At 38.0% G+C, this 144,179-nt stretch overlaps 1 protein-coding gene and 1 long non-coding RNA gene across 2 annotated transcripts in view; one reads left to right on the forward strand and one right to left on the reverse strand.

Annotated features, from left to right (window-relative positions):
* Nucleotides 1-11,628: 11,628 nt before the first annotated feature.
* On the forward strand, nt 11,629-71,795 carry Hen1 (Hen1 methyltransferase). The gene is made up of 6 exons (XM_083116071.1): nt 11,629-11,867; nt 29,750-29,972; nt 35,065-35,312; nt 39,960-40,142; nt 56,603-56,995; nt 70,161-71,795. Exons 1-6 carry the CDS (start codon nt 11,749-11,751, stop codon nt 70,771-70,773), a joined length of 1,779 nt encoding a protein of 592 aa, XP_082972197.1. The 5' UTR covers nt 11,629-11,748; the 3' UTR covers nt 70,774-71,795.
* A 26,217-nt stretch (nt 71,796-98,012) lies between these two features.
* The window catches only part of LOC145982704 (uncharacterized), a 50,571-nt gene continuing 4,404 nt past the window's right edge, over nt 98,013-144,179 (reverse strand). Inside the window, exon 3 of the long non-coding RNA XR_014441133.1 lies at nt 98,013-98,454. This is a non-coding gene — a long non-coding RNA (uncharacterized LOC145982704). The remainder of the gene's footprint in view (nt 98,455-144,179) is intronic.

Below are 144,179 nucleotides of genomic sequence, written 5' to 3' on the forward strand. Positions count from 1 at the left end.
CATTCAGAAAATCTTCCATGCAAAATTATAAGCTGGATCCAATGTATCTTTACAGTGCGCCACGCCTAGCATGGTCTGCAATGTTTTTAAATACTAAAATGCAATTGGATCTGATCCAAATCAAGATATGTATCTGTTTATGGAGCAATGTATAAGAGGAGGGATGGGTGCAATGTTCTCAGAGATATGCCAGAGCAAATAACAAATATATTCCTGATTATGATCCAGCACTGCCATCAAATTATATACTGTATGTGGATGCCAATAGCCTGTATGGTTATGCTATGATGGATAAACTGCCATATGCAGGGCTTGAGTGGGTTGAAGATTTCAATATTGAAGATCTTAAGGATTTTGATGACAGTGACTATGGCCTCTTCTTAGAGGTTGATCTGACAATTCCAGATAATTTACACAACACATTTTCTGATTTGCCCCCAATTCCTGAGGTTAAGTGCTCACCTGGCTCTAAACAAAAGAAATTGATGATGACTCTAGAGCCAAAACAGGGTTATGTCATATATTACAAAAACCTCCAGTTCCTGATGAATCATGGTGTTCAAGTGACCAAAGTTGGAAAAGTTTTGAGGTTTAGGCACTCAAGATGGTTGAAGCCATATATTGATACAAACACAGAGCTTCGAAATCTGCAATGAGCCAATTTGATAAGGCCTTGTTTAAATTGATGGTCAATTCTGTATATGGCAAAACTATTGAAAATGTCAGAAAACATACTGATGTTAAAATAATTACTGACCCCAGCCTGAGCAAAAAATTGATTGCAAAGCCTAATTTCAACTACAGAAGAATTTATGATGAAAATATGGCACTTTTTAATATGAAAAAAACAAAGATTAAGTTTGATAAGCCTATTTATGTAGGGGCTGTGATATTGGAATTGGCCAAATTACATATGTTAAAATTGTATTATAATGTGTTGAAGCCTTTTTATAAGGATCGTGTAAAACTGATGTACATGGACACAGATAGTTTTGTTCTTGATATTCAGACAGAAGATGTTTATCAAGATATGTCAGAGCCTGAATTGCTTGAATATTTTGATAGCAGTGAACATACAAGAATTCAACCCCACAACAAAAAGGTGCCTGGCAAGTTAAAAGATGAGACACTTGGTGATGTTATTGTGGCATTTGCTGGGTTAAGGGCCAAGATGTACAGCTTTGAAACATGTAGTGGTGTTGTTGCCAAAAAAGCCAAGGGCATTGGCAGAGTGACTGTTGACAAAGAGCTTGAATTTGAAGATTACAAAAATTGCCTCAAATCATGTAGCACAATCAGTACATCAGAAAATAGAATTCAGAGTGTGGATCACTTGTTGACTACAAATATTGTAAGAAAAGTGGCTCTGGACCCACATGATGATAAAAGATGCATTTTATCATGTGGCATACATACTCTACCATGGGGTCATTGTTATTTGAGAAGTGGTAATCAATGCCCAATTACAGAGCATGATTTGAAATAAATAAACATGCCTATGAACTTATTTGGGTTCAAAAAACAGGCTATTATGGAGCTGCCAACATATCACCCTCTTCTGATATAATATCTAAACTGAGTGCTTTGTTAATTATTCATCTGAACAGCATACTTACAGATGTTGATGATGAAACAGGTAAAACATTGTACATATTTAACAATAATTTAAATTATTACCAATTACCTGTAGGTGGTCAATTACAATTTATTACAACCCCTGAGTGTGGTGTCAAAATTTCAGTAGGGAGAAATATTTATAGAATTAAGCACTCAAACATGATTTCTGGCACTGTTTATACTGTTTCTGCTGGTGACTGCTTATATATTGAGGTCCCTGGATCATATGACAAGCTTATACCTTTTTTTATAGAATTAAGAATTAGATATTCAATAATAAATAACCACTAAAACAAAAATGCCTAATGATATATTTGGCCATAGAAGACATGAAGATCACAGTGATGAGATTCTGATGCTTGATGTCAGAGTCAAGAAATTAAGAAGTGATTTACAAGCTTTACAAACCACACTCAATGCCAGTCTTCAATTAGAAATTACAAATTTACAATCACAATGCATGGACCCTCTTCTTAAAATTGATTCTGAACTCAAATTGCTGCTTCAGAAATATACTGACTTGGCCACATTGGATAATTTTCAAAATTTAGAAGAAGCTGTAGCAGCTCTTCAAGCCAAATTTAAGACCCAGGCTAACAACTCTGAGCAATTGAAACAACAATTAGAAGAACAGATTAATAATGTCCAGACACAGCTCCAAACAATTGTCAAAAGCATAAAATCACAAGAAGATTTTGATCTAGTGATTTCCACTCTAAAGGAACAGATTCAGTCACTGGAGATACCTAATCTGGGCCCTCTGAACAATGCCATAGCCGAGGTTTAAGAAAAAATTGAGACACTTGAAAATTTTATGAACAACTTGCCATCTACTGATGCTTTGAGTGCAATAACTCGGAGCGTTGCCAATATTAAGCTTCAACTTGAAACATATGAAGATTTTGGAAAAATTCAAAGTACCATAACCCATCTTGAGGGTACAATAGCAGCAGTGCAAAGTGATTTGACAAATGTACAAGAAACTCTAGAATCCCGATTGCCTGGGATTGTAGATACCCTTGTCAGTGTCCAGCAACAAATCACAAAGCTTGAAAACCTCAACACTGAATCTGAGCTATCTCATTTTCATCACTTGATTGATGATATCCAAACAAAGCTTGAAACTTTACAACAATCAACACCCACTCAGGCAGATATAGCCCTGCTCCAAGATACTATGCAAAGTGTGGCTGATGCTTCTGAATTAAACAATGTGAAATTGGCACTTGAATTTTTGCAAAATACTGTATCAAATCTGCCTACATCACAGGAACTTAAAAATATTAAGAGGGCAGTGAATCGCATATTGAAATCAGAAGATATCAAGAATATCCAGGCAGAGATCAAAAAACTTACTCAGACAGTGGCCACTCTACCAACCAATCAACATATTAATGAACTGCATGCCCTGTTTGAGGATATCAGAAGACAGGTCCATGATCTTACAGCTCAAAATTCTAAATTGGCAGTTGTTGAAAATTTACAGCAAATTGTAGCCAATATCAAGCAACAGCTAGGGACCATGGAATCCAATCAAGCAAATGCTTTGTCTGGTTTTGCCACCCAGCTACAAGAAGTTGTGCAACAATACAAGAAACTTGTTGTGGACATAAAAATCAAGCCAGGCATGATGATGTTGTTAGGACTATCAATGAGCACCTTGAATCTGTAACAAGTAGATTGCTTACAGCAGAAAAAGAAATAACAGGCATAATTCAAAATCCTAAACATACAGTAATTCTTGAATTGTACAGTATCCCCAACAAAGAATATGATTCACCATTTACACCAGGTGGCAAAATATATATGCTTTCCCCTGCACAATTTTATTACCAGTTTTTTGTTGGGGGCACACTTAGACCAATCAAGATCAAATATTGGCTTCAACCACAGGCACACCACTACCCTACCTTATCAATAACAAATGCTGATAACAAAGCAAAAATCACCAGTGTAGAATTAGAGGATTTTACAGATCCCAATACATTAGAAACAGCATATGTTGAAGATGATGGCTCTCTGGAATTTAAAATACAAATAGGGGACAAATTATATTTAGAAAATCCTGTAGTATCAGCTGCTGAACACCCTATAGTTGCAATATTCTTGTTTACATATTATGTCTAGACAAATTATTGTTGATGAATTACACAGACAAGCCAGACATAATTTTAAGAGACTGCCAGTAGTCACAAAAGGCATAGATGATTTATGGCAGAGCGACTTGATTGAGATGGCAAGTGGACACCTGAAAAACTTAGACAAAATCAACAAGGGCTACAAATATCTACTCACTATCATAGATACATTTTCAAAATTTGCCTGGGCTGTGCCACTCAAATCCAAGACTGGAAAATGTGTTACAGAAGCCTTCAGGACAATCATCAAACAGAGTGGAAGATCACCGCGCTATTTGCAAACAGATAATGGCAAAGAATTTTATAATTCTGTGTTCCAACAATTTATTAAAAGCCAGGCAATACAACATTACTCGAGTTACAGTGATCTCAAGGCCTCAATTGTAGAGAGATTCAACAGAACCCTAAAAAATCATATGTATAAACAATTTACACTTCAAGGTAATTATAAATGGATTAATATTCTTCCAGAACTTCTACATAAATATAACAACTCGGTCCATTCCACAATCAACATGAAACCCTCTGAAGTAACTTCATCTGATGAGCAAAAATTGATCAGGACTGTTTATTATCCTAGATACCAGCCAACAACAAGAAAAGCCAAATACAAGATTGGTGATCAAGTTAGAATCAGTAAATATAAGCACTTATTCAAAAGAGGTTTTACAAGAAACTGGAGCACTGAATTATTTACAGTGGTTCAAGTTAAACCTGGGACCCTTAACACATATATAATAAAAGATCACCGAGGAGAAATTCTCAAAGGCAGGTTTTATGAAGAAGAGCTCAGCAAAACTAAACAGCCTGACACATATCTCACAGAAAAAATCATCCGCAGAAAAGGCAACAAGTTACTTGTCAAATGGCTAGGTCATCCGGAAAACAGCTGGATCGATGCAAACAAAATAATAACATGAACACCTGGGATGTTATAAAAAGGCTGCGAGAACCTGAACAGCAGAATAAGAGAAATGGAATGTTGCTGCCTGATAATATTAGATGTCTTATTGTTGGGCCATCAGCTTGTGGTATAACTACACTAATGATTGATAATTTATTATTGGCACCCAACTGGTTAGACTGGAAAACAGGCACTTGTATGTCTTCTCTAAGAGCTTGGAACAATTAAAATATCAGCAGCTGATGAAGCTATATGATGGATTGGATATTGCCACTTTTGAACCAGATGTTAAGCCACTTCATGAATGTCTCGATAATTCTGTTGTTGTGTTTGATGACATTATACTGGATAATCAAAACAAGGTTAGAAATTTCTTTACACAGGGCCGGCACAAAAACATTGATTGCTTCTATCTGGCACAGGCTTTTTCTAAAATTCCGAAGCAACTGATCCGAGACAACAGCAATTTTATATGTATATTTCATCAAGTATATACCAACCTCAAACACATACATGATGAATATGTAGGTGGTGACTTGAGCTACAATAATTTTTCCAAGTTTTGCAGTAGGTGCTGGAACCAGGACAGTTATGGGTTTGTCACAATTGATATGACAAGAACACCTAATACTGGCAAATACAGAAATAAAATCAACAATTTTCTAGACATTGAAACATAAATAAATAACCATGAAAAGGCCAATTATTGATGATCTTAAATTAAGAGATTACCTTGTAAAAAGATTTAAGGGATGGAAATCAGAGAACCGAGGTTTTTATGAACAACACAAGCGCACAGAACAGCCTATTATTGATGCTATTGGTGAATTAGGTGAAAATATCAAAACTGTTACAGAGCAAAATCAAAATTTGATCACAGAGCTTGTACCTGTAGCTGCAAGGAACATATTAGATTATCCATTCACCCCACTTTCTAGTATTCATACACCTAGTCCTATTGCTCCTAGAAGAATTGAAGCAACTCAGGATCCTATTGAATTGGGTCTTCTTGCTCAAAAATATTTAAGCACACCTAAAGACAACAAAGATGAGGTCTTTGGCTTATATGCTGACACAGAGCGTGATGGTAGCATCATACATAGAATTGGCAATTTCAGAGTAACATTTATGGGAGATGATATAATTGTATATTCAGAATCTCATCTTGGAGAAAAAGGTGGTTTTGTTAAGTATCTCGGAACACCTGGATTGTGGGAACTGATGACTAGGAAGAGACCTGGCAGCTATACAGATCAAGATTATGAGCATTACAAAGAAATATTAATAAAATCAGATGCTCTATACCAGAACAATGATCCCACACAAAAAAGAGTCAAGTCTAGCAGTGGAGCAAAATACAACAATTTAATCAAGCCCATATGGTCTCAGATCAAGACAGGTAGTGGAATCAAACAATACAACACCTTGCCTAAAGAATTTGTGTGGGTTGATGATGTCAGGAAACTTGTAGATAGGTTATTGGTGATAGCTGGGGAGGAAAATGCTGGCAACTACAATTTTTACAATGAAAAAGTTGGAATTATGGACATGATAAGCACAAAATTGTCTAATTTTATAGTGAATGACACTAAGGGGATTGGATATCTTATAAAAATTATTAATACTCTACCACCTAAATTTTGGAATATTTCTAAGGGTCGGGGGCTGGTTAATGACATTATAAACAAGCTGCCATTTGAACTACACATTCCAGGCTATCAGTATTGTGGTCCCGGTACAAAATTGGACCATAGATTAAACAGAGGTGATCCTGGTGTTAATCCCCTAGATGCTGCTTGTAGAGACCATGACATAGCATACAACACACATTCTGATCTTGACAAGAGACATGTTGCAGACAAGAAATTAGAAGAGGCTGCATTTGGTAGATTTGTAAGCAAAGATGCTTCTTTAAGTGAAAAAATAGCAGCATTGGGAACCGCCATAGCTATGAATACCAAACAAAAATTGGGGTGGGGGTTGTGAATATGTATATAATAAACCTACAATGAAGGACAAGGGTGTTATGTATCAAATACCTTATGCAGGTCTTAAATCTCTTAAAACTATTGATAGCCTTTTAACCAAAAAGCAGCGCAAGAAAAAAAATTCTTGTCTTGCCAAGGAACATGGTATGAAATTGTTGCTTAGCACCCCCCAATTAAAAAAATTACAGCAATCAAGAAAAAAATCACATGTGGGTGGATTTATATTTACTATCCCGGCCATCTTAGCAGCACTTGGGGCTGTGGGGAGCTTGGCTGGGGGATCAGCTGCCAAAGCAAAAACAGTAATAGATGCGAAGAAGAATAAGGCAGAATTAGATGAGCAGAGGCGCCATAACCTGGCCATGGAGAAACAAGGCAAAGGTGTTAAGAGAGCCATAAATAAGTTTAAAAAAACAAGAGCCGCTTACAAACCAAGATATTGAAGCTTTAATCAAGCCACTGGGCATCAAAAATTTTAGAGGTGTGTACATGTCTGATTCTTTACCAGAACAACCACTCAACAAAGAGTGTGGCATTGTTAATTTGGATAAGTACAAAAATCAGGGCACTCACTGGATCTGTTATCTTAAATATTTAAAAGATGAGGCATTTGTGTTTGATTCATTTGGAGGTGTTCCACCTGAAAATTTAGTAAAATATCTAAAATCAGCTAATCTTTATTACAATAATGCCCGTGTTCAAAACTTCAAAGATGTTAATTTTGGACATTTGTGTTTATCTGTTCTTAGATATATGTCTCAAATAAATAAACCATCAATTGAAAGTTTTCAAAAAGCCTTGTGGTATTTAAAACATCATGGGGGTATTCCATCTCACCAGCCAAAATTCAATATTGAAACTCAAATTACATGATGATATAGTGTATCCCAAAACAATAGCTCTCAGAGCATTTTATGGCATGTACTTGATCCCTAATATTACACACCACAACAACAAAATTGCAGTTGGGGATCAAAAAATTGTCATCACTCCAGGGCAATATAATCTATCTACTCTAAATGCTCAGTTACCCAGAGGTATAGTTTTAACTCAAAATTCTGTCACTCACAGAGTAGAGATTGTATCTGCTACAGAAACAGTGGATCTGGGTACTATAGGAGAGCTGTTAAGCTTTGAGAACAATACAAAACTTGAACCCGCTATTAAACACACTGCTATTAATATACCTAAATTCTTAGCCATAGAGACTCTGAATATTCATTGTAATGTGGCCGAGGGTATGATTACCAAATCAAATGGCATAGGCACTCACAAACAAACTGGCATCATTGCAACATTCAAACCTAACTCTGAATTTATGGAGCCCATCATCTACACTCCATCACCAACATTATATTTTCCTGTGTGCCATAATAGAATAGATTACATTGAGTTGATGGTCACTAATGAAAAAGAAGAATTAGTTGATTTTGCTGGAGCCACAACAACTGCAATCATAGAGATTAATATTTAAATAAAAATACATACATAAAAAATGGAAAATATTGAGAGTTATGAGCTACAATCATTCCCCCCAAACAGGAGGACTTTTGCAAATTTAAATCAACCCAACACAGAGATTGAGGTTGATCTTGATGTAGGGGATGGCTTTATACACCCCCACAGAGCAGATCTATACATCAAATTTGATGTTGTAAAGCTCGATGGTACAGATTATCCGGCAAATTCAAATATAAGATTGGTAGATAATTTTGTGCCACATCTGTTCTCTGAAATTGAGATCAGAAAACATGGTGTTGTTATAAACAGAGTGGATTATCCCGGCATTACCTCCACAGCTTTGGCCACATTAAAATTATCCAAAACCGAGGCTTCTTACTACAAAATAGGTGGATTTGAGGCTGGTGATAAGATATTATCTAAGAACCACACAGTGCTGTTCCCTATGCGCCTGTTGCCAGGATTCTTCTCAGATTACAAAGATATTATGTGGAAGGGTGGTTTAAGAATCACATTTAGAAGAGCTGCCAATGATAATAATGCTTTGATGAGGTACAGCACATTAAACTCTACAGGGGAAGCTCTGCCCTAATACCCTACCTGATGAGGGCAAATGCATTATTCAGACTATGGAGCTAAGAATTCCAGTTGTTGAATATGAAGCCAGTTATGCTCTTAAATACAAAGCTGATATAATAAAAAATCCACAGATTCCTTTACAATTTTATACATATCAATGTGTACAGAAGCCCGCAACTGGTACCTATTATGAGTTTGATGCTACAAATTCATTCTCCAGTATACAATATGACATGCCAGATTTTGTGGTGGTACTGTTTCAGACTGGAAGACACAATAATCAGGAAAACAATTCAAGTAAATTTGATAGCTGCAACATCAAAAACATATATCTTAAAAATGGCAGAAATGAGGTGTTTCCTAGAGAAAATTATAATTTAAACATGTCCAAGGATGATTTTCGTAAATTATATGAAGCATTTACAGAATACAAAAGGGTCACTACTGGCAATACTGACATGTATTACACACCAGATGAATTCAAAGCACAGAGACCCATGTTTGTCATCAACACTTCAAAAAGAAAACAAGTTGTGGTTAATGACAGGACAAACATTAAAATTATCTGTGAATTCCACGATACACTCCCCGATGACACCATATGTAGTGTTATTCTCATAGGTGAAAAATCATATGTTTATGATGTAAGAAATGAGAGAGTCACAGAGCAATTCTAGAGGGCCGACTCAAACACAGAATCCCCTTGATTACAAGACAATAATACCAACACTTTGCCGTCAGGGAGGCCTATACACTCTACCAGGTTTGAAACCTGGGGGCCTTTTGATTATAGAACATATAGGCCATGGAATTATGTCTACAGTACTTCTGCCTATTGCAGGAAAGCTCAAATAACACAGCACTTCTGCCTATTGCAGGGAAGCTCAAACACAGAAATGTGCAATAAATATTCTGTAAGTTACACACACTACCAGGTTTGAAACCTGGGGGCCTTTTGATTATAGAACATATAGGCCATGGAATTATGTCTACAGCACTTCTGCCTATTGCAGGGAAGCTCAAATAACACAGCACTTCTGCCTATTGCAGGGAAGCTCAAATACAATTCAAAGTGGGACTTTGAAATGTGCAATGAATATTCTTGTAAGTCTCTCTCGGGTACATATTATCACAACTGAATCCAATTCAGGCTTGCATGTTTGTCATGCAAGAGGCCAATATTCTCTTTACTAAGAATTTCCCTTGGAGTTAATGACATGATGGATGGCATGCAATTTTCCCTGAAAGGGCACAGTGTAGATTATATCTCTTGCATGCAAGCATATAAAATCTCCCAGGCGTGCATGATTTATTGCTGGCCGGGACATGGGACTGATCAAAGATTAGAAAAAACATGCAAGCAATTAATTATGCATGAGAATATAAGTATTTTTCGCTTAATTTCAAGTATAGCCAATACAATATCAAGATGGGCATATTTTTGACAAGCTTATAGACAACAAACTGAGAGATTCAGCTTTTGTACACATGGTGAAATCAATCTGAGGGGGGGCTCATCTTTTCTACACTAGAATTCAAAATTCCTGGGATTTTGACAGAAAAACACACTATAAACAATAAGATGATATGGGAACTTGGCATAATTTTAAGTGTAGGCAAATCTGTCTAAGGGGGGTTCATCATTTCTACACTAGAATTCAAAATTCTTAAAAATTCAGAGCATATCACACTTGAAGAATTGGGGTATAAGCCCCTCTTGGCATTGTTTTAAGTGTAGGCAAATCGGGTTGTTCAATCAAATAACCTCTTCTTTTCTACACTTATAAGTGGTGCTTGTTATAGCATGAATTACACTACTCTCGGCCTTTGAATTATGACCTGTAATGGCAAACAAATATTCAGCAATTACTGTAATTTAAAATGGTTTCATCTTGGGTAGTTTTTAGTTCAATAACAGGCCGCCTAGCAAAATAATACATTCAGAAATCTTGACTTTTCCTGGACTTTTCTAGATCCTACTTAGGTAAAGTTGGAAATTAGTAATTAAGAAAATAAATATTTATTTAATGAAATTCCCTACCAAAGGGCCAATTAAGATGAAAACTGAAGCTGAATTTAAGAAGAGAATTAGATCTGCTATTTCGTGTTAGTGCATCCTGCACTGTGTTTGGCAGACAAGCGGGCTTTGGCGTCTGGACTCACAGCCAGTATAATCTTACGTGGGGTTTGTGTCGGTTGTCCCCATATGTATATGACTATCCATTTATCCATCTTATCTTACCATCATTCATCCTCATCTTCGCGATTAGCCAATGGGACAGAAAAAGTGAAATAAACTCAACTAAATCAACCAATCAATAGCAAAAATTCTTGACCACAAGAATAATTTATTGCCTTTTTAGTGACTTCTTGACCTACTTGTTGATTTTTCTACTTTTTCTTGACTTCCATGACTTTCTTGACTGGCAGACACCCTGAATAACTTTGTTCTCTATATCCCTGTTTTACAATCAAATTATATATATTGAATAAGAATGGGCAACAAATTGTTCCATCAGTATAAACTCTAAGGCAAGAAATTCTGCTAAGGCATTGAACAGTGACGTTATCAGAAAGTGGTCCCAAGACTTCGTTCATTAATTCCTTCCGTTTTCCCGTTTATTTAATAGCAGAACAAACTTTATTCTTTTTGTACGTATTTTCCTAATTAATATTATGTGACGCTCAAAATGTAGGACATTTATGATATTTTTCAAATTCCTCCCGGACGCCGGACATAAAGCTAAAATGTAGGACATGTCCGGGAAAATCCGGGCGTCTGGTCATAGAATAGTTAGGAGGTAACCATAGGGATATCGGACAACCAAACTGCGGTGTATGTAGATTTTCTGAACGGATAGTGTGCGTTGTTTAAAATCACTGTCACTAGTACTTGTTATAACCAGAGCACAGACTGTAAACCTTGTAAACTTTAGTTTCGAATCAAATTGCGATGTGTTGTAAATTTGGTAGTGTATATCAATGTTCTGTTTTTCTCGAAAATACAACAGATAAACCGGTATCCATTCACCACTATTGCAGTCGTTCAATCCATTGAAAAATGATAGTTTTTTTTCACGAAATATATATTGCAACACGATATCTGTTCGTTGTTTGTTTGTGGAATTCGTTCAGTAAGAACCATAAAGTAATTGAAGACTGTCGACTAAATGCATCCAGGTAAACAAGGGTTTGCATGTATTATATAGAAATTGATATACTTATTCTAAAATATAGAAGCCTTTGAGGTACACTATGTAACATTGTTATTCGTACACATAGAATTTCCGAGGGAAAAATGTCATATCTACTAGTAAATATAATCATTTTCATATGTACCAGGAAATTAATGGGCCCAAGTTCCTTTTGTTTTATTGCGATTTCATCATGCTACGAAAGCATTTTTGGTAAATATGCGATATCGCCCGAACGGATTTCTTCAAATTTACAGGAGAAACTACTTACTGAAATCAGTTTCTGTAGCATTGTCGAAGTTCTTCGAGGTATTTTCTTTCACGGAAACTGAAAACTTCACCATAGAATACTGCAGAATAATAATCACTTTTTTTGTAAGGAACTTGCATTTTCTGACATTATACCATTGTTTCCATTATGTACCTGCAGATGGTGCAAGCGTCGAAAGTCACGCGGTTTCGCCAGTGTTTCCAAACGTGCCTTTTTCTTACGAGATTTTATTTTTTTAACTATGCTTACCTAACCCAACCCAGCCTAACTTAACCTTGCCGGGAATGGTCCTTGGGGCTATCGTGGATTTTTTTGGGGCTATCATGATGTTTTTTTGGGGCTATCCGTCAATGGTTTGTGGGGATATCGTGAATGGTTTTTTGGAGCTATCCGTCAATAGTTTGTGATGACAATGAGCACGAAGGTAGATATTTTTCGGTGAAGAAGGTTGAAACTCTGCATACCCACTCCAAATCGACAAAACACAAGCACAACGCTTGATGATCCATGACGAGTGCACGCCGCGGAACAAGGAATACAAATAATGACTCGTAATATGAAAAGTTGACACTATTTAATGGAAAAAAGCATAACTTCACCTTAAAGAATCTTCCGCAATGCAGAATAGGCAAGTATCAATGCTAAAATTATCGAAATAAACGAGTGAGAGGTGTTCGGGCGATATCGCATATTTACCGCATTTTTTACATGGTTCGATTTCGATGTACGTCTGTTAACACATACTGCAGAGTTTTAGCGAATGCTTTCATGGTTAGGTTTGGTTCCCTTAGCATTAAAATAAAGTCCCTAAATGCATTCCACGGTAACGATTAGATATAGCGGAAACACATTTCTTGAAATTTACAGGAGAAAAGACGAGAAAGTACTTACGGTATTTAGTTCTTGTGGGCTTTCTGAAGCTGGGAAAAGTGTTTTTTCGAATTGTGCAAGTTATTCGGTCTGTAAATAAGATATTTTTCGACATTTATGTATCTCCGTTGCACGATAGCTCGTGCCACCATTACCGTCGACTACGTGAATCAAATTTCCGTGAGTTTGTTTACGTAACCCCCTGTCAGTGTAGCAATCACGCAGTAGTTTTACAAGATGACGTGTGAGCAGGATTTTTTTTCCAATTTAATTTTCTGTTTGCTAACCTAACCTGGTACTATTATCGTATGAGGGAAACACCTACGAATCATATATTTCGGACTTCTTTACATTGCTAACGTGTTATTTTCGAATGTGGGACATTTCCTAAAGTGAAATAATGCATATCAATGTCTATTTCTTAGATTTACGAGTACTTACTGTTACTTGTTGTTTCGAATCTGTAACACATTATGGCCGTGATAGCGTACTGGTTTAGGGGGCGTTCTGAGAGTGTTTTGTCGATTTATGCAGTGTTGCAACCTCGTTCACCGGAAAATTTCTACTTTCGTGCCCAGATTTGAAATTATGCTAATACGTCGCAAACCATTGACGTTAGCCTCACAAACCATTGACGTTAGGCTCACAAACTATTGGCGTTAGCCCCAAAAACCATTGACGTTAGCCCCAAAAACCATTCACGTTAGCCCCAAAAACCATTCATGGTAAATGTTTACTATCCTTCGGACACCTATAACTTCTGAGTTTCGTCAATTTTTGACATTTGTACTTACCTATCTGCTTTGCGGATCATATTTTAGCGTGTATTCACGTTTTTTTGATCATTTTTTTTTATGTGTCAATGGTTCGTGGGGCTATGCGAGAATGGTGTGTGGGGCTACGCATATTTTTTTCGAAACCAATTTTTAATTATTGTGACCCTACCTAACCTAACCTTACCGGAAATGGTTTGTGGGGCTATGCGTCAATGGTTGAATTTCCGCTATGAAACATTCCCGCATCACACAAAACACCTTCCAGATGTTAGACAATACTACAGGAACTTATTACGGTAAGTAGTTTCTTCTGTAGAAATGAAGAAATCTGTCCGAAAGATAGTAAACTAGTACCAAAAAAAATAATTAAATAACTCGACATGTCATGTTCTAGTGAAAACACGGCGAGGCTGAAACACTGGCTACGGGATTGCATCATGTTAGCACACAGAACATTGCACTCTCGTGCAGAAAGCAAATGGCAGGAGCATAAACAGCGTGTCGGACAGAGATTTTTTGCAGAAAACAACATGCATTCACATTAAAATGGATCAAATCTACATTCAGGAACTTCCACAATGCTAAAGAAAATTATTTCCGTAAGTACTTTCTCCTGTAAATTTGAAGGAATCCGTTTCCCTCATACGATAATGTTACCACCACACAGTAGTTTTACAAGATGACGTGTGAGCGGTTGTTTTTTTCCAATTCAATTTTCTGTTTGCCTAACCTAACTGTACGTAACCTAACCTTCCATGAATGGTTTGTGGATCAATTTTTGCTTAAAAACCTTTTGTGAATAGTTTGTGTGGCATATATCAGTTCATAAGTTCGGAAACACTGCATATCAGCTGATGATAGACAATGTGAGTCAAAATTTGGCCGCCAATTAGCAGCAACCAATAAATACTTATAATGTTAAAAACAATGCTTTTTTCATTGAAAAAAAAGTAATCCCTAGTTGAAAAATGATCCACTATGCATATGAGGTAAGTAGAAATGAATTTTATTTAAAAATAAACTAGTTAAATGTGTTTCCGCTATAACTAACTAGTACCTTATGTTTATGTATATGGAATTCATGAGTGTGTAGAATATTTCATACCATAGTGGTATGTGACATGCTCAGCAGAGGTTTCACACCAAAGTGTCAACCCTACCCACCCACACAAGCAGCACAGATGTGGCACATTTTCAGTTCCAATTGGGGAAAATGCATGTACACTATATGTTCAAGAGCCCAAAGTAATATTGAACGTTTGAGATAAACAACTCGTGATATACAAGTGACGTGTGCAATGTGTCGTAACTAGAAAGCAGATTTTTATTTGCTGAAAAACTGAAAATATTTTTTAAGTACCTGCCAGCATGTCTCAGATGGTGAGTTAAATTTCCGTTCATCTGCACTAATGTCCTTCACTGTTTTGCAAAACAGTTATGTGTTTTTCTATTATGTCACACAAAAAGTTTAGATTTGCAGATAGGAACTGCAAATCATTTTGTAAACATCCATTTTGCAATAAATCTTGAAGTATCGCCAAGTATTTCTATTTTATGCAGCAACTCCAAAATATGCATTTACACAAATAATTCAAAAGTTTATTTTTTTCTGGAATGTCTAAAATATGTACGTTTTATGTTCTTTCCCTAGAAATGTGTTTGATGTGCTAAAGTTGAAGATATACATTTTTATGTGAAATAAGACTTCTGAAGCAAGGAAACAAGCAAGCTTTAACTTAAGAATATGCTCCCTAGCCATGACACTCCAGTGTGAAAGGTTACATTTGTTTCTTCAGGTTTGTTTTCAAGTGACATGTTTCATATCTCTTTGGTGTGAAATCTCGCACAAGAACATGTGTTATATGGTTGCAATTTCATGAACATTTAGGCAACACATGAAAAATGGCTGTTTTGTTTTGTCAGCTGCTGCAGCATGCAATATAACATTGGCAGGTCACAAGTAAAAATTACTCAACTTTCTCTATAATGCACTGTCACATGACCCATGTCATTTCATTCCTACACACCCCACCACTCTCCACATCAAATTTTCCCTCAACATCTCCCTAAAATTCTTCCTAAAGAACCGAATAATGGTTATTTTGACAGTAAGTTTACCTTTACACTGCTAGAAATTGCCTTAATCCCCTCCCCTGATTTCATTGTTCCACCAGGTTAGTGTGACCATATGTCCAGTTTTAACCATGACAGTCCCATTTCAGAGGCATGTCCCGGTCATCCCGTTAAACCACTATAAAAGTCTAGTGTCTGGTTTGCTCAAACATTGTTAAAACGTTCTTAACGAGCTGATAATTAACACATCACTAAAATCTTAGCAGCCTGTTAAGCTTTTAATGTTCACTCAATCAATTTTATAGGCCCTTTAACTAATGACATGTTAGAGGCATTTTGCTTTGATTCCTTGCTATTCTCATACTTGATACGAGAAATGCAACATTTTGATTGTTTTTGCCGTTGACAGTACACTGTGCGTAAGCACGTTCTTGGGCTTTTTGGCATGAAATCCCAGGAACAGCAATAAATAAAGTAATGTGTAACACATAAATATATGTTTAAGATATGAATGTTATTTAGGTATTTACGTCCGCACACTGAAAATACTATGTATTAAGATTAAGTACAGGACGTGTATTACCTTTTTCTAGGACAGTTGCTTCATTTTAATTTTATCTCTTACGTTTTCTGACATTTTTCAGTTAAAAACAACAACATAACATTGGAATGGAAGTCATAAATAGACATAAGCATAAACACAACAAACCACGACTTTCTCCACTGGAAAATGGCGTGGACGACGACACCGAAATTTTGGGTGAATAACTTTACATACAAATTGAAATATGTAAGAGGAGGTTACATTATTTTAAAAAGTCATGCGATATTTTGTGTTTATTGTTACAGTGCATTGAAGGTGGAAGCCAAATATGCATTTAAAAAAAGCAAGTTTGTTTAATATAACTATAAGAATATATTTTTGGTTCGACAGGCAAAATTAATAAAATTTGAATAATGTGTGATGATCAGGATGCCATTATTGACAAAACTTTAAGAAGTACATTGATACAATATTTCTCATTTAACTTACATGTGATTTTTGATTTGCATGAAATTTCAGATTAGTATGAATTTATAATATGAAACACGAAAAAATTGGGAAAATTATTTTTTTTTGTAGAAAGAAATCGAACTAGTGTACATTTTGCGATCGTATGCAAATAATGTGTTCAAATTGGTTTTGGATAACCTTTCAACACAACAGCTGGCACACACAATTCCGCCATCTTATTTCCAACACAACACAACGTGCTGCTAAGCATCCTAATGAAGCCAAGGAGTGAGTGCCTTTAGATTTAACAATGACATTAGAGGTGTGTTAGCCTTAACAAAGGTTGGAGAATTTAACGCACATTGGGTGAACCGGGCATAGGAGTTATATATCGAGAACCAAATCTAAATTTCAGGGTCATTTCATACTAAAACAAATGTTGATGGAATGGCAACACCATTTCAAAGCAGCTGAACTGCATTTCAAGCACTTCATAACAATCATAAAATCTCGCACTTCATAAAATTCTAGACTGTTCGATCAGTTTACTGTTTAAGTTAGCGTGCCTCACGAGTTATGTGTGTTCAGTTATTTGCAGAGCAATGAGTAAGCATAGCCAGGAAGTGTAGTTTGAGCACTGACCTGCAACTAGAATTTAAATTCCTGCATCGTGACACAAACTCAGAAGACAAATCTGTGTGTATTTTTAAATTGAAACTTGCTTCAGAAGTCTTATTTCACCTAAATATGTATATCTTCAACTTTAGCACATCAAACACATATCTAGGGAAAGAACATAAAACGTACATATTTTAAACATTCCAGAAAAAAAACAACTTTTGAATTCTCTGTGTGTCAGATTTGCAGGGATTTTTATGAACCGTTGTTGAAGAATAATGCTGTTCTCGAGAAGATTGATTCTACTGATAAATATATACTTCTGGCACACCTCAACTTCAGCATAGGACTAACATCAAAGGTAGATCAGAAGAGACTGGAAACGTTATGTAAGTCATACTGAGATCAGGGACGTAGCTAGGTTGATCAGTTTGGGGGGGCCCAAATGTAAGATTTTTTCTATCAAACTATTATAAATTAACAAACTATTTATACACCATATAGGTCTATACTGTATACATACATTATACATTTATGTGTGTGTGTGTGTATATATATATATATATATAGTCTTGGAAAGAAAAGGAGCAAGAGCCTCCTTGGTGGCGGATGGTAGTAGCATCGTCGCCTTGTAATCAAGGGGTTCCGGGTTCAATACCCGGTGGATGCTTATAGTGGTTCGGATCCCACTTTACACTGTAGAACCAGTCCCGATTAGCCTTACTGTGTATAAAGTGAACTTAAAACACCAACTCAATCAATCAATAAATTGGAAAGGAACATCATTTTCTTCTGTAGCCCCCAACAGTCTACGGATATACTCTCGCGAAATCCACAGCCATTATTCGGGGAAACTAAATGCAGAATGAACTCGTTAGCTTAATGGCTGATACACCAAGAACAATGTTATTAGTCTTTAGATTTGTAAATTGAGAAGTAGATAAAACCCTTTTCCGTGGTTTTAGATATAAAGTGCTGGAACCAGGTTTACAAATATTGGCAACAATGCAAATATGAAATGTGTGCGTAATGAGTTCAAGCTAGGCATCTCATGTATAGAGTTTATACCGGAATCGAATCCGGTATCTCTTAGTTCAAGGCGACCGCGTTAAGCACTATTCTAAAGGGTGGGACCGAGTCTTCTATGGCATCTGATCGTTCACTTGGGAAATGATGACGATAAGAAATTATATGCGCACGTCTAATTTCTTAAAATTAATCTTATTTGTGTGCGGAAAACTGAATATATGATGGTACTGGATAAAACAAAGTTCCCACACGCTGAAATGATTACGCTCTCGTCTTTGGTTCGGCAGGTTCTGCCTGGGTTCGATTCCCGATGGAGGCACATAGTTGTTCGGATCTCACTTTAAACTGTAGGTCCAGTCCCGATTAGCCTTACTGTGCATAAAGTGGACTTAAAACACCAGTACAATTAATCAATCAATCGAAAGGTTCAAGGTTCGATCTCTGGTGGTCAGGCCGGTAGCCAGATTTTCATTTTGGAAGGGGGTTATACCTTATCGGCAGCCGCCATCTAAAGACGAAAAAGTTGGGGGGAAGGAGTAAATGCGCTGAAGATGAATTTCTTGGTATATTGCAACTTACCATATACAAGATGTTTAATCCTGTTAATGAAGTAAATTTAATTACTACTACACATTATTAAAATCAGATATTTCTAGGATTTCGGGAAAGGACTGCAGCCCCCTAGCCCCTTCCCTGGGTATGTGCCTGCTTGTATTAGTTACAAAATTTCTGTGCTGTTCCAACATCGTGAGGACAATTTGGGAAGTACTTGAAAGCGATATGGAAGCAAATTCTGCTCTCGAAACTATATGGTATTCGATGTGATGACCACGCGCAACCGAGTGAAAGAACTCTTCGCAGGCCTTGTCCCTCAATATTAATTTTACTGACTAATTGTATGTTTTTCTCGGCCTCCTCGATGACGCAGTGGTAGCGTCGCCGCATTGTAATCAAATGGTCCCGGGTTCGATACCCGTTGGAGGCACATAGTGGTTCGGATCCCCGATTAGCCTTACTGTGCATACAGTGGACTTAGAACACGAACTCGATAATCGGAAGGTTTTAGAAGAACTAAACATAGCTTTTTATGCATTGCACAACTTTGCTTCTTTTCACCATACTTTTACAGTTTTTCTTCCTAAGAATTCCACTGACGTGAGTATAACACGCTACGAAACCAGAGGTCCAAGGTTCGGACATTGGACAGGTATGGTTATATCATGTCTGTCCCATCGCCATTCCTTCGGCTCATCATTCATCCTCATCGTCGCATTTAACCCAAGAGGTAGAAAATCGACGTAATATAGAAATATACAAATGATTGATTTGGTTTATTTTACTTTGCTTTTCTGACACTTTTTGGTTAATCGTGAAGATGAAGATGAAAATTAGTGATGTGAAATTGATGAGAGGACCATCATATAGAACACACACGCCCAGTCCGGGATTCGAACCCAGGACCCCTGTCATCGTAATGCACATTGTTAACCACAGCACAACAAATAGAAACAGAAAATGGTTGATAAGTTATTTGCTTCTCCATAACTCATGATCATATTATGAGTATTATTCACTGTATGACTATAGTTCAAATCACAAACCCTGACACCTTCTGTAAACAAAACCACCTGCATGCAGAAAGCATTGCAAACTCATAGAAGTAAAATAATCCACACGAAAATCCAGCGTTGTTACAGGATTCATTACGTAAGGTAAAACAATGGCAAATTTGTAGTATGGGATACGCTGCCGCAAATGACGTCTCACTTTAAACCCAATGCTCTTTCTTTTTTTACTTATTGCTTCACCTTTATGGTTAACTCTTTGCACTAGTAATCATTTCCCATAAATTTGGCTTCTTCGAATATATTTTACTTGCATTTTTTAGACAAAATGATATAACATGGTAATGTATATTTCTAAGGTTTGATATAGATAGGAGTGTATTTGAAATTTGTTTGTACATTTTATGTAAGTTGTATCTTATGTAAATAAAATATATAATGGGCATAAACAGCCATATGCATTGCTGTAAGTCCAATAAATATATTGATGATGATCAAAACAAGACAAAAAGTTCGTAAATTTATTGCGGTTGGAAACTTTGACAAGCATCCTAATAACGATTTTTGTTCCGCCAAATATAGTGCACTTGGTAAAATAACTTGGTGACATGGCAAGGCAAGATAAGTGTGAACATTTTGTAGTAATATAACTTTCAATGAGCTTAGAGATTTGTGTACATAATTATATTTTATAACATTGGTTATTTTCTAAAAATAATCATGTGAACAGCAAGGAAGTAGTGCAACTTAGTAATATTGCCTGACTTAGCCTTAGAAAAATAACATGTCGAGTTCTATGCGTGAGGGAAAGTCTCCGTTTACTCCGAGCTTGTTTTCAAAACACCAGCAAGGACAGCCTTTGAAAAGGGGTGAGAAACAGATTCTACTCAATATTTATGTAACGTTCTGTCAGTGGTATCCTGAGAAACCAGTAAATGAAGTGGTTAAGTTGGTATCCCAGTGCAGTGGTGTGTCAGTGTCTGCAGTTTTAAGGGTTATGAAAGAGAGAATGACCGGGAGAGTAACAATGTATGCGGCTGCATATTCGTCTGATGTTTTGAGAACGGGTTCTCACATTCAGAAGCTCTTATATAAAATGAATAGGTGCGGCGAACTATGAGTGTAACAGCAGATGATTCCGGTCATGGATCAGCTGACGCGGAGTGATACATCGAATCGGTGAGACCGTTTGTTTACAGAAGGTCTCAGGGATGGTGATTTAGACCTTAGGGATTAATTATGTCTAGCCAACCTTGCCACCTAAGCAGCAGCAGCTTCCGCATTTGCAGGTGGAGCCTAAAGGAAGAAAAATCACAGAAAGTCTGAAAGATATACAAATTTTGTATCATAATACTTATAGAGCATGCAGACGGCTGTAAAAACAATTGCTACATACCTAGTTTCCTTCCTTAATTGAAACGTTGTTTATTCTTCCTTATACATGAGATCAACCACCTGGGAGTCGAACCCAGGATCTTGTGTGGTAGTCAGACTCTCTTCTAGAATGCCAATATGTTGAATATTTGGTCGATCCTGATCCATTGTCTCCAGAGGAAGACAATCTGGCAGCTTCTCATTCGACATTTTACTCGCGATGTAGGAAAACGAGATCACAAACACTTCGTGATGCTATCTTCTCGCGTTTACAGAAGTTTACACCGTTCGGACCACACAGTAGCGTACGCAGGATTTCATCAAGGGGGGTGTTATTTTGAAAACTTTCTACAAATGCGCATTACCACTGTTTTATTATACTTTACTTAATTAATAATAATCATATTTAATTAATTAATAATACTTATAATTATTTAATTAGTTTAATTAATAATAATAATTACTACTAATGCAGCTGTTGTTACTACTTATATCACTACTATTATTAAGTAGTAGAGATCTACATAAATATATTTATGAAAGCAATATAACAAAATTACATTTTTCTGTTTCTTTGTTATGAAATAATTGTCTAGTCAACGGTTATTTGTATATGCTAGGTGAGACATTTCAAGTGTGAAGAAAATCCATAAAACAAGCAAATATATTAAATTTATTGAAATAATCAAAATATGAAACTAATTCAAGGAGCCGCGGTGATCTAGTCTGACAACCTCGTGGGAGATCCGGGTTCGATTCCCGGAATTAGTTGGAATTTATCCAGCCTTGTCTCCGCACCCAGCCTCATATCAATGGGTACCTGAGAGCAACCCTGGGGGATAAAGGCTGCCGGAGCATGGTGCTGATCACATCACCTGCAAAATGGCCGAGATCGAGAATGTGTGGGGCCCACCACACCACTACGTGTGCCTTAATGGCAGGGTGCTATATGCACGGGGAAATTTACATTACCTTTACCTATGGAACTCACCCAGGATGATGAAGCACGAGAATACATGTTGCTAAATTCCACTGAGTCTATGTTTTCGTTCAAAAGTAAGTTTATAGACATTCCAACACATTTATCACTTCTAGGTGATTCACAAAGCACTTCTTCAACATTATTTAATGATGTGAATGTAGACTCAGCATCACTTGAGAGTTCACAAGGGGATGTGAAATCAGTACCGGGAAGAACGTTTGCAATAAAGTCGGCACACTGCGACGAAGCAAGGAATTTTCACAATTCTCGCGAGAGTCACTGCGCGACTTTTTGCAAAAAAAAATTGCAAAATTTTCGGCCGCTTAGATTGTGTTTGGAATGTTGTGTTTTTCTTCATGCTGTATGGGAATAATAATTGAAATTATTAATATTATTATTATTATTACTGTCGCAGATCTTTGACTGTGATAAATTAGACATTTTTAATTATTTCTACAGCATTTTCAATAAAATTTCAAAAGCTCAAGGGGGGGGTTTAAACCCGGTAACCCCCCCTTGCGTACGCCACTGGGACCACAAATCCTACTTCAAACTATCTGACAGATATCAACTGTCCACCAAATCAACAGATGAACCGACCGCTTCGCTGTTTCTCCGAATTTTCAGAAAGTGGCCTTTCCCTCCTTTGCAGGGCAGGTCATTAGCAGGAGGGTTGAGTGCATGTGAGAGGAACCGGTATGTCATTCATTCCCGCGCCGAAAAAGGTAGATAGATAGATAGATTTATTTCCTGTAAGAACCATACATGTAACACTAATTACAGATTGGTATAGGAAACGTCATGTAACATTACAATGTATTATATACGTATTATACATTACTAATACAAAAATGTAGATAACAATTGATAATTAATCAAATTTGATTTGAAAAAATTCCACAACCGAATAAAAACAATGATATATAAGCATACTTTTAAGTTGATTTTTAAATATGTTGAGTGGACAGTCTTTCAATTTCTTAGGCAAATGGTTGTACAATTTATATCCATTAAAGTAAACACACTTATTAAAATTAGATGTCCTGTGGCTTTCATAATGAATGTCATCTTTCTTCCTCGTTCCATACGAATGTACGCTGCTATTTGTTTTAAAATTGAAATTATTTTTCTTCATAAATATTAATGCTTCATATATATACAAACATGGTAATGGTAAAATCTTTAGGCTTCTAAACACCTGCCTACACGATTCACGATAATTGGCACCGATTATTATTCTAACGACTCTTTTTTGTAAGATAAACAACAATAGAATTCTGTTCTTGGAATTTGAAACGCATGGGGATATCTTTTCTGAATCATAAAATAATTAACCCAGAAAGTTCTAGCCACCCGTAGCTAAACTGTTTGTGTCGTCTTTTCGGCGCCCATGGTGCCAGTGCAGGGCCAGATGAAGAGAAAGTGCGGGTTTTGGGGTTGATCCTGGATCTGGTGTGTAGCAGGGAGGAAAAGTGCATTTTCAATAGGTCTTAGACTTCCCTGAAAGGGGCGGACCACAAAACCATTAACTGCTTCCCATCCCAATACATCTGTGTTCAACAAGCAAGAAACAGGGAAATCTGAAAGAAATGCTTTGCTTGGGTTGGTGCTACTGAAAATTGAAGAAGTGTTTCAAACTGCAAGCAAAATTTACTGAAGGATTATTTTGCAATATTTGTCATCAAAGTAAAATTTCCAGCAACTACAGAACAGTTTGCCGGGGCCACGTGGACGTCTGCCGGGGCCAGTGCCCCCGCGTGCCCCCCCCTAACGACGTCCCTGACTGAGATTATATTAAATACCTTTTGAAGAGAGATATTTAATTTATTGTTTGGTGTTTGCAATGTATTATTTAAATGACCGGATCAAGAAAGTGTGGTGCGTTACCCCCACACCCCCTATACGCCTTCATGGCGTGGTGCTATGCACAGGGGAGCACTTTACTTTACCCTTTACCCATGCTTTAATAAATAATAATAATACATTAATAATGACAACAATTATGCATGGCCAATTTTTCAGGAAAGAGGGGGTGGGGGAGGGATAAACTGACATTGTAATGTCCTGTTTTTGGATCAAAATATTATGGTCACCCTACACCAGATGAAACACAACCACATATGTTATAGTTACTACTGTGTTCAACCTAATGTGTGCAATGTTTTTACTGGCCCCTACACGTCTGCAGTGTGACAAATAATAAAGTATGTAAAGTTTCACGCATTACACTAACTTTTTCTCCAGTCATGACATGAGACTCTATTTTACTCAGGGTTCAGGAAAAAGTACACTCTCCAAAAGTAATGAAAGTTGATTACTGTAACAAGATCCACTTGTTCAGTAGTTATTGTAAATGTTTGACGTTTAGCACATGCCTGTGGAGGATATTACTCTCACTAGCCCCGATACACTGCCGCACAATGGGGGAAATGGCTACTTTTAATTTTAAAACGGCCGTAAATTGGGAACAGGAACGCTGTTGCAGCTGTTCTCTGGAGGTTGTAACCTTGACTACACCTCAGGGAAGTGCAATCACCATCTTCTGTAGCTGCAAACTTTTGCAGAGAACTGTTTTGGGGGAACAGAGGCATCAATTAAGCCTACACTCACGATAACTGTTGTACTTTATCTGACCTGTAATTTTACAGTCAAAGCTATAGAGCAACCACAAGGAAAAAACCTTCTCCGAAAAGTGTCCACGCAGCTTTCCCTTCTTCCATTCAGCTCGGGCCATAAGAAAGCATGCTTTACTCTGCCCCTTCCCTCCACGTGGGAGTACGAGTCGCGGGTCTGCGCAGGTTTTTTTGCTTGTGGTTCCACTATAGACTCAACCTTTGTCGTATCTGTACTTACAATTTCCAGTCCATTTATGCCCGGTGTTAAAGATAACATGGTACACGATGGCAAACCTTATGAGCGGTTGCCTAGTAACCCAATGCCACAACCCCAGGTGGGGAACTGCTAGCTTATAGTGGCGGAAGCTAGCAGAGACCACACCTCTTATGACGCTTGCACCTCTTGCAGAAGTGGAATGCACTTTTCTTCTTGGCCAGTTTATTGAAGAGATCTTATCAGGAGAGAATGTGCTCTGTGGCAAATTTATATAGCTTCGGTCTGTATTAGCACCTCTAGTGCCGTTCATGGGAACTATGTGAAACCTTGCGTGAGCAGGCAATAAAATCTCCATGTCAGTAGAGTGAACTGTGTTGAAGATGTGACCAAGTGAGATTTATTGTAACTACATGCTCCAAGCAGAAAAGATAAATACATATTTTATAATAATAAATGTTAATATCAATAAATAGAAGATAAACATTACACATTCTTTGCAACCTCACAGGACTTTATTACCATTACAACACAGCATAATATGCTAACACACAGCATAATATGCTAACACACAGCACCTGGAACCATTATCATTCGATCATTAACATGGTTTACAATGAATGGTTGACACAAATAACGTAGACAGAAATAGCAATTAATCTTGAATAATAACACTCAGAAACTACCTAGTCTGGCCATAAATACTGTTTCAAACATTCGGCTTGGACTGTACATCCGGTAGTCAGGCTCATGAACCATGCTTATGCTGAAGCTCACTCCTGACCATTGTGTGTTCAGCTGTGAAAGAGCCAGCGTGTATCTTCTTGTGCTTAGCATGGAATGGAGCAAATATGAAAACAGAATAGCCGTAATTGCTCTGCATATTGTTGGGAAGTCACTCACTGAGATTTTCCAGCCACTAAAAATCCTGAACATCAGCAATAGGTTTGTGTATCAGACAATCCAGAGATTCACTGAGCCTGGTAGCTTGAAAGATCGCCCAAGAGTTGGTCGAATTCACACCGTATGAACAGCAGCGGCTGTTAAAGCAGTAGTGGCTCGCATCTGCGGAAATCCGCCCGACCCTGTGCCCGAGTGGTTAGCACATCGTGCTGCGACGTCAAGGGTCCAAGGTTTGAATCCCGGTCGGCTTGGTTGTTTGTGAATGTCCATTCATCAATTTCATCATTTCATCACTCATCCCCATCTTCGCAAATTAGCCAAGAGGCACAAAACGCGAAGTAAAATAAATAAATAAACAACAAGCATCTGCGGAAATCCCATCCGGAAGCAAGTGATAATGGCAAAGGAGTTCACAACAATCAATGTTCAGGGTACTTAATGAAGACCTTGGAATTGGAGCTTACCGGTGGAATACTGGAAATTTCCTTACGCCACAAGTGAAGAAGCAGAGGGAACTGAAATCGAGACGGCTCCTGCAGCGGTACATTGCCAATAGGCATTGCAGGATTCTCTTCACTGATAAGAAATTGTTCACCACTGAATAAAGTTTTAACCACCAAAATGAAAGGGTGTATGCTTCAAACTCTCTAAAAGTTTCTGAGAGAGTTCCCAAAAATCAGAGATGCCACCAGCCCTCCTCAGTCATGGTTTGGTGGGGGTGAGCTATGAGAGTTCCACCAGGCTTAATTTTTGAGAAAAGGGCTTAAAAGCCGTGCAAGAGTGTATGTGGAAAGTGTCCTGCACCCTCTCGTGACACTGTTGAACCAAACAATGTTTCACAATGAATCCTGGATGTTCAAGAAATATTCTGCATCAGCTCATAAGGCAAGGATGAAGCGACGGTGACTGGAGACCTGTGTACTCGATTTCATCTCCTTTTGATTGGCCATTCGATAGCCATGATCTCAGTACCTTAGACTACAAACTGTGCCCAGAGCTAGAGGGGACTGTCTGGAAGAAGAGGCACCCTATAACTGAAAGTTAAAAGCACTCCTTGATAGCAGCAGGGGTGGACTTTCCCATCAAGATCATATCCGTGGTGCAAGAGATGCCAGGCCAGGAAGACTTCGAGCCTGTGTGAGGGCGAAAAGTGGACATTTTGAAAACTGATTGGTGCTATTTGTGTGTATCTGACATGCATACTTGGAATGTATCTCAGCAATTTGAATTGAGCTTGCTAGAACAGACAGTACAAACAGGCTCTTACAGAAGGTTTTAATAAAATATATTAAATCAACGTAAGCAGTTACAGAAGTACAAGGTGGTATCAAAAAGTTTTGAGACTAGTTTTGTAACATGCCAACAGATGGCAGCACAAGACTGCACACACAGTCACAGGGATCACCGACCTTGATAAGTCAGTGTGTCAAGAGACATCGTTTGTGTACATCAAGAGCTCTGCAACTGGTGATATTCTAACAATCTGCGATTTTATCATGGACAGCAAGTTAGAACTGAGCAAACATGAAATTCTGTGTGAACTGGGAAAATCTGCCACAGAGACGCTTGACATGATTCGGCAAGTTTACGGTGATGCTGCAAATAGTCGTTCAAGGTGTTTCTGAGTGGCATGTGTGCTTGAAGAGCAGAGTAACATCACTGGAAGACGATGAGAGATCAGGAGGAGATCACATGTGAGGAGAGCTCGGTGACACTGTGCATGATCATCGAGCAGCGTCCAGTTTTTTGCGCGCCACAAATCCGGCCTGCATTGTTCCATATGGCACACCGACAATGACAGCAATGTTGTGGTGTTCTCATGTTCTCTGACAATCCTCATGCACAAGTTGCCGAATTCACATTTTCAGGGGTTGCGCGTCCACTCTTGAAGCTCACGTGCCAATCAAAACATCTCGAGTGTCTCATTGCAGCATCGCTGTAAACTTGCCGAATCATGTCAATCATCTCTGTGGCAGATTTGCCCAGTTTCACATAGAATTTCATGTATTAAGTTGCTGTCCATGATGAAATCTCAGACGTGATAACACACACTGTCAGAATATCACCAGTTGCACAGCTCTTGATGTACACAGGACGATGTTTCTTGACACACTGACTTAAGAAGGTCGGTGCTCCCTGTGACTGTGCATGCATCCTTGTGCTGCCATTTGTTGGCATGTTACAGAACTAATTTCTAAACCTTTTGATACCACCTTGCTTTAACACTGCAGTGGTTGCGTGAATCACAATAGTGATCCAATCGTATATTTTCACATGCTACTGCATTTTGGCTATTGGTTTCTAGTGTACCTTCCTGGAACAGTCCAGGGACTCTTGTTCGTTCAGCTGTTATTTGAAATTTTTCCGTTACTGAAGTGTTACTAGAGCTTATATTTCAGTGGTGCACATAAGAGATCCATACGACCATCGACAGGAGTGTTTTTGGATACGTAGTATTTATATGTGCGTGTTTCTAAAATCTGTTATAAATATATGAATTGAGTGTGTCCAGACCATTAAAAACGTATTTTTGAAATTTTTGGGAAAGAAAATAACAAAGCAAAATTCTGAGATATGTACTTTTATATGGTTTCATAAAATCCATACGTAATGCACTAGATTTAGAATTTCGTCCCTACTGTAATGTGTGGAGTGAATTAACTTATGATTTTTTGTTAAGCCAAACTGAATTCTTCAAAAAGGAGATTCTCACTATAAAACCAGAGAAATTTTGACAAATAATGGGTAAAAAACAATAATGTGCTATGGATCACAATAGTGATCCACGCAACCAATTACGGGAGTTTTTTTCCCTTTTAGTTAGTTAGGTTTATTCTTGGGAAGCCAGTTCTTCTGTCTCAGATTTTGCAGCAGAATTTATCCATGTTCTGGGATTTTGCATAATCCACATGATAATAGGTTTGTTCATAAATATAATGTGCAATTGATGTTTAAGATTTTATCTGACATTTAGACTTGATTTTGCATCATTCAGTGACAACATATGGTAGAAAAATGTACCTCACTCCTTTCAAAGATGTTAAAAAGATTAACATTGCACTATGCAATTTGATTTTGTGTTTCTATCAAAAATGAAATGTACATGTCCATATATATTAAGGATAGAAATTTATGTTGATACATACTTAAAATTGCAAATGCTCGATGAGGGCTCAGACGACTTTACCTTTGGAGAAAGATTTACTTTGCATAACCAGTAAATGTGAATTAGATATTAGTGAAAAAGTAACAAAATAACAAACTTTTACCCTAAATTATTTATAGATATACCAATATAATATCAATTAATCTATGATATTCTTGTTACACACACACACATATGCAGACAGATATTTGAAAGTGTGTGTTCCTGCCATTCTCATTCCCCATGTGTGTTACATAAATTGCAAACATGTCTCCATGGAATCCGGAGTTATTGGCCTACAGTTCCAAAACCCTCTTAAAATAATATAGTAGATATTTGTTGAATTTTCTGTAACTTCTGAAAAGACCTAGTTATTGTGTTAAAAAGGCTATATTGCAAAGCAAATTGTTATTCTCTTCATTATTGTTATTACTTACAGTAGCACATCACAGGACATTCTTGCCAGTGAAGATGGAACAATAGTATTTGCAGAGCAAAAGGAAGAAAGGAATGGAGATTTTAAAAGCTGCAATGAAGTAGGATTAGAATCTGGTGATGAGAATAAAAGCACAATTACATTTTTCCCTCCAGTGTATATACAGAGATATCTGGCTGTGTTCGAGACTTTGAAAGATGAGAGGTGGAAGGGGAATATTAAAAAGGTAGGATAATACTGTCTAAGCACTGGCAGTCATTTATTTTTGTGTTATAAGAGGTTCCTCCAGTTTTAACCTAATTGTTCATTAATATCGGACTGTATATCCTTCTGCTGAACGAAAGTTCCAAAAACATTAACCTGTTACTCCAAAAGTAGTCTATAAGTGTATCAATTACTGGGAAATAACATTGAAAACCAAATTATGTGGATTGTACGTTTCGATAACTGGGCCGAGGAATATGTAGCAAAGGAATACTAAATGCACGGATATGAAAATAGGTGGCTGGCAGAATTGCGCTGGTGCCACATATGGAAAGCGAGAGCGGGACAAAAGTCAGTGGTTCGTGCGCACCATGTGGCAACATCAACCGAGCTACGTTGCCTAGTTGTTCGAGCATCTCTCTGAGGCATTCAGTTATCATCCCTGACTTTTCGAGCAAATAATTTTAGATAGTATCACATGGACTAGAAAGACTAACTCTGCAACGAGATCTTTCAGAGGCTGATTTTCCAGGTATTTGCACTATCACCAAGCTTTTTTTTCAGCAGGAAATTTTAAATTCTGCATGCTTCTAAATGAAATGATATATTTCTGGAACTAAGAACGTTAGATGTACAAATGATACCTCATTTTGTTCAGTATACTTTGGGCTATAATCCTGATGGAAAAAAAAAATTCCGTATTTTTTTTACACGAAACTTGAAATTTATAGGACCCCCACGCAGGTTACGCCAGGACGTGAATCTTCAAAATGTACCCGCATAATGCCTGGTAAGTTTGCCATTGATGTAGAAAAATTTACACACTTATTGCTAATCCTTTCGGAGAAAAAAAATGTTTATAATGCACTAACGCCGAACATGTTTTCAGCAGGAAATTTTAAATTCTGCATGCTTCTGAATTAAATTTTATATTTCCAGAACTAAGAACGTTAGAGGTACAAATGATACCTCGTTTTGTTCAGTATACATTGGACTATAATCCTGATGGAAAAAAAAAATCCGTAATGAGTTAGAAGAAGAAGAAAAAAGGGAAAGTTACTATTTTTTATACAAAATTTGAAATTCATCGGACCCCCACGCAGGCTACGCCAGGACTTGCACTTTCAAAAGGTTCCCACATAATGTCTGGTATGTTTGCCATTGATGTAGAAAAAAATTACACACTTATTTGCAATACTTTCAGAGAAAATGAATAGTTTTCAATGTAGAGCAAAAAATTCGAAGCTACAAAAAATAATTTGTTACCTTACCTTGACCTCGCCTGGCTGCCATGTACCTCCTACCGGGCATGATACTTTCGGAAGGTGCAGAGGGGAACATTGCATTCTGGGCACTGGAAATTTTTTTCTTCTCTTTGTCCCCCTCTGCACAAAACGTACACCTTTGCAACCCCTTTGCCTCCACAGGCATATGGAGGGCCTGTCTGGGTGGGCCTGTCTGGGTGTTGTTGACGGACCTAGGGTACCTTGAGAGGACCTGATGGAGGTGCCCCATTTCTTCTCCTCCAAGAGGAGGCGTATAAGCTGCAGTCTGAAGTCCCGGTGTGTCACATTCATGTGGTAGAGTCGATACATTAGGTACACATTCAGACTGACTTATCAAGTAAATGCATAAAAAGTTTGGTAGTCCATTTTCGAGTCCATCTGTGCTGGGAGTATGCACATGTCGTTTGATCTGATTTGTCAACATTCCCCATGGCCTTGTTATAGTCGACAGCAATGGCATGCTTGATAGCGTTGCCATTATCATCTTTGAAATTTCCGTCTACTGGTGGTGGGTGCATGTTTGTCAGAATGTAAACTTCTCGCTTGTCCTTCCAACAGGTTGCTGTCAAACCTCCATGCACAAAGCACAAATATCTCCTTTTGAGAGAAGTAAGTGCTTTCGTGTAAAGAGGGGGGACATACCTTGTCGACTTGGATTCACAGTACCACAGCACTGGATTCCAAGAGTCGCTAGTTCCTCGTACAACACAGGTGATGAGAAATAGTTGTCCATAAACAATTTATGGCCAACATATCTCACCTTCTGTGTCAAGTCAATGACATGTGATGTGTCGCTGCCTTGTCTGTGTGGCTAGGCCTTTGTTTTTCCCCAGGTATATTGTCATGTTGTAAGTATATCCCGATTCATCACTGATTTGGAATATCTTTATTCCAAATTGCTTCTTGCTTCTTCGGGATATAGTTTGAAGATCACCCTTCTTTTGAATAGAGCCATGACCTCATCAACAGATATATTTTTGGTAGGAGTGAAGTGTCTGCTGTATTGGTCATTGATTCCATCAAATAAACGTCTGATCTCCCACAACCTATCGTAGTCTCATGCATTTGGGTCTCAGTGCTGGTAATTGCCCTCGAAATGAAGAAACCTGAGGATATGTAAAAAGCGGTCTCTGCAGATAGCCTGTCTGAACCAGGGGATTGAAAACAGTCCATCATGTGCCCAGTCTTTGATTCTGTCTACTCTGTGATGTCCGTTGCCAGAAGAATGGAAAAGAAGGTGAAGAAGTTGTGGATCATAAAAGGAGTTGCATCTTCTTCTGGCTAAGATCAAGAAGGTGCCCACTACAACTGGGTATACAGATTCTTCTGCCGAAGATCAAAAAGGCGCCTCAACAACTGCGTATATATCATCTTCTGGCAAAGATCAAGATGCCGTCCACGACAACTGAGGAGACTAAAAATATGAGGGCGGGCTGAAAAGTAATGCCTGCTATTTTTTTTGTGACGTTGTAAAGACATTTTGGATTTTGAGCAACCATGCATTGTACTCCTCAGACTTTCCCCTTTCTCCATTCCAAGTTTCAAACTTCTATCACCAGGGATTGCTGAACTAGAGCGAGGAAAATGGCAGCATGTAACCATACTATGTCGGTGCACCTGGAACTGCGTGTGGTGACCGAGTTTCTAACTGCAGAAAATGTGTACCTGATTGACATTCATCAGTGAATGAAGGCTTTTTATAGCAATGAATGTGTAATGTCAGTACTGTATGATATTGGGCTGTTCATGTTCACAATGCAAACCCCTGCTGAGGTACTCTCAATGTGTGTGACAAAGAACTTCTTGAGAGTTGAAAGTTCATCGGCAGGGGTTTTCATTGTGAACATGAACATCCCAATATCATACAGTAGTGACATTACACATTCATTGCCATAAAAAGCCTTCATTCACTGATGAATGTCAATCAGGGACACATTTTCTGCAGTTAGAAACTCTTGTCACCACACGCAATTTCAGGTGCACCAACATAGTATGGTTACATGCTGCCATTTTCCTCGCTCTAGTTCAGCAATCCCTGGTGATAGAAGTTTGAAACTTGGAATGGAGAAAGGGGAAAGTCTGAAGAGTACAATGCATGGTTGCTCAAAATCCAAAATGTCTTTACAACGTCACAAAAAAAAAAGCAGGCATTACTTTTCAGCCCGCCCTTGTAGCATGACCGACAAAAACAAGACAAATCATTCAACAATACTTCCTTTGTAATCCTACAGTTTGTGATTCATCAAAGATCAGTCTGCTGTTTTCCAACCCTCTGTTGACGGCTGGAGGCTTTTGACTTTCTTTCCCTGCCGCTTCCCTCTCCTGCCACCCCCACCCGTGCCTTTGGATCAGGAATATTGGAAGGTCATACTTCTATTGCCAGAAGTGTGTTTTGAAACATCAAAATTGAGAAAGAAGCTATGTTTTCGAAACCAATGAAAATTAATCGCAAAATAATATCACAATTTTTCGGACATGCCCCCCCCCCCCTCCCAAATAGTAACAATGAAATTAAACTTTACTAATTGTTAGTTACATACCTCTAGACTAATGCATAACTCAAAACATGTATCTCCGATCATTATCCAAGTTACAGTATGTTAAAAAGGTAACATACTACGAGAAAAAGCTGCTTGTGACCGGTGTGAGAAGCCATCCTTAAGGGAAATACCTGCTGTGACACCCATGTCACGGCCTGTCCTTTAAGGTTTAAACTCCTTTTTGTTTCTGTCAGTGTAATTTTTGTGTTTGTGAATTGTAGTATTTGCATTTCATCAAATAATAGATGACAAATGGAATGTCATCTCTAGATATGTTATTGTAGTTAATCGTAGGACATGACGTGCTGTAGTTCATTTCTTGCTGGTGGTTGCATCTTATTTTTCAAGTTTTTTTTGTGCTTGTTTTCTGTCAACATTTTTATGTTCCCCATCAGTGTCTGTTATCCTTCTAATGTACATTTTCCGAACAATTAAGCAACTTTTATGTAGGTGCTTCTTTTAGTAACTGGCAAGGTTGAAAATACATTGTTTAAAATTGAGTTTAAAATTTTGTAAGGCATGATAAATTGCATTAACCATTTGTTGAAGCTGGTACTGGATTATCAATATTTGTATTTGTTTCTGAAATCGGGATATGGCAGTGTAATACCGATTGTTGTAGTTAATTGTTTGATACTTACTGTCAGATCGATGAAGATATTAAATGTCTTTTCTGGAGGACAAAGTAGATACTGATGCCAATGTATCGGTATCGGCAGATACTAGTGGTATCAGAAAGTATCGGTTGGAATTCATCTACCAATACCAGCCAATACTCTTCCGTCATTTTGGTCTTTCATGGATGCTGTGTCTAATTATTCTGGAAATTATGTGAAATTCAAAGGTTTTTTTTTTTTATTTTGTACGAAAAATGATATTTTTTGATTACATAATATCTATTTTAATGTTCTGATGCAATTCTTGAATATTATAAAGTAAATTTCTTAGTCAATTGATGCATATACTTGGAGAAGCATATTTACACACCAATGTTGATCAATATTTTGAACAAATTTTAATTATTACAATTTTCAAGTATTGGTATCAGTGGAAATCGGTAAGAGTATCAGCATCGGCATTGGTTCAGACTGGTATCGGCTCAGCCCTACTTTTTTCATCTTTGTAGATGTAGAATTTATTCTATTATTGTAATTGGAGATGAACTAAATGTTATCGAAACTATGATATATTTTTTTTAAATGACTAGAATACTTTCAGTACCATTTGAGTAGTTGAGAATATTCATTAATAATATATAATTAATATTCATAACTATTCTTTCTTTAAGGTGGTAGATTTTGGTTGCTCAAACATGGCTTTTTTCCCATATTTGAAACAAATACCTGGCATCAGCGAAGTTTTTGAGGTAGACATAGATGAAACCACTTTAGAAGATTTCAAGCACAGGTGTGCTCCATTGACATCAGACTATTTAGGTATGCGGTCAGAACCACTGCAGGTGTATATTTTGAGTGGGAGCATTGCAGACAGAGAGCCTCATCTGGAAGGAACTGATGCTGTAGTCTGTATTGAATTGTAAGTAATAACATACTTCATTGATGTTTGATGCTATTTCAAGCTGTAACTTGTTCTTGCTGTATTTGCTCATACATAATTCTGTATAAATACAGGGTAAGTCAAAATGATGGACCCGATTTCAGACATTTATTCTGTGAAATATAATAAACAAATGTTAATGTGAGACATGTGCTAAGAAAGGTAAACTGTCAAAGTTTTTTTCAAACAAATCACAAGTGTTCTATGTGAGCACCTCGCGTAACACGGCACACATCAAGCTGATAGTCTATCTCCTGCCAAACCTTGTGTAGCATGTTGCGGTCAATATCAGCAATGGCTGCTGTGGTGCAGGCACATAAGTCATCCAATGTTGTTCGAAGTGGTGGTACGTAAACTAGATCCTTGACAAAACCCCACATGAAGAAATCACATGGAATTAAGTCGGGGGAACGAGGTGGCCAATGAAGGAGAGGTCGATCCTCCGGAGATGCAATGCCTATCCAACGTTGTTCCAATGCCCCATTGAGATGGTCCCGAACGCTGCCATGGTAATGCGCAGGGGCACCATCCAATGGGAGAATGAAATGTGCGCTTTCCTCTGCAAGCATTGGAAGGAGCCATAGTTGCAGCATATCAAGGAAAACAAGTCCTGTCACAGTACGTTCATGGAAGAAAAAGGGCCCATAAATCTTTTCATGGGAAATGGCACAAAAGGCATTCACTTTGGGAGAATAGCGTTCGTGTTCCACAAATTCATGGGGGTTAGCAGTTCCCCAAATCCTTACGTTGTGTCTATTCACTTTGCCTGAAAGGTGAAAAGTTGCTTCATCACTGTAAATTAACCTCTCAGAGAACCCATCCGTTTCCATTAATGCGAGGAAATCAGAACAGAAGGACGCGCGCAAAGCATAATCAGTGTATTTTAAGGCTTGAACTAGTTGCAAGTGGTAGGGTTTCATTTGTAAACGTTTCCGCAGAACCCGCCAGACAGTTTTCTGTGGAAGTTGAAGTTCTCTCGCTGCCCGGTAGGTGGACTTCCGTGGACTTCGCACGAAACATGTACACACTCGTTCAACTGTCTCTTCCTCAGTCGACGGACGGCCAGTCAATTTTCGTTTACAGATGCAGCCCGAATCTTTGAAATGTTCATACCACTTACGAATGGCCTTCCCCATAGTTGGTTCTCTCCGATATTTGGTACGGAAATGCCGTTGCACACTAATCACAGACTTGTTCACATGATAATCAAGCACACAGAAAGATCTCTGTTCTCCGGTCAACGCCATTTTCCTGCTCGCTGCTCGCTGCTGACTCCTAGCGGTAGAAAGTGGAAACACTGCATGGAAACTAAACTTTGAAAGTTAATCTTTCGAAGCGCATGTCTCACAATAACATATGTTTATTAGATTTCACAGAATAAATTTCTGTAATCGGGTCCATCATTTTGACTTACCCTGTATACAGGGTGAAACTCAACTCTACCGACAAACTTTCACAGGGATGTTACCCGAGTGTTTTGATATGAGGAACCCATGGTCCCAAGTACCTTATTACCGAACTCTACTAGTTTTGTGTATGTTTACATGGAATTTGTTTAGTTTCTTAAGCTATACTATCTTTGCATATGTTTACTTGGCGCAGTACCATTTGACTGATTGCCATGATATTTGTTGTTGTGCATAATGTTTACATTGCAGTTCGCAATCTCACCACGAGGTGTGACCTCTATGAACAGTCTGACAAGACGAACACAGTGCTCAGTCCTGTCTCAGTTTTGGTTTCCTGCAGTGCTTCGTGGCTAGTAGTGATATGGGGAAGTTTTTGTTTGCCAAGTTAGCCAATATGCTCCTCGTGAAGAGTACACAGTGTACTGTACAGTACAGTATTTAACAAACAAGTACAAGTTTTGTCCTTTGTTTCTGTACTCTTGTATTTTTCGTATGGTTCATATTGCTACTCATGATATTACAGAAGGTGATGTGTAGAGACCGGATTTTAAAAGGAAATCCTTTTTTTTATTTTCCAACATGGATCATGGAATAAATAACAACAGTGTTGATAATTATCTTCCACCAATAAGATTACATGGTTTCGACTTCCCTTTTTTTCCTTTTTTCAGCCAGCATTTTTCCCCCTTTTTTAAAACATTTTCCTTTCTTGTCCCTTTATTGACTAGTTTTTGAGCCCACATTCCCTTTTTTTCCCTTTTAAAAACATTTTCCTGTATTGACAAGATATGAAATATTCTGTACGACTGTATTTTCCCTGAACAAACCATTCAACAATTGTCTTATTTGGTGCAGCTTAGAGTAAAGAAAAACAAGCGCCTTGTACCCTACCTTTCCTCCATGAGTGTTGAAACAGTGCGATCTGGGCTTACGCATCAACAAACGCATTGTAAGTGGCACACTTGTTGGGTTGAAAGTGTACTTATCTGCTAGATTTAGACTTTTATTAGAATAGTTTTAACTTAACTGTGTGACAGTGACGACAGTATTGAGTGTCAGTGAAATGACAAAGCCAGGTACAAGTGGCAGCAAGCAATGGAATGCGGTAAGCTGTTGCAAGGAAGATTTCATCGAAATGGATGGTAAGATTATTTGCTGTACTTTACCTTCAAAAAAAGATTTAAATAAGGACTATAATTTATTTTTGCACTCCACTAAAAATATTATTTTCAATGAAAGCACAATATATACCATTCATATATAAAAAGGGATACATTAATATGAATTTTCCCACTTTTTGTCAATAATTTTCCCTTTTTGTCCTTTTTAGAGGAAAATTTTTCCCTTTAAAATCCGGTCTCTAGTGATGAGTAGTTGATTAATTTTTCTTTGTAATCTATCAGAACCCATTTATCACAGTCCAAAGGATACAAGTATAACACATCAACATCACTTTACTCTGTAATAAGGAACCAGGGACCAGTTTGGGTAGGAAGTATTTCTTGATGTTGGGTGGGTTCTTCCTATTTCGGATGCACGTTTGTGTGCCTGTCGGATGTTGAAAGGTTTGATGGCCTTGGATAATTTGCCTGATGTGATGAATGGTATGCCAAAGCGATCCATTTGGATTTTGGAGGTTATTTCTGTCTCGTGGGTGCTGAGCCTCTGCTTTTGCATGGAAAGTTGGCGCTCGGTGTAACTGCTGCTTAATCTAATTTCAGTTGCACACGATATTTTATCATGGAGGTCATCTTCTGTGCAGCTGTGTGTGAAGGCTCTTCTGTAGAAGTTTATCCATACTCCAGCTTTCTGTTTGGGGGGTTGTGTGACGCTCTACTTGTCGTTGATTTTTGGAAGATGTGCGAAAGGTCCGGGAGTAGGAAATTTTGAAGGTAGAACGCACAATAGCTATTTGTTTTGAAGCGTTGGAACCGAGTTTACGGGCCGCTTCAAGGCTCTTATTGAACGTCACTATCAATGCCATAATGTGGGTACAAACATAATAAATAATTGGAGGACTTGCAAAAATAATGCTGATAAGATGTTATTCCAGAAATAACACTTCCAAATTTTCACGCGACTACAGTACAACCACCATTCATGTTTTTTGTTACATAAAGCGCATTACGGTAAAACGTCAGGTGAAATTATTAAAAAATCTCGAAGTATATTTCAAACTTAATTCAATTTATTCAATTTTTAACATAGAACTTCCATAACAGTTAACAAATGCAACTCGTGATAAGGATTCTCTTTTAACAGCTAATCTTCGGTAAACATTCCAAACGATTCTAACGATTATACTATTAACAGTGAACTTTAACAACATCAAGATTAAATTAACCCAGTTATATTTAGTTTTATACCCAACTCAAGGTTAGATGCTCAGATTTATATATTTAATTGGGGCCCCCGATATAGCCTTCCCACGATTAAATAATATAAGATTTTGACTTAATCATTTTAGCAAATGTCTACGTTTATTCCAAATATAACAAAATGGGAGGAAGTGAAGGACAACACGTTATTAAAAATCGTAGTTCACCTTTCAATTGAATGATTAATTTACCACACATCAATATAGTGAACAAATCGTGGTTTGCCACGAGAATTATTTTTAGGCTAATGAAACAAATGTGCAACTTAATTTTGAAAGCTAACTTCTACACCGACAAATGAAGTGTGTAGATAGAAAACTGAAACAGGGCATAACGTGCTGAATTGGCAGGATTTATATGGCGAAATATAACTGTAAGTACTTTCGGCTTAAAAAACGCCACAGTTGGTTGGATTTTGCATGGACGTACTCAGTGCCCGAGCATGGTTTCCTGTACACGGAGGTGATAAATTTGCCTTTGTGGCATCGGATGCTGAGGTCGAGAAAGTTGAGGTGGCCATTTTCTTTCTTTTCAACGGTGAATTTTTTGTTGGGATGTATGTTGTTGAGGGCAGTTAGGAGGCAGTTTAGATCTTCATCCTGTTTGTAAAAGACTAGGGTGTCATCGGTATATCTTCTGTATCTTACGTGAACAAACTCTGGTTGGGTAACTATTGATTTCTCTGCCACATGAAGTACAATGTTGGACAGGGGTGCAGAAAGGGGGTTGCCCATCAGTAAATAATGAAGCAAACACTCTTTCTGTGTGTACCCTTGTAAAATAGTCGTAATAAAATTTCTGTTATTTAACGACTCACCCTCTTGTTTTTATTTTTTCAGGATAGAACATCTTTATCCGCCTGATTTGGAAGAACTTCCCTTCACAGTATTTGGCTTTATTCAACCAAAAGTTGCCATTTTTACTACACCCAATGCAGACTTCAATGTTCTGTTCCCAAACCTTGTGCATTTCAGACACGATGATCATAAATTTGAATGGACCAGGGAGCAGTTTGAATGCTGGTTAGTGTGTTTTGAGTTTGCTAATGTCGTAGATGAGAATTACGAAATTGTGGAGTAACACAAAAGTTCATGTTGCATGGAAAAAGTTTCAAGTTTCTGCTTTGATTTACTTCTTTTGACTAGTTAATTTTGTAGGCCCACTCTCTCCGTAATTAAGTTTATTGTTCTTAAAAAGTTCATGTTGTTTATCATCATCCATCATTGTTTCCAGTCTTCATCTGAGTTGGCATGTAAGGTGGGCCTTTTGGTGCTGGACATTTTGGTGCCAAGTAATATTGCTGCCACCCACTAAGGCACAAGAACATTTTGGTGCAAGCAACATTAACTTTGTGTACAGAAACAAATTAATGTTCTTGACCGCTGTTCATAACGAGTTTCGTTGGGTACTACTTATCGATGCAGAACTTTTAGGAACCACCAAATCGTGGGATGGTCAGTGGAAACATGTGACTGAAATTCTCGATGCCAGCCTAGCACAGGATTGTTTGTTTTTCCATCTCCATTTAGGACAGCTTCATAGTGATTCCAATGTCAGATGGAGAACTTTGGCTGATGCCTTCCATCTTTTCTCTGCGGATGTCCTACGATGTAATCCAGAACTGGTGTAAGATCATCTGATACTATGCCGCAAAGTTCTTCAAAAACTTCAGCTACATCCACTTCTGGCACTAATGTCAACTCACATTCAGAATTTATAGTCAGTGAAAGTGAAAGTCAGTCAAGGATGAAAGGGTGTGTAAAGAGAAAGGCACCAAAATGCCCAGGCACCAAAGTGTATGGCACCAATATGTCCTAGATCCATGAAGTCTAGATTTTCTCCACTCCTCTCTTTCCACTATTTTTTTTTAAAGAAGTGACCAAATTTGATGTGGTTGTGTTAAAAATAATAAGTAGTAATTTATATTACTTGCTTGATTTGTTTTAAATTTTAAAATACAAAATGAGAGTGAAATTACTGAACTGTATAAAAAAACTTGGTAGAAATAGGTTTGAGGTATGAGATGTGATACTTTCAACACACACATATATGATTACTAGACTTTTACTTTACAGAAAACTACAAAAAGCATAAAAGTATATGACTGCTGATAAGCTTCTTTTTTATGTGGTGCTTCTGAAGTGAGATATTTTTAAGTGGTGAATTATGATGTTGTAATGTACAAATGACTCTCAACACTCTCTGCAACCAGAGATGGTCTGCTTGGTATGTCAGAATAGTCACATACTAAGTTATTTTTTGTGTATATTATAGTTTATCAAAGTCTGAAAAGAGACCAAGAGATTCTCTAGCCTCCTTGGCAGAATGGTCAGTGCAATATAATTGAAAGCCAGAGGCTCCACATTCAACCCCTGTTACAGCATGGATTTTGTTTGTGCATTACATTGGTTAAAGATCGGTTCTCATTGTCGAACTTAACCCAAGAGGTTGAAAACTGAGGTAAAATGGCTGGAGAGGGCTGAAGGTCTCTGAAACTAAGCATGGGTCTCATCTTGGCTTTTACAGTCTGTTTTGTTGTCCACCTTGTCTCAACAAGTCTAGAAGATTCTTGTTCTTATCTCAACTACAAAAGAGTAGTATGCCTACTGTCCATGTCAAAAAACATTGAACCTTCGGTTTACATGCTTATGAAATTCTATCCCATGAGAGGGAATAAAGTCAAATATTCTTTATTGGAAAGCTTCAAGTTTTTTAATAACACTTGTCGACATTTTGAGAAAAACGTTTGGATGTTTTTAAATCAATAGGTGTTTCTGAAAGTATTTTGAATGCTGATTACAGAAATAGCATCCATTTTTTCCCATAACGTCAGAAGTTTTCACAATTTCACAATCAAAATTCCCACAACACAATAAGCGGGAAATTTCTGTTGTTTTCAAATAATTTATTGATTGATTGATTTGGTGTTTTAAGTCCACTTCATGCACAGTAAGGCTAATTGGGACTGTACCTACAGTTTAAAGTGGGATCTGAAGCACTATGTGCCTCCATCGGGTATCGAACCTGGGACCTCTTGATTATAAAGTGACTACGCTACCACTGCGCCATCTGGTTGTTTCCAAATCATTAAGTGATTCTGAAAGTATTTTGAATGCTGATTATACACACAACATTCATTTTTTCGCCTCACAACAGGATTTTTCACAATTTCGCAATGAAAATTCTCATTTTCGCCTTTACATCATATTTATTACACAACACAAGAAAGTAAAGTTATAGAAGGAAAATGTCAGTTGTTTCCAAACCAATAGGTGATTCTGGAAGTATTATAAATACTGATCTCATTCATTTTTTCCCATCACGTTAAATTTATTCACAATTTCACAATCAAAATTCTCATATTCACCATGACATCACATTTAATACACAACACAACAAAATAAATTTATGCAAGGGAAATTTTGGTTGTTTCGAAACCAATATGTGATTCTGAAAGTATTTTGAATTCTGATCATGGAAATGACATCAATTTCTTCCCATCACGTCAGGATTTTTCTCCACTTCGCTAAGTTAATGAACCCACCATATTATAACATTGTGTATTGGACAATTCGTGAAGGAAGTTGTCATGAGGGATTTCAAAAACAAAATTCGTAATCAAAGTCCATACAATTTTTATGCCAATGGGTCATGTGAAGGTGGATTAAATGCATACAATTCTACATGCATTTATGCTTCAAAATTGGAGGATTTGTATTGTAGAAAATCAATATTTTACCAACATTTAAACAGCCATCTATTGGGGGAAATAATAGAACTACACCTTTTATTGTAAAATCAAGGCAGTTAATATACTGCTGTTTTGTGAAAAATCTAGACGTGATGGGTAAAGATGGATTTCATTTTTGGAATCAGTATGCTGAAATTATTCAGAGACAACAGTCATCTGTGAGACATCGAAACCCTGTCGACCAGTATAATTAATATCTGAAAATTATTCTTCATTTCATTTTCGTATTACAATGAAAAATTCACTAAAAAAGTGTAGTGTTTTCTTCCAGTTTGCGCACCAGCTATGTATCAGTGCATACAAATTGCCCAAAAGATGTACATGACACCAAACAGTTAAAAAAAAAAAAACACTAAGTTGCTGACCAAGGCCGTTTATTCAGATATAAAAAGTGTTTTATATCTGAATAAACTGCCTTGGTCAGCAACTTAGTGTTTTTTATATGGATACAAGGCTTAATCATATTACAAACAGTTCATAATCAATTGAAGTTATTACATTGAGAATTTGTGTACTTGAAGTTACCTGTGTAGAAAAAATCAAATGCAATTTCAAAAGAGCTTTACTAGATACTTCATAAATATAAATTTTAGGAAAACGTACAACCTTGAAATGCATAATTACAAATTCAATAAAATTGAAAAAAAAATATCAGTCATGTAACACATTTGATCCAAATCCAGAAGTTTGACATGTGTATGCCAAATGTAACCTGGGATGCTATTTATTCTTTTTCACTCCTAATGTGGTAAATGAGTGCCTGGTGAATGATGGGATGTGACCAATATCACACTACGCTGGATGCATGTGACTTCCACAGTGTTGCCACATCGCTGCACGACATGTGGGAATCTTGGAAGTTTGTTCCGTTGGTCAAGATCTAAGTATAAAATAATTAATAAAATATTTGTCATGTTTTGAATGAAAGCCATTATGTTGCTTTGTCTAGCATTTATCCAATCTTTACATGAATGTCATTTTTGTAGTATCATTTTATGTCTCACGTTTAAACAGGCAGAGTGGGTGCAACAATGAGCATGATGTGATGAAGTCAATGAAATACCAAATATTTAAACCCATGACCGTTGGGTTCACAGTCTCCTCTTTTTACAACAATAGCACACCCATGATGCTCAGCAATATCATAACACAGGAAAACAAGAATGGAAAGTGCTTACCAGTAATATCAACACATAAAAATTGCTCAAAAGTTGCAAATAACAAGCTTCTACGCCAAGTAACATTTTTCAAAGTATTTTGAACAGTGGCGTGGCGTGGGATTTTTAAAAGTGTTACCGGTTATCAGTAGGACATTTAAGGGAGGAGCCTTAAGACTTGGGCACCTCCCGACCTCATCCCACCCCACAATGTCTTCCAAGTAGTTCATATATTATTAATCTGGCAAGTCTGCAATTCAATACTAGATTTTGGTAAAGTTATTAATCAGGAAAAAAAAATGTCATAAGGACTGAAGTGAAATCGTAAACATTGGTTGTTGACACAATAATACGTAATTTGATACTTACAGGAACATCGAAGGCTACTTATAGAGCAGATCAATCCGACGACTCTTCTTTGAAAATAGTTATATGATGCTGTGGTCCCGGGTTCGAATCCTTGCTTGGGCATGGACGTTTGTGATGTCTATTCATCAATTTCATCATATCATCACTCATCCCCATCTTCGCAAATTAGCCAAAAGTGGCACAAGCGAAGCAAAATCAATCAAATCAAATCAAAAAAGTTCTATGATGCTGTCATAAAGCGAAGTTTTTCATTTGAATTTGAATTTTTGGGTGCATCATGGTCATGGTCCATGTTATCAAGACCTGAATTCCACACTTTTTTTTCACCCGAAAATAGAGTACATGGCCAACAAAAGAGTTTCGACAACTGCGCACATCCACATAACCACGGATAGTCGTTATACCACAAAACATTGAAATGTCGGTCATATCCAGCAGACGACTTGGTTTTTAAATTGTTCAAAATAGGCTTTGGCCTCCCTTTCGCCACAATTTCGCTTTTTTCTGCAAAGAAACGAACCAAAAGATTGCTTCAAAATATCTTCTATCGCACAATTACACACACTGTTCAGATAGGATGAACCCGCCACCTCGGAACTCGGAGCAAGTTCCATTCCGCTTGTTAATTAATTGACAATGCCCGAAAACAACACAAAGATGAAAGACACCACTCACAAAACTCGCACTGCACAGTCTCTCCCGCAAACCGTTGTTTACTTTTGTAACACGTGAAGCACCCTCCTTGCCCCCTCCCCTCTCAGCATCGGCGCTTCCCCAATATTTCCTTTGGAACCTGCAAGAAGTCCAGTTCTACTACTGTTTCCATCTTAGTTCTTTTGAAACCAGATTTTCCCAAGTGGCGAAACTTTTCGTTTCAAATAAGACATATGTGTCATTCCATGCCAAATCAACACAGATATGTGCAATTTTTAACCTGACCATCTCCGATTTTCATGAAATTTGGGTAGTTGAAACTATGCATAGAACTTAGTAACTATGAAAATTTTTAGTCTCGTGCGTCTTGTAATTGTTAAATTATTCAAGGTCAAAGTTTGCAGAAATTGCCTTTTTTTAGCCCGCTTAGCTACACTAAATGTGCTGTAACTCCGCCCCTATTTCACCTAGGAAGCTCAAATAAAGCTTATTGTACAGGGAATTGAACAAGCTTTCCAGTGATATATAACAAACCTACCTTTGGATAAAAATATAATTTTGTCACGTGACCTTGGCTTTTGACCTTGAATATCTCAAAACATGTCATCACCAAAAATCGTGAAAAAAATATATTTGGTCCCTCATTCCATACTATAAAACATATCAAAAAATCATTCTGGGACTGCAATGGGATCAGAAGATACAAAATAATATGTGTAACTATGTGACTGATAAAAGCCCCATTACATGAACTATGAAGAGTCTAATGTCCCTTAACACCCCCTACAAAATGTGATGGAGTTATCCTGGATATAATTGGTCATAAAAGAAATAGGTTAGGCACAGGGAGATCCCTAGCTGTGTGTGTCAAGCGCAGATCCGGCATATTGTTGACCGCCATATTGAATTCAACGAAAAAATTTCAAAGGAAAGGGGGTGATGTGATATATTAAATGAGGCTAGAATTTCACGAGAAATGAAGTGACGAAGGTTTATCAAACATATATTTAACCAGCAAAAATTTATTACTGCATGCTTGTAACCATTTTCTCCTTTTCGAGGTGTTAAAAACAACGTGTTAGGAACTCATCGAGATCACGCTGACATCTTGGGAGAGAAAGAAGTATATGCACCATTGCATATGATTTGAATCAGCTACATTCACCAAATAGTTGAATAGTGAAGAATATTGGGAAAAGTATCTCAAACAATTACGTGACACTTCCTTTGGAATGAAAAATTCTTCAGTGACGAGGCAAATTTTTATGTTCACGGTGAAGTTAATAAAAATAATATGCAATACCTGTGATTTGCTCAGTCGAATGGTTGTTGCTGGTAAGCTAATTATGTGGTATAATGTATGGCGAACGGAAATGGTTGGTCCATATTCAACAACGGAACCTTAAATGGTGAGGGCTTCTTGGATTTGTTAAGTGAACAGGTTTTTTCACCCTTGCTTACAGGATATGGCACTTTTCGAGAGTTTTGAAACAGGACAGAGTGTGACCACACTATGTAGACATTTTCGCAATTTCTTCATGGTAATTTTCTAGGTAGATTGATGGGCACACAGGGATCTATTAAAAGGCCTGCACATTCCCCAGATCTAACATCTTAGAAGGACTTTTACCTTCAGAAACATTTGAAGAGAATGGTGCATGCACTAAAAGTCCCTGATATTGACCATCTGAGAAAAGGCATAGTTGCTGCTTGCGATGTTGTTGCACATGCTACATTACCAAATGTTCTATGCGAGTGTGAGAGACGTCAACGAGTGTGCTCACAGGAACATTGACAACATTATAATGTGCATATATCGTAAGTGAAAGATATGTGTATAACTTTTTGCTGGTTAAATATATGTTGGATAAACCTTCGTCACTTCATTTCTCGTGAAATTCTAGCCTCATTTAATATATCACATCACCCCCTTTCCTTTGAAATTTTTGCGTTGAATTCAATATGGCGGTCAACAATATGCCGGACCTGTGCTTGACACACACGGCTAGGGATCTCCCTGTGCCTAACCTATTTCTTTCATGACCAATTATACCAAGGATAACTCCTTCACATTTTGTAGGGAGTGTTAAGGGACATTTGACTCTTCATAGTTCATGTAATGAGGCTTTTATCAGTCACATAGTTACACATATTATTTTGTATCTTCTGATCCCATTGCAGTCCCAGAATGATTTTTTGATATGTTTTATAGTATGGAATGAGGGACCAAATATATTTTTTTCACGATTTTTGGTGATGACATGTTTTGAGATATTCAAGGTCAAAAGCCAAGGTCACGTGACAAAATTATATTTTTATCCAAAGGTAGGTTTGTTATATATCACTGGAAAGCTTGTTCAATTCCTTGTACAATAAGCTTTATTTGAGCTTCCTAGGCAAAATAGGGGCGGAGTTACAGCAGATTTAGTATAGCTAAGCGGGCTCAAAAAGGGCAATTTCTGCTAACTTTGACCTTGAATAATTTAACAATTACAAGACGAACGAAACTAAAAATGTTCATAGTTACTAAGTTCCATGCATAGTTTCAATTCCCCAAATTTCATGAAAATCGGAGATGGTCAGGTCAAAGGCTGTGTTGATTTCGCATGGAATGAGGGACCAAATATATTTTATATAATATATATGTATATTGTAGAGTAGATGTAGTCTTCATCTGTCTCCTAACTACTCCTACTCCCATGTTTCGCTAAATCCACAGAAATCTCATTTCTGACACCACTACTATTTCGTATATTTTACGTCCCTTGCTACCTTTAAGGCTTTCGCTTTATAGGATAATCGTGACGATGAGGATGCATGGTGAATTATTGAAATAAAATTATTATTTCTTTGTGTATGTAATTATTAATTTTTATAATTATGTAAGTAAAATAATAACAACAAACAATGAAATAACCATTTCTTGCTGAGGATTCGAACCTGCGACACCCGACACTTCAGAGCGTGCTAAGATAACAATCGAGAAATTATGCTTGTAAGTAATGTTTTCACCCAAAAACAGTTCTACCACCTCAAAAACATTGCTTCGATCCGAAATTATCGTATTCCTGCGACAATGTATGTCAATCTCAATCGGCCCTTTCAACAATTATCACAAATTCCTGTAACCGAAATAATAGTATATGTGTGAAATATAGAATTTTAGGTTGACATTTTTAGAAGGACAGCAGGCCCCTTGACCATACCCATCCCTCTGCTCTCCTTCTCGCCCATGATGTCGAAGAAGGACAAAGAGGACTATCGTAATCGCTGATATTTAGAGTAAATACAAAATATCACTTGGTAGTTTGCTTTTCCCCCAGTGTGATTTGATTTTTTTAAATTTTGATTTGGCGATTTAAGTCCACTCATGCACAGTGATGTTAATCAGGACAGTTTAAAGTGAGATCCGAACCACTTGTCCCTCAACCGGGTATCGAACCTGGGATCCCTTGATTACAAGGCGGCGACGCTACCACTGCACCTTCGTTCCCCAGTGTGACTGGACGCCTTCAGAGTAAGATAGACCCGATTAGGGGACTTAACTCTTTTCTGTCAATTGAATATGGCAACACTGATCTGTATCCGGTAAGTATCACTGGCAACTGCGGCGGCTAAACAGTCATGCCAATAACCCGCCTCCTCCTCCCACCGTAACAGTTTTTGCCACGACGGAAAGTATTCCTTGGGTAGGCTCAGGGCCATTTCCTCATGTTGCTTGAGAAGGGTACCGGATCAGTCCTCCTCTTCGCTTTTGCCGGTGTCAGAAAAAATGTCAGTCTGCAATGTTTACGACAATATTACCAGTTTATGTACGTAATAATATTTTAAGACAGGTTCTTCAATTCTTTATATTTTGGTGTTACCTGCGGTAACAGCACCTACATGCACGCCACGCCTCTGATTTTGAACAAAGTCAAATCTAAGCATAGTGTTGAGTAGCGGTTAGGGTGACCATATGTTGCATTTTGACTGTCACAGTCCCATTTCAGAGGTGTGTCCCAGTCATCTATATTATTTAAAAACCACTATTTGTCTCCTCTTATTAAAGTCTAGGAAATCAAAATCTAAATTTGAGAGACATTTCTTGGTAAAATGAAGAAAGTTGATGGGATATTTAAACTAGCGTCATGGCATCACCATAGCAAAAGCTAGACTGCGTTTCAAGTACTTCATAACAATCAAACTGTTTCATTGACGTCAGAAGTTTATTTTGTAAGTTAGCTCGCATCGCGAGTTATATTGTTTTGTGTGTTTTCCGTTATTTACCTACGTATAGAGCAATGAATAAGCATGGGCACGAACCGTGCATGTAGTTTCAAGGTGGACCTGCAACTAGAATTTAATTCCCTGCATCGTAACACAAACTCAAAAGACAAATCTCGCTTTGTGTTTCAGATATGTAGAGAATTTTATGAACGGTTGAAGAATAACATTGTTCTCAAGCAGATTGGTTCTTCCGATAAATACTTATGGCATTTCTCAATTTCATCCAAGTACTTGCCAGACATAACACTGCTTGATTTTCCTTTTCATTATATTACATTATAAAGTGGCATATTGGATTTGTTTCTTAATTAAGTATAGGTATTTTCTGAATGTGTTTTCTTGGATCTTGTTCGCCTATGGTATTTATGGTCAGATTATGGTGGTGAGGTTGTTGTGCTCAGAATTTAAACCTTTCATGTTGCATGAATTCAAAAAGCGTTTCTTGATCTAATGCTTCTGTTATTTGAATGTTAGCTATCTGCACCAGAGATTATTCTTAGTGCCTTTTTCTGGATGGCACTGTGCTGCCACACAACACACGCATAAGTTAACATTGTTCTTAGAACGTTAAACATCATTAGTCTACTTTTTGGTTGTAAGTGCCGTGTTCTACTACATAAAACTCGTCATGTTCGGAGTAAATTAAATAAGGACTATTGCTCCTAGTACGTGGTCCTAAGGCAATACGTGGCAATAGAAATATAATTATACAATGTTTCAAGATTCCCATATCCAAGAAACACAACAGTGGAGCGAACAAGAATATAAGAGAGAAAAATGAGAATTGCAACCAATTCATGAAGATAAGGACACAATACGAATTAGAAGGCAGGGTAACAAAGTTGTCGAAACTTCAAAATAACATAACCCACGATGATAAGTGATTGATGGTGTTGGTCAATTTCAGGGTAGGAGTAACACCAAAGGTTCATGATCAAATGGGACCAGAAACACTATTATATTATATTATAATTAGAACCAAGAATAAGGATGGATACGAAAGAGTTGAGGTTAGTGGAGAGCTTCAGAATCTAGGAAGCATAATTGAGAGAAGTGGAAGAATAGATGAGGAGGTAAACAGAAGAGGACAAGTGAGAGGTGGATCAAAGCATTCAAAGATTAATATAGAACAGGGATGTACCTATGAAATGCAAGAATATACAACACATGCTATGTGCCAATAATTACGTACGGAGCAGAGACTTGGACAATGACAGAGAGAGACAAAAGAAAGATGCAGGCAGTGGAGATGATATTTTTAAGGAGTATAATGGGGAAGACTAGAAGGTATGGAATAAGGAATGAGGAGATCAGACAGAAAGCAGGTGTGGTGAAGCTTCAGGACAGGATAGACCAGGCACAGATGAGATGGTTCGGACACATGAAGAGGATGGATGCAGAAAGACTACCAGTAAGAGCTTAGCATGCACAAGGAGTGGGAATAAAGCCAAGGGGGAGAACAAGATGTCAGTGGAAAGAGCAGATAGCGGAGAGTGTTAGGAGAAGAGGACAAGATTGGAACACTGTTGAAAGAGAGGGATTGTGGAAGACCAGGAAAAAATGGAGAGGCTTGACTTCTATGCCGACCCAGCCAGAGGCAGGAAACAGCGAAGGATGATGATGATGAATTAGGCCTAACAGACTTTCTGGATAGAGTAAAGGGGTTAAAGTGATCTCCTTTGTATGTCCTGTTACTGGGTCCAAATATTATGGTCACTCTAGTAGTGGTGGGAGTTTCAACATTTATTGTATAGCTATGTACATGCCACTTGAAATATTGCATTTTTACCTTGGTCTCTTTCACAGCTGCAACTCTTGTAAATAAAAATCAAGGGTAATTTCGATCACAGTTCTCTAGAATGCTTTGCTTGATGTGACACTTTGCTTAAGGATGAATCACATGAAACTGGATTTCCAGCATTTTTGATGGAATGGGCCTCCCTAAATTCCGACATCGAACCTTCCACCACACGGAATGTCGGATGCTCCTTATACCAAATTGCCAACCTGACGTGGATAACCGCGATGGAGCTAGGGCACCGGGCTCTTCCCTAGTCACCCGTGGCTACCGAGGGAAACATCCTATTCTCTTTTCCTCCGCATTGTTGAATTTTTCCAGGTTATTGACCTTGACTTAAGGTCGATTAGCCAGTCAAAGGTTTCATCTAATTCATCCTAGAGTTGAAACTCGACATATATCACATATGTGTGTGTTTTAAACAAAGTGAAGAGAGAGAGAGGGGGGTGGGGGGAGGGCAGGGGCATGGGTTATACAAGCAGAGGACAATGGTGGAAAAGATAAATAAGATGTACAACAGCAAAGAGAAAAGGTGAAAGAAATACAAAACACTTTGGGAGAGGGCAAGGGAAGAATTTCTGTTTGTGAAACTCAAACTTATATCTGCAAACCCTAATTTATTAGTACAGTAGAGCATCGATTATCCGAAGTAATTGGGGGACATGGGTGTTCGGAAAACTGGTTTGTTCGGATAATCGAACTGTACATGTTTGCACCGTGAGAAGCTCTTCTTGGGGGCGCGCAATCCTTCAAACTGCGCGGAGCGGCACGCCTCAACTCTAAGCTGGCGCAGCTGTTGCTGTGAACAGCTTTGATACTGCCGCTACTTCTACAGCCAGTGCCAAACCGACAGAAGTGTGCTGATTGTTTAAACACAGCGACTGGCGGCCTGGCCGGTCAGCAGCGCCTTATGAAGGCCCCATTAGAAGCAATGTTCCGCCAGCGGTGGCTCAGTGCGGCGACTACTGTGGGAAACTTGGTTTGGGAGTGAGGGGGATGATGGACGGTAGGGTGGGAGAGTAACAGGTGCGAGCGAGTACACAGTTCGGTTAAGCGGTCGTTCGGTTGACCGACGTTCGGATAATCGACGCTCTACTGTATTTGGCTCCTGCCTACCCGGTCAAAATTTTCTGAAATAATCTGACTACGCTTAGTAATACAGTAGATTTCCCTCATTTTAAGAAATAATTGCATTGCATTTTTTTTTTTTTTTTTGTCAGCAATAATTGGTACTTAACAAACAATTTGTACATGAGGTTAGCTATGCAAAAGTAATATTGCTCGATGGCTCCTTAACTGCCATCCTGGTTCTACCGCGTGAAATTTGGAAGAGGTCATTTCTGGGTCTTAATTTTGAGTATGGAACATGAAAGTTTATTTTTGCGAGAAGTGCGGAGGAGTTAATTTTTCCATTGACAAGTTTGGAAATGAAGGTTAACTGGTGCATCTGTCTTTTTTTTTCAAGGGATGGGACACTCAGCATGTTGCGTAAGATGTCACCCGAAGTGAATTTTGGATAAATGTCATCTAATTTATATACTAAATACCTTAAGAATTTGTTTTGGAGTTTCTCTATTTTTTCGATTTCCTTTTTAAATAACGGGTCCCAAACGACTTGAGGCATATTCAAGTTTTGATCTGACAAACGTATAGTAAAGTAGCAAAAACATTTCTTTTTTCTTAAACTGGCTACCCATTCTCATCACAAATCCTAGGTTCCTGTGCTCTTCACTGAGGATGTGCGCAGTGTGTGTCTGAAATTTAAAACTTTGTCAAATGTGACTCCAAGATCAGTTACAGTATTCTCTCTTAGGATTTCTACGTTGGAAATGTTATATGAGTATTGGATGGAATGTTTGTTACGTGTGAATGATACTACTTTGCATTTCTTGAGATTGAGATTAACCTTGTTGTTTTTGCACCAATCAAGTAGTTCGCCTTGTAATTTCGTGCAGTCGTGATCGCTTTTAATGTGTTTGAAAATTTTGACATTGTCAGCAAAGATTAATTTTTCGGAGTTTTTTTAGTGCGTCTGGTAAATCGTTAATGAAAATCAAGTACAGCAAGAGGCCTAGGTTCAAACCTTGGGGGACACCGGAGCTGGCCAGGAAGAGGACCTTAGTAATAGGAGGACCTTAGTCCTTGGTGCATGACATGTTGTCGTCTATTCTGTAAATATGAAACAAGTAGTTTTGTAAGTTGCGGGGAGAGGCAGATGTAGGCTAGTTCCTGAATTAAAGTATCGTGGTGTACTGTGTCGAAGGCCTTTGAGAAGTCCGTGTATATTACATTGACTTGTCCTTTATCGTCAATAGTTAATGCAACGTAATTTGTTAATTCGACGGGATTAGTCACAGTTGAACGGTTTTGTACAAATCCATGCTGGTGTGGAGAAAGGATAGGTTTGACATGCGAGTAAATATGATTATAAATTATTTGCTCAAAGAGTTTAGCTGTAGCTAACAGTTTCGCGATTGGTCTGTAGTTACTTAGTCTGTCTTATCTGCTGCTTTGGGGATTGGACAAATATCTGTCGTTTTCCAACTTGCGGGGAATTTTTCTGTTTTCAAGATTAAATTAAAGAGGGTGTGGAGAGGGAACTTCAGCGCCTCTGAGCAACCTTTATTAATGTAGGGGGAATTAGGTCCAGTCCAGCTGCTCTTTTTGGTTTGAGTTTTTTGATGGCTTGTTCGATTTCTTTTAGGAAGATTTCCGGGATGCTGAAGAGACTAAGTTGGGATTTCGGGAGCACGTTCGTACGTGTGGTTTCGTAAGAGGATGGTTCCGCGGAAAAGACAGATTCGAAATATGTAGCATAAAGATTCTGGATATTATTGTTACTAATAGGTTCACCATTGAGGTTGGTTGGTTGGGCTGGTGGATTCTTCCTTGTATTCTTCACTAAAGACCAAAATAGATTTGGGTCGCGAGTCAGATTAGCTTCGCAGCTGTTAAGGTCGTTTTGGTAAGCTTTGTTTATTTCCGCTTTTAATTTCGTTCTTAGGGCTTTAAAGTTAGCTTCATGATACCCTACATTCCCTTGTTTTTGTTTCCATTTTTTATGATGGTGTGACTTGATCTTTATACCTTTGATAATATCTAGCGTGAACCAACATGGGTACTGATTAGAATAAGTTGACCGGGAGTATGGGACGCATTCATCAAATACTTAATTATCATAAAATTTGTCCACTGCAAGATCGATATCGTTGTATTTATGTAATTGTTCCCAGTTAGCTGATTTAAATTTGTGAAACATACTGACGAAATCAGCTTTCTTAAAATTGTATTGCTTAATACTCGACGTTGAAGTTTTATGTTTAGGCTTGGGGCATGGTATATTTATTCCTAGAGGTGGGTGGTGAGTATCTTCCGGCACAAGTGCATCCTGCCGGAGTATCGTTACATTCTCTATATTTGTTAGGACCAAGTTTAGGGTTTTACAGTTGGCATTTTGTATAGTATTTAAGTTTTGTAGATCATTAAAATCAATAAAGTACTTCAATTCACGACAGTGGGAACCTAACGTGAGGAGGTCGTTAGTAGGATGAGTTATGTCAGGGATGTTAAAGTCACCAGCGATGAGCAATGGGGCCCCTAGAGGACAATGTGCGGCTATGCGGGAGAACAGTTTCATATACCGGTAGGGGTGATGACGGCTGGATGTATATTACAGAAATATTGATGGTATGTGCATGTTCCAGTTTAATTTTATAATTACATAGTCTATGGTTTGTTCAGTTAACGGTAAATCAACCAGTTCAGGGCAATGTTCTTTCTGTACACCAATAAGAACACCACCGCCTAGGGTTTTCCCAGTTTCTCGTGGGTTGTGGTCAGACCTAAAACACTGTATTGTTGCAAAAATATTTCCGAGTTGGATATTGAGGTGTTGAGCCAAGTTTCAGCGCACAAGACCACATCATAGTTATTCGCCAAAATGCTGAGAATAAACTGATTCGTTTTCGTGTTGACTAATAGTGTGATTGCACATTTCTTTGCAAGTATAGTATATCTTGGATATCTGGAGCAAGCAAACGAAAACAAGTCTCTGCGCAAGTAGTGGTGAAAGATGGCTCCACCAACGAACACGTGAGAGGGAATATGATTGCGTGGAGGGGTTGTGACTGCAGTTAACAGCCATCGCAGCAGCATGTTCTGCTTTGATCAACCTTCACGATTCCCCCTTGTCTGCCGCTGTGTGAGACCTTGCTCCAGATTTATAACGGGGACAGAATATAGCTGATTTTCTGGAAGAGTCCATTATATGTACTGTGGGGAGGAATGTTCATATTGCTACACATTTTTTTCTTAATTGTAATAAAAGACCAAACTTTTATTGTTACACAAGGATGAAATTTACATCCACAGAAAAGTGTTTTTTTTTTTTTACATGGCAATGCCCATGATCCCCATTAAAAATTATTTTTCAAATGTGAAAAATCGACGGATGAAAATATTACATTTTTAAACATAACTGTATCTATAAATCTATTTAAATTGTCTGTGTTAACTGTTTTTTTTTGTCTGGACATGCAAGAAGAACCGTCTATGATGTATTCATGTGTGTAGAAGAAAAACATGTATCTATATATTATTTTAAGTGAAGCAACCCAAATGGGGATCATGGGTGTTAATGGGTTAAGTATATAAATTAGTGTTCCATATGTGTAATTATAGTGTTTACATTTTTACATATCTGATTTTTAATCATATTTTACCAGGACTCTAGGAAGATTTGTGCAAATTAGCCTCATTAATGAGTAATTTTAACATCACTTTTGATCCATAATTGTTTTATGCAAAGGTCATTCCAAAATTAATGCCTCCTCTGCTGTAAAATGATTATGTGAAGGTGGAACAATTAGAAAGTTTGTGTGAAAATAGATACACACGTTGGGTATCTATTAAGGCTATTCAAAATATTGTCTGTCGCTTTCGATACATTTCTGCCACCATTCAACCCAATGCCGAAATCTGCTCTGGAAAAAAGTCTGAGGTTGTGTTTTGACCCATGTGTTCACAGCGAATTTCACATCCTGGAAATTTTGTCTACACAAAGATTGTTTTTGAGAGGAGCAGACAAATTGGAGTCCGATGGGGCTAAATCAGGACTGTAAGGTGGTTGGGGCATTACTGACCACCCCATTTTGGCAATGATATGTGACAACCCTCTATTTGCAAGAACTGAATTACAGCTCTCTATTTTTCTCTGCTATTCATGTTGTTTATTGAGTTATCTGCAAATGAAAAATTGTGTGCATTAGTAACATATCACATTATATATGCATGAAGTTTCATTGCAATCCAATAACAATATGAGGAGGTTTTACGGTGGAGGCATTAATTTCGGGATGACCTTTGTATTTACATAAAATGTAATCGTCTTTGAATGCTGACTTGCATTCACGTGTTTTCTTTTTTTCTAGTGTTATTGGGAGGAGGTGGATACACTTAGATTACAGATTTTCCTAACGCTTACAGGGGAATGAACATCACCAAGAGGTACACTGAGTATCAGGTTTCTTTCCAAGGAGTGGGGAAAGGTCCTCAGGGCACTGAACATCTTGGCTGCTGCTCCCAGATGGCTGTGTTTCACAAGACTGGAGAACAAGACTGTGCCAACGCTTTGGACAAAAAGAACTGTCAAAGTGTGAATGGAATCTGCTCAGATGTGTACAAGCTGGTTAGGGAGTACATGTATCCTGTGCGAGTGGACACAAGAACTGAAGAAGAGAAAATATTGCAGGAAGCGGAGTACTGGATTCGAAGATGGGCAACTTCGGAAGAGACTGATGATAGTGGTTGTATTTTGGTGTCTTTGGACAGAGTCTATGAGAAAGTTTCAAATATGTGCGACTCTGTGGAGAAGTTGCAGTAAGTAAATATAGTTGTTCTTTAATTTATATTTTTCCCTAAGCAGGAATGGTGTCACAAAGTACAATGCAGGTGGTTCAAAAGTTCAAGGTCTGACATAGTAGATGCATAGATTGATCTACCACACTCTGGCTGTCCTGAAATTTCATCTTTTACCAGGAAACACCGTGATGGTAATTCCATGTCAAATCAACCAAGAAAAGATAAATTTTGGAATTTGATGTCATGGATTTGACTAATTTTTGGTATACATGTTTCTTATCATCTGAAATATAGAAAATATTTGTTATTTTTTATTTTTCATGTTGTCTGTTTTTGAGTTATTGAATTTTGAAAATTGACAATATTGCCCAAAAACCACTCATCGCTGAAACTTTAAATACAATTTGCAATTTTCAACTTCATGGCTGGGCATGGTCTCATTTTAAAGCTTATGAAGAGGGCTAGATGACTTTTATTTGATATACTTGGGTTTTTGCGAAAAACAAATTTTGAAAGTGTTTTCAAAATTTTATTTTACAATTTCCAAAAAACGAAATTTTCAAAAATTATCAAAAATTTTACACATATTGGTACACATCTACTGAAGGTTCAGTCAAAGTTTCATATGAAAAGTGAATTCCTTTCAAGACCATGCGATGATTTAAGTTAACATATTTTACATACCTAACCATAACCACATTATAAATACAGAAGCATACATACCAAGAAACTGCTTAGTGATACAGAAAGTCTTTCTTTGATAAAATGTATGATGCTTGTGTCATCTCCTCTTGCTTCAGCTGTCCTCTCCTGGACAGCAACAACCAGTGGCTGTTGCAGGGTCTACTTTGCAAAGGACTGCTTGTTTTGGGATTTTAAGAACATCAGGTCGCCTTGGATAACTAAATGACTGTGCTGGACCACAAGGATGCAAGAAAGACACCTGCACTTCATATTCTCCATCATCTTTCAAATGTACACATCCCACCCACCAATTGGCATCATACGCACATGCTACAAAACCTGTGATGTGTTCAAAGGGTACATTTTCAACATCTGCATTAACTTTAACACAATGTACCAAAGTTTCTTCAGATGCAGAAAACACTTCAGTTTATAATTTTTCTGTGCTTACTGGTATGAATGCGTAAAACCTCTTTGAGTCCCTGTTACAGCTACATCATCACCAAACTGTGTCTGTAAAAGTCTCTCTTCTTCCAAATATTCGTCATTCGTCACATAAAAGAAAATTATTAATGAAATGTTCTCCTTTCCCCACTCAAATAGCTGGAGTGGTGTCATAATTTGGTTTGAAAGATGATTCTGGCTGGCTTTGGCTGCCAGCCTCTTTACTGTCCCTCCAACACTATCACAGTGAACTCCAGCTATCATTAGTTTAACATTTTGATGAGTAGTACAAACACATACAGTGTGGGTACCACTGGCTCCTGCTATTATGCAACTCTTTGGTCTTAATTCTACAAATTTTAAAAACCCAATCTTAAGTAGTGGGTATTTAGATTTAAAAAGTCTGAATATTTCTCTCAGATTTCCCAGGATCAATCTTTTTTGAATGTGGATACATTTACCATCTGTGTCCCTCACGGAAATACAGTCTTTCTTGCCAGGCATTTGCATGCTAACTTTATCACTGTGTAAAAATCTCTAACTAATGAGGCTGTTTCTTCTTCTGGTAAAGATTTTCCAGGTCTACGGCCAGGTGAGGAGAAAATTCCCTTCTCTTCGACAAGTTTTTTTTTTTTTTGCTTTCCTTGCTATGTAATTACTAACACCAAAGAAAATTGTGAACCTTTCACTTTTATTTGCAGTTTTAAATCTCTCTTTAAGTTGCTCAAATATTTCTGATTCTAAATTGCTACAGTGGCGTTCTTCTTCATCTTTATCACCTGCATTAAAAAGGGATTGGGAATATGTATTTCTTATTTTCTTTACCATTTTTCTGTAATACCTTTTCGAACTCTTCAGTTTCTTCTTACTCACTGGAGACTCATCAAGAGAGATCAAAGAGGCATTCAAGTAGCTGAACCCTGTATCAGCATTCATATATTCTGATTCTTGATTACTGTAACTAAAACCAGCATTATCATCTGGCCCTGAAGGATTTTCTTTTTCTGGAACGATAGCCTGCTTTTCCTTCCCCAACTGCAAACTACAGGAAGAGCAAATTTTCATGTTTTATTCAATTCCATAATTTAAAGAAATCATCCAAGCTGCCACATTCCTCATATCTTTACTACACCAGTGTTTCTTTTTCTTCAAAGAATTGCAACAGTAAATGGAGAACTTCTTGCCATCCATATCAAGATGTTTTTAAAAAAGATGAAGACCCTAATAAAGCAAGTTTCAAACAATTCACAACACAGAAGTTAACTGAGATGTACACACACTGACAGCTACACCACAACTGATCCAGCTGGACAAAGAAGCATAGGAGAGCAGGAATAACCAAGTCACTGCTGGAAAGGGATGACTCACACTTGAGCTGTAACTGTCTCTCACTCATGATACCAAAGAGATACCACCTTGAAATTTTGAATGAACCTTCAGTAGATGTGTACGAGGGTTGCTGGAAAAGTTTCTGCAAATTACCACCAACAGTGGTGCTAGTGTTTTGCTATTATAAAAATCGGAAGAATAGACCTTTTTTATGTTTAAATTATTTTCGATTGTTTGTTTAATTAATTTATTTTTCACAGCAGTTTGAAGAAGTAGTTCCGTGTGAGAAATGGAAATTTTTCGTGAACACTTCCAGGCAATGATTTTTAATGATTTCAAATATATTTTCACACCGAAACAATGCATCGAGCAACTTCATTTGGCTTTCGAGATGAAGCACTATCCAATAGGACTATGTACAATTGGTTTTCCGAATTCCAGCGTGGTCGCACATTTCTCAGTGATGAATTTCGTGAAGGTCATCCATCCACGTCTCTTGTTACCAGTAAAGTTGATGCTGTGCGTGAAATGATTGAGAGAGATCGGCATGTGACATACCGTGATATTCAGGCGTCCTTGAACATTGACAGGAAAGCAATACATAAGATTTTGCATGATCATCTGAACGTACGGAAACTTTCAAGCCATTGGATCTCACACAACTTGACCAAAGCTCAAAAACAGGCTCGTGTAAATTAATGTAAAGAAATGTTCAAAAAATTCAACCATGGCAAGCCAAATTTGGTGTACTACATCGTTACAGGGGACAAAACTTGGATCTATTTATACGAACCCGAGACTAAACAGCAATCCACTGTTTGGATGTTTCAAAGTGAGTCGAAACCAACAAAAGTTGTTCGTTCGAGGAGTGCTGCCAATCAAATGATTGCTTGTTTCTTCGGTTATACCGGACATGTGGCAACAATAGCTTTAGAAGATCGAAGGACTGTAAATGCTGAGTGGTATACAACAATTTGTTTGCCAGAGGTTGCATATAACAAACCCAAATCGTCGCATTATTCTTCACCACGGCAACACCAGTTCCCACTAAGCACACCAAACTGTTGATTTTTTGTCCAGTAAAAATGTTGAATTAATGACTAATTGTCCGTACTCACCTGATTTATCAACTAATGACTTCTTTTTGTTCCCACACATGAAAAATAAAATGCATGGTGAGCGATTTGTGTTGCCTGAAGCAGCTGTTGACGCATTCCGAACAGCGGTTTCTGAGGTATCGGCTTCACAGTGGAAATAATGCTTTCAAAATTGGTTTGAGCGTATGCAAGTGTGTATCGATCTTAAGGGTGAATACTTTGAAAAACAATAAAGCCATTCCCAGAATTTCACGTCTTTTTTCATATTGATTGCAGAAACTTTCCGTCAGCCCTCGTACCAATATGTGTAAATTTTTTGAAAATTTCGTTGTTTTGGAAATTGTAATATAACATTTTGAAAAAACTTTCAAAATTTGTTTTTCGCAAAAAACCAAGCATGTTGTATATCAAATGAAAGCTCTCTTCCTAAGCTTTAAAATGAGACCATTCCCAGCCCAGTAGTTGAAACAGGTCTCTTGCAAATTCTATTTAAAGTTTCAGTGGTGAGCGGTTGTTGGGCAATTTTGTCAATTTTCAAATTTCAATAACTCAAAAACCAGCAACATGAAAAATAATAAAAAAATATTTTCTATATTTCAGATGATAAGAAACATGAAAAGATTCTCTCGGGCTATCGACCAGGAGAGTTGTGGAAAAGATTCCAAACTTTCGAGAACTAACGTCACTGACATCTTCAGAGTAGAAGTGCAGTTCTGAGTGTCAATCTGGTTTATATACGTTCATGGAGGGGGGATTCTGGTGAAGATGGCGGACCAATCGGGTGGTGTGTCTGCTGCATGCACACTTCTGGTTAACTGTTGCTAACCAAGCTGGGTCCAGTTTGAGCCCCATGTCACCATTAAGATTATCTTTATCTTCATGAATGGCTATTGCATCCTTGATGATGCGGTCCCAGTAGTTTGAAGTTTTTGCCACGATTTCTGTATTGCTGAAATCTCTTCTATGTCCCTCGTTGATTGAATGTTCTGCTAGTCTGACTTTTCAGGATGGAAATACTTGATGTAGCTTTTGTATTCTTTACAGCGCTGTTCTATTGTCCTACCCATCTTCCCAATGTATGCTTTCCCACATTTGCAGATGATACGGTAGACTCCCGGGGTTTTGAATCCTAACTCGTCCTTGGGGTTGTGTAGTAGGCTTCTGATCTTCAGAGGTTGTTTGTGAATGGTTTTTATGTTACGGTTCTTGAGAATTCTGCTTATAACTCCGGAGAGATTTCCGATGTAAGGAATCTTCTGGTCAGCTTTGCCTGGGTTCCCTGGAGTGTCAGTGTTCCCTGATGTGTCCAGATTTCCTGATGTGTCCAGATTCCCCGATGTGTCCAGATTTCCTGATGTGTCTGTATTCCTCGATGTGTGTGTATTCCTCGATGTGTCCGGATTCCCTGATGTGTCCAGATTCCCTGATGTGCTGGTCTTCTTGGACAATACTAGTTTTTATGTTTTGTTGATGTTGTGTTCCAGGTACCCATTCTGTTTGAAAGTTGAGCGAAGATGCTGTATTTCTTCTGATAGATGCTCCGCGTCGCTGATGGAGATGGCCCAGTGAAATAAAGTAGAGAGTACTGTAGCTCTTTGAGACAGGTGGTGAAAACTGTTGACATTGAGATATAGATCAGTGTGAATCTGTTTCCGGTATACAGTGTGTCCCAAGGATCTGTCTGGCTTGTATTTGATGAGAATATCTAGGAACGTCAGGCTGTTATTCTTCTCAGTCTCCATGGTGTACTTGTTATTTGGGTGTTGATTGTTTAGGTGGTCTAGTAATGGCTGAAGAGTTTCTTTACCATGCTGGAAGACAATGAAGGCATCGTGGACGTATCTGTAGAAGGAGGCAGATTTCAACGGAGCAGTGCGCATCGCTTCATGCTCAAAGTTTTCCATGAAAAAATTGGCTATGGGAGGCGAGAGTGGGGAGCCCATTGCCACACCGTCGGTTTGTTCGTAGTACTGTCCACCGTATCTGAAGTAGGTAGAGGTCAGTGTGTTTTTGAACACACTGATGATTTCTGGTGTGTAGTGGCATTCTAGTAATTGCAGTGAATCTTGAAGTGGCACTTTGGTGAAGAGTGACACTACGTCGAAGCTGACTAAGTTGTCATCTGGTAATGTTCTGATCTGCTGCAGCTCTTGATGAATTCTGCGGAGTTTTTCACATGGTGTTCATATTTCCCTATGAATGGTTGAAGTTGGGCTGTCAGGAATTTGGCACTTTGGCATGGAAAACTTTGAGCATGAAGCGCTGTGCACAGCTCCGTTGAAACCTGATGCCTTCTACAGATAGGTCGACGACACCTCTAAACGATCAACACCCAAATATCAAGTTCATCATGGAGACTGAGAAGAATATCAGCCTGCCGTTCCTGGATATTCTCATCAAACAAAAGTCAGACAGATCCTTGGGATACAGTATATACCAGAAACCGACTCACACCGATCTATATCTCGATGCCAACAGTTTTCACCACCTGTCTCAACAAACTACAGTACTCTCTACTTTAATTTACTGGTCCATCTCCATCAGCGACGCGGAACATCTATCAGAAGAAATACAGCATCTTCGCACTGCTTTAAAACAGAACGGGTACTCGGAACGCAACATCAACAAGACATTAAAATGAGTTTTGTCCAAGAAGACCAGCACATCAGGAAATCCATACACATCGGGGAATCCAGACACATCGGAGAATCCAGACACATCAGGGAATCCAGATATGCAAGGGAATCCAGACATGCCAGGGAATCCAGAAACACCAGGGAATGTGGACACATCAGGGGACACGGACACTCCAGGGAACCTGGACAAAGCTGACCAGAAGATTACTTACCTTGGAAATCTCTCCGGAGTTATAAGCAGAATTCTCAAGAAACATAACATAAAAATCATTCACAAACAACCTCCGAAGATCAGAATCCTACTACGCAATCCCAAGGACAAGTTAGGACTCAAAACACCAGGAGTCTACCATGTTATCTGCAAATGCGGAAAAGCATGCATTCAGGAGACGGTAGGGCAATAGAACAGCACTGTAAAGAATACCAAAGCTACATCAAGTATTTCCATCCAGAAAATTCTGGACTAGCAGAACATTCAATCAACGAGGGACATAGACCAGATTTCAGCAACACAAAAATCATAGCTAAAACTTCAAACTACTGGCTGGGACTGCCTCATCAAGGAAGCAATAGCCATTCATGAAGATAAAGATAATCTTAATCGCGACACGGGGCTCATACCGGACCCAGCTTGGTTAACAATAGGTAACCATAAGCTCACACGCAGCAGACACACCACCCGACTGGTCTGCCATCTTCACCAGGATCCCCCCCTCCATGAACGTATATACACTGGGTTGACACTTGGAACTGCACTTCTACCCTGAAGATGAGAGTGATGTTAGCTCTCGAAAGCTTGGAATCTTTTCCACAACTTACCTGGTCGATAGGCTGAGAGAATATTCTCAGTCTGCAGGAAAGCTTCAAGTCTTACGATAAGAAACATGTATTCCAAAATTTAGCCAAATCCGTGACATCAAATGTTTATGCACTGGTTTATTTGACATGGAATTACCTGTGAGCCTAATAAGAAAGGAGCCCATTCGTCCTTCTGTCATCTCTGAAATTCCACCTTCTGTCCCCAAGCTATGGGAAATCCTCAACTATGAGAGGAGAGGAAGTCATTAAATAACAGGAATTTTATTCTAAACTTCATTGAGATTTATGCACAAAGAAAATTTGTATTTCGGAACTTAAAATGGTTCCTTGGCAACATGCCATAAAGGTCTCGTGACGATCAGGCAGTATGAGCCTGCACACTAGCTCGTACAACATGGCTTTCCCACTGTTGATTTGCACGTAGAAGAGCAACAAAGTAGTATTCGTTTTTTGTGGTCACGGAGTGAAACCTGAAATGTACAGCAGAATGAAGGTTCAGTATGGAGACAGTTAAGTCAGAGGAGAGGAGAGTGTACTAAGTTAACGGATTCGCTGGTTGATCTGTTGTTTCACAGCCCCAGGTGCCATGCACACTAGCCTCCCACTCCGGTATTCATCACTGAAATTTCGTCTTCCATTTTTAAAAACAGATCTTTCCTCCCATTCATAGACTCTCCCCTGACCTAAACAATTGTCTCCATACTTAACCTTTATTCTGCTGTAGAGTTCAGAATGTTTCACTCCCTCTGACCACAAAACAACTAATAACACTTCCTTGCTCTTCTACGGTGCAAGTCAACAGTGGAGCAACAATGTTGTACGAGCTACTGCACAGGTGCATACTGCTTGATCGTCACAGCACCTTTATGGCATGTTGCTAAGGTACCATTTTGAGTCCTGAAATACAAATTTTTGTTGTGCATAAATCTCCTTGAAGTTTAGAATAAAGTTCCTGTTATTTTAATGACTTAATCTCGTACAACCTCATGTATGATAGTTGCAGGAATGCCCAACCTCTGAATGAACTTCAATACAACAGCCATGATTCCTGACACAACTTTCACAAATTGAAGCCAGGTCCTACGGGACAATACTTCACTTCCATGAAAACATGACAATGAACTTGAATTTGAGATACAAGGAGTGGGGAAGAGAAGTTCAAACACACTATTTTGAACATTGTTCCCTCATGACTGAGCATATGCATACCCTCCATGTAGAAGGCACCATCATGGGATGTCAGAAAGTGGTGCTCAGCATCAATAACAGTAACGCATGTTGCAAAGTGGAAACCTGCTGTAAACTTCGGAAAGAGATTAGCCACAGTGGGCTAATCAGGAGAGTAGCTGGACAAATAGGAATAGCAGCAATTGTCACTGTGTATGTGGACTTGAGCATTTCTCTGTTGGAAGAAAACCACTGAGATCAATTGTCCTACCACTTCTTGATTTTGTTGTGTAAATCATTCAGATAATTAGCATAGTAGAGTCCAGGCATAGTATAATCCCTTTCCAGATAGTGCACTAGTTCAGTCACCCTGTGTAAATTGATGGTCAGAATTGTATTTTTTGTTACCTTACTTTGCTTTTGTGCCCCAAGAAATTGTTTGTAATGGGGATTAATATTACCAAATTAGATATTAAATTATTTTCACTTCCCAACTGCCATAAAATTGGATCTTTGGTCTTAAATGTTCATAGCAGCCCAATACTTCAAAGGACTGTTCTGGAAATCAGAAAGGGAATTAAATATGGCAGATTTATAACTAACTTACCGCAACGAAACTTTAGAAAATACAGTTGGTACAGAAGAGATATTTAAACATTATTTGAACTCATTCCAGTTAATTCTTTTGAATATGATTGAAATATTTTTATTGCAACCTGAGACTCCCCGATTACGAAGGGAAAAGCCAAGAGACCCTCATCTTATGTACGAGGGTCATTCAGAAAGTCAGAAATTTTTTTTTAGAAAAAAGAAGTTGCGAATAGAATTAGTTTTTATTTTACTGACCTGTTACAGAAAACCATTGGTCATTTTTCTACATGCTCACCACCACGATTCAGGCATTTGTCATACCATACGCCGAGGTTTTGCGTACCTTTGTTGTAGTAAGTCTGCTGCCATTCCATTGAACCAGTTTTTGACAGTTCCTTGTTTGGTTTTGTTGGATGATGCCACTCCAATGACTGACACTTGGTTTCATGGGTGAAATGTGAAACCCAAGCCTCATCACCCGTGACAATGGTGTCGAGAAGTGAGTTTCCTTCCTTTGAGTAATGTTCCACGAACATGAGCATGGTGGCCATGCAGGTCTCTGTGTTCTGCATTCAACATTCGAGAGACCCACCTCGCACCAATTTTCCTGTCACAGAGATGATAGGTGACAAGTGTGAAGCATCTCTCGTTCTTTATGAACACATCAATTTTCTGCTCCAAGTTCTCTGTAATGACGGATGGATGCCCAGACCGCTCTTTGCTGTGAACAGTTAGCCTTCCGTCATTGTGAATATTCGGCACCAACTCCTGACAAATGATTCATCCCATATGCCCACACAATACACAACTAAAATCTGACGATAAATCTCATTGGGACGAACATTCTGTGCATTCAGAAATTGAATGAGTGCACTTGATGGCTACTTCAATTTTCTGATTCGTTTCCAAAGGGCCTAGCAACCCGGAACTATTTAATAGTAGTGCAAGACAGGACCTGCCTGGAACATGGCCAATGAATGACTGAGGCGGCCTATGCTGGAAGATGTGAAGGTCATGGCTTTGTGTGCACTCTCTGGAAGATGTGAAGGTCATGGCTTTGTGCGCACTCTGTGAGCAAACAGGTAATACTTTCCGAACAACACTTTTTTAAAATAATGCTAATACCAATTTATCTTTGTGATTCTTGCCAACACCAATATTTAAACAATGTAGTAATTTCAGAATGATATGGTATGTTCCTTGGACAAATATTTAGTCACCCTTGGCAGAACAAGCAGCAGTTTCTTTCGAGCCCATTGAATGGAATAGTGATCCATGGTGATGATAAGCCAGAAGTCATGTGTGGTTAACTGGAGAGGTGGTGAGCTTTGGTTGGAGGAAGCAGCTCACGAAATGGGTCACAATGGAGTTGTGACAGTGTGGCAAAATGAAACCATTGTGTTTGGGTTTGAAGTGTCCCAATTTGTAGTTGTCACATGGTAGACTGTCCAGATGGCGTTGGTGTTGTGATAATGGGCAGAAAAAGATGTTCCCTGACAGGGACCACCACCATGTTGCATGTCTAAACACACAGCCATGAAAATAAGTGACTGGGCAGAATTGTGCTGGTGCCACATATGGTAAAAGCAAAGCGAAAGCAGGACAAAAGTTGTCACATTGCATGGCAATATCAACAGAGCTGCATTGCCGCACAGTGCGTGGGAACCACCGACCTTTGTCCTGCTCTTGCTTTGCTTTTCCCATACGTGGCACCAGCACAGTTCTGCCTAGCCACCTATTTCATGGTCGTGCATTTGGTGCAAGTCAGTTTCATACGTCAGAAATTACTCCAGGCAGCCAATTTCGGAAAGGTCATTGAGAAGTGCATGCAATGGACATCAGGAGCTTATTACTATGGAAGGGGCACACTCCAACAGAAGTTCGCAATACAGCACGTTTGGCAATGGCTCGGCAGCACCAAAACTTACTATGGGGGATGAATCTTGCTTTTGTTTGTACTCAAATGATGGGAGGTGAGGAGTACACCTTAATTTCAGTGAAGCTTTTCATCAAGACACACTTCCTGGTGTTCTTCAAGCTGGAACGGGTTCTGTGATGTTTCAGGAGGGCTCTTTTGTACCATGAACTGAACACTCATACAAATAAATAAGGCATTGAACCAGCATAGATGGCTCGACATCGAATGCTTTTAGTCAGCAACCACATGGATTCTCCTGTTTTCCAGGATTCCAGGATAATTGCTACCTGCATCAGGCTCTTGCACTGTGCGTGAGTGGCATGACAAGCATTCTGCAACACAGTCTCATCTTCAGTGGCTTACTGATTCCCCAGATTTGAATCCCGTAGAGAATCTGTGGTACTATATTCAACAATAGGTGAAACACCACAATTTCTGATGAATCTTCAGGATCTCCTAATACTGCATATTGATGTTGCCTACACCCAAAACCTCCTGAAGTACCTACCACAAGCTCGTACTCACTGGGAATTCCTTGAATTTCAGCAATTATGTGTGAATTATTGGCTCCGGAAATTATGCTTGAAATCTGCATGAATTTTTCTCCGTACACATGCAAATCATATCAATCCAAATCCCATTGAATTTATTCATATTTTTAAATATACTGAGGAAAGTTTTTCAGTTTGGCTTTTATTTCTATCAAGGAAGGAAAAGAATAGAAAGTTGCATGAAAAATAAGATAGACTTGTTTCAATCCGTTTGCTTTGTTAGTGTCCTTTGCAGACAGACGGAAGATTATTGCAAGATAATACGAAGGTTACAGTAAAAGTCATGGCAACTGTATTTTTCTCAAAGAAACGATGGTACCACAATAAGATTGTATGTCCTTGAGAACATGACACCCGTAGTATGTGGACACGTCGCTAGATGGCAGTGTGATGAATGGTTACTGTACAGAGGCCAGTGGTAATTCATTATAAAGTCAAACGTCGTGCCACGGCATGTATCAAAATAGCCGTTCTTCGGGAAAGAAATGTCAGAAAATGCCACAGGGAGCTGGTGGAGACTGTGGGAGAACAGTGTCATACCAGTATGAGCCTTTTTTGTTCCTGTGGTTTCAGACTTGTAAACACATGTGAGATAATGCTATCTTAAGGATGTTATCTCGCTTCCCTATCCCACACCTGGTACGCTAGATCTGCACTGTTCATATATTCGACAATACCCTACACTGCCCCCTTCCATTTGTATATTTCGGATTTTGGTGCTGATCCCGCATCCTTGCGAAAAAAATAATGTTGCCATGACTTTTGCTGTAACCCTCGTATATCTTGGTGATTTCTCGAAGTTGATTATGCAAATTTGAAATTCTTACACAATTAATATTTTTTTGGTAGATTACTGTATACCATAACATCTATGACTTGTGTTTGTAGATGTATTCTAGTCTGAGTATGCGAAATAACAAATGTCAACTCTGCACCTTAAATTATATAAACCATTCAATTGAATTGAATTAGAATTTTTGGATACATTGGAATTACACACACCCGTTATATTGTTAATATATTTGTGTGTGGGGGTGGTGAGAGGTGGTAATATGTAAGGTTGAAACAGATACCCTTTAATTTTTGGAATTTCGCCTTGAAAACTGGGAATTATACTTGAATTTTATTATGGTCCAGTAGCCACCCTCTACCACACAGGATTCTCACAGTTATCCAGACCAGATGCACCGTCACCCATTGCTAAGCAAGTTCTGTCAGGGGTGACTAAATTTTTAAAGGGTAGCTTATATTAATGTACCACTATTTTACTTTACAATATTCATAAATTCACTTATTCATTCTAGCATCAGTCATATAATCACAAAATTCCCCATGATATGAGGGCAATGTGGAAATCAGCTTTCATTATATTATTAAAAAACTTTTATTATTAAAAGACTATTATTATTTATTTACGCCTGTTTCAAAGATGCATCATATGCAATGTGTTGAGTAGAATGGAATAAAAGGTCATCTGAAAATTGAGGAATATAAGATTTCAGCCCTGAAAGTTGCATTAGTTTACTGTCACTAAATATTCTGTTACCCTTCCCGATGGCATAGTGGTAAGAGTTGCCGCCTTGTAATCAAGGGGTCCTGTGTTTTGATACCCGTTGGAGGTGCACACTGGTTCAGATCTCACTTTAAACTGTAGGCCCAGTCCTGATTAGCCTTACTGTGCATAAAGTGGACTTCAAACACCAACTCAATCAATCAACAAATCTGCAAAGATAAAAGTATCAAATATTGTTTTTTGGTGTTTTGTTATTTGTAGGATTCAAGTATTTGAATAACAGACTGTCATCTGGGCAACAGCTTAAAAACCTTCTTTAAGTTGCTGCATCATGTTAAGACACTGAAATTTTGTTCAAAATGTAACTTTATTCACTTAGTTTTTTATTCTGATCAGAAGAAATTACACCTAATTTTTTTGTTGTGTATTTCCAGGTCTCTTCTGAACTCAAACTGGGAGATGAAAATGAGCAATGGAAATCTCATGTTAGTATATCCATATTTCCGTGAAGTTGACTCTGACAGTGATAATTCTGATAACATCGCGTGTGATGGGTACGGAAATAGTTTCAATCAAAACACCAACGACTATGAGAATGAGTGGTGGTCTGACGGGGAACCAGAACGTAGCATTGGAAAGAGTGCACCCTTGCCCCACAGTAGACACAGCAGTGAAGATAGTCCACCCCACAGTGACGCGGAAGATGCAATTGAAGCGAATGAGGTGTTCCCATTGCATGCAAATGCTCATGAACAGAATAACAATGACGACATAGATTTTGTTAATAATAATCCAGAGGAGATTGAAAATAATGTTGAACTGTTCCATCAGGATGTGGATCGTTGGATTCCCGAAGAAGAGTTCAGAGATGAACTGTTCGTTGGACCACAAAACCCATTTCCCCCATGGCTTCTAAATATCTTGGTGGTAGAGAATCTTCCTCCCGAGAGTGAACATAAAAGAAAGGACAGCGAAGCAGAAAGTGCTTACAGTAGCACCGAGTCGGACGATGAATTCGAAAATAACGAAACGGAAGTTTCAAAATAGTTGGAATCATGAATTCTAGTCAAGGATGTTCCTGCGAGGGTCAAGTTGTGTATTTTTTCTCACTATTTTGCATTTGAAGTAGATTTTTCTAATCCATTGAAGCATGTGCTTTGTAAGTACAAATGACGTTTAGCTTTTTATCATTTAGTATTACAAAGAAAATATTTCCCAACAACCACAGATGCATGTTATTATCTTTAGTTACCAGAGGAAGGAAAGACACCTTCCTAGCAACAGACAGAAATATCGGAATATCTTTAGTGTAGATATTTTTTCATGAGAGGTAAAACTGACATTATTTCTCCGATACAATCGGTGTGTGCATGTACTTTTTAAACATGATGTTTTTAGGGAACTGGTTCGTTCCTTTTATATCTGACAGAACGTAGCTTTCCTTTTTTAAAGCATTCAACATGTCTAAGACTGGAGAGCTCTATCCACAGGTTGTGAGAGTTTTGCCAAACACCCTGTGTTTTTTCCATTAATGGGATTTATGAAAGTAACATTTGTTTAAGTTTCAAACTGTTAGATGTCAAAATGTCATCTATGCAAAAGTCTTGAAGCTGTGATATTCACCGCATAAACCTTCATTAGTTTTTCGTTTTAATTGAATCCAAAGTTATTTGTGCCACAAGCCTTGTTTCTTTCATAATTATTTTACTTTAAATCGAACCAGAAGTTTGCTTGTCTATATTAATTTCATTTCATGACATTAGAAGTGTTTTATTTTAAGTTAAGTTTGTTCTACCATGAAACTGTTATTTATGATATTTCTATACTGTTTAATGAAACAAATTATATAAGCTCAAATTATCTGATGTTAATTCAAAGGAAATTTAGTGTTAGTGTTCGAAGTAGACATAAAAAGGAGATACCGTCAGTTGGCTGCATAGACAAGAATAATGAGTGGGTGTATATTGAAATGGTATATATATGTATTTAGATAATGTACCGTGTATTTAGTTATATGCGTATCTTTTTATACCTTAATAAATTATTATTTTTTGAGAGTCTAAATGTAATTATTCCTTGTCTTATTTGTGATGTTCAGAAAGTTAATTTTGAAAAGTAACTGAGTTACTATTGCAGTTACTTTCTGCTGGATATTTTCGTGCAAACAAATTACACATAATCAGAGATTGGGCCGATATAGAATTTTGGCCAATATGGATAAAGTACCAATATAAAATTTACCGATACCAATAACCAATATTCTACCGATCCGATATAAAATTCCAAATGGTCCTTGAAGACCTGAATGATTCATTGATGTCCTTAAGCCTCGGCTGGATGTTTCTCTCAACAGCTGAAAACTGCTTCTCCTTCTGTTGACAAAATCTCCTAACATATGCCTCCAATTTCGGTGATACTCTGCAAGGCTTTTCTAGAAGGATACACGAAGTGATGTAACGAATAAAAAATCGATTTGGGATTCTGGTTTGGCGTACAAAAAATTGGAAATGCAGCATTAATTGGATGTGAAAGCAGCTTTAAATGGGGCGTTTGAAGAGTTTTAAACCATTTTACCATTTAGGTTCAATATTGTGCATCTTAGTGTCGTGAATTTATATAGATAATTCCAAGCGTTTGCACAATATCTTCAACAGAAATTACATAATTTTATTACAAAAAGACAAGTATTTAGTTCCCACGCCTTCTGAAAGTTCGAGGATTTTCTGCTTATGGCACTGCTGTTGCTTTTGGGCAAGCAACCCTCTGAATGTGTATTCTCCCATCTGCGGCACCGGTCATGTGCTGCTCGGAGCGGAGGAGGGGGGGAAGGGGTGGGGAGGGTTTCACACTGCAATTTGTAAACTTATCTTGCTTTGACATCTGGTTTATGTTTTGTCCGCGCAAAGACCTTGGAAACTCAGGGAAGTGCGTTCATTCCTTTAGTGGGTGGTTACTTTCAAAATACAAGACAGACAGTCTTGCAAGTCGAGGAAGTGAATCGCCATCACTTAGTTTACAGAAATTACGTCGGTTTACAAGTCTGATCCAAAACAAGAAAGCCAGTTACTTCGTTGACTTACTCTGTGATGCTCTCCGATTTTTTTTACATATCTAGGTTATGCATCATAATGGGAATTGAAGAAAATGTAGGATGGAAGAGAGTGGTTCAGAGATTCCCATTTTCGCATTTTGACTTTTTTTTTTTTTTTTTTTTTTTCCAAATTCAGTTATAATACTTTTGCGCCACGTTGAGACCCAAGAACTGATTTATTTTAATTTATTGAGGCTGCGGTGGCTCAGTCGGTAACGCGTCTTGACTACCATGCTAAAGGTCCCGGGTTCGATCCCTGGCCGGTTCAAATCCGGGAACTTTTCTAACGATGGAAGCGGCCCCGGCACCCACCCAGCGTCGAATAACATGGGTACCTGGGGGAAACCCTGGGGGGTAAAGGCGGTCAGGGGCATGATGCTGATCACATCACCCCCACTCACGACCGGATCAAGAAAGTGTGGGGCGTTACCCCCACACCCCCTATATGCCTTCATGGAGTGAGGCTCAAAGTAAATAATAAAATAAAAATTTAAATTAACGTTCATCATATTATTATTATTATTATGATCATCATGTGTATTATTATTATTATTATTATGAAACGTATAAAGCGCAAAATTTAATAGGACGACAATGCTCTGTGAGAGTTTGGTGTGGAGTAACAAAATTTTAATAAATTTATTTCCAAACCATGAATTTCATCTGAAATTAATGATTTCCCCGATCGCATAGTGGTAACGTCATCACCTTGTAATCAAGTGTTCCTGGGTTAGGGTCCCACTTTAAACTGTAGGTCCAATCCCAATTAGCCTATCTGTACATAACATAGGACTTAATACAAAAATTAATGTAAAATTATGTGAAAATTGACAATTTTGACTGAAGTGTCGGCATTAAAGGAACCTAAAAATTAAAAGACAAATTATACAAAAATAACAGAAAATTTACGAAGGAGAAAATTTATGTTACTGGTTGGAAGATGTAGAGGCTGGGGAAAATGAGACAGGAGATACTTTCCTGGGATCCCCTTCAATTTGGACAGTGACTTGACATTGGTAACATTAACTAAGGAAGCATTCATTCATTAACTGACATTCGAGCCTATTGGACTTATGACTTTGCGGTACATCACAGTCAGAAATCTGGTGAAATCTTAATATTTAGTTTCAAGTGGGATCCAAACCACTCCTTCGAGAGCGGCGTTCCTTCACCGGCTATTGAACCCCGGGCCCTCTGATTACAAGTAGGCCCTCCTTGGTAATGGTGCATAATATTTGAATACAATTGAATTGTATTCCTTTTCCAGCAGTTTAGCGAGTAAAATTTTAAAATTTCGCTTACACTCGAAACTAGGGTGACTTTTTTTTTCTCGGCTCATTTGATCTGGAATGAGACTTGTGAGAGTGTAGAACTTGTAATACAGAAAACTCCCTTTTAGTTATAACTCTTTTATCTCTCTCTGTGTGTAAAACCATAGTATCTTTTTCGCAATTATTTCTTGTTCCATTTTCACTCCTGCGTTCTTTGCTCTCTCCCCCTGGCTCTTCAGATATCGAGCTTCCTTTATTTCTTGCCATTCTCTTTCTCTCTCTCCCTTTACTTGCTCGTTCTCTATTTCGCGTTGTACCTTTTGCTTCTGTTTCTCATTCTTTCTTTCTATAGATTTCTCTGTATGCCTCTATTTTTGTTTCTCTTCCTTCCTTTATCTCTTTATCGTTCTGTACTGTTTCTTTTCTTTGTTCCTTTTCTCACTCCATCGTGAGAAATGTTTATCTTCATTTCTCTCAATCCACCCCTCCCTGTGTTATTATAGTCTGTTTTGAAATTGATTTACGGCTATATATTCTATGATTCAACCAAATATTTAATCTCACTCTGTTCAGTAAAGGTTAGATTCATGGCACGGAACCCGCATTCACATTTAGTTGTAGATATTGGTACGTACAATTTCAATGGAATTCACATAATCCATAAGTGAGGTGAAAATGTGTTTTGGCTGACATGACATGTTTCCTGACATAAAACACACTTTCTTAACTCTTTCGCTGTGGTCGTCGCTTTTATGCACAGCACGTCAGGTGCCTTGCTCCGCGGAAGTCGCATTATTGCGAGTTCATACTTCCACTCGCTGCGGGTGTCGCATTTCTGAAGTACGTCGCTTCTAGTAGCCTTCTGACATCTGTTGATAGTATTTTGAACTATTTGAACTTGTAGTTTTGTTTTTATCCGTATGATGTCGCTAATTATGCCTCCATTTAGAATTCTTTGACATACGAGCGTTGAGTGCTCTGACATGTCAGTTTCAAATGCATGTTCGAATGTAAACAACATGGCTTCGTCAAGTCGTCAACACTTACTTGTCTGATAATGATGTTACTCAACTGTTATTTGCAGACTCAGAATCAGAAGGTGTATTAAGTTGTGACGATAATAGCGACAGTTTTATAAGACTTCAAGTGCTGACAGTGATTATGTAGTGTCTGATGAAGAATTTGTACCGCCGCCTGTAACATCATTGAGCAGAGTGCAAAACAGCATTGATCTAGGTGCGGGAATTTCAAAATTTTTCAAAATATCATACCACCAGGGACTACAGAATGGTTTGCCAGTGCAAGGAATGACTTTTGCAAGTTCTTTATAACATATTTTGCAATGTAATTTTGTAAAATTATTCTTTCTAGAAAATTGTTTTTTTTAGTTTTTTTTCTTTCAATATTTCAATATTTTCAAAATATCATACCACCAGGGACTACAGAATGGTTTTCCAGTGCAAGAAATGACTTTTGTAAGTTCTCTAATACATATTTTGCAATTTAATTGTGTAAAATTATTGCTTCTAAAAAAATGTTTGTAAAATTATTGTTTCTAAAAAATTGTTTGTTTTTTTCAAAAATTTTCAAAATATCATACCACCAGGGACTACAGAATGGTTTTCCAGTGCAAGGAATGACTTTTGTAAGTTTTCTCTCATATATAATGCAGTGTAATTGTGAAAACTTTTTTTTATAAAAAAATATATTTTCAAATTTAATTACGCAGCCAAGGGATATTGTGTGCCAGAGAATTCCGCAGCGAAAGATTTAATCATCTAAATGCCAGGTGTGTGCATTTAATAGGACTATATGCAAACATAAACCTGTCTTCAAAGTGGCCATTCATACTGTGCAATTAAGATTGAAAACAATGCTTTCAAACGTATGGTTTTCCTCGATCAGGGACCACCTCGATTTATTTTTATAAAACACACCCAGTTTTAGTGTTCGATACAAGAGTACTTGTAAATCATCAGAAGTCTGAAAAAATACTGAATACATGGCATTTAAAAGAGAGAGCCAGGGGTGCCAATTTTTCAAAAACATTGGGTGGGCTTATTGAGTGGGCTCGGGCCTCACAGACCCGTATAAATTGGTGTCACTGTACACAGTCACCATAAATTGCATAACGAGAATTCTTTGTGTGTAGCTATGGTGTGGTAAAGTTAATTGAATTCAAATGGGACACCATAAGTATGATATAGTTGACAAGTGGGTTGGAAATAATGATCCCTCATAACTAGAAATTTGATGTTTCAAAACAAGATGGGGGGGGGGAATCCCTCCCATTGTCCCTTCAAATGATGCCCTGCATTAAAATTAATAGATATTCGCTACTTTCAAATGACAAAATTCTGATTTTACCGTTTCATCCTCTTCCAAATGAGCACAAAACGAGCTTTATATGTTTCAAAATTATCTGTTTTTAAAATAACCATAAATTCTTAAAAAAAAAAGAAAAATAAAATTTATTTATTTAAAAAACAGGAAATATGTGTGTGCTCTTCTAAAATGGAATTTTCAATGCTCCAACTTTATGTGCATGTGTGTATAACACACACACACACACTCTCTCTCTCTCTCTCTCACACACAGACACAGAGAGAGAGAGAGATACATACATACGAGGGCGATTCAATAATTATTGTCCCCTGCATACTTAAAGGATATGAATTGCAATGAATGATGGGGATATTGTAGCCTAATGTCTTAGATGCCTATATGCAAAATTTCAGAACCGTAGGTGCTATAGTAAATTTGTTTTTCTCGTTTTATGAGTGAGAGGTGGCACTTAGATTGAAAAATGGAGAAAACCGAACAACGAGCTGTCATCAAGTACCTCCAGAAAAAGGGGCTAAGCCCAAAGGAGATTCATGAGAACATGGTCAGTGTGTTGGGTGATGGGGCTCCTACCTACCAGGTGGTAAAAAAACTGGTGCCGCGATTTCCGTTGCGGCAGGGAAAGCTGTCAACAGGCCCCTGGTGCTGGTCCTCCAACAACAGCATCTACCCCAGAAAACATTGATGCTGTGCATGACATGATTATGGCTGACAGAAGAATCACGGTGCAACAGTTAGCAGACATCATGCACATCTCTGTAGGCTCAGTGGAAACCATTGTGCATGAACACTTGGGATTCAGAAAGGTGTCAGCGCGATGGGTCCCCAAAATGTTATCCCGTGAACAACAGAAAGACAGAGTTCAATGTTCTAGGGCTGGTTTGGAGCTGATGGGGGCAGACCTGAAGCAGTTCTGTGATAGATTTGTGACAGTGGATGAGACATGGCTCCACCACTATGATCCCGAGTCCAAACGATAGAGTATGGAGTGGCGGCACAGCAATTCACCTCCCCCCCGCAAATTCAGGGTGCAAGCATCAGCACGCAAGGTTATGGCCACAATTTTTTGGGATGCGAAGGGTGTGCTCCTTATTGACTACCTGGTGGGACACACTGTTACTGGGGACTATTATGCAGCCCTAATCCCTAAGTTATGCGAAGCCATCAAGGAGAAACGGCGTGGGATGTTGCGGCGAAAAGTGCTGTTTCACCACGATAATGCTCCTGCACACAGAAGCCATGTTACTGGTGCCGCAATCCATGCTGCTGGTTTCCATGTGTTGGAACACCCTCCCTACTCACCCGACCTTGCCCCTAGTGACTTTCATTTGTTCCCGAAGTTGAAGGAGCACCTCAAGGGTACGCATTTTCCCTCAAATGCTGCTGTTATGGACGCTGCGGAAGAATGGCTCACGGCTCAGCCACAGACATTCTTTGAAGCTGGCATAGTGGCTTTACAGCATAGGTGGAAGAAGTGCATTACTGTGAAGGGGGTCTTTGTGGAAAAATAATATGCTTATATGTCAGGGACAATAATTATTGAACCACCCTCGTATATAGAGGGTAGAGATATGGTGATTAAATACGAGAAAACCTCGTCAAGAGATTATTTTATGCTTGTTTATTCACTGGAATTGTCCGACCAGCGAGCAATCTCAAGAATGCGCAAACTTCGAACTTCCTTGAAGCATTGACTGAGAAGCAAATACGTGGATCTAACATGATCCAGCGTGTTAAAAGATTATAAGAGCAAACTCGTCCTGAAGCTCGCTCTCATTTCTCTTATTTTACTACCGTAGTACACATTACAACGAACTAAACTACAAACGACGGAGTACGAAGTTTACGGCTGCATAAACCTGTATCCATTCGCGTGGGATTGCTCGGAATAGTGAGTCAAGGGTCACAGTATCGAACCTTGGCATCAGTCACGATTCGGTCTGCAAGAAGCATCTGGACATAACATCATTCGCCTACCAGGTATGAACAAGCGTAAATAACCTTAAATTCAGTCTTCCATATCTCCTTCCTCTTAGTCGGAGCAGGTTCAACTCACAAGTATAATTAAGCTCTACCTAAATGTGTTATTGAAGCATCCCTGTGACGTCAGATCCCTGGTAAGATGGGATTACAACAATATATATATATGTAATATGGAGAACGAATTTTGTACCTTACAGATGAAAAATGTTCCTGCGCCACTGTTTATGCACCATCCAAGTTCACAAGTTCAGCCCCCCCAAAAGAAAATATATAGGAAAATATAATTATAATCTCTAATTCTTCATACGCCTGTGCCAGAGGGTGTCAAGTACTGAAATTAAATAATAAAAATATACGTTTTTAGTATTTGTTGTATAATCGAAGGTTATTTATTTCTGCCGAACTTATTGGAAGGCAACGATTATATTTGGAACATACGGTTGTGAAGGCCAGTGTCAAAGAAGATTTATGCACACTGGAACTAACAAAGAAATTTACTTTTCATCTACTGGATCCAACCTTCTTTTTTGTTATTCAATAAATATTCGATCCTTCATGTATTTGACATTCATTTCCCATTTCATTTTTTTGCGATATTAACTACACCTAAGCTAGATACAGAAAGAATACGTGTTGTTATATCCCTGTTCTTACACCGTCTTCTTGCCTATTCAAGTAATAATAATAATAATAATACACCATTAATTAATTTATATATTTCATTAATGTCATTAATCTAATGTGAATACTTTAATTTCATCATTTATATTATTATTATTTCTGAGACTTGGTTCAGACTCTTCCCCCCGAAATATATTTCTTGATACTTGCCTGCTTTTGACTAATCTTGATTGATTGATTTGTTGTTTTAAGTCCACTTTATGCACAGAAAGGCTAATCGGGACTGGACCTACAGTTTAAAGTGGGATCCGAATCACTGTGCCATGTGCCTCCACAGGGTATCGAACAGACTAATATTGAGTAAAAGTGGTCCCGAGTTCGGCGGTTATGTACAGAATGGTATTTGAAAGGGTATTTGAACTATTGGTTATTGTGGGGAGACTATATATATGTACAATTTATAATATATCGATGCTTCAAGAGTAGTTGCCGGAAATTTTGCAAATACCTCACTCTTTACGTGCATCTATCCATTTTTGGACACTTATCAATATGTCCAACTATTAGAGCACAGCCAATTATAATTGTGAACTGATAGCAAAACGTTTGTTTGTTAAACTTGTTTTAAGACCAATTTATGCACAGAAAGGCAAATCGGGATTGGACGTATAGTTTAAAGTGGGATCCGAGCCACTCAGTGGCTTAGCGCAGATCTTTGGGCCCCCCTGCAAGTAAAATATTGAGGGAGCCCCCTTAGTGTGAAAAAAAATATGATGCCAGAGTGGGACAGAGGTACAATAGTTAGCTAGTTAGCTGCCCTCCTCCCTTCGTTGTACAAGAAATTAACTTTTACCTCAAATATTATGCCTTCCCATTTTTTTGTTATCGACTTATATCACTGTAGTACCTTCTTGAAACTAAATCAGGATGGTCTGAATCTCTGAAAAATAACTGGAAGAAGAATCTGGAAATATTTTCTCTACTTCAACGCAGCGACGCAGCCAGGAATCACTTTTGGAGGAGGGGGAAGCTTCCCGCTGCCAAATATATTGTTCGTGATGCTTTGTATTTTTGCTTGAAATATTTTTTAATGAAGTTACATACATTACACTAACTAACTAACTCTCCAGCCTTCTTAAACCATATTAAAAAAATACTGTTTTGGTGGAATTGTAAAAAGATAGTAAACACTCCTCTTTTGGACTTTGAGGTGGATGTGCCATCAGCCCCTAAGCCATCCCCAGGTTCCTCCAGGCCAAGATTCAATGTAAGAGTCACTCATATTAGCCTTCTAATACTGAGTGAGTAATATACTCAAGCAACAAACTTATCCTTCAGTAATGGGGGTTGAACTGGACATCTAGATTGTCGGTAGTAACCTATCACAAGGTAAATTTCAATCTTCTCTAGCCTTGAGTGATAGATAATAAAGCTGCGAAGGAACTCTATTCACTGAAAATTTGTCACTCAATGAAATGCAGCTTGGAAGGACTGAAACCCCCCCCCCCCACCACCACAAAATAAAATAAGGTTGCCACAGGTTAGTAGACCTCAACATCATTATTCATAATTTTAATGCTGCCATTCTTTTTTCGATAGACCAGTGATCATACTTTCTTAAAGACTTTTTCATGAAACAAGAACCTTTTTATTAATAGACCATCAGTGCTCGAATTTGCATAATCATTCTCCTTCACCTACAGTGCTGTGCAAATTAATGTGGACAAAGAGAGAGAAATCATTTTTTCACAGTTCTTTACTCCTTATTGGAGATGTACGTAACATAAACTTACACTAGTATGAAATATGTCCTCCTTTGGCTACTATTAGCTGCTTGATGAAGTTTGGCATTGATTCAACCAAATTTGAACACATAACTTTGATATCACTGTCATGAAACCACACGTGAATCACATTGGTAATGACCATTTGTTTCGTTGAACAGTCCATTTTTGCAACACGTTTCTTCACAATACCCCATAAGTTTTCAATGGGGTTAATATCTGGTGAATTCCCTGGCCAATCTAGAATCGTTAAATTGTTGTCAGAAGCAAATTTATGTACAGACGTTGATGTGTGGCAAGGAGCAAAGTCATGCTGGAAAATTTCTTGCCGTCGTTAGTAGATTTTGACCGAGTGTGAGAATTCTGCGCCTCAATATCTCAATGTATTTTGAGGAATTCATCATTCCATTCACTGGTACAAGGCCTCCAGGTCCACTGCAAGTAAAGAATCCACAAAACATTTGCTTGGGGGTGGGGTGTTTGACTGTCTGAATGCAATGTTAGGTCGTAAAGATTCACCTGGACTTCGTCACACAACAGAAGCTTTGTAGCCATGCACTTCAAAGTGAGACTCATCTGAGAATATTACCTTCCTCCAATCAGCTACTGTCTATTTCTGGTATTTCCTAGCCCATTTTGGGTGTTTTGTCTTAATTTTAGCTGTCAACAATTGCTTTTTAACTGGTTTCCTGGATTTTTTTTCCAACTCCAAGCAAGCGACGTCGAACAGTTGATGCATCAATACTGATCCCAGTAGAAAGCAAATCACGTTGCAGGTCCATATTTGTTTTGTATGGGTGAATTTTACTGTTTCTTAGCAGTAACGTGTCACTTCTAGGTGTTGTTTTACGTTTTATACCATACTTTCCTTTTCGTTTTGGAGAAAAACTACCAGTTGCCCTGTAGTTTCTAATAATTTTTGACACCGCTGATTTCCCAAAACCAGCCACTTCAGCGATTTGTCGCACAGTCATGGATGTGTTCTCACTCAATGTAATAATTATAGAACGTTTTCTGGGTGTTATACCCATACTGAAAACACGTAGGAACACGGAGCATAACAAATGCGTGTTTACTACAGCCAAGCACTCACAGAAGCCTGTTGGTTAACAATTGGCATTGCACCACAATGACAGTAATGAAACAACAAAAATGCTTCAAACCTTGCAATTGTTGTAAACATTATCAAGTATGCATCAAAAAGTTAGCTGATACTACTAGTATAAGTGTATGTTACGTATTTATTCGATTATCTCACATAAAGAGTAAAAAACTGTAAAAAAATGATTTTTCTCTCTTTGTCCGCATTAATTTGCACAGCACTGTACTTCATTATCTTCAAGTTGTTCCACACAAGGATCCTTCCTTCTATCCCCAATGTGAACAAGGAAATTTGCAGCTAGGAATTTTCTCTTCGAACACCGCAGATCAAAAAAATCATAACACGCTGGAAAATAAGAACTAGTTCGACAGAAATGTCCACAAAATGCCAAATTGTAAGAAAAATGAGCTTATAAAATTACACAAAATAATGGTCACATTTAAGTCATAAGTTGTATACCCTGCGTGGCAGAGGATGGGGTAATGGTCTTTACAGCAAAGGGATAATTTACTATGGGTCCCACCTTTAACTGAGGTTTTCGGCCCCTTTGAAGTAAAACATAACAAGTGTAGACAATTTGGGAAATTCATTTCAGCTCTTCTTTCAATATGAAAAGAATTGGGGCCCCCCTTGAAAATATTTGGTGGGAAGTTACATTTTAAATATCATGTGTAAAACTAAAAGGTTACGAATTAACAATTTTGATGTTTATTGTAAAATAAGGATCGACTGGTTGAGCAACTGAATATGTCTACTGGATTCATAACTGTAGACCATTGACACGCTACACAACGTTTACGACAAACTGCGTAGATACAAAGGTATGAGATGAGGGATATTTTCCTATCGATGGACATCTACGAGCAAGTAAGTTAATTATGCATTTCAGAGAGGGACCCATATGACAAGTTACCGGGGCCCCTCTGGCTGAGATAATACGTCACTGCTTGTTATTGCAGACGTTGTATATGATGTTACTGGGAACCAGATTTCTGTTTCGTAAATCGATTTTTTTATAAGCGACATTATCTGTGGAATTTCTGCAATTATATAAAAAATTCAAGAGCACATTGTGGGGCCCCTACACAACCCCCCCCCCTGCATTGTGGGGGTTGCGGGGGTGTCTGTTACGCCAATGCAGCCACTACGTGCCTCCACCTGGTATTGAATCCGGGGTCCCTGGATTACAAGGCGACGACGTCAACACTACGCCATCGGAGAGGCCCTGATAACACAAAGTGTGTAGCTTCTTGCATGAGAACAGTAACAACAGAATCCTGATTCCAAAGCGGAGAATTTATATTCTAGGTATTTTACTACATAATCTATGTTAGTTGGCCATTTTACTGTAACGAAAAGAATGTACCGACGGAAACAAAAACAAAAAAAACAAAAAACATGCAGCTTCACAGTGCATAGGCTGGTGATCTCAAAGCACAATGTGTAAGCTTTCTTTCAACTAAGTAAAGGAAAACAGCTATTCTTCAGGGTTCCGGCACATCTGTCAATGGCCAGTGGTCACGAGCATTCCATTCTTGCTCTCCCTGCCAGATCGTAAAAGCAGCGAGGTCAGGTTGCTGAAAAGGGGTAACGATGGTAAGAATATGGGAGGGTTTGTGAATGGGGAAAAAGGAGAATTTCTTGAAACCGACGCCAGCACCTCCCTCGTGTTCCCTTGGTACTGTTGTTAGAACAGAACTAACAACACCCTCGAAATTTGGATTCCTTTCAACATCCAGCTGAGGCTTAATAAATGTGTGTGTTTCAAGGTGACTGCAGTGAAAAAGAAGTCGCATGTTGAGATATTTATTTTCTTATATATATATATATAAAGTGAAAGAGGTTCACATTGCAGTACGAAGATGAAAAGAAACCAATATGTCACATGTCCTACTACTGCTGGGACACCATTCCATATGGAAAAAAATATGGGAAAACCAGGAGAAAACGTTTTCAATCCCCTAAAGTTGACACACTACTTTGCAGTACGAAAACATGTGTCGCCCCTGTCAACACATACTTTTTCAAGCACAGAACTATTCAATCTGTATTGTATTAATCTATGTTGGAATCTTTTCTTTAAAAAATGTGTTATTGTTAATGTTACAATAGGAAATGAATTGTTTAACTTAAATCAGAAAAAATGTTGAAACTATGGAAATATAAAACAACTATGTAATAACCATGGTAAATTGTAAACAACAATATGATATAAAAGAGCTAGACTTTTGTAAGCCTACGGGACATTCTCCTGGTTGCCGAAAGGCTGATGGTTCAGGGGACGTTGGGTAATATCTTGCTTCAATCTTCGGATTGGCTGGTGTACTTGTACTCCATTTGGCAGATATTCCACAAACCCAACTCTGAATAAGGCGTTCTCCTGCATCATCAAAAAGACCAGGGTTTTAAACTTTGGTACAACTAATAGGTTCAGGCCTACAAGTTGTATCGGGTGAATTGTCTGTTTGAAAAAGTGTTTGTATAACATCGGAAGTTTAAATAAATCTTCGAGTAAAAGGTCTTAATGATCTTTCATTTCAAACCTACATAGGTGATAATTAAAAATAAATCCTACACCACAGACCTTGCAAGGGCTTGGTCCTACTAACCCTAAGAAGCCTTTGAGAAATCCGATAAAAGGGTTGTAACCGACTAACATAAAGCCCTAAAGGCAGAAGGTGCGTGTCAGTGATATTTGGCGACCGTGACAGGACCATCGAAGCAACCACCTGTGGATCTTCGTGGCCCAGCAGAAGAAGAAGAAGCCTGTTCCAGAAACAGAAGAAGAAACCTGTTCCAGAAACTGAAGCAGAAGCCTATTTCAGAAACTGAAGAAGAAGGCTATTCCAGAAACAGAAGAAGCAAAGATGATAGGTTCCCAGAGACCTTTGACCAGGCAGCAAAAGGAGAGGCTCGTTTGCTGTACGAATGAAGAAAAGAAGGAGGAAACCTTATTACCATGCTCCAGCTGCAACAGATACGTTCATGAAAGTTGCGCACATAAAACCCCAGGATCTGACTTAGCAGCAGAGGTAGACATTAAATGTAGACAGTGCGTGGAAAAACAAGTTACGCCAACCCCAACAGATGATAGTTGGAGGGAAATGATGATCTCCTTTATGACTGATTTTAAGAAAGAGGAAGAAGCAGAAAAAGAGCAGGGATTAAAAGACAAGAAAGAAGACGATCAGAAATTTGCACGTTTGATCGAGAAGCTAGAGGAACGTCAAGCTGAGCAGGGGATGCGAAGACAGATAGAGAAAGAAGCAGAGAAAGAGCAAAGATTAAAAGAAAAGGAAGCAGAAAAAGAGCAAAGATTAAAATAAAGGGAAGCAGAAAAAGAGCAAAGATTAAAAGAAAAGGAAGAAGAAAAAGACCAAAAGTTTGCACGTTTGATCGAAAAATTGGGTGAACGAGATGTGGAACAGAAAGCAGAGAGAGAAAGAGAACAAGAAATGAGTGACCAAAAGTTCGCACGTTTGATTGAAACCTTGGGTGAAAGAGATGCTGAACAGAAAGCAGAAAGAGAAAGGGAACGAGAAATGAGTAAGAAAATGTTTGAAGATTTTAAAATAAATCTAGGAAAAGAAATATCCGAAGCGATAGCTGAAATCAGAAAAGAGAGAGACGAAAAATATGAAGAACTAGTGGAAAGAAGGAGAGAAAATCGGCAGATAGATGATGACTGTTTTAAACAGGTACAAGAAAGCTTGAACCAAGAAATGACTGAGCTGAAGGAAAGTCAAAAGGAAATGTCCGTAAATTTGGAGGGTGAAATAAGAGTGACAAAAGAGACCCAAACACAACAAGTTGAAATTATAAAAACATTAACGTCAAAGTTGGAAACCTTACAACTAGGCAAGGAGAATAGTAATGAAGAGATGGAAACTCTGCCAAAGAAGATATGTGTAAGAACTTCTTGCTCCTCTCATTCTTCCAGTTCCGAACATTCTGAACCATGCCAAAGAAAGAAACGAAGAAGGAGTGGCAGAATAAGACGAACTAGAGACTACGCTACGGAAAAAATGATAGAAGATAATTCCTACTTAAACTATTCATCCAATCAAATTCTCCGAATGTCTGACGTCAATTCCCTCACCAAGTTTAATGGAGAAATGAATTCAGTATCTGCTGAGAGGTACCTGGAAGAGATAAATACTTATATGGATTTAATGAAAATGCCCATGATGTATCGACTAAAAGTCCTCCCTTCGCTAATGGTGGGTAAAGCCAAGGCTTGGTTTATGGCAAACGAAAAGAGATGGAAAACTTTTGAACATTTCCGCTCTGCATTTAGGAAGCAATACGCATCACCTAAAGCAAAACAGAGGGAAATGAATACCCTGAGGAATAAACATTATAGCAAAGGTGCAGGGTTATCATTGGAGGAATATTGCTGGGAGGTATATGCAGCATACTGCAATCTGACGGAAACCATCAACCAATCAGAAGTGCTGAACTTAATCATTGGCCAATTACCTTCACGAGTGCGACAACTGGTACTAACTCGAGATCCCGCCAACATCGATCAACTCACGAATTTCCTGGGAAAGTTCGAAGCATCTGAACAAATGGAAGGATGGAAAGCCAATCACAAACGAACTGATGAACGAAGAAATCCTCAACCTCGAATAAGGAATCTAGAGCTATCCCGGAGGAATGGAGGAGAAGATAAGAGGCCCACACCGATCAACAAAAGGTTTAATGGAAATCTAAAATTCCAAAGGAAGGATGCCGATAGAAGGACATTCTGGAATAAGAACCAGAATCAAAGAAACTGGAACCAGTCTCGTAAAAAAAAATGTGGAATACAAACTGACGAAATTCCAGAAGACTGTACTTTGAACCCTAGAGCACCTGTATGGGAAATTCCTTCCACTATTAAAGCACCTTCTTGGGAAATTCCCTCTACCAGTCGAGCAAATTTAAACCAGAGGTCGTTGTAGATGAAGCTCTCCCTTCTACAACGCGACACAATCTTGATGTTTGTGAGAGTGAAGAAGACAAACTAATTACTAATGAAAATTTAGATGTTTTATATCTAGATCTAAATTCTTATCCAAATTCAGAAGAAGAGAAATTGTTTAATGTTTTCGAAGTAACTGGGAATTGCAGCAAGAAGCCAGAAATTCTGATAGAAGTTTTAGGATTAAAAATAAGATGTACTTTGGATACAGGAAGCGAGTGCACTGTCATGAATTATAATGTTTGGGTAAAGCTCCAAGAGAGATTACCAGGCTTGAAATTGCAAAGATGTCCAGGAATAAGGTTAAAAGATTTTGTTGGACATGAGAGGTCCCGAATTGTGGGATACCGAACCATTCTTTTTGAAATTGCAGGACACAATTTTGAAGATCAAGTCTACGTAGTGAAGAATTTAGAGGCAGATTTGTTATTCGGATATCCTTTCTTCAAGAGATATAGAGTCAATTTGGATGCAGGTGCCAACAAAGTATATTTAACGGTGAAGGGACAAGTCGTTGAAGAAAGAAGATAGTTTTGAAGCAATTAATGGTAAGACTTCGTGTGTTAAACTATCGATGGCTGAAAGGGAATCGCATTCAGACAATAGGTCCACTGCCGAGGAAGATATAAGAAAGAAGGCTTTCGCTCCAGGGTTGCTGAATCAAGAAGATGAGGAGAAACTATACTGCCCATAATTTTCTGACAAACAGAGACTTGTAAATACATCAATCTGCAAGATAAGTGCAGAACAACCTGTATTTCCTTTACAAAATCCATCTCCCATTCAAAAAGAGGAGAATCTAGAAGAAGACCTAAATGGATGGAAGACCTAGCTAATGGACGTCAAGAAGTTTTAGGAAGGAGTGTGTTACCATTTCCTGTTTTCTCCAGAAGCTACATGCAAATGAAGAATGAAGTCCAAGAAGACGTTCCCAAATGAAACATCGCCTCACATCATGAAGAAGAAGAAGAGAAAGAAAAATGAAAATATACAAAAAAGGAGAAAAGGTTGTTAAACAAAATTAAATAACGTTCACTTATATTTAATTTTATTTTCTTTTTGGGGAACGCTATGTGTCGCCCCTGTCAACACATACTTTTCAAGCACAGAACTATTCAATCTGTATTGTATTAATCTATGTTGGAATCTTTTCTTTAAAAAATGTGTTATTGTTAATGTTACAATAGGAAATGAATTGTTTAACTTAAATCAGAAAAAATGTTGAAACTATGGAAATATAAAACAACTATGTAATAACCATGGTAAATTGTAAACAACAATATGATATAAAAGAGCTAGACTTTTGTAAGCCTACGGAACATTCTCCTGGTTGCCGAAAGGCTGATGGTTCAGGGGACGTTGGGTAATATCTTGCTTCAATCTTCGGATTGGCTGGTGTACTTGTACTCCATTTGGCAGATATTCCACAAACCCAACTCTGAATAAGGCGTTCTCCTGCATCATCAAAAAGACCAGGGTTTTAAACTTTGGTACAACTAATAGGTTCAGGCCTACAAGTTGTATCGGGTGAACTGTCTGTTTGAAAAAGTGTTTGTATAACATCGGAAGTTTAAATAAATCTTCGAGTAAAAGGTCTTAATGATCTTTCATTTCAAACCTACATAGGTGATAATTAAAAATAAATCCTACACCACAGACCTTGCAAGGGCTTGGTCCTACTAACCCTAAGAAGCCTTTGAGAAATCCGATAAAAGGGTTGTAACCGACTAACATAAAGCCCTAAAGGCAGAAGGTGCGTGTCAAACAAAAATTAAACTATGGCCACTTGTCATCAGGCTGTACATACTAAAAGAGAGCTCCCTAAAGAAAGTGGGTAATCCTCGAAGGAATGAAGACTGAGAATGGCGAGAAAATGCACACAATGGCATGTAACATTTCCAGGCACAGCACATCTTGAATGGGATGATAGGGGTTCACAAACACTGGTATACTCGGAAACGTCGTTGAAAATGTCCGCCATTGACTTCAAGACAAAGATGGCATCGGCGAAGCACTGATTGTCTGGTACGTGCAAATACTTCTGGCATGTCACCAGTTGTCCAGCAGCGGCACTAACACGAGCAACGAGGTCCTCAGCATTTCCACAGGGGTTTCATACACGAACCTTTTCATTTCTCCCCACACAAAGAAATCCAGTGGTGTGAGGTTGGAGGAGCGAGGTGGCCACGGTAAAGGTCCACCTCTGGCAATCCAACGATTGCCAATAATATTCTTGAGTAAGGCCCCGGCTCCCTGGTCAAAATGCACGCAGGTGCTGTCTGTCGTGTTGAAACCAGATACGTTGTCTACCTGCCAGTGGCACGTTTTTCAAAAGTTCAGGTAATACGTCATGTAGAAACACCCGATAATTCTCACTACACAAAGTAGAGGGGAAAATGTACGGACCTATCAAGTGGTCACGTTTTACGCCACACCACACATTCACTGCACACCTATGTTGATGAGGGCGCACAATGATTGCATGCGGATTGTCCATATCCCAGACGTGGCTGTTGTGGCTATTGAACATGCCGTCCCTGGTGAACATTGCCTCATCGGTCCACAAAACTATTGTTGGGAAATCTGGAATGGCAAGAATTTGTTGCACGCACCATTGGCAGACATCCATGTGTAGGGGAAAGTCCATGGGTAGATGTGGTGCACCTTATGTAATTTGTATGGGTGCAATCTCTCCACATGGCTATGGTGGGTTTGTCGCGTATAAGCAATGTCACGTGTGCTGGTGCCAGAACGGTCTTGTATTGCATCCAAAACGTCTCTTCAAATTGCACAGTGTGGGGTCTTCCAAAATCCCACCTACGGGGTAGTAGAGATCCAGTTTCATGCAGTCGAGCATCAAGTCTTTGAAAGAGTGAATGTGCTGGTAACCGCTTATTGGGAAAACATTCGTGATATGAACGCCGTGCTTCACAGCTGTTTCGGTTTGTGTCTCTCTAAGCGAGATGCATATCAGCAAGCTCGTGGTTAGAGTACTCCACCATTGTCCTGTTCGAGAACTGACCAGCAACAGAGGGCACTTTCTCTCCGAGTGACTGATCACAACTACCATGATTAGCACCCACGTAATGTCAACAGGTGTCAACGCAGTTGTTGCAAACTGAGAAAGAACACTGGAATACGTACTCTACATACAATACTCCTTGGCGCAATTCAACCACACACACATGCCAGACTTAACTCTATGCTGCGACACGCAGAACAGACAGGAAGAACAACAGTGGACTACAGTCTCTACGTAGTATCCACCAACGCTAATACGTAACAGGTGACCAACACTCCCAGCACCTCTAGGGGGGGCTTTCTAATTCACTTAGCTGAAATCAATCTCAGCGTAATCTTACGGCATAGCATCATTTTCGGGTGAATTTCCTATTTCCCGAGTGTGGGACAGTGTTCCAGCAGTAGTGAGACATGTCGTCATTTTTTACTCGCTACATTCCGATCTCAACATTATGTAGAAAATAGTAAATTTCCTGTATTTTCCATCAGGGGATTTCCCACTTTCTTTGAGTCCCCTTGTACAATTTACACTGGGCCTCAATTGCTGCACCATTGTATTCGTCAGGTACGACTTTCTTTGTATTTTTTTAATCCGACATTCATATCTTTATTCCTTCATGAGTTATTGTGCTTTAAACATGGTGTTAGGCAATTTTCGCACGCCTGTCACTCGATAACTGTGCTGATTTCGACATTATTTCACATGGCATTTTTTCCTTATTTTTACTTGTCGAATCACCTTTCAAGTGTTGTAACAGGTATTTTGCAACACCCTGTATATAATGGATAAATGCAAGGAGGACCAAAAGGGCTAAGTAAAAATAAAAGAAGGTAAAAGGAAACACTCACCAGACAGTAGAAAAATTCAACTGGAAGTTCCGGTTCCTTCTCTTTCTCCTCACACCGATGATGCTACGAAGTTAGCGAAAATTTTGAATTTTTCTACTGTCCGGTGAGTGTTTCCTTTTCACTTCTTTTATATATATATATTGGGAGCACATACGTAATGCAATAGAATCAGCAGCTAAAGAGAGTATAGGATACCATAAACCAAGAAAAAGTAAGCCATGGTTTGATAATGAATGTCATAATCTAATAGAAATAAGAAATCAGGCTGGACTTAGGTTATTAAATAACTCTGATGATACAAATCTAAGCAATTATAATAGAATAAAGAGAGAAGTTAACTGCACGTTTAGAAGTAAAAATTATTGATAACAACTCGTTTGAACCAGTTTCCAAATTCAAGTACTTAGGAGTAATATTAACAAATGAAAATTATATTAAAGAGGAAATAAAAAGTAGGCTTAATTCAGGAAATGCATGTTACTTCTCTCTTCATAAACGTTTGTCTTCTCGTTTATAGATCTTGCTCAAGATAGGGACAGATGGAAGGCCTGTGTTAACTGCAGCCATGAACCTTAGGGTTTAAGAAGGCTAGAGAGTTAGTTAGTTAGTAATATATATATATATATATATATATATATATATATATATATATATATATATATATATATATATATATATATAACAAAACGGTGGAATTTTACTCTAAGATATATTTCATATATACATATATTACTATATATTTCATATATACATATATTACTATATATTTCATATTCCGCGTGAGGCACCTAAAAGTACCACCTGAAATAGTGAAGAAACCAGAAACAGTAGCGATGTGAGGTTTGCGGGAAACAATACTATCAAATGGGGCTCGTAAATCGGAGGTATGGGGTGGGTCGAAAAATATCAACAAATGGGGCATCTGGAGCAAAGTCATATTTTTTTAAATGGAACGATATACAATAACATGCATAATATAAAAGAGCACACGCAGAGAAACACAACGCCGTTGGTCTCATGCATCTACTGCACATAGGAACGAAGATATGGCCATGTGAAAATATGTAAACAAACTAACAAGTGGCCCACTTGACCGTCAGTACCACGGCATGTACAAGTATGAGATGTTGGAAGCCATTGGACAAGATGAAGACAGAACGTGTTAAAGGAAGAAAAAATACAGTAGACATCGTCAGCACCATGTATTTGACAGTGTTACAGCATAATGAAAATGACCATGACAGTATGTCGAAGAACAACTGCGTAAGAAGCGAAAACCTGTCAAAGTGTGTGTTTAAAGTGGTGGCCGTCAGCTGCGATACAGGCAACGAGGCGCCCACGCAAAGATCGTTGCACAGAATGTAGCATCTCGTAGGGAATGTCCCTACATGCCGCAGTAATGCGGTGTTGCATATCCTCTGGAGTTGTTGGCACATCCCGGTAGACAATGTTCTTCAGCTTTCCCCACAGGAAAAAGTCTAACGGTTTTAAATCTGGGGAACGAGCCGGCCATTTGACAGGCCCTCCACGTCCAATCCAACGATTTGGAAATGTATTTTCCACACATGCTGTAGCGCGTCTTGCACTGTGAGCTGGGCACCCATCATGTTGGTACCACATTTCCCTCCTTGTCTGAAGTGGTATGTCCTCCAATAGTACAGGCAGTTCATGTTGTAAAAACTGTATGTATCGGTCAGCATTCAGTGTCCCTTGTATAAAAAAATGGCCAATGAGATGTTCACCCACTATACCACACCACACGTTCACACTCCATGGGCACTGGCGTTCCACTTGGCGAAGCCAATGTGGATTTGTCACCGACCAATAGTGCATGTTCCTTAGGTTGACATTTCCATGATTGGTAAAAGTTGCCTCGTCAGTGAAGAGGATACGTGACAAATCGGGTGTGTCGTGTCGTAACATCCATGTGCAAAACCGAACACGGTCCACAAAATCATTCCCGTGAAGTTCCTGATGGAGGGAGATATGATATGGGTGAAACTTGTGTGTGTGCAGAATGCGCAATACACTTCGCTGACTCATCCCAGCATCCCTGGCAATTTCACGGGAGCTAACGTGCGGATTCACAGCAACAGCGGCGAGAACATTTGTTGCACCTGCCTCACCTGTAGTTGGCTTGTTCCGCACACGTGCTCGTGGTGTTACACTTCCGGTGTCTCTTAATTTAATAAATAACTTACCAAACAGACGTCGAGATGGCTGTCGTCTGTCCGGATATCTCTCTGCGTACACACGGTAGGCTTCTGAGGCATTCTTTCGGCATTCCTCATAAATCAGGATCATATCCGCTTTTTCTATGTTTGTAAACACCATAATCTTCGCTCTTACCACTACGACTGCTTGCTATGAACTAACACGATCTCGTGGACCTGCTATCAAAACTTGCTCTGCGTAAAGGCAGTTCTGTCAGGCACCTGAGAAGTCTTACATGCCGTGGTACTTGTTAGTTTGTTTACATATTTTCACATGGCCATATCTTCGTTCCTATGTGCAGTAGATGCATGAGACCAACGACGTTGTGTTTCTCTGCGTGTGCTCTTTTATATTATGCATGTTATTGTATATCGTTCCATTTAAAAAAATATGACTTTGCTCCAGATGCCCTATTTGTCGATATTTTTCGACCCACCCCATACCTCCGATTTACGAGCCAAATTTGATATTATTGTTTCCCGCAAACCTCACATCGCTACTGTTTCTGGTTTCTTTGCTATTTCAGGTGGTACTTTTAGGTGCCTCACGCGGTATACATATATTACTATATATTTATTTCAGTTTGTTTAAATAATTGGCAATTTTACGGATAAACTGATATGTCTATATCAGCCAATACCGATAGAGAACCGATTAATCTGTACCACCCCCTAATAAATTGTAGTAAGATAAGTGCATGAAGATTTAGATGGACCATTCCACAGGAAGTGGTCCTACTCCATGTAAATAACAAAATGAATTAATACGGCAATTGTTATTGTTTTTAATTGCATTAAGGATTAGATGTTTGTGAATTTGCGCATTTCACCAATAAAAGTTACTAGCATCTGCAGCCTATATGTTTCACAGACAAATGAAGTCAAAATTTACACACTTTTGTTAATGCTTTTTATTTATTCAGCCTTAGCAGACACCACAAAGTACTTAATAATTCTATGAAATCCAGTTCTTTATGAATATTTTAATCCAATCTCAAGTCTAGAACCTTAAATTTTGATCCTAAAATGTCACACACATAACACTGTCCCAGATGTGTTTTATTTATGTCCTTGGTACATAATAAAAGTCTTCATATATTAATATTATTATAACATATAAATGATCGAACAAGGAGTCAACTTTGCTTGAATGATTTTAATTTGAAAAATCGTTCATGTGTTGGCAGCAGTTCCACTTGAACCTGTTTCTTTCTATCTCGACTCCCACACTTCACCCAAAACTTTGAAGTCTTGGCAAGCTATTCTAAATTTAGCATGCAACAAAGCCTAGCTTCCTTGCCTTTCCATGAAAATTCTTTCACCTTAGTACAGCACCTTGAATAACGTAGTGTGGAAAACGGCAGTGTTCTGGGTGCTCTGCCTAGTTCCACTCGAATATGATACCGCTAGAGGGCTGGTGTCTGTACAACTGCATGCCATTTGTCTGCTTATAATGGAAGTAAATTGAGTTTTCGCTGCAACGTCTAATTCTTTTACATGAACTAACTCTTTATGAATGTGATAATTGCTGTGATATCTGGTACAGTGGTCACGAAGATATTAATGAACATTCTAGACAGTCGACTACATCCTGTTATCGTTATACTTTCTATTTATAATGCGGGAGAAAAAATGCACGTGGAATGCTCTTGGTAACTACATTTTTGTGTATGAATTAGGTTCATTATTATTATCATGAATCATTTCTTTTAAAGATATACACACTGAAGCATTTGTATTTTTGATATTTACTGTCTCTTTTCTTCTGCTTTAAACTAATCGTGGTGATAATGATAATGATTGCATGAAATAACAAGGGGAACCCCACAAAACTTCCTTAGTGCCATCGACATGAGTGTAAGGAAACTTTCAGACCAATGGGACAAGCGACACGGGATGTTCACACTGATGTGACTAGTGACACAGACACTTCCAGACTGTACAATAGTATTCATTCCACCTGAGGATCCAACCAGCAAACGACACGTTCATATGTCCTATTTGCATGCTACTTGTTACTTTGGTTGGAAAGCTCCTTAAAAGAAGGGTGCTCAGACCGAAGCAACATGCCACAGGGGGAGTTCCCAACTAAGTGACAAGCAACATGGTGCCTTCAGTCTATTAGCAAGTGTTTGCTGCTAATTGTGCCAACAACAGATCTAGGTGACACGATTAGGCACACGTGGAGGATGTGGGACAAGGTTCCATTTAAGTTTCTGGATTGTAGCAGCCAGTTGTGGATGGGCATTATCCTGCAGAAATGACACCGTCAATTGTGACCTTTTTCTCTTGTTCTTGTTGGTGATCTAATTGGGCCCTGGGACCCATGGCCGAGAACAACACTCTTGTTCTCGAAAGCAATGCACTTCCCTCTACTTTTCGGTAGCTTCATATTTTGGAATAACCAACCGATTCCACTTTGCTCGCTGCATTTTAGTTTCAAAGCAATAGCCACTCGTGGGTCCCACGGACCACGTGATGCCCTTTGCGTAAGTATTTTGGAATGGAACCTGGTGCAAGAATCAGATTTGACGATCCGTCTTTTAGTTGAAGTATTCTTGCCACTCTTGAAAGAGCTGAAAGCGGAAGTGAATTATCCCCTTCATTTTGACAATGTGTAGAATTTTTTTTGTGCTTTTTTGTGCGATTTTCTTTTTTGGTAACTGCACGTATGTTCTGTTTATAATTGAACAACTAAATCATTTTTTGTATCTTGCAGTTATATGACAATGTGTTTATAGAGCTGTTTACGAATATGTGGCAGATTTTTGTAGCGTTAGATAAATTGAATCATAAAAACTGCAATAATGGAAATAGTGGATAAAAGTATCAAAATTTTATAAAGAAGGTCCAAAATACATGATAATTTTTGAAAAAGCATGCCCTTTATGGGTTAAGGACATCTTGGTCCAGCGTGCATGAAGTTCATTTTCCATCATTTTCGGACCCTTCTTAAAGGCACTGCACAACTTACACACAACATCTGACAGCATATTCTCACCATATTGCTGTTTCAAACTGGCACAAATTTCAGACTGTTTACAGCCTTCTTCGCTGAGGAATTTGATTACAATACCTGCTCACGTGCAACTTTCCTTCACTCATTGTTCTTATGACTAACTCACTGCACAGCAATAACCGACAGGTTTACTGACTTTGGACAGTCTCACCAACCTTGCAATACCACACTCATACCTGCACTAGATGGTAGTGTTGCACCAGGTACAAATTATAATTCATATTTGCCCAAGCCTTGTAAGTTTCATAAAGTAACTGTTTATAAAGTTACTTCTATTGCAAAAAGTAACCCTGTTACCCAGCTACTTACTTTTTAAAAGTAACTAGTTACAGTTAGAAATCGCAAAAAAATAACTTATTTCCAAGCACTGCTTATTTGTATATAAATATTTTTAGCACATAATTACATGAATCTTTCACAGGTTGACTAACACTGTCCCTGCATCATTCTTCCTTTTTCAATTGGATCCTGTTTTCACCTTTTCTGCCCACATTCGTGTTGGCTTCATCTTTCTTGGCCTTCATCTTCCTCTTAGCTGCATTTCACTCATTTTCTGGCCTTCGTTCTCTTTGTGTGCCCATATCATTTTAATCTTTCACTTTTTGTCTTGTACCACCTTCATCAGTCTTTACTTCTGAGCTTATTGTTCTTCCTTTATCTATCATGCTTCTAATGAAGTTCATCTCACCTGCATGGATCCTCCTTGTGCAGGGTGTCTACCAGTCAAGAATTATGCTTTTGGTCAAGAATTTTTGCTATTTTTTTACAGTATAGTGAACTTTCATTGTTATATACCTGTGCTGGGATTTAATAAAATTGAATATTTGGAAATCTATAATTGTATTGATTTGTGGTTAAGCTTTTTCATTTTGTTTCTTAAGAGTTACACTCTTGTTTGCTTGAAGTTTTGTAACAAATATTAAATAATGTGGCCATTCTCCATCTAGGATGAAGTCTGAAGGATTAAGTTTTATATGCCTTAATGATTAAAACAAGTCTAAATCTCTTCTTAAAGTACAGCTTTCGTTTTCATCATAATTGGCGTTGTGGTACGGGTTTTTCATTGGATAAAAATATCTATTTTTTTAATTTTGCATCTATAACTGAGTAGGGGGCAATTAAATAAATGTTAAGAAAAAAGTTGGGAAAGTCAAGAAAAAGGACAGGAAGGAGGTCAAGAATTTTGGATTTGTTATTTTGGTAGACACCCTGTTGTGTCTTTTGTATTGTGCATATTTCTGCTTCGTAAGCAAAGTGTCTACCAGTCAAGAAATCGAGGAAAAATAAAGAAATCAACAAGTAGGTCAAGAAGTCAATACCAAGTCAAGAATTTACATTTGTGGTCAAGAATTTTTGTTATCACAATGGCTGATTGATTGACTTAGTTTATTTTGCTTCACTTTTCTGCCCCTTTGGCTAATTGCGAAGATGAAAATGAATAGTGGTGAGATAAGATGTATGAAGGGACATTACAAACATACAGGAATAACAACACGAGCCCCATATATGGGTATACTTGCTGTGAGTCCAGACAACAGAGCCTCCTCACTAGTCTGTCAAATGCAGTCCAGGATGCATTAATAGACAAAGCAAGTCTAATTCTCTTTTTAAATATAGCTTCCGTTTTCATCTTAACTGGCCTTTTGGTATCTTAATTGCTAATTTCTAACTTTACCGAAGTGGGGCTCGTATAAATAAATGTTAAGAAAAACGAATACTTGCAATAAATTTTTGTAACCCCTCAATTATTTCTGAAACACCCGGTATTAAAGCATGGTCTTTTTGATCTTTGATTTTTCAAAACAGGGGACACTCAGAATTGTGTAGAATTATTGTTATTATTTTCTTATTTATGTATGTCATAATATCAATGTTCAGACATCGTTACACATTTCATTTAGACATCCATCTCCACCAGGTGGTTGATTCATTACTGGTCTCGTAAAATAACCTTTATATCATGCATATACAGGGTTAGTCAAAAAGAAGGAGCAGGTTTGAAAATGTTATTTAAAACAAACAATACACCACAGAAATATAATCTGCACATCATTGGATACAATATGGTTCAGAGTTTTGTTGTAGGACAATTGGTTTTGTTCATACACTAACAATGATGTTTTGTGTGCTACAATTGTGCAAAGTGTGTATCCATTGTGCAACTGTAATGCAATATTTGAACCTTCTGTAACGTCGCAGGTGCAATGCCGGAATTTCTTAAACTTTTATTCCTGCATATCTACAACACAAGCAAACCTAGTACTGTTTCAGATCTTGAAGAGTAGCAGGCAGACTGTTTTTTGAGGAATTTCCATATTTTCTAGGGGGCTCGGATACACTCGACATTTTCATGGGACGTCCATGTGCGGCCTTTGCATATTCAACCATCCGTGATGAATTTCTTATTCCACTTATGACGAGATGGAATTCACGTTGCAGATTCACAATGTAGCATCATTATTTTCCTGCAATGAGAAAAAAGGAAATTGTTAGTACACGAACAAAACCAATTTTCCTCCAACAAAACTTTCAACCTTAATCTATCCAATGATGTGTGGATTATGTTTCTGTTGTGTATTGTTTGCTTGAAATAACATTTTGAAGTCTGCTCCTTCTTTTTGACTAATCCTGTATATTATTTCTTTTACATCTTGATTAATTCAACTAATGAAGCCCCTCCTTAACCCTCCCAGGATCTTATGAGATACTGTTATTCACATAAATTTAAATAAATTATAATTTACTTTGGATATCCTCTTACCTGTAAAAAGGACTTTCAGTTGCAGCTTGTTCCTGCCAAAATATGCACAGCGTAGATATCCCCTTCCTCCCCGCCTGTAAACCTCATATGTACACAGTAGCAGATTGGTAATTACCAAATTCTTTTCTGCTTTCGCATAGAAGACTTGGAAAATTGACCAACCTCTCCTCCCCACACGACCAGCCCCATGTACACCATGAGGCTCATCCCTCTCCCCCCTCTCCAAAAACATCCACAGTCTGTACACGGAAGACTGCAGTTTTCAAGTAACTTCCAAAAATTCTTGAAACATAGCAAGAGAATCTTTTAAATGTTTAATATTTTGTGTATATTTGAAAAAAGTTTTTTTATTTAACAGCTTTAAATATACACATGCAAATGTTGGTACTTTTTACCCTCCCTTCCCTCCTTATAAATCACTCAATTTCTTCTATTTTCTTTAAAAAATAATGTCAGAAAATGCCCATGCTATTCTTCAAATATTTCATAGAACCACTAAGGATTTTACTGACTTATTTTACAATAATCTTGAATCTTCTATCAATAGCATTTAACAACAAGAAAATGTGGAGTACTCTATTCAAATAATAAGCCACCTTCAGTTTTTATGGAAATGAAGGGTGTAACTCATGTGGTAGTAAATATTATTACATTCAGTATATATTATGTAGAAATTCCAGTCAGATGTTTTGTTCTAGAAGTATTTCCAGTTTTGAAGATAATCTATAGAGCGTCTCAACCTTAAAAGTCAGTATGGGTTAAATGGAGCACGGCGTTGCCAGATCAACAAACGGAGGCGTATCGAGTCGCTGTTAATCACTAATGATTCCCACAAATTTACTTCCTTAATATCATATAGGAAATCTTCAAAATCTATGTATTTGATGTATTTTGGGAAAAACGATAGTTACCTCAAGATTTGCATGTAAATGTTTATATTTCGACGTAACTATTTATTATTTTACATTTGTATTTTATTTTATATGTGTATATGTATATATGTTGAATAATGTATCCTTTACATAAACAGAATTAAATAAATGCAAAAACAAACATTAAGATATATTTTTTACGGAAAATAAAGTAATAAAGTGTGCTCAAGTACCTTTAAGCATAACTACTATCCTCGTCTGGTAATGACGTTACATCCTCCAAAAAATTTGTTTCTCTTGATGCACCCGGTTCTATTTATTTTCTCGTTCTGGCATTATTCTGTTTCCCCATTCTTTTCGACTTCTTTCTTGCCGGTGTTCTGAGAGGACCTTCTGTTTCTTCCTTTCGTATTCTGTATATAAGACGTTCAGAACACTCCGTAACATCAGCCGTTGTCTTAACCGCTTTAAAAAGTGATTTAGCATGCACATAACTATTATGCGTTCTTTACCTCAAAGTTTACCAATACTGCGTCTTTTTCCAGGTCCCTTCTCTATCCTTTTATTAAGCAAAATATATAACTTACATGCAATCCACAATTATCACACAGCACAATGCACTTCCTACGAACCGGGGCACCTCGGTGGCACGCAATGAATTTGATATGAGAGACAGGCCACGTAAACAAACTGCGATTGTGCAATATAAAGGTACTGTGGAGTAACAATATATTCTAAAAATAACTTCAAACAATGGTCAACACTTTTCTCGCTTGGTCTGCATGTGTATCGGAACAAACCGAAAAGTTTCTTGCTAACTAACTTTTTGGTGTTACGGTCTGATGATTTATATAAAATATCCAATGTGTATATATAACTGTCCTCATAAGCAAATTAATTAACTCAGGCGAAGAATATCATATCACCATAGATCTCATAGGGAAAAAACTGGCGAAGTTGTTCATGTGGTTTGATATTTATGGCTTTTGAAGTATTTACTACAAAAAATTAAGCGTTTTGCAAAATTGCATAATTATGGAAATTTCAGATCACATTAAATTATGACAGGTTATATAATGCCGTCATTAAATAGAGCATAAAAAGCTCTACAGGATATTGATTTCACTGTTTGAAATTTATGACTTTTACATTTTGAAAATGTTGTAGCATCTGGCAACGCAGTGGTAGTAGAGAAGGACAGAGCTATTGGCAAAACTCGTGTATTAGAGAGAGGGAAGTACTCCATTTACTTCCATAGTGACTTTTAAGGTTGAGACGCTCCATAGTGACTTTTAAGGTTCAGATGCTCTATAGTGAGGTTTAACATTGCAATAAGAAGCTGAATTCCATCAAAAACAAAAGTTCCTGACAATACAGAAATTCAATTCTTTTCTGTCTAACCGAGAAAAAGAACGAAACCTTCATTTTTAACGTTTCATTTTTGTCTACTCATTATTTTGTGAATTGTACTATATTCCTCTTGTGAAATGGAATGATAAATTTTAGATTGGAAGAAATATAATTACAAATAATTATTTATATTGAGCACTGGAATTAGGGAATAGGCAGAAGGCTTTGCCCCAATAATTCCAAGGCAATGATGTGTATGAGTAATATATTAGTTTATAATCTTCTAGGGTAGGTAAGAAAGTAAGTAAGGAAGTCTATAAAGTTGTCAGTTAGTTTTCTTTTTTAATGTTGGAAATTTTATGTTTTCGGTAATAATGTGATATTCCCCGGACACCTATAACTTCTTCGTTTTGTCAATTTTTGACATTTGTACTTACCTATTTCCTTCACGGAATTTTTTTAAAGGTGTATTCACGTTTTTTGTCCCGGAATCGGTGGGAAATTTAAACCAAAAAAATTAATTTTCTTTGAAACTTTTGAGTCCAAATTTTCCACCGATTCCGGGCTCCGCCTCTGGGGTAATTGACCTACCGCCCCCAACTGCTAACGCGGCCCCACCTCCGCTCCGCTCCGGCTCCCCGGCTTTCTCTATAGAGTCCCTGTTAAAGGCATGTTAGAAATTGGCCCGAGTCACCTGCCCCCAAATGAGCCCCAAACTTTTAAATTTGAAGAAATCCGTTACATCACACAAAACACCTTCCAGATGTTAGACAATGCTACAGGAACTTTTTACCGTAAGTAGTTTCTTCTGTAAAAATGAAGAAATCTGTCTGGGGAATATCAGATTCGTACCAGATTTTCTTCTCAGTATAAACTTCATTTAAAAATTTTATGCACTTTCTTGTGTTTTATCATCACATGTGAAAATGTCCATTATTCTGTGTTATACCTAGGTATTAATACTAGATGAAACTGTGGTTTTAAAGTTCTATATATTGTTGACATCATTATGAAAAGAGGTAAAGGTTGACAGTGGGAAAACTTATGTGCAATATTTCAATTTTAAATGCTAAGCAATCTGTTGTGCCACAAAGCACAATACTTACAATTTGCATTTTTGATGTATAGTAATTTTCTTCAATCTGATCACTGGTGACAAGCGCAGTCTGCAATGTTTCAGTTTAAAGTTCTGAATTATAAATGAACCCATTCTTGTGTCTAGATATTCTTCTGGTGTCTTCGTGTGTATTTTTGGATGGTTGCCTGGTAACAAATTCAAACATTTATTGGTTACTCTGAAACAACAGTACCGCATTGTTGTTTTAAAGTTTATAAATAATGTATTATTAGTTTTAGAATTTGAATTAGTGATTACTAGTGTTGGGCGATATGTCGTGTAGATGACATATCATCCAGATGATATATCACAATATTGAAAAAATACTGTCCAGTCAATATCAAGTAGATGATATACCGTCACTATAAGCTGGTGATATATATTGAGTCGGGCAATATATCATTACGATATTTGGCAATATGTATTGTGTTGGTGATATATCATCACAATATTTGGTAATATATATAAATATATTGTGTTGACATAGATCGTCACAATCTTTGGCAATATATATTGTGTTGGTGATATATAATCATGATATTGTAGCAATGTATATCGTGTCAGTGATATATCATCACCATATTTGGTGATATATATCATGGAGATATATCACCAATATTATGATACGGAAAAATTATATTGTATCACTTGTGATGATATTTTCTTGATCATATATCGCGATATCAAACTTCCAATATCGTCCATCCCTAGTCATTAGAAACATTGTAGAGATTCAAAATGGAAAACTAATTAAGTGATCGTTACTAAATTTGAAATATTAAATATATCATGTGCAACGATCCTGCGAGATCGCCACAAGTTACGCATTTGTTCTTTTGTTGAATAGCATTGTATAATCTTATCTATTGTGTTATCGCTTCTGCATAGGGTTTCACTGCTATGCTTGGTAGAGAACGTAGTTCTACCATATCTCACTAGGGAGCGTTATTGTTTATAATAGTTCATTATTAATCTGTATAGATGGCACCTCATGTTAAGCAGCGCTCTCATAGTTCACGAGAATCCACTAGAGGCGCTGGCGCTGCGCTCGGAATTGTATATAAGCAGCGACGCTGCCCCGGCCAGAGAGTTCTGTGTTGACTCTTCGACGACTCATGGTCGAGCTCTGCTCCCGCAAATAGCCCAGCATTGCAAGCACACGGGTGCTTAGGGATACAAGAGGGCTTCTTACAGTGTGGCCTACTCTGGTAGAATATACGAGAGGTAGCAATATTTCTCGGCCTACCGGGTAGAATATACGCATTGTTTCAAGCTCAACCTCCTACAGTGTGGCCTGCCTGTAGAACAGAAACGTACTCCTTGTGCGGCCTACAGGTAGATTATACACATTGTATTGGGTTACAGTTTAGCTTGTGGACATATTTACTGTTGGGAGACGGCCTACTAGTAGATTATACGAAGGGTATCCGTATTCTTTGGCCTACTAGTAGATTATACATTTCACAACAGTCGATGCAGAAATAACGTCATCTTTTGGCCTACTGTGGTAGATTATACGAGCGATAGCAATATTTCTTGGCCTACCAGGTAGAAAATACGAAGGGTGATGTTCATCGTTAGTTAATTTTTCATTAAGGGAAAAACGAGCAGTGTTTTATTACTGCCTACAGCTTAGCATTATTCAAGTAATTAATTAAAGTAAATAAAGATTAACTAAACATTATCCTTTGTAAGCTTATAGTAAATTTCCGTTGCTTTGTTGATATTACTCTTTACTAGGAAAGCAGATTTAAATGTTCCTTGAGTCGTTTAATTAATGCCCTATTGTCCCCAAGTCAGCACAGAGGCGACCCAATGCCATACAAGAAAAATAAGGTCCTTTATTCCCCACTGGAGAAAAATTGAATGGTCCCTGTCCTCCCTCTCCAAGACATCTGCAGAGGAGATTTGAACCTGGACTTCAAGAACAACAAAAGTGCAGTGAAATCTTATCAGGAGATATTGTGACTTTGTTTTGTGCGGATATCTAATTTCACCCCAGTTCAATAAACTGTTTACGTGGACGCTAACTTTCATTATATATACCCGAACCCTGAGTGTATAAGAACATCATATCTCCGGCTAGAAAAGAGCTAACATCATGGGTAAAACTGAATAATGTTCCCCGTCACAACGTCGAACCCAGTACGTTGCAGTCAAGTACTATTCTGAGAAACCGCAACTGCAACGTTGTGCCGAGGGAGTATTGTGTGTGTGTGGTCGAAACCCGAGGGGGCGTTACAGTTATTTGGCGCCCGGCTAGCTCAGTCGGTAGAGCATGAGACTCTTAATCTCAGGGTCGTGGGGCTCGAAGATTGTTGGCGCTCGTTGTGTACGAAAGACTTAGAACATGTGGAACTTGGTGTCCGTACCTGATGTTCACAGAATGGTGAAACTTAGTGTCATTGCCCGAAAAGCTTGATGGCTCGAAGAGTGAGTCTGTGCCCGATCAGTTATTGGTGAAACTTACTGTTTATGGCCCGACTGTAAAGACTGAAACCTGCAAGCCAGTGGGGGCCTATTAGCTGCAAGGACTAGAAGAGGCTCATAAGTGTCAGTGTTAGTGTTCGCCCAAAGAATTCACGAAGGAGAAGATATAGTGTTGGGGAAGAAACCATAGACGGTGTGCCAAAATGGAAAGGGACGTGTCAAGTATGAACTTAAGAAGCAGAGGAAGGAAAACCATAGATGAAGAGACTGGGTTCGGATGCTGTGAGGATGCCGGAGGACAGATGGAGTCTTTCCAGTGTTGCCAATGTCTCCAGAAGTTCCATTGGAGATGTGAAGGGCAAGAAGAGACCTCAGTGTCCACTGCAGAGTCCAGATGCAAGACTTGCTCATCAGTACCCTTGATGGCTTCCGGGCAAGAACAAAGTGCTCCTAGTATGACCCCATCAGACCATTGGTTATTAGAATGGCTGATGAGAGATAAAGAGGAGAGGAAGAAAGAAAAAGCAGAAGACGAAGCTAAAAGAAAACTAGAGACACAAGAATTTAGGTCGCTAATAGAGTCTCTTGAAAAGAAAAGAGAAATTGAAAAACTAGAAGCAAAACGAAAGAGAGAGAAAGAAGATGAAGATAGACTCAAGAAAGAGAAAGATGAAAAGAAAGCGGATGAAGAAAGGAGAAAGAAAAGAAAATTGAAGGATGAAATATTCTGGCTGAAAATAAGAATGCACTTCAGAGAAGACCATCGTGAGTACATGTTAGGATCCGCTGATGGACGAATAAAGAGTAGAGAAGATATAATAAAAATTAAACAAGAAGCCGTCCTCCGTGCAGAAACAGATGTTAGAGAAGCAATAGAAAAAGAGTACAGCGATAAAGTTATCCTTCGGAGAAGGGAAAGTGTAGAAAGTAAAACAAGGGGATATGAAGAAAGCTTACAGGAACTGGAAAGCTGCCATAAGAAGAACAATGAACGATTGCTGCAATATGAAGAAGAGAGAAAACAGGAGAAGGAAGAATTGGCAAAGTTGACTAATGCTTTAATGGGGGAATCCAGAGTTGAAGAAGTAGAAGAGTTAAATGATAAGGAATGTTCTCTTCTGTCTCCTCCAGAACAGGAAACGTTAATTTCCAGCATAGTTGTTGCTTCAGAACCACTCCATGATACTCTCGAGTCATTGCCTCTCGATGGAGAGACGAAAATGCTACCAGAAATGCAGACTGTGACAGAAATGCAGACTGTGACAGAAATGCAGCCAGAAACGCAGCCTGTAACGAAAATGCAACCAGAGATTCAGCCTGTAACAGAGATGCAGCCAGAAATGCACCCTGTAATGTCCTTGCAACCAAGTGTGACTTTTCGCCTACCCGAGATGTTTCCTTGTAAAGAAGAATATTGGAAGCGAAAGAAGAAAAGGAGGATAAAGAGGCTCTTCTACTCTAGCCATCTCTTGAAGAAGGAGAAAAAGAAGAAGAAGAAGGCTTTACAGAGGAAGGGGAGGAGAGCATCTATTTCACCGAAGCAGATGGAAGAGACATGACTGGCATTCTTCGGTTATTAGGATATGTAGAGATGCTATGCTTTCTTGTGAAGTTTACAAGGGCCGAAAAAAAAAGAAGAAGTAATTAAAAGACAAACAAACAAAGTAAATTTTCTCATTCCAGTCTAGTGATGGTAGTCCTGATTGTGTCTGGAGGACTCATACAATTGTGGAGCTGAATAATTAAATAAATGAAGCACTTCATAGATACTAAAAAGTGGGAAGAACACCAGCTGTTCAGCATAATGAAAGGAGGTATGACTCCAGTAAAATGAAGAAATGTAGACATATACAGTTGAAGAAGAAAAAGATGAATGATAAATGAAAGGTTGAATTGAAGCATGTGTTAAGGGTGCCTACTTGAAGTTATTAATTAATGGAAGGAATGGAGCTAGAAAGAGGCCCAGATTAAAGGTAGTTTCCAGAGTCTTAGCTAAATAGTGGCCGAGAGAAAAGACTCCCACGGAAGAGAGAAGACTCGCAGGGAACTTTATTGTGCTTATTTTTAGTTATTGCGCCCATGCCCTCAACCCAAGTCCAACTGTAATGAGAAACATGTCTCAGAGAGCTGGAATAATATTGTCCTGACGATAGCTGAACGCACTTAATAGGAGTGCCTATTTTAACTAAGCAGTGCATATATCTAGCCATTTTTGCTGCTTCTTGATAAGGCTTCTAGAGCTTTTCAGAAATAAGAATGGAAACTAAAGCTACACTGGGATTCTCGGATGTTTGTTTAAAAGAAAGAAAGAATGAAACAGAATATTCGCAACTTTCCTAATAGTACTGATGTAACAATGTGGAAAAGAGATCAGCTATGAAGTAAATTATCAGAGTTGCTGATAACCAATATTCTTATTGTTGGGATTTAAGACTTTAGTATCATTCATCAGCATGGCAGCTAAGCACGCGGATGTCAAGTTGCTACGTCGCCAATTTAAGAAAAAGGAAATGCGAGCAAGGGCGTATCCAGTGTCGCTGGGACTGGCCCCTGCAAGGAAAAAGCTCTAGCTGATTCCCCCACCTGCCTGCAATTTGGAAATAAAGCGTTCCAGTGCAGCCCGTACTCGAGAACAGCGTGTGCGTTCCAAACATTTTTGCTTTGTTTCACCGGTTGTAAGGGAAAGCAGTGCTAACATTCAAGACACCCCCCATGTTTCTGAAGAAGTCCGTTTCTGGCGTGAGAGAGTGAGGCTATTAGAAAGTGAGAAGAGAAAATTGACGGCAGAAGTCAAGGCCCTCGACGACTCGCTGATGGCTTGGGGACCAATAGCCGAGACCAATCAACTGTCCGCGTCCGCTACCCCCAACGTAAACGTTGCAGCTCAGCGCAGTTTTCCCCCTCCTTCAGGGAAATCGGCGGCCAGCTCCTCCTCCGAGACCAGACAAGAATCTTTTGAGAAGACCGTCCTGAACCTGGTTGGCAGGAAGCAAGTGACTCTCCTTGAACTTAGGAAACTTCTGAAGAAGGAAGGAGTGGGAATTCCCTCGAAGTTTCCCTTGATATCCAGGATGAGGAAACTAGGAGTGCTGAAGAGGAAGTGAAGAAGGAAGAGTGAGTGTTCGAAAGGACTGATACGAAGTATATAAGGACTAGTACACTCTTATCTACTAGTGGATTTGTATTATTTAGTGGACTTTCCTTATTTACAGGACTGTGAACTTATATGAAGATGATATTATTTAGTGGACTTTCCTTATTTACAGGACTGTGAACTTATATAAAGATGATATTATTTAGTGGACTTTTAATATTGTTTTAAAGGAATATTGCTAACATATTCTAATATCTATACCTAAAGGACTCTTAAGTGTAGTGGTGAATATATAAAAGTGAAGTAAGTGTATTATTTAGTGGACTATGGAGAAATATTGTTTTGAAAAATTTTTCAAGATTCTCATGTAAATTAAAATTTAGTCGAACTCTCAAAATTTTTCCCCAGGAGAGGGACAATTGCAACGATCCTGCGAGATCGCCACAAGTTACGCATTTGTTCTTTTGTTGAATAGCATTGTATAATCTTATCTATTGTGTTATCGCTTCTGCATAGGGTTTCACTGCTATGCTTGGTAGAGAACGTAGTTCTACCATATCTCACTAGGGAGCGTTATTGTTTATAATAGTTCATTATTAATCTGTATAGATGGCACCTCATGTTAAGCAGCGCTCTCGTAGTTCACGAGAATCCACTAGAGGCGCTGGCGCTGCGCTCGGAATTGTATATAAGCAGCGACGCTGCCCCGGCCAGAGAGTTCTGTGTTGACTCTTCGACGACTCATGGTCGAGCTCTGCTCCCGCAAATAGCCCAGCATTGCAAGCACACGGGTGCTTAGGGATACAAGAGGGCTTCTTACAGTGTGGCCTACTCTGGTAGAATATACGAGAGGTAGCAATATTTCTCGGCCTACCGGGTAGAATATACGCATTGTTTCAAGCTCAACCTCCTACAGTGTGGCCTGCCTGTAGAACAGAAACGTACTCCTTGTGCGGCCTACAGGTAGATTATACACATTGTATTGGGTTACAGTTTAGCTTGTGGACATATTTACTGTTGGGAGACGGCCTACTAGTAGATTATACGAAGGGTATCCGTATTCTTTGGCCTACTAGTAGATTATACATTTCACAACAGTCGATGCAGAAATAACGTCATCTTTTGGCCTACTGTGGTAGATTATACGAGCGATAGCAATATTTCTTGGCCTACCAGGTAGAAAATACGAAGGGTGATGTTAATCGTTAGTTAATTTTTCATTAAGGGAAAAACGAGCAGTGTTTTATTACTGCCTACAGCTTAGCATTATTCAAGTAATTAATTAAAGTAAATAAAGATTAACTAAACATTATCCTTTGTAAGCTTATAGTAAATTTCCGTTGCTTTGTTGATATTACTCTTTACTAGGAAAGCAGATTTAAATGTTCCTTGAGTCGTTTAATTAATGCCCTATTGTCCCCAAGTCAGCACAGAGGCGACCCAATGCCATACAAGAAAAATAAGGTCCTTTATTCCCCACTGGAGAAAAATTGAATGGTCCCTGTCCTCCCTCTCCAAGACATCTGCAGAGGAGATTTGAACCTGGACTTCAAGAACAACAAAAGTGCAGTGAAATCTTATCAGGAGATATTGTGACTTTGTTTTGTGCGGATATCTAATTTCACCCCAGTTCAATAAACTGTTTACGTGGACGCTAACTTTCATTATATATACCCGAACCCTGAGTGTATAAGAACATCATATCTCCGGCTAGAAAAGAGCTAACATCATGGGTAAAACTGAATAATGTTCCCCGTCACAACGTCGAACCCAGTACGTTGCAGTCAAGTACTATTCTGAGAAACCGCAACTGCAACGTTGTGCCGAGGGAGTATTGTGTGTGTGTGGTCGAAACCCGAGGGGGCGTTACAGTTATTTGGCGCCCGGCTAGCTCAGTCGGTAGAGCATGAGACTCTTAATCTCAGGGTCGTGGGGCTCGAAGATTGTTGGCGCTCGTTGTGTACGAAAGACTTAGAACATGTGGAACTTGGTGTCCGTACCTGATGTTCACAGAATGGTGAAACTTAGTGTCTTTGCCAGAAAAGCTTGATGGCTCGAAGAGTGAGTCTGTGCCCGATCAGTTATTGGTGAAACTTACTGTTTATGGCCCGACTGTAAAGACTGAAACCTGCAAGCCAGTGGGGGCCTATTAGCTGCAAGGACTAGAAGAGGCTCATAAGTGTCAGTGTTAGTGTTCGCCCAAAGAATTCACGAAGGAGAAGATATAGTGTTGGGGAAGAAACCATAGACGGTGTGCCAAAATGGAAAGGGACGTGTCAAGTATGAACTTAAGAAGCAGAGGAAGGAAAACCATAGATGAAGAGACTGGGTTCGGATGCTGTGAGGATGCCGGAGGACAGATGGAGTCTTTCCAGTGTTGCCAATGTCTCCAGAAGTTCCATTGGAGATGTGAAGGGCAAGAAGAGACCTCAGTGTCCACTGCAGAGTCCAGATGCAAGACTTGCTCATCAGTACCCTTGATGGCTTCCGGGCAAGAACAAAGTGCTCCTAGTATGACCCCATCAGACCATTGGTTATTAGAATGGCTGATGAGAGATAAAGAGGAGAGGAAGAAAGAAAAAGCAGAAGACGAAGCTAAAAGAAAACTAGAGACACAAGAATTTAGGTCGCTAATAGAGTCTCTTGAAAAGAAAAGAGAAATTGAAAAACTAGAAGCAAAACGAAAGAGAGAGAAAGAAGATGAAGATAGACTCAAGAAAGAGAAAGATGAAAAGAAAGCGGATGAAGAAAGGAGAAAGAAAAGAAAATTGAAGGATGAAATATTCTGGCTGAAAATAAGAATGCACTTCAGAGAAGACCATCGTGAGTACATGTTAGGATCCGCTGATGGACGAATAAAGAGTAGAGAAGATATAATAAAAATTAAACAAGAAGCCGTCCTCCGTGCAGAAACAGATGTTAGAGAAGCAATAGAAAAAGAGTACAGCGATAAAGTTATCCTTCGGAGAAGGGAAAGTGTAGAAAGTAAAACAAGGGGATATGAAGAAAGCTTACAGGAACTGGAAAGCTGCCATAAGAAGAACAATGAACGATTGCTGCAATATGAAGAAGAGAGAAAACAGGAGAAGGAAGAATTGGCAAAGTTGACTAATGCTTTAATGGGGGAATCCAGAGTTGAAGAAGTAGAAGAGTTAAATGATAAGGAATGTTCTCTTCTGTCTCCTCCAGAACAGGAAACGTTAATTTCCAGCATAGTTGTTGCTTCAGAACCACTCCATGATACTCTCGAGTCATTGCCTCTCGATGGAGAGACGAAAATGCTACCAGAAATGCAGACTGTGACAGAAATGCAGACTGTGACAGAAATGCAGCCAGAAACGCAGCCTGTAACGAAAATGCAACCAGAGATTCAGCCTGTAACAGAGATGCAGCCAGAATTGCACCCTGTAATGCCCTTGCAACCAAGTGTGACTTTCCGCCTACCCGAGATGTTTCCTTGTAAAGAAGAATATTGGAAGCGAAAGAAGAAAAGGAGGATAAAGAGGCTCTTCTACTCTAGCCATCTCTTGAAGAAGGAGAAAAAGAAGAAGAAGAAGAAGGCTTTACAGAGGAAGGGGAGGAGAGCATCTATTTCACCGAAGCAGATGGAAGAGACATGACTGGCATTCTTCGGTTATTAGGATATGTAGAGATGCTATGCTTTCTTGTGAAGTTTACAAGGGCCGAAAAAAAAAGAAGAAGTAATTAAAAGACAAACAAACAAAGTAAATTTTCTCATTCCAGTCTAGTGATGGTAGTCCTGATTGTGTCTGGAGGACTCATACAATTGTGGAGCTGAATAATTAAATAAATGAAGCACTTCATAGATACTAAAAAGTGGGAAGAACACCAGCTGTTCAGCATAATGAAAGGAGGTATGACTCCAGTAAAATGAAGAAATGTAGACATATACAGTTGAAGAAGAAAAAGATGAATGATAAATGAAAGGTTGAATTGAAGCATGTGTTAAGGGTGCCTACTTGAAGTTATTAATTAATGGAAGGAATGGAGCTAGAAAGAGGCCCAGATTAAAGGTAGTTTCCAGAGTCTTAGCTAAATAGTGGCCGAGAGAAAAGACTCCCACGGAAGAGAGAAGACTCGCAGGGAACTTTATTGTGCTTATTTTTAGTTATTGCGCCCATGCCCTCAACCCAAGTCCAACTGTAATGAGAAACATGTCTCAGAGAGCTGGAATAATATTGTCCTGACGATAGCTGAACGCACTTAATAGGAGTGCCTATTTTAACTAAGCAGTGCATATATCTAGCCATTTTTGCTGCTTCTTGATAAGGCTTCTAGAGCTTTTCAGAAATAAGAATGGAAACTAAAGCTACACTGGGATTCTCGGATGTTTGTTTAAAAGAAAGAAAGAATGAAACAGAATATTCGCAACTTTCCTAATAGTACTGATGTAACAATGGGGAAAAGAGATCAGCTATGAAGTAAATTATCAGAGTTGCTGATAACCAATATTCTTATTGTTGGGATTTAAGACTTTAGTATCATTCATCAGCATGGCAGCTAAGCACGCGGATGTCAAGTTGCTACGTCGCCAATTTAAGAAAAAGGAAATGCGAGCAAGGGCGTATCCAGTGTCGCTGGGACTGGCCCCTGCAAGGAAAAAGCTCTAGCTGATTCCCCCACCTGCCTGCAATTTGGAAATAAAGCGTTCCAGTGCAGCCCGTACTCGAGAACAGCGTGTGCGTTCCAAACATTTTTGCTTTGTTTCACCGGTTGTAAGGGAAAGCAGTGCTAACATTCAAGACACCCCCCATGTTTCTGAAGAAGTCCGTTTCTGGCGTGAGAGAGTGAGGCTATTAGAAAGTGAGAAGAGAAAATTGACGGCAGAAGTCAAGGCCCTCGACGACTCGCTGATGGCTTGGGGACCAATAGCCGAGACCAATCAACTGTCCGCGTCCGCTACCCCCAACGTAAACGTTGCAGCTCAGCGCAGTTTTCCCCCTCCTTCAGGGAAATCGGCGGCCAGCTCCTCCTCCGAGACCAGACAAGAATCTTTTGAGAAGACCGTCCTGAACCTGGTTGGCAGGAAGCAAGTGACTCTCCTTGAACTTAGGAAACTTCTGAAGAAGGAAGGAGTGGGAATTCCCTCGAAGTTTCCCTTGATATCCAGGATGAGGAAACTAGGAGTGCTGAAGAGGAAGTGAAGAAGGAAGAGTGAGTGTTCGAAAGGACTGATACGAAGTATATAAGGACTAGTACACTCTTATCTACTAGTGGATTTGTATTATTTAGTGGACTTTCCTTATTTACAGGACTGTGAACTTATATGAAGATGATATTATTTAGTGGACTTTCCTTATTTACAGGACTGTGAACTTATATAAAGATGATATTATTTAGTGGACTTTTAATATTGTTTTAAAGGAATATTGCTAACATATTCTAATATCTATACCTAAAGGACTCTTAAGTGTAGTGGTGAATATATAAAAGTGAAGTAAGTGTATTATTTAGTGGACTATGGAGAAATATTGTTTTGAAAAATTTTTCAAGATTCTCATGTAAATTAAAATTTAGTCGAACTCTCAAAATTTTTCCCCAGGAGAGGGACAATTGCAACGATCCTGCGAGATCGCCACAAGTTACGCATTTGTTCTTTTGTTGAATAGCATTGTATAATCTTATCTATTGTGTTATCGCTTCTGCATAGGGTTTCACTGCTATGCTTGGTAGAGAACGTAGTTCTACCATATCTCACTAGGGAGCGTTATTGTTTATAATAGTTCATTATTAATCTGTATAGATGGCACCTCATGTTAAGCAGCGCTCTCGTAGTTCATGAGAATCCACTAGAGGCGCTGGCGCTGCGCTCGGAATTGTATATAAGCAGCGACGCTGCCCCGGCCAGAGAGTTCTGTGTTGACTCTTCGACGACTCATGGTCGAGCTCTGCTCCCGCAAATAGCCCAGCATTGCAAGCACACGGGTGCTTAGGGATACAAGAGGGCTTCTTACAGTGTGGCCTACTCTGGTAGAATATACGAGAGGTAGCAATATTTCTCGGCCTACCGGGTAGAATATACGCATTGTTTCAAGCTCAACCTCCTACAGTGTGGCCTGCCTGTAGAACAGAAACGTACTCCTTGTGCGGCCTACAGGTAGATTATACACATTGTATTGGGTTACAGTTTAGCTTGTGGACATATTTACTGTTGGGAGACGGCCTACTAGTAGATTATACGAAGGGTATCCGTATTCTTTGGCCTACTAGTAGATTATACATTTCACAACAGTCGATGCAGAAATAACGTCATCTTTTGGCCTACTGTGGTAGATTATACGAGCGATAGCAATATTTCTTGGCCTACCAGGTAGAAAATACGAAGGGTGATGTTCATCGTTAGTTAATTTTTCATTAAGGGAAAAACGAGCAGTGTTTTATTACTGCCTACAGCTTAGCATTATTCAAGTAATTAATTAAAGTAAATAAAGATTAACTAAACATTATCCTTTGTAAGCTTATAGTAAATTTCCGTTGCTTTGTTGATATTACTCTTTACTAGGAAAGCAGATTTAAATGTTCCTTGAGTCGTTTAATTAATGCCCTATTGTCCCCAAGTCAGCACAGAGGCGACCCAATGCCATACAAGAAAAATAAGGTCCTTTATTCCCCACTGGAGAAAAATTGAATGGTCCCTGTCCTCCCTCTCCAAGACATCTGCAGAGGAGATTTGAACCTGGACTTCAAGAACGACAAAAGTGCAGTGAAATCTTATCAGGAGATATTGTGACTTTGTTTTGTGCGGATATCTAATTTCACCCCAGTTCAATAAACTGTTTACGTGGACGCTAACTTTCATTATATATACCCGAACCCTGAGTGTATAAGAACATCATATCTCCGGCTAGAAAAGAGCTAACATCATGGGTAAAACTGAATAATGTTCCCCGTCACAACGTCGAACCCAGTACGTTGCAGTCAAGTACTATTCTGAGAAACCGCAACTGCAACGTTGTGCCGAGGGAGTATTGTGTGTGTGTGGTCGAAACCCGAGGGGGCGTTACACATGTGACAATTAATCTTGTCTGTAAGGAGTGACCTTTGCTGAAGGAACTCAAATGTTAATAACCTACTTCCATACAGTACACCCTGGTAAACTGCGTTTGTGCAAGCCAGCCATCAGTGTAATCCTGTGTTTTGTCCTTATATGAGAGGTTATCGTAAAGTTTGATTATCATTCGGAAGTTATTGAGGTATGCAAATGAAATTTTTCCAGTGTAATCTTTCATCATTGTATGCATGATGATGTAAAAATATTCATAGTATGTCGTTTACTTTTTTGACACGTGGCTCTGCTGCTGTGGAAGCAAGGCATTGCTGCTATGAAATCTTGTCGCATCCACCCTATTCTCCCAATTATGTGCCAAGTGACTCTTCTTGTTCCCTGAAATAAGAAATCCACTGCAGGGTCGGCAATTCGACAACACAAAATGTCATGGAACAGGTTGAATACTGATTTTTGATGCAATCTGATGACTTCTGCAAATGACAGCCTCCGGAAGTTCAAGAAACGCTGGGAGAAATGGGTACATCTGCACGGTGACTAGACTATGTAGAGAAGTCTTAAAATAAAGTTTCTGTTTCATTTGGTTCATGGCGATAATTAAAACTTTGCGATACTCCCTCGTATATGCTGAGTGCTCGTTTACGGCCTGAGATTTTACCCTAGGTAAGGAGATGTTAGGCTTTCAGAGATGTGTGTCAATTTTAGTTATCAGGAGGTTGACTCTGTATAATGCGACAGGCACAAATAATCCAAATGCTGATGCAACTGAAGCTTTCACTTCAATCAATCATCTTGTATCCAATGGTAACTTCTCAAGCTAATGCATATTTTACCCTAAGTAATGAACTACAACGTAATGTTTAATTTTCCTCGTTATGAAAACCAGTGGTATATGCTGAGTTCATGATATGGATTATCTCAACATACTGCAATGTTCAATTTTTAAAAGGCAGGCCTCCATGGCAGAGTGGTTAGCATATCATGCTATGACGCTAGGGGTCCCGGGTTCAAATCGTGGCCTGGCCATGGATGTTTATGAGTGTCCATTCATCAATTTAATCATATCATCATTCATCCCCATCTTTGCAAATTAGCCAAAAGTAGCACAAAAGCATTGTAAAATAAAGCAAATCAATCAACCAACCAATCAAATTTTTAAAAATTTGCTGGGAGGAGAGCTTGAATTTATTACTTTTTTTTTATTTAAAGTGGAATTCAGCAAGCATAAAATAATAAGCTTTATTAGTACTTTTATTATTTCTACTCACCTATGTTTACAAAGTTAGACACATCATTCAACTGTATGAATGAGTTCGAGTTTTTGTTTCAAGTCCACTTTATGCACAGATAAAGTAAGCTAAACTGGACATACAGTTTAAAGTGGCATCTGACCCACTATGTGCCTCCACTGGGTATTAAACCTAGGACCCTTTGATTGCAATAAACTATATGAATGAATCATATATTTAGTGAAATGAGTTAATAACTTAACATAAAAAAGACATATTATTATTTCTGTTCATAAAGATGGAAACATCATTGAACTGCACAAATTGAACTGACATGAAATTGTCATCGTAGTAGAAACAATATAGAATATGAAAACCCTGCTGGAAATTTCTACTGTTTTCAGTAGACAGATTATTAATTTTCTTCCGCACCCCCTATCCAAAACCCATATTCTGCTGAAAATATTACCTCTTGTCGTCGTCATATTGAGGGCCAAATATTAGGTACTGAAGTGAGACTGCTGTTATTATTTACAACAGGCAAGCATTGATCCTAACTCAATGAAACTACGCATTTGGCAGTCTATAATGATCAGCGCCCCTTGCCTTTATTTCTTCAGAATTGTTGTTAACAATTGTTTCTTCTTGTGTTTCAAGTAGTCTGTTTTTGTTCTTTGATAAATGTATATAGCTCAGTGTCAGTTGTTGTATGTTTCTATTTGAACTGTTTATACATGGTTTTGTTGTCTGCCTACTTGTTCTTCCTCTTTAAAATCGCACTGGATCAAATTATCATGACAGTAGTTTCCTTGTTAATTTGTTGTATTTGTTCTAGTAAATGTACCATTTCAGACGTTTTCAAAGACTGGTACGAAGAGGACAGAAATTTGCGAAGAAATGGTACAGTTTGTTGTCGGGGACAGTGCGGTCCAAGGGATTTTAACTAAGTCGCTGTGCACTTAACATTTTGTCCTGACACCACAGTATCTGGGCGGACGGAAGAAAGTCTTATGAAAAGAGAGGTAACAAAGCAACGAAAAATTTTCAGAAAAGTGAAGCAGTCCAATAAAAGTGAATTGGTAATTACATGAAAGTAGTGTTGCCCACGGGACGAGACGGGACAGGCTTTTAAAAATTCGAGACGAGACGAGATTGATCATGTGTCCCTTTGACAAACGAATATTTTCGAGACGAGACAGCATTTCACAGCATTTCCACGAGACGAGACAGGCCAAAGTCTCGTCTCGTGGGCAACACTACATGAAAGTCACTGCATGGTTTCATATTTATTGTCTTATTTTCTTTTTCAAATTGCAGAACTTTATGTTGTACAGTAGCGATTTCTTTCTTTTACCTAACGTACAGAAACTGAACACTCAGCAGTTGTTGTCACCTATACAACGTATTTAACATTTGATTAATAACTAGAGTTGGAAGTGGTCGGATACAGGAATTGGCAGTATTTTCCTGTTCCATGGTTATCGTTTATCTCCCTACTGTAAAATAGACACTTATTTCTAAATATAAAATACAATTTACAGTATGAAATTCATAGCTAGATGTAAACAGTGTCTTGCAAAAGTTGGGTTTTTTGAATGGGTGGTTCTTTCCATGTGTTGTCTTCATATTTCAATAGGCTATTAAATATATCATGTAGTATAAACATATTCACATAACTAGAGTTCTTTTGTATGTGTTTTTAATAGAACCTAATAGTATGATATGATTTTCAATGTTTGAATTTGTTATGCTAACATGTGAAGCTATATGATTTCAATACCAAAACCTAATTTCTATAACCTTGCAGCAAAAGCAAAATTGTTACAAAGGCAATGTTTCATTTGTGAATAAAGACTAAACCTAAATAATTCGTCATTGTAATTTCGACCTTATTGACTTCATTGAACGAGAGATAATAAACGAATGGATTTCGTTGTCCTTAGTAAGATCTGTGACAATAACATTTTCATTGAAAAAAGAGAACCATATTAATATTCCAATTTAGTTCATTTGGAAAATTAACATTTGGAATATTTCCTTACACTGTTATACACACTGAATATAATCGTGAAGGATGTTAGTGAATTTTGAAACACAATAAACATTATCACTGATTTAATGTATCAAAATTTCGAACATCAAAACTTCGCAATAATAGAAAAAAAAAACAGTTTACATAAAACAATCTCATAAAATTTACTACATGTTTAGTTCATATTAACATAACTCGGTACAAAAATGCTTTTTGTGTGAAAACGTTTGTATTGAAACATAAACAATATATTCGTGGATAATTTAGACACGAATATTTCATTGAAGTTCTTGTTACACATCGTACCCTTGTATTTGAATGCAAAACATGTCTTCCATTAGCCTCCGATTAGCCTAAAGAAACATAAAATCAGAATGTAAATGTACTCATGTATCAATTTGGGCCAGTTGTATAGCCTTCTTTTAATAAGCATATTTTGAAACTGAAAATTTGTGTAAATTGTATAGATATGTTATCGAATGCTTGCATACAATTTACACTAAAAAACTGCTTTGGTAGATGTGACGGTAATATTTTTAACATTGACTATATTTTGAAACAAATTATTTTGCAACCATAAACAACAACACATCTTAACGTTAACCAAAGTTTGTAATTGAAGGTAAATTATTTGATATTTCTAAAATGTTGACAAAACAGAAAAATATGACCAAATCTAAGAGTAAGTTAGATGCCTATTCTGGACACATGGAACCTTTACATCATGAACTAAACTGTTTATATTATTTCTTTATGAATGTTAAACCTTTGTTATTTATCCTGTATCTTTTAGTAGGGATTGAATCACGTGGAAATGCCTTATACATTTCTCATTTTCGGCAACATCTTGAAGGTATGTGAACGTTAACTTTTTCGTCATTATTACCTTTGTAATGTTGACACGAACTGTCACTCTGTTGACAAGAAATGACGTCTCACGTATTTCTCTTTATGTACAACCTTTATTTACACCGCTGCCCTTCCATTACAGATTCAATATCAACTGCTCCCGGTTGCCTTTTGCCTCATAACACAGGGAATTGCACTTCCCAGGACTTTTCTCTACGAACACACTATTTACCATAGCGCTAACCCGCCCCTGCAGTTTATCACTCAGGGGTCCCTAAACTACGCGCTCACTCTGTGTATATTTCTATACATCAATAAAGACGGCCTCACTCCATCGGGCCTTGTATCGAAATATCTGCGAGCCTGGGATTCTGAGATATGAGAGACCGTAACAACTCTGAAACTGTATTTATACCTCCGACAAACGACCTGCCCCCCAACCACCGGGGCAAAGTCCTATTGTTACCTTTCAAGACAGGGAAGCCGTTTGAGAAAACCCAACCGTTGGCTTCCCGGACTACCGAGCAAAAAGCAACCTAGGCAGAGCATGTACACCGAAATACACTTTTACAAACATATTTCCCATTCTGCAGCTGTGTGCGTAAAAGCCACACAGCAGTAATTGAGAACACAACACTTTACACCATACCTTTTGTACATTTACGCATACTTACGCTTCATATAAACTCGATTACAGTTCTTAAAATTTCTTTGCAATTCCATATTCACTAAAAAAGGTCCAACATTGATTCCAAAGAAGCAAATCAAACATGGCGGCTATCTCGCTTCCAGTTGCTGACGTTTAGTCACGTGACCGGAGCAAGCCATTAGGCTTTCAAGGTAATGGTACAACCAAAGGTATGTAGTTTACTTAAAATACCATGGCTTTTCAAAATTTAATGGTAGAAAACTGATAAAATAAAAACATTAAACTAAGTAATTCATATAATAATAATTACGAAACACCTAATGTACTCTTCTCTCATGCATTGACTTTCACTAAAACAATAACCAGCCAATATTTAATGCTCACATTCACTCAGTGTGTATGCATGTGTTTAATTACAAAAACGTCTATGGTTATGTAAAATATACACATGGTTACATGAATTTTACAAATGTAGAAATTGTCTTCGATACCTAAGAAAACAAAAACTGAGGTGAGGAATTAATAAATTCTCATTGTTCGATGTTGATTGAAGCACTACTTATGATAACATAGAAGGTTTGGTTGATTGATTTAATTTATTTTACTTCGATTTTCTGCCACTTGAGGCTAATCGCGAAGATGAGGATGAATGATGGTAGGATGAAATTGATGAAGGGGTAAGGACAAACATAGAAACGACACAACAGGAGCCCCGCAGTAGATTATCCTGACTGAGTGCAGACGCCAGAGACTCGTTAGTCTGCAAAGAGTAGTCCAGGGTGCACTGCGTATGCAAGAGATTAACATTAGGCTGTCTTCACTGAGGATCATCCTTTACAAGGCAGTAACTCATTTGACAGAACATTGTACATTTACTTGCACATTCGGACAGTAATATAAAGTAATAAGGCTAAGTGGTGCTGACCACATCATCTCCGATTTGCCTGAGTTCGAGAATGTGTGAGGCTGTACCTCCACACTCATTATGTGTATTCATGACACGGCACACTGTTCAGAAGATCACTACCTTTTTAAATCATTCAATATGCATGTAAACACTATTTTACCTGCGTTATACAATCATAAAAATCTAAGATTGAATCAGATTCAATTGAACTAAATATCGTAACGTTCCTGAAGGGAACTGAGTAGTGTAATTGGCTATATTATTGGCGCGATAAAGTATGAACCCCCCTCAAGCAGATTTGCCCACACTTAAAACTAGCTCAACATGCCCATATGAGCTTTTTGCTCAAGTGTGGAACCCTGTCTAATCCAAGATTTTTGTAAAAATGCCCTCAAAAATTTTCTGAGAAAGTATGACCCCCCTCAGATTGATTTGCCTACACTTACAAAAGGCACTTCTGTGAGATTGTTGTCCATAAATTTGTTAAAAATATGCTCCTCTTGATATTTTTTTTGGCCACACTTAAAACTAGGCCAAGATACACCCACCTACACACATATATACACATACATACATACTCATCCACACCCACACCCACCCACACTCACCCACACATATTTACTTCCGGTCCACTTCCGGTTTGCCTACTTCCGGTCCACTTGTGGCCTATTTCTGGTTTATTTATATTGCATCATGCTGTGCAACAAATTATTATCCAGTATAGAGTTTTGATTTGAACCCCAAGAAATTTTATATAAATACCAAAGCCAAAAATATTAACACACATACACACATACACATACACACACACATACACACATACACATACACACACAAATCACACTGCTGAACCCAACTGATATTTTTTATTAAGTATAGAGTTTTGATTTGAACCCCAAGAAATTTTATATAAATACCAAAGCCAAAAATATTAACACACATACACACATACACATACACACACACATACACACACAAATCACACTGCTGAACCCAACTGATATTTTTTATTAAGTATAGAGTTTTGATTTGAACCCCAAGAAATTTTATATAAATACCAAAGCCAAAAATATTAACACACATACACACATACACATACACACACACACACACAAATCACACTGCTGAACCCAACTGATATTTTTTATTAAGCATAGAATTTTGATTTGAATCCCAAGAAATTGTATATAATAAACTAATAATAAAAATGCCAAATCAAAAACATTGTAATCAATGCAAAAAAAATATATCCAGCCCCAATTGGGCTAAGCATCAAAAGATTTGTAATCCAGACAAATCCAGAACTCCCACAAAAATATGCCCTAAATGCCATAGAAAATATAGCATGGAATATTTCACATATAAACATAAAGATACTTGCTCTGCACAGTCATCAATATTGCCCCCACAACCATCTACATCTGGTCTGAAAAGGAAGCATGAAACACCTGTTAATGCTGGACCGGCAAAACAGCCACGCTATGAACCCATCCATAGCAGTTTTAATAGCCAATTAAGGGATTACCGGTTTGTATCAGAGCCAAGATGTGGTATTAAGAATTTTTTGAACAATATAAATCCTGATCTGCAGGCAATTCTAAATGCACAAAATGGCTCTTATAAGCTGTCCCTCAAATTGTTTACACAATATAAAAAACCAAATGGCACAAAATTTACACAGCCCCACATAACAGAAACTGTACCTGTATATTCAAATGCAAATTCAGACAAAATAATAAGCAGTTTGATAGATCAATTAAATATTAAACACTCTGAATTTGCAGCAAAAGAGTCTGGATGGAGCCTATGCGGATCTCCACACAAGTTATATGTTAATATTTCTGAATTCAGCCCATTGCAAGGATCTACATATCTGCCATTACCTGCCAATATTAAAAACAAAAGAGCCGTGGTTAATATTGAAAATAATGATGATAAATGCTTTTTGTGGTGTATTTTAGCTGCTTTGTATCCAGTTTTAAGGGATCCAGAAAGAATAAGTTATTATAAACAGCATGAACATGATTTTGATGAAGCAATGGAGGGTTTAGAATATCCAATGTCTATTCAGAATATTGATAAATTTGAAAAAAAGGCCAGGAATATCAATGATAAACAATTATCTATTAATGTATTTATTTGTTCCACTGGCCGTGGCAATTGCTTGATAGAACCTCTCAGAATCAGTACATTTGTTGATGATTCTGCTATTCCGATTGATTTGCTCTTAATTGAAGAGGATGGTACATATCATTACACTCTGATACATAATCTTGAAGCTTTAGTGAGAACACAACTAGACAAATCCAATACAATATTCAAGTTGTGCAGAAGATGTTTAAGTGTATTTGATGGCAGGAAAATGGTGAATGGGGTTCGGGAAGTAAATGCAGAAATTGCCAAAAACAAGTTAATTGAACATTTAAAATACTGTGGCAACTATAAACCTGTTCATATGGTGATGCCTAATCCAAGTGAAAATGCAAAATTCAAAAAGTTTGAAGCCTTGTTGGAACACCCAGCATATATAGTCTGTGATTTTGAATCAAATCTCAAACCTCTTGCATTCTGCAATCCAGATCCTGAAGAATCTTCAATTACACCATACCAGCTACATGAACCTTCCAGCTTTTATTATGTGATTGTACAGGATGGTGTTGTTAGTAAAGAATATTCATACATGGGACCAGATGCCATCAAAAAATTTGCACATAGAATAGAAAATGAGTGCTATGACATAGCATCTAATATCTTATTAAAATCAAAACCCATGTTGACTTTAACAGAGAAACAGATTGAAGATTTCAACAATGCAGAAAAATGCCCGGTATGTGATTCTGAATTTTCAGATACAAAAATCAAGGTGAAACACCATTCTCATACAGATGGTAAATTCAAAATGGCCCTGTGTAATAGCTGTAATATTAAGATCCAGAGACCAAAATTTGTCCCAATATTTTGCCATGGAGCATCCAATTATGATTTCCATCATTTGATCAGATATGAGGGGTTTGACAAGCAGAATTTAAATATTTTAGCAGAAAATGATGAGAAATATATTGCTATTAGCAAAATAATTAAAGTTAATGGTGTTCCTATTCACATAAGATTTCTTGATTCCTACAGAATTTTATCTGCTAGCCTGGCTACACTGGCCACTCAATTATCTGATGATCAATTCAAAATCACATGTGCTTTGTTTCCAAATCAGGACCTGAAATTAATTAGGCGGAAGGGTGTATATCCATATGACTATGTTACAGATTTTTCTAAATTTGATGAGTGTTCTCTGCCACCACAACAAGAGTTTTACAGCAAAATCAGAGGATCTGGAATCACTGATGATGATTATCACCATGCCCAGTTGATGTGGAACAATTTAAAATGCCAGACATTTGGTGATTATCACATGGCATATTTGAAACTTGATGTGACCCTCTTAGCTGATATACTTCAAGCATTCAGAAAATCTTCCATGCAAAATTATAGACTGGATCCAATATATTTTTACAGTGCGCCGGGCCTAGCATGGTCTTCAATGTTTTTGAACACTAAAATGCAATTGGATCTGATCCAAGATCAGGACATGTATCTGTTTATGGAGCAATGTATAAGAGGAGGGATGGTGCAATGCTCTCAGAGATATGCCAGAGCAAATAACAAATATATTTCCGATTATGATCCAGAATTGCCATCAAATTATATATTGTATGTGGATGCAAACAGCCTATATGGCTATGCTATGATGCAAAAACTGCCATATGCAGGGCTTGAATGGGTTGAAGATTTCAATATTGAAGATCTTAAGGATTTTGATGGCAGTGACTATGGCCTCTTCTTAGAGGTTGATTTGACAATTCCTGATGATTTGCACAACAAATTTTCTGATCTGCCCCCAATTCCCGAGGTTAAGTGCTCACCTGGCTCTAAACAGAAGAAATTGATGATGACTCTGGAGCCAAAACAGGGTTATGTCATATATTACAAAAACCTCCAGTTCCTGATGCATCATGGTGTTCAAGTGACCAAAGTTGGAAAAGTTTTGAGGTTCAGGCACTTAAAATGGTTGAAGCCATATATTAATACAAATACAGAGCTTCGAACATCTGCAAAAAGCCAATTTGATAAGGCCTTGTTTAAATTGATGGTCAATTCTGTGTATGGCAAAACTATTGAAAATGTCAGAAAACATACCGATGTTAAAATAATTACTGACCCCAGCCTGAGCAAAAAATTGGTTGCAAAGCCTAATTTCAATTATAGAAGAATTTATGATGAAAATATGGCACTTTTCAACATGAAAAAAACAAAGATTAAGTTTGATAAACCTATTTATGTAGGGGCTGTGATATTGGAATTGGCCAAATTACATATGTTAAAATTGTATTATGATGTGCTGAAGCCTTTTTATAAGGATCGTGTAAAATTGATGTACATGGACACGGATAGTTTTGTTCTTGATATTAAAACAGAAGATGTTTATCAAGATATAGCACAGCCTGAATTGTTTCAATACTTTGATACCAGTGAACATAAAAAGATTCAACACCACAACAAAAAGGTGCCTGGCAAGTTAAAAGATGAGACACTTGGTGATGTTATTGTGGCATTTGCTGGGTTAAGAGCCAAGATGTACAGTTTTGAAACACGTAGTGGTGTTGTTGCCAAAAAGGCCAAGGGCATTGGCAGAGTGACTGTGAAAAAAGAGCTCCAATTTGAAGATTATAAAAATTGTCTCAAATCATGTAGCACAATCAAAACATCAGAATCCAGAATTCAGAATTCAGAGTGTGGATCACTTATTGACTAGCAATATTGTAAGAAAAGTGGCTCTGGACCCACATGATGATAAGAGATGCATTTTATCATGTGGCATACATACTCTACCATGGGGTCATTGTGATTTGAAAAATGGCAATCAATGCCCAAACACAGAGCATGATTTGAAATAAATAAACATGCCTATGAACTTATTTGGGTTCAAAAAACAGGCTATTATGGAGCTGCCAACACCACAACCCTCTTCTGATATGATATCTAAACTAAGTGGCTTGTTAATTATTCATCTGAACAGCATACTTACAGATGTTGATGATGAAACAGGCAAAACATTGTACATATTTAACAATAATTTAAATCATTACCAATTACCTGTAGGTGGGCAATTACAATTTATTACAACCCCTGAGGGTGATGTTAAAATTTCAGTAGGGAGAAATATTTATAGAATTAAGCACTCAAACATGGTTTCTGGCACTGTTTATACTGTTTCTGCTGGTGACTGCTTATATATTGAGGTCCCGGGATCATATGACAAGCTTATACCCTTTTTTATAGAATTAAGAATCAGATACTCTATAATAAATAACCATTAAAACAAAAATGCCTAATGATATATTTGGCCATACAAGGCATGAAGATCACAGTGATGAGATTTTGATGCTTGATGTCAGAGTCAAGAAATTAAGAAGTGATTTACAAGCTTTACAAACAACACTCAATGCCAGTCTTCAATTAGAAATTACAAATTTGCAATCACAATGCATGGACCCTCTTCTTAAAATTGATTCTGAACTCAAATTGCTGCTTCAGAAATATACTGATTTGGCCACATTGGATAATTTTCAAAGTTTAGAAGAAGCTGTAGCAGCTCTTCAAGCCAAATTTAAGACCCAGGCCACCAATTCTGAGCAATTGAAACAACAATTGGAAGAGCAAATAAATAATGTCCAGGCACAGCTCCAAACAATTGTCAAAAGCATAAAATCACAAGACGATTTTGATCTAGTGATTTCCACTCTAAAAGAACAGATTCAGTCACTCCAAATACCTAATCTGGACCCCTTGAACAATGCCATAGCCGAGGTTAAAGAAAAAATTGAGACACTTGAAAATTTTATGAACAACTTGCCATCTTCTGATGCTTTGAATGCAATAACTCGGAGTGTGGCCAATATTAAGCTGCAACTTGAAACATATGAAGATTTTGGAAAAATTCAAAGTACCATAACCCATCTTGAAGGTACAATAGCAGCAGTGCAAAGTGATTTGGCAAATGTACAAGAAACTCTAGAATCCCGCCTGCCTGGGATTGTAGATACACTTGTCAGTGTCCAGCAACAAATCACAAAACTTGAAAACCTCAACACTGAATCTGAACTATCTCATTTTCATCACTTGATTGATGATATCCAAACAAAACTTGAAATTTTACAACAATCAACACCCTCTCAGGCAGATATAGCCCTGCTCCAAAATGCTATGCAAAATGTGGCTGATGCTTCTGAATTAAACAATGTGAAATTGGCACTTGAATTTTTACAAAATACAGTATCAAATCTGCCCACATCACAGGAACTAAAAAATTTTAAGAGAGCAGTGAATCGCATATTGAAATCAGAAGATATCAAGAATATCCAGGCAGAGATCAAACATCTCACTCAGACAGTGGCCACTCTACCAACAAATCAACATATTAATGAACTGCATGCCCTGTTTGAGGATATCAGAAGACAGGTCCATGATCTTACAGCTCAAAATTCAAAATTGGCAATTGTTGAAAATTTGCAACAAATTGTAGCTAATATCAAGCAACAGCTAGGGACCATGGAATCCAATCAAGCAAATGCTCTGTCTGTTTTTGCCACCCAGCTTCAAGAAATTGTGCAACAATACAAGAAACTTGCTGTGGACATAAGAATCAAGCCGGGGCACGATGAGGTTGTTAGGACCATCAATGAGCACCTTGAATCTGTAACAAGCAGATTGCTCACAGCAGAAAAGGAAATAACAGGCATAATCGAGAATCCAAAACATTCAGTAATTTTTGAATTGTACAGTATCCCCAACAAAGAATATGATTCACCATTTACACCAGGAGGCAAAATATATATGCTGTCCCCTGCACAATTTTATTACCAGTTTTTTGTTGGGGGCACATTGAGACCAATCAAAATCAAATATTGGCTTCAGCCACAGGCACACCACTACCCTACTTTATCAATAACAAATGCTGATAACAAAGTGAAAATCACCAGTGTAGAATTGGAGGATTTTACAGATCCCAATACATTAGAAACAGCCTATGCTGAAGATGATGGCTCTCTGGAATTTAAAATACAAATAGGGGACAAATTATATTTAGAAAATCCTGCAGTCTCAGCTGCTGAACACCCCATAGTTGCAATATTCTTGTTTACATATTATGTCTAGACAAATTATTGTTGATGAATTACACAGACAGGCCAGACATAATTTTAAGAGACTCCCAGTAGTCACAAAGGGCATAGATGATTTATGGCAAAGCGACTTGATTGAAATGGCAAGTGGACAGCTGAAAAACTTAGACAAAATCAACAAGGGCTACAAGTATCTACTCACTGTAATAGATACATTTTCAAAATTTGCCTGGGATGTGCCACTCAAATCCAAGACTGGAAAATGTGTTACAGAAGCCTTCAGGACAATCATCAATCAGAGTGGAAGATCACCGCGCTATTTGCAAACAGATAATGGCAAAGAATTTTATAATTCTGTGTTTCAACAATTTATTAAAAGCCAGGCAATACAACATTACTCGAGTTACAGTGATCTCAAGGCCTCAATTGTAGAGAGATTCAACAGAACCTTAAAAAATCTTATGTATAAACAATTTACACTTCAAGGTAATTATAAATGGATTAATATTCTTCCAGAACTTCTACATAAATATAACAACTCGGTCCATTCCACAATCAACATGAAACCCTCTGAAGTAACTTCATCTGATGAGCAAAAATTGATCAGCACTGTTTATTATCCTAGATACCAGCCAACAACAAGAAAAGCCAAATACAGGGTGGGTGATCAAGTAAGAATCAGCAAATATAAGCACTTATTCAAAAGAGGCTTTACAAGAAACTGGAGCACTGAATTATTTACAGTGGTTCAAGTTAAACCCGGGATCCTTAACACATATATAATAAAGGATCACCGATGAGAAATTCTCAAAGGCAGGTTCTATGAACAAGAGCTCAACAAAACTAAACAGCCTGACACATATCTCATAGAAAAAATCATCCGCAGAAAAGGCAACAAGTTATTTGTCAAATGGCTAGGACTTCCAGAACACAGCTGGATCGATGCAAACAAAATAATAATATGAGCACCTGGGATGTTATAAAGAGGCTGCCAGAACCTGAACAGCAGAATAAGAGAAATGGCAACTTGCTGCCTGATAATATTAGGTGTCTTATTGTTGGGCCATCTGCTTGTGGTAAAACTACACTAATGGTTGATAATTTTTTATTGGCACCCAACTGGTTAGACTGGAAAAACAGGCACTTGTATATCTTCTCTAAGAGCTTGGAACAATTAAAATATCAGCAGCTGATGAAGCTATATGATGGATTGGATATTGCCACTTTTGAACCAGATGTTAAGCCACTTCATGAATGTCTCGATAATTCTGTTGTTGTGTTTGATGATATTATATTGGATAATCAAAACAAGGTTAGAAATTTCTTTACACAGGGCCGACACAAAAATATAGATTGTTTCTACCTGGCACAGACTTTTTCAAAAATACCCAAGCAGCTGATCCGAGACAACAGCAATTTTATATGTGTGTTTCATCAAGACCATACCAACCTCAAACACATACATGAAGAATATGTAGGTGGGGACTTGAGCTACAATGATTTTTCCAAGTTTTGCAGCAGGTGCTGGAACCAGGACAGTTATGGGTTTGTCACAATTGATATGATAAGAACACCCAATACTGGCAAATACAGAAATAAAATCAACAATTTTCTAGACATTGAAACATAAATAAATAACCATGAAAAGGCCAATCATTGATGATCTTAAATTAAGAGATTATCTTGTAAAAAGATTTAAGGGATGGAAATCAGAGAACCGAGGAATTTATGAAAAACACAAACAAACAGAACAGCCCATAATTGATGCTATTAGTGAATTAGGTAAGAATATCAAAACTGTTACAGAGCAAAATCAAAATTTGATCACAGAGCTTGTACCTGTAGCTGCTAGGAACATATTAGATTATCCATTCACCCCACTTTCCAGTATTCATACACCTAGTCCTGTTGGTGCTAGAAGAATTGAAGCTACTCAGGATCCTATTGAATTGGGTCTTCTTGCTCAAAAATATTTAACCACACCTAAAGACAACAAAGATGAGGTTTTTGGCTTATATGCTGACACAGAGCGTGATGGTAGCATCATACATAGAATTGGCAATTTCAGAGTAACATTTATGGGGGATGATCTGATTGTATATTCAGAATCTCGTCTCGGAGAAAAAGGTGCTTTTGTTAAGTACCCCGGCACACCTGGATTGTGGGAACTGATGACTAGAAAAAGGCCTGGCAGCTATACAGATCAAGATTATGAATATTACAAAGAAATATTAATAAAATCAGATGCTCTATACCAGAACAATGATCCCACACAAAAAAGAGTCAAGTCTAGCAGTGGAGCAAAATACAACAATTTAATCAAGCCCATATGGTCACAGATCAAGACTGGCAGTGGAATAAAACAATACAACACCCTGCCCAAAGAATTTGTGTGGGTTGATGATGTCAGGAAACTTGTAGATAGGTTATTGGTGATAGCTGGGGAGGAAAATGCTGGCAACCACAATTTTTACAATGAAAAGGTTGGAATTATGGACATGATAAGCACCAAATTGTCTAATTTTATAGTGAATGACACTAAGGGGATTGGATATCTTATAAAGATTATTAATACTCTACCCCCTAAATTTTGGAATATTTCTGAGGGTCGGGGCCTTGTTAATGACATTATAAACAAGCTGCCATTTGAATTACATATTCCAGGTTATCAGTATTGTGGTCCAGGCACAAAATTGGACCATAGATTAAACAGAGGTGATCCTGGTGTTAATCCCCTAGATGCTGCTTGTAGAGACCATGACATAGCATACAACACACATTCTGATCTTGACAAGAGACATGTTGCAGACAAGAAATTAGAAGAGGCTGCATTTGGTAGATTTGTAAGCAAAGATGCTTCTTTAAGTGAAAAAATAGCAGCATTGGGAACCACCATAGCTATGAACACCAAACAAAAACTGGTGTGGGGGTTGTGAATATGTATATAATAAACCTACAATGAAGGACAAGGGTGTTATGTATCAAATACCTTATGCAGGTCTTAAATCTCTTAAAACTATTGATAGCCTTTTGACCAAAAAGCAGCGCAAGAAAAAAAATTCTTGTATTGCAAAGGGGCATGGTATGAAATTGTTACTTAGTACCCCCAATTAAAAAAAATTACAGCAATCAAGAAAAAAATCACATGTGGGGGGATTTATATTTACCATCCCTGCCATCTTAGCAGCACTTGGGGCTGTTGGGAGCTTGGCTGGGGGATCAGCTGCCATAGCAAAAACAGTAATAGATGCCAAGAAGAATAGGGCAGAATTAGATGAGCAGAGGCGCCATAACCTGGCCATTGAGAAACAAGGCAAAGGTGTTAAGAGAGCCATGAATAAGTTTAAAAAAAACAAGAGCCGCTTACAAACCAAGATATTGAAGCTTTAATCAAGCCACTGGGCATCAAAAATTTTAGAGGTGTGTACATGTCTGATTCTTTACCAGAACAACCACTCAACAAAGAGTGTGGCATTGTTAATTTGGATAAGTACAAAAATCAGGGCACTCACTGGATTTGTTATCTTAAATATTTAAAAAATGAGGCATTTGTGTTTGATTCATTTGGAGGTGTTCCACCTGAAAATTTAATAAAATATCTAAATTCAGCTAATCTTTATTACAATAATGCCCGTGTTCAAAATTTCAAAGATGTTAATTGCGGACATTTGTGTTTATCTGTTCTTAGATATATGTCTCAAATAAATAAACCATCAATTGAAGATTTTCAAAAAGCCTTGTGGTATCTGAAACATCATGGGGTTATTCCATCTCACCAGCCAAAATTCAATATTGAAACTCAAATTGCATGATGACATAGTGTATCCCAAAACAATAGCTCTCAGAGCATTTTATGGCATGTACTTGATCCCTAATATTACACACCACAACAACACAATTGCAGTTGGGGATCAAACAATTGTCATCACTCCAGGGCAGTATAATCTGTCCACTCTAAATGCTCAATTACCCAGAGGTATAGTGTTAAGTCAAAATTCTCACTCACAGAGTAGAAATTGTATCTGCCACAGAAACAGTGGATCTGGGTACTATAGGAGAGCTGTTAGGATTTGAGAACAACACAAAACTTGAACCGGGCATCAAACACACTGCTATTAATATACCTAAATTCTTAGCCATAGAGACTCTGAATATTCACTGTAATATAGCTGAGGGTATGATCACCAAATCAAATGGCATAGGCACTCACAAACAAACTGGCATCATTGCAACATTCAAACCTAATTCTGAATTTATGGAGCCCATCATCTACAATCCATCCCCAACATTATATTTTCCTGTGTGCCATAATAGAATAGATTATATTGAATTGATGGTCACTAATGAAAAAGAAGAATTAGTTGATTTTGCTGGAGCCACAACAACTGCTATCATAGAGATTACTATTTAAATAAAAATACATACAAGAAAAAAAATGGAAAATATTGAGAGTTATGAGCTACAATCATTCCCCCCAAACAGGAGGACATTTGCAAATTTAAATCAACCCAACACAGAGATTGAGGTTGATCTTGATGTAGGGGATGGCTTTATACACCCCCACAGAGCAGATCTATACATCAAATTTGATGTTGTAAAGCTCGATGGAACAGATTATCCGGCAAATTCAAATATAAGATTGGTGGACAATTTTGTGCCGCATCTATTCTCTGAAATTGAGATCAGAAAGCATGGCGTTGTTATAAACAGAGTGGATTATCCCGGCATTACCTCCACAGCTTTGGCCACACTAAAATTATCCAAAACCGAGGCTTCTTACTACAAAATAGGTGGATTTGAGGCTGGTGATAAGATATTATCTAAAAACCACACAGTGCTGTTCCCCATGCGCCTATTGCCAGGATTCTTCTCAGATTATAAAGATATTATGTGGAAGGGTGGTTTAAGAATCACATTTAGAAGAGCTGCCAATGATAATAATGCTTTGATGAGGTACAGCACATTAAACCCTACAGGGGAAGCTCTGCCTAATACCCTACCTGATGAGGGCAAATGCATTATTCAGACTATGGAGCTAAGAATCCCTGTTGTTGAATATGAGGCCAGTTATGCTCTTAAATACAAAGCTGATATAATAAAAAATCCACAGATTCCTCTACAATTTTATACATATCAATGTGTACAGAAGCCCGCATCTGGTACCTATTATGAGTTTGATGCTACAAATTCATTCTCCAGTATACAATATGACATGCCTGATTTTGTAGTGGTACTGTTTCAGACTGGAAGACACAATAATCAGGAAAAAAATTCAAGTAAATTTGATAACTGCAACATCAAGAACATTTATCTTAAAAATGGCAGAAATGAGGTATTTCCTAGAGAAAATTATAATTTAGACATGTCCAAGGATGATTTCCTCAAATTATATGAAGCATTTACAGCATTCAAAAGAGTCACTACTGGCAATACTGACATGTATTACACACCAGATGAATTCAAAGCACAGAGACCCATGTTTGTCATCAACACTTCAAAAAGGAAACAAGTTGTGGTTAATGACAGGACAAACATTAAAATTATCTGTGAATTCCATGAGGCATTACCTGATGACACCATATGTAGTGTTATTCTCATAGGTGAAAAATCATATGTTTATGATGTAAGAAATGAGAGAGTCACAGAGCAATTCTAGAGGGTCTCTGCATATTACATTGTTTTAATATTAGATAAACAAATTGAACCTGGTATCCAATTGAACTTAAACCAGAAGTAAATATGTGTGTGTGGGTGGGTGTGGGTGTGTGTGTGGGTGGGTGTGGGTGGGTGTATCTTGGCCTAGTTTTAAGTGTGGCCAAAAAAAATATCAAGAGGAGCATATTTTTAACAAATTTATGGACAACAATCTCACAGAAGTGCCTTTTGTAAGTGTAGGCAAATCAATCTGAGGGGGGTCATACTTTCTCAGAAAATTTTTGAGGGCATTTTTACAAAAATCTTGGATTAGACAGGGTTCCACACTTGAGCAAAAAGCTCATATGGGCATGTTGAGCTAGTTTTAAGTGTGGGCAAATCTGCTTGAGGGGGGTTCATACTTTATCGCGCCAATAATATAGCCAATTACACTACTGAACTGGGATCGAACCTGGGTAGTGTAGCTCATTCATCACTCATCCTCAATAAGGCGTACTCCAGGCGCGTCGCGTGATAATGTTCGCACGAGCACGTGAACACTCATGTATGTGTCTTAAATTACGTACATATTAAATGCACATACACACAGACATACATATATTTATTCGAAAGAACACTATGTTTGATGTACGAGTATATACACACAATTTAGTCTGACACGACTTCTTTCAAGTGTGATAACTTTTCTAGATAGTTGGTAACACTGACTCCCACGGTGTTCCACAGAGGGCGTTGAACACAATTGCTGTGCGTGTTGCATAGAGCTGACAGCTAAGGGGCTGTTGGCCATTATACCCCGAAGATGTTCACTTCGCTGTGCGAACACTGATTAAAGCGGCAATACTTCTTACATTCGGCACCAGAGTGCAGCTTATACAAGGCATGTCTGAGGGGACTCGAAAAGGTCTGTGCTACATAGTTGCAAACTCTAGCGAGAATTCGCTAAACCTGGCAGATTTTGAGGGAAGAAGAACAATTTCCCCATGATCCTTCTTGTATTACTTCAAATATAGCGTGATTTGGGGGGGGGGATTGTTGAAAATAAATTGAACTGTTATTCTCACTTTTTTTCAAATGAAGATGAAGTTACAAGAGAGAGGAGTAAATCTCAGTACAAAAACATTATTGTGAACACTCGTATGCGAATCGCGCGCGACGCCACTGGCGTACTCGTTATTCCTGGAGAGCATAATGGTAAAGTTCGAGAGGTGATAAATACACATGCGAATGGCAAAACATAACACTTGAGTTCTATGCCCTCAAAGAGTGGACCAGCATGATGAGTAGGTATACCTATTTCTGTCTGCTAGATGAGAAGCTCTACAATGAGGAGTTGTACTTGAGACCGTAAAATACGTAGAGAGTCTGACTTGCGACTCACCCAATCGTCTGACTGACAATCCTCTCACCGGCTCATACTGCCCAAAGCTCATGGATTGATCTCCCACACCTCCCGTTGTTCCACATATTTATTGCAATCGAATTTGCCTAAGCAATGCCGAGTCAGTAACCTGTAGCTTCTTCCTCGATTACATCTGTTTACATGTTTACACCGTTGGTGACGTGGTAAGCTTAGGTAATGTCTGACAAGGCATTCCTTAGATGTTTCCTGTCTGAATACAACGGCTAGTGTCTGGGTTTTGGAGTTTTTTCATACTGATATTTTTCTATTATTTATGGATTGTTACGATGTTGTTATATGCAGCAGTTTTATGAAGGGAAAACTAACATCTCATAAAATTACAAATAATGCAATCATATGTTTTTACAAATACGTCATTTCAGTAACGGTTCTTCTATTAGAGTCGACATCGGTATTACCACAGATAAGTGTTGGAATTTAGCAGTGCCATCTCTTGTCTTTTTGTGGCAAAGAAGTGGAAGCAAGATTTCGAATAGTGCCTCTCAGCGCCCTCAACGTCTTATTTCGAAACTTCTTGCGAAGGGCCGTTCCCAGCAGGAGGTCAGTGCACCGGTTTCCTGCCTTGCTGCCAGATCTGCTTATATACACTTATCTGTGGTATCACATTATTTTTTCAATGAACGTTCGGGATTTCGAGAGTAGCTTGATGCATGAATAGTAGAAAGTTATTATTTTGGTCAAAGTGCATGAATGCAAGACGGAAATCGTCACAGGCGACGTTCCGAAAATTGCCTTTTTGAGCTCAACGCCCATTGAGACGCGGAGAAACACCGGAACAGAAAGCAACAGAACTTCTGTTGTCTGCTTCTATTGAGATCAAACGGTGTAACGCCCACTACAGGGAAAGGCGCGGAACCATAGCGGGAATTTCCGTGCCAGAAGTCTGCGGGTTATCTTAAAGGTCATCGGCCACTTAGACGCCGGAAACGAGTCTGTTTAGTTCCGTTGCAGCGTTTAAATGGGCGTCAAGCTTTTCACTTCCTGTGTAGTTGCAATGGGACAATTCGATACCCGGTGGAGGTACATACGTAGTGGTTCGGATTCCACTTTAAACTGTAGGTCCAGTCCCGATTAGCCTTACTGTGCATAAAGTGGACTTAAAATACCAAATCAATCAATCAATCAAAGCAATGGGACAATAAATTACAAACTGTGCTTAAAGGGGTTTTATTCAATAGCCGGAACGCCAACCACAAATGAATGGTTACAAGTACGCTACTAGCTATTAAAAATAATAATAAATACATATTTAAATAACAATGACATTTATTATTATTAGTATTCCATTTTCTGGGAAGATATGTTTCGGAACTCTTCATGTTCGTTTGCTGTTATTATTATTTGTTATTGTGTTCATTAAAAGTACTACTGTAAAAGACATGATACGAGTATGTTCATAAACAATCGTGCATCCATGTAAACACACTCACACAGACCCTTGTTTCGTTAAAATAAAATGCTTTTAGTTTTATTTTCACGTACAAAAAATGCCGGTACTGTTGCCAGGGAAGAGCACTAAATATTATTATTATTTCATCCAAATTAAATATATAAGCACAAGATCTATCACGTCTGTCCTTTCAGAAAATCGGGTTCTCATTTACATCTTAAAAGATTGGATTGGATTGATTTGGTGTTTTAAGTCCACTTTATGCACAGTGAGGCTAATCAGGACTGAACCTACAGTTTAAAGTGGGATCCGAACCACTATGTACCTCCACCGGGTACATCTTAAAAGAATAGAACTGACCGACATATGTGAATTAGATTTTCTATATTTCTATATCCCCAGAGACAGGAGACAAAATTATTACAAGGACTTTCTTGTTTTCTCTTCACCTATTGTTTACAAAAATTAACGTAACAAAGGATGAGCTTTTGTATAGTGTATTAAATAAGGAGGTCGAGGGGCGACCCAGGGTAAGGTGAAGTGAACATATAACCTCTTCCTTGCCAAGACCGCAGTGCGTGTTCGATTAACACATCCTTCTCAAGGTGACCCTGGTTTCGCTAAACACTGTGGATCTAGACTGAGAAGTCGATAAAAATCCCTGATTAGGGGGCAGCAGCCTCTTCAGTACTGGCCTCGAGTCGAAGAGGACATCAGTCCAAAAGAGTCTAGAACCAGACAGTGAAAGGCGGAGTTGGAGCAACGGAATGGCTGTGACACTGCTAGGGAGTAAACCCTCCAAACTGGCAGGCCGGAAAGCCATAAGAAGACAGCCCCTTCATTCGGCTAGACTCACCGTAGGGCTAATAACCCACGTGGCGTCGAAATTCATTTTATTCAGAGAAGACATAAGGTAGATGCCGGACAGATGAAATGGAAACGACAAGGCAAGAAAAGGAAAATGATTATTGGAACATGGAATATAACCTCTCTGACAAGAAAAGAATGTGAGATAATAGAAGAAATGGAAAAATACAAGATTAAAATCTTAGGCATAAGCGAGACCAAAAGGAAAGGATCAGGAGAAATGCTGATGAATAAGGGATATACCTTAATATTCTCAGGAGTAGATAGGAAAGCAAGAGCAAAAGAAGGTGTAGGTATAATATTTGAGGAAGAATGTACAAAGAAAATAATAAATTGGGAACCAATTACATGAAGAATATTAAGAGTAGATATGGAAATGGAGGGGAAGATATCATTTATTCAGATCTATGCACCTACAGAGGATGCAAACGAATGTGAAAAAGATATTTTCTATGTCAACCTACAGGATACTACAAATAACGCTAAGGACTTTGCTAGACATGTGATCATCATGGGAGACTGGAATGCCAGAATTGGAAATGAATCAGAGAAGGGGAACGAGTATATGGGAAAGCATACAGCAGAAACAGTGAAAAATAGCAATGGAGAGAGAATGATTGATATTGTATAGACAATAATTTACATATAGGAAATACATTTTTTCTACATAAAACAATACATAAAATAACATTTGTAGCAGAAAGGAGAAGAGCAAGAAGTGCAATAGATTATTTCACTTACACAGAAAATACAAGATGTCAGAGTGTACAGAAGTGCAGAACTAAGCTCCGAGCATAAATTACTAATAATGAAAACAAGATTTCAGGAACCTAAACAAATACAAAAAGTAAAGTACACAAAAATTAAAATAGGAGAACTAAGGACAGAATGCAAGCAAAAGGAATTAAAAAGGCAAGTGAAGGAAGAGTTGAACAAAAGAGAGAGAGAGCTAAGTATCCAGAACCAAGATAAAGAAGAATTAGAAGAAAAATGGAATATTCTAAAAAGAGTATTGATTAAAACAGCTACAGAAGTTTGTGGCTTAACAACTGTAGGAGATCAAAAGAAAAGATCAAGATGGTGGAATAACTTGGTTAAAGAAATCGTTAAAAGGAAGAAACAAGCATGGAAGAGGTACATGGAAAATAAAAAAAAGAGGAGAAATGGAATGAGTATGTTTAGAGGAGAAATGAAGCAAAAGAAGCAGTCCGACAAGGAAAGAAAGAATCACGGGAAGAGTTTGGGTTAGAAATAGAGAAAAACTATGAAGGGAATAGTCGAAAGTTCTGGCAGACAGTAAAAGCAATGAAAGGAAAATATGGGAAGAGAATAAGAAACATATAAGATGAACCAGGAAAGATCCAAACAGAAACTTCAGATATATTAGACATGGAGTAAGTATTACGAAAACATATTTAGAGATAAAAATGGGAAGATGAATGATGAAGATGCAATAAAGAGTGCAAATGTAGAAGAGGATGGAAGAGATGAAATAAAAATGCAAGAAGTAGAGGATGCAATAAAGAAAGTGAAATTAGAAATAGCAGAAGGAGCAGACGGAGTATACCCAGAAATAATATAGATAGAAGGAAAGAAAGTTGTGCAATGGTTGTGGAAGATTTGTAATGAAGCATGGAAGAGAATTAAAATACCCAAACATTGGGAAAGAAACATTATCATACCTATCCACAAAAAGGGTAGCGCAGTAAAATGTGAAAACTATAACACTCGGCGTGACTACTGCGAAAGCTATTGTGGCCCGTTACACACAACAGGCTCTCCTTGCGAGACATTCACCCACAAAAACCACCAGGAGAAGGGCTGCAAGCAAAGTGTCACGTAGTGCTAAGGGGGATCCGTTAATTGGCGTGCCAAGAAAATCCGCCGACTCAACGTGATATGGCCCACAGATTTCACCTCGCACCGTCAACTGTGAACAAAACAATTCGCAAGCGCCTCAGGTTGAAGTGTGTGCGGAAGGCCCGTGTACACCACCTTCTACCGCGTCACAATTGCCGAACGTAAGACGAACTGCAGGAAACTGTATGAAAAGTACCTGGCGGGTTCCAAATGGAAGAAAGTTGTCACAATGGATGAATCATATGTCCATCTCACTGCTGATGGTCACATTCGGGCGATTACATACCGTGACATTGACGGCAAGGGGTGCATCAACTTTGTTCGTCAGTGCAGGGAAAGTTTCCCTCGTGGCTTTATGGTTGTGAGGGGATTCGGATGTGAGGGTAAGTTGATGATACGCAAGGTGGACAAAAACGTGAAGGTGAATGGCAGATACTTCCAAGACTCCATTCTGACACCTATCTATCGGAGAGACACTCCACAATTGTATGGAATGGACGCGAACCAGGTGATGATCCATATGGACAATGCTTCGAGTCATAGGTACCGCCAGAACATCACTACGTTTTTATCAGGAAATGGCTGAGGAATTAGGAATTCGTGTCATTCCGTTTGAAGACATTCCTGTGAAAAGCCCAGATGCCAGTCCAATGGATTTTTGCCCATTTGGACTGTTGAAACGACGTCTTAAACATCATCACCCGCGCACCCTGGATGGTCTATGAAAAGCTTGCAGGGAGGATTGGGACAGAATTCCCATGCCTCTCCTGCGCCGGAGCTTGCTTCAATGAAAACTGCGATGCCGGGCAATAGTCCACAATGCTGGGGGTCCAATAGAACATGATCGGTGGTGGCGGCGCGGTATCTCTTAATGCGAGTACCCGTCAAACATGGTGGGATATTAAGCGAACTACCTTCTGTAATAACAGCCGATGGAAAAGTAGAAGAAGAAATAAATAGCAGGATTCAAAGAAAATAAATAAAATATATTACCAAATAAGTAATACAATAGTAGGGAAAAGGAAGTACAAGAAAATACTAAATTAAGGATTTACAAAACCATAATTATACCAACAATGCTCTATGGCATAGAAAGCTTAAAGCTCTAAAATAAGCATAAAAGTAGATTAACAGCAACTGAGATGAAATACCTCAGAAGAGTCGTAGGAAAATCCAGACGAGATAGAGTCAGGAACACAAAAATTAGGGAACAGCTACAAGTAGAATCAATTGAAGAGATAATAGAGAGAGCACTGGGCTGGTATGGCAGTAGGAGAGATCCGAGATACCGTCATTTTTTAGATTTTCTGTCATTTTTAATTATGATTAATGTTTTTTTAATTCAGTATTGAGGGTGACGCTATTGTTAATTAATCTAGCGCCACGTGTTGGGAGTGGAGGAGGAGATGAGTCATCGATGACTCATGCACACGTGTGAGTTTGAAATTAATGGTTTTCCATTAGTAGACAAAAGATGCTATTGTTAGGGGCATGCATATTTCGTTTTTGACGAAAAAACTAAATGTGAAAAAACACATTGTAGTGTTAATTTTTCATGTTTTTGAAAGGTGTGAGATGCATTTTGTGACCATGTTTTGTCACGAAATAATGCGAAATGAACTGCAAAAAGCGAAATTAACTCTTAAACACGAAATTTACCGTTTATATACCGACGCGACACTTTCTGAAGTCTGAAGTATCCTGTGAGTTATGCAATTCACGGAAAATTGATTAATTCTGCTGTAAATATTTGAGAAGCAAAAATAAACCCCTTTACACAGGAATAAACTTAATACTCTGGTAACTTCATAAATGTGCTATTAGAAGGGATAAGTTTATTTTGTGTAATAAGTGCAGTTTTTAAATCAAACTTAGGATTATATTCACAATTTTAAAACCAAAATGTCATTTTATATAGCACTTTTCATTTTTTTTTTACACGCGGGTATTGATTTTCTTTGAGGTTCCAATTTTATTTTGTGGAAGTAATTTACGCGTTCTTTTTTCTTCTGCCTTCTGTAACATTGCAAAGACTATTTGACCTAAGGCGTAAGGAATTTGGCTGAACTAGGAACAGTCAGTTCCAGTATCTACAGGTTAAAGTGGATGCCCTTATTTCTAGGTTGCGAACCACGGACCCTTTCATTATTGACTTATAAACATCAGGATTCATGTAAAATTGACCAGATGTTTTTACTGTTAGGGCCAATATTTCGCATTTTTTTGTGTATTTTTACTCAGAAAACGCTATTTGAACGATTCAAGCAAGAGTTTGCATGGCAATTTAGACACACAAACTGTGTTTCTTCAACTTTAGCTGAAGTTTAGGTTTATTTTTACTCTAATATCACAATTTCATCTATTTTGGGAGGAGTGTTTATTCCAGTTTAGACTTGCAAAGATAATTCTTTCAACTTCTTTTATTAATTTTTCTATTTATTGCCTTTTGTATCTTATATTTTTTAATTCTTAACTTTGAGTTTTGTTCTTTATTTTAAAAAATTCTCTAATCACTAAGGAAGAAGTACTTTTAAGTAAAACTGTACCCACAAACTTTATTATTATTATTATTGTTATTATTATTATTGTTGTTTTTGTTTTGATGTAGTTGTTGAATCTTGTTGTTGTTGTTAGGGTTTATTGACTTCCACTACGCTATTTTTGGTTTGCTTCGTAGGAAAGTTTGTTTATTTTAGAGTTTCCTCGGTATTTTCTTACTGCTGCGGTAGGTAAAGTTTCCTAAATATATGAGTATAAATATATATTCTTGTTCTTGCATGTTTTTCATATGATGTGATCATCACAACTCTCCAAGTGCTTTTACTGCATGTTTCCATTTTATTGAGGCTTAGTGATTCCCCATACAGCACAACATGGTTTCAGATACGTTAGCAACACATAAGTGGTGAAACATTGTAACATTGCGGCAATGTTGCAGAACATTACAAAAATGTTTCGGGTAAGTTTCAGTAATGTGGAAATGTCCGCGAACATAACACAACATTGATAATGTTACAGAAACATGTAACTGTTTCTTATTTCGATAAAAAAGCAGGCTTTTTTTAAGAAAAACAACAGAAATTTTGGCTTTTTACCAATTGCAGCTAACCTATTTCACTTGAAGTTATCGTTATGAGTTTACAGGTTTGTAGTCACATATTTTACAACTAGCTACAAAAATTTACATGATGCAGCAGCCAAGAGACATATATTGGCCAATCTCAGTGGGCACATATTGCATAGTGGTTCAGCTACAATTTTAATCCTAGCATACCGAGGAAGAGGGGGAGGGGGCTTGCAATCCAACCACCTTTTATTATTTAGATTTTTCAACTGTTTGAAAATAAATTACATGGTTCCCTGTAATGTCCCCCATATTTCTGTATTACTTCTGCTCATAAAAACATAAATGTAATATAATTAGGAGGCAAAATGCACTTTGTGGACATATCATGCACAATCTTTGAATGCGTCTCATTCGAGATACTCATGCCAGTGACAGTGTACAATTAGTTGGTAATGATGGTAATTATTGTAATAATTATATTTAATAAACAACTGCACTTCTACAAACAAAAAATCATTAATAAAAATGTCATGGGTTTTGAGAGTTTTAGGGAATGATAAAATATATGACACACTCATGTAATAATTGGTTATTATTTTTTATTCATGATAGTAATTTCTGTAATTATTATAATTAATAAATAACTAGCCATATATAATCAGCAAAGGAAGCAGTGATTCAATAATAAAATGGTTTCAATGTGACACCCCCACTACCATTCGTTGCTTCGGTCTGAATGTTCTTTCTCTATACTTAACAAGATTATTAGCTATTTCATCCGAGATTAAGTTTTAGTTTAGCCTGCAAATCAGAGAGAACAATTTGCAAGTACTGTTGTTGGAAAAAGGCCAGCTTTTTATATAAGGTACCTTTCATAATAATAAATGGACCTCTGGAGTGGAATAAAGTAAATGCTCTTGCCTTGTAATAACCTCAATGGAGGCAGAGTGCTTCAGATCTAATTTCAAACTGTAGGTCCAGTCCCTATCTCTTAAATAATTTTTTGCCATTTGCAGTCAGTCTTATTTGCTTCTGCTTCAGTTTTAATGCCAGTGCATTTCAACAAAAGGTCCGTTGCACCCAGGGGTTGACAACTAATTTAAATCTAATTTCATATTTGACAGCAAGCCTATACATAATTGAACTATTTATTACTCTTTATGATTATGCAATAGTTTATATATTAATATTTAATATTCATTGAGAGTGCATGTTAATTTACACAAACTTTAAAGATCAGAAATGTATTTATGAATGAAATTCTTGGGATCAGGGCATCGACTTATAAGAAATAAATTTAGTGGGCTGTGATCTCAAAGGTGAGAACCACTGCAACAAGTAGCAAAATTACATCACTAGTTGCTCCGTGTCCAGGTTTAGCCGCCATTTAACCAAATTATACATTATGTACTGGAAAGCCAGAATACAAATGTATTTTACTGAACACAAACTTTAATGTAAAAGATTTCATACTAGATTCTCAAAAGATAGAGCAGTATATTATTTTTTGCTTCATGTAAATGATCCTATAACAAATTCAAGCATTGAAAATCATATCATACTATTAGGTTATATTAAAAACACATACAAAACTACTCTAGTTATGTGAATATTTTTATACTACATAGATATATTTAATAAGCCTACCGAAATATGAAGATGACACACTGAAAGAGCAGCCCATTCAAAAAAGCCAGCTTTTTTCAAAACACTGTTTATATCTAGCTACGAATTTCATATTGTAAATTGTATTTTATATTTAGAAATGAGTGCCTATTTTACAGTAGGGAGATATACGAAAACCATGCAACAGGAAAAGTACTGCCAACTCCTGTATTTTCACTGATTTGAGACACTTTTGTGAAAAAGCTTATTATAACCAAAAGAAGCTACGGAGAAAAAAACAACTTGTTTTTTCCCCAAAAAGCCAGTTTTTCCAACCACTTCCAAACATGGAATGACAGTTATTCTTTACATTTATATCAAAACTTTTACAGCAATTCCTTCAATCAAACATCTCAAACTCTCTGTGCCACATCTAAGGGAAGGGATAGATGTGCCAAAATTAGACTTCATTTCTAATGTCTGTGCTTTAAGAATACAATAGGCACAATTTTGGAAAGGGAAAAAATAAATTAATTATGAGCTCTGTATGTTTGTACAATTTCTCAAAGAACCAAAACCATTGTTGGAAAAAATTCTGCATCTCACATAAAAAAATGATATCATGAACACTTTATTGCCTCCCTGATGGCATAGTGGTAATGTCGTTGCCTTGTAATTAAGGGGTCCCAGGTTCAATTTCCGGTGGAGGCACTTAGCAGTTCGGTTCCCACTTTAAACTGTAGGTCTAGACCCAATTAGCTTATCTGTGCATAAAGTGAACTTAAACAAAAAAACACTACAAACCGCAACAAACACTTTCTTATGCTG

Source organism: Lepisma saccharinum, unplaced genomic scaffold, assembly GCF_977018435.1.
Source record: "Lepisma saccharinum unplaced genomic scaffold, izLepSacc3.1 HAP1_SCAFFOLD_346, whole genome shotgun sequence".
In the NCBI taxonomy this organism is placed as follows: Eukaryota; Metazoa; Arthropoda; class Insecta; order Zygentoma; family Lepismatidae; genus Lepisma; species Lepisma saccharinum.

Excerpts from the sequence above, each read along its gene's own strand:
- Hen1 (XM_083116071.1), top strand. The coding sequence starts at position 11,749 with ATGATAGTTTTTTTTCACGAAATATATATTGCAACACGATATCTGTTC. Across the intron at positions 11,868-29,749 it reads TGTCGACTAAATGCATCCAG|TAGCACATCACAGGACATTC; the intron begins GTAAACAAGGGT and ends TATTACTTACAG. Across the intron at positions 56,996-70,160 it reads GACTCTGTGGAGAAGTTGCA|GTCTCTTCTGAACTCAAACT; the intron begins GTAAGTAAATAT and ends GTGTATTTCCAG.